A 144,179-nucleotide genomic window follows, 5' to 3' on the forward strand; every position below is an offset into this window, starting at 1 on the left:
TAATAGTTATAATAATAATAGTAGCGGAAATAGGCGTAATAGTTATTGGAACATTTATTGAGCATCACCTGATGTGGCATCTTGTACTAGGAGCTTGGGAAGTGTAGAATTATAAAGTGACACAATCCTTGTCCTAAAAGAATTTACAGTCTAATGGAGGTGATAAAGAAAACTGTTATATATATGCACATACACACACACACACACACACACACACATATATATATATATATATATATATATATATATACTTATATATAGACTGTGAGCTCACTGTGGGCAGGAATTGTCTCTCTTTATTGCTCTATTGTATTTTCCCAAGTGCTTAGTTCAGTGCTCTGCACCCAGCTCTCAATAAATACGATTGAATGAATGAATATATATGCATATATATATATATATATATATATATATAGATGCAGGAGAGCTTGCATACACCAATAAAGCTTAGAGCTATGACACTGAGAGATACTCTCACTGAGAAGCAGCATGGCATATTGGAAAGGGCATGGACTTGGGAGTCAGAGGTCATGGGTTCTAATCCAGGCTCTCCCACTTATTGGCTGGGTGACTTTGGGCAAGCCACTTAACTTCTCCAGGCCTCAGTTACCTCATCTGTAAAATGGAGATTAAAATTGTGAGCCCCACGTGGGACACCTGTATCTACTCCAGCACTTAGAACAGTGCTTGGTAAATAGTAAATGCTTAACAAATACCATCATTAATCGGGGTTATCCATAATTGAAAGGTCTAAGGAGAAGCATCTGACAAAGTCGATGCAACTGTTCTGGGCAGCAGCAGCATGGGAAAGAGTCGAAGGCTGATGATGAAATGATCAAAGTGTTGATCAAAAACAATGGCAGAGGCTTAAGTTTTTACTGCATAGAAGGCAGTGGTAAACCACTTCTAGACTGTGAGCCCTCTGTGGACAGGGATTGTCTCTATTTGTTGCTGAATTGTACTTCCCAAGTGCTTACTACAATGCTCGGCACACAGTAAGCGCTCAATAAATACAATTGAATGAATGAATAAACCACATCAGGATTTTTTTACCAAGAAAACTCTCTGGATGAAAATCCATTAAGTCACTATGAATCAGACAGATAATTGTTCTCCCCCATTTCAAAGCCTTATTGAAGGCACATCTCCTTCAGGAAGCCTGCCCTGACTGATCCCTCCTCCCCGCTCCTTCCACTCCCTTCTGCCCCACTCATACTTGCTCCTTCATTCATCCTCTCTCCCTTCCCCAGGACACATATGTATATATCTGTATGAAACCGTAATTTATTTATTTATCCATTTCTTTACATTAATGTCTGTTTCCCCCTCCAGACTGTGAGCACATTGTGGGCAGAGAATGTGTTTGATGTTATATTGTACTCTCCCAAGCACTTAATACAGTGTTTTGCCCATAATGAGGACTCAGTAAATGCGATTATTGATAATAATAAATGACTCTATGGCATTTGATCATCATATATGTAGCAGTACCATGAAAGAGACCAGCTAAATGACCTTCCTGCCCTAGAAAGGAGAGAATCTAGTTCACTGCCTGGTGTCCACGGCTGAAAATTCATTATTTTCCAAGACAAGAAAAGTGAGTTCTATCACATGCTCTGATTCTTGTATCTTCAGTATCCAACAAAAACCATAAGCCAGGCAGACCGGTGCTCTAAGAAACATGTAGGACCTCACCCTTTTAGATCCTGATTGATTTTTAGCTTCTAAAACTCTATTTCATCTAGATGTTCACCAAGTATAGGCACAGTTATCTGAGAGCAAACCGAGTGAGCCCCCCCGCCCCCCGCCCCGTTCTCCATTCCCCACCTCCCTACACCACCATCAAGTTAACTTTGACTAGGCTATCGCCTTTCTGATCTGATTTATCAAGCGGATGAAAACCCAAGGGAAGGGATAAGCTGCTCGTTGGGTTTAAATGTTGACAAACTCAAGCGCTGTCACACATGTTTTATTCCCGATGGTGAATTTCCATGCCTAGAACCATCACTCTACAACCCACAACCCAGCAACAGGGCCAGTGGAAAGATTTGGCTAAGTCCAGTCTGCTAGGGGAGACTGGATATATCGTGGGCGGAGTGTGGTCTCTTGGTTATTTTGATTTTGAAATCATGCCAGGCATCTGGACTGGTCAACTGGAATGAAGGAGTTCTCTCAGATTATCACCACTCCAGCCCCCTGCTTCTCAAAGTGCTTTGAAAGTCCCTCTGATGATGGAAGTGAAATCTGACGGTTCACAGCCCTGATCGTGGGCGGCGCTTGCCTCAGGAGGGCTGAAGTAAAAACTAAAGTGCCCTTTCCCTTCCCTAAAAGAGTAGTGGGTCAAGCTGTGTGGCCTAGTGGCAAGAGCATAGGACTAGTAGTCAGGAGACCGGGGTTCAAATCTCATCTCCACCACTTGCCCGTCGTGCGACCCTGGGCAAGCCGCTTAGCTTCTCAGTGCCTCTCAACTGCAAGATGATGATTCGATACCTGTTTCTCCTCCTTCTTAGAGTATGAGCCCCATGTGGGGCGGGGACTGTCTCCGACCTGATTAACCTGAATCTACCCCGGCAATCTACCTGATTAACCTGAATCTACCCTGTAAAAGTGCTTGACATACAGTAAGCGCTTAACAAATGCCATAAAAAAATGTGTTCTTGCTAAGCCCAAGCTGATGAAGTTGAGGTAGGGTCATGCCAAGAAGCATTCTCTGGAGGAAAAGGTACATTTTGCTCAACATTCGCATGGTTAGCTGGATAAATTGTTCAAACTTACTAAATCGCTGTTCTCTCCACTTCACTCTCCTGGCAGGGGTAGATAGTATTTAGATATGATTTCTATTTTGCCCATTATCATATGTCTTTCTCCCCCTTTGAAGGGGCCCTTTGAGTGTATTTTCGTGGTATAAAGGAGTTTGTTCTTATTTTAGCTTTCAAGCATTCGTTTTATACTTAGTAGAAGGCAAACTAATTTGAGCTTCTTCCTTTTGATGTGTTCTGGTTTCTGTATTTTTAGATGTGCATACTTAACTATGCCTGTTGGCATGTTTGCTGTTTGGATTCTAGTGTTTCAGGAGGGAAAACGAGAATAAAAGAAAAGAGGCAGGTTTTTTTTTTTTTGATGGGGAGAGGGAGTGGGGAGGACTCACAACCTTTCCTTTAACATGGAACACAGATTTGACCCCCAAATTAAACTACATTTAACAGTACTAGGCTCATGCTGGAGTCACTGTGGAAGAGAGAAGTGGGTATTTCACCCCCTTTCTAGTTTGACCAAGCATCAAAAAATGCACTGCAAGTCTTGTAAAAATCTCTTCCCATTTCCAGCCCTACAAACGGCTGAATCCATTTCACTTCCTCTCGTTTCTCCCATCCCTCTCCCACGCCCTATCTAGCCTTCAGAGCTAGATACATGCATCTTCTGAGGTGATTATCAATGAACAAATCAATGGTATTTGTTGAGTGCTTACTATGTATATATGTCTATAAAAATGTAAATGTAAATAAAGGAGTCAGGTCTCTTTAATTAGACCTGTTTTATGTGTCTGTGTGTTGGTGTGTGTGTTTGAATATAATAAATACCATTGAATACCCATGAACATTTCCACTGAACAATATAAATGTTTCTATTCTATCAACATTTCTATTCAACTTAAGGTTTTTTATACTCACTTTTATAGCACCCCTGTACATATCATATAATCTATCATATATCTGTTATACATTTCTATATTATATATAATTTATCTATTTACTTATATACTTACACTTTCCCTTTTTCCTCTTATCTATAGGTTTTATCTTATTTTTTGTCTCCCTCTCCCCTTAAAGAGGAACCTCCTAGACGACAGGGGTCATATCTAATATGCCATTATTAATAACTCTACTATACAGTGTTCTGCATACCAACCATTCAATAATTGCCTCAACTTTGTTCAGGAGAGACCCGAGCTACTTCATTTCTTAGTAGAGTAGGTTGGCCGTTGCCTCCATCTTGTAAGGGAGGCGTGAAGTGTCTTTCAAGCTCAAAGGGAAGAGAAAAGTAGACAGTTGGCAATACCTGTCGAATTCCCACCTGAAGGAATCCCAGCCCTCTTAGTGGACTTCAGGTGTACAGTTAGAGAGATAAATTGCTGATCACACCCAGTGGTCTCTTCACTCATGAGGTTTCTTCACTACATGCCTATAGGCCTAGTGGAAAAGGGAATGTCAGCCCCAGAAATAGAAGTCTGCTCCCTTGTTTTATCTTAAGCCATCGAGTCATCTTCGACCCATAGCGATGCCGTAGACACATCTCGCCCAAACACCCCACCTCCATCTGGAATCGTTCTGGTAGTGGATCCATAGAGTTTTCTTGGGAAAAATCCGGAAGTGGTTTACCATTGCCGCCTTCCGCCCGGTAAACTCGAGTTTCTGCCCTCGACTCTCTCCCGTGCCGCTGCTGCCCAGCACAGGTGTTTCAATATGTAGCATGTTGCCTTCCACTTGCTAGCTACTGTCCTACTAAGAATGGAAAGGATATGTCTCTGCCTGACTCTCCCTCCTATAGTCGAGACTGATAGAGTACCGGAAACTTTCCAGGGGTGACCCCGGGAGGGTTCAGCTCCCTTAGGTTCAGTTCATCTATCAGTTTTCTCAATTAAGATCCTCCATCCATTGGGCCCCACTGGATTACCTAATAATAATGACTGTGGTATTTGTTAAGTGCTTACTATCTGCCGGGGGTTGTACTAGGCGCTGGGGTAGATACCAGATAATCGAGTTGGACATAGTCCCTGTCCCACATGGGGCTCACACTCTTAATTCCCATTTTATAGATGAAGGAACTGAGGCACAGAGAAGTTAAGTGCCTTGCCCAAGATCACACAGCTGACAATTAGCAGAGCAGGCAACCCCGGTCCTTCTGACTCCCAGGCCCATGTTGTATCCACTAAGCTACACTACGTCTTTCTTACCTCATGTAGAAGTCCTTTTTTTCTCTCCCTAAATTTATCAATGAGTTGGTGATATGTGGATGATTCTCAAAGTGAGGAGTGTTATGCTCAGTAGAAAACAGAGCTAGGTCCTGTCATCTCACGGCACCCCCACATTCCAGACAAATAGAAATGTGAATCAGTGAGTCAGGGCTATTTAAGGATGTTATTCTTGCTCTACTTCTGAAATTTAGGCCACTTCTCACTGGTGGTAACCAATTATTTCCCAGTGGATAAGAGGTTGTTTGGTGTCTGTTTCTGTCTGGATATGTCCTTCAAAGATCAATAAATGAAACAATGGTATTTACGGAGTGCTTACTGTCTGCAGAGCACTGTATTAAACGCTTGGGAGAGTAAAATACAACAGAGTTGGTAGAAACGTTCCCTGCTCACAACGAATTTACGATACTTAGGGGTAGCCTTTAGATGTGTAATTGGTTTTTAATTAAAGTTGTTGTTCTCAGATCAAAATCTGACAAGTAATAAGTCCAATTTAGCAAAGTATGGAATTAGACTTTGCTTTCTCGTATGCGTTTATTTGTCCATAGGGTCTGTGACTCGATTATATGGTATTAAGTGTCTGATGAAAGCTAGTCTAACCACCTAGTCTCTGTTCAAGGTTTTTTTCCATGTCATCTTCTCCAACTTGGTGAACTCTTACACATATTCCATAAAATGATCCATTTACAGATAGATAATCTCTTTGAAAATCTCATGGGAAAAAAAAAGCTTGGGTTTATGGACTTGTGTGTGTGTGTGCTCAGTAATTCTAGGTAGTTAACCTGGATTCTAAATTCTAGATAACTCAATTGTAGTAGGTTACAACTTGCAGGAGGCCAGATTTTTTAGCTCCAAAATGCTATCTGACTTAGTTTCAGAGTTGAGTGAGATTTCTCCCTCTCCCAGGATGAAGTCCACTTCCCTTCAACCGGCTCCTTTAGCAAAATAGAGACTCAATGAACACGGCTGTGTCCCTTCCATTTTCCCAACGGGAATGCTTTTTAATTTATAATTTCAGGGTTGGGCGAGATTGCTCCCTCCCCCATCCTACCAGGCAGCAGGGGCTTGGAAGAAGTAGCAGGTGTATCTTTGGGAATTATGAACTCTTGGTGGGCAGGGAGTATTTCTACCAATTGTGTTTTGTGGTACTTTTCCAGGTACTTAATAATAATAATAGTTATAATAATAATGGTATTTACTAAGCACTTACTATGTGCCAAGCACTGTTCTAAGTGGTGGGGAAGATACAAGGTCATCAGGTTGTCCCACGTGGGGCTCACCGTCTTAATCCCCATTTTACAGATGAGGGAACTGAGGTCCAAAGAAGTGAAGTGACTCGCCCTAAGTCACACTACTGACAAGTGGAGGAGCCGGGAGTAGAACCACGACTTCTGACTCCCAAGCCCGTGCTCTTTCCACTAAGCCGTGCTGCTTCTCTAAATACTGTGCTCTGCACACAGTAGGTGCTCAAAAAATGTGATTGATTGATTATAGTGGAGAGCCCTCGGCAGCCCTCTCCGTGCCGAGAACTCATAGCGACAATCACTTATCCTACCCCGCCTTGGTTACTTGATCAGCCTCCTTGCTGACCTCCCTGCCTCCTTTCTCTCCCCACTCCAGTCCATACTTCACTCTGCTGCCTAGATTGTTTTGGTACACATCCAGCCCATGGCGCTGGTTGCCCATCCACCTCCGCATCTAACAGAAACACGTTGCCACAGGCTTGAAAGCACTCAATCAGATCACCCCCTCCTATCTGATCTCCCTGATTTCCTCCCACAACCCAACGCACACATTCCTCTAAATAGCAGGGTAAAGGCAATAGAAAGCGAAACAATTGAATAGGAACAATAGGGTTAGCAGTATATTGCTAATAGGGGTTCTCCGGTGCAAGCTTCTTGAGGGCAGGCATATTGTCCCACCACTATATTGTACTGTCCCGAGTGCTTAGTAAAGTGTTTTACACACATGAAGCACTCAATAAATGCCAATGATTTATTAAAAGAGTCTTCATCACCCCATATAGAGCCCTCCTGGGTTCAAGCTATCTAAATATTGTGGGGGATTATAATAATCATGGCAACTGTTAAGTGCTTACTATGTGTCAACCACTGTGCAAAATACTGAGTAGATATAAATTAATCAGATTAGACATGGCCCGTGGCCCACATAGGATACACAGATTAAATAGGAGGGAAAACAGGTGTTATTTAATCCTCCATTTTACGGTGGAGGAAACTGAGGCTCAGGGAAGTTGTGACTTGCCCAAGATCAAACTTTTTTTTACAGTAGCATTTGTTAAGTGCTTACTATGTGCCAGGCACTATCCTAAGCACTGGGGTGGATACAAGCTCGTCGGGTGGGACACAGTCCCTACCCCTCATGGGGCTCCCCATTTTACAGATGTGGGAACTGAGGCCCAGAGAAATGAAGTGAGTTGTCCAAGGTGACACATCAGACACGTGATGGAGCTGGGATTAGAACTCAGGTCCTTCTATCCACCGGGCCATGCTCCTCCTCAGGTTAGTCAGAAAGATATTGTTGATGGTCTGCTATGACTGAAAGAGGGGATCCTTCCTGAAATCTCCATCATTCAACCCTGCTTTCAGGGAGGAGTCCTGACACATCTTTAGAATCCATTGCTTAATCTTCTCTGTAAACAATTTTCTCGTCTCCCTTCCCTGCTGAATGTAAGTGCCTGGTGGGTGGGAATCTTGTCTTCCCAAGAGCTTAGTACAGTGCTCTGTACCCAGTGAGTGCCCAGTCAGTCGATCAGTGGTATTTATTGAGCACTCACTATGTGCAGAGCACTGTACTCAGTTGATTGTTGATGGCAATTTCGGAACACGAATACTGGCCACCATCTTCTTCGTCTTCAGTCTAAGAGCACGAACTTGGGAGTCAGAGGACATGGGTTCTAATTCCAGCTCCACCACTTGTCTGCTTTGTGACCTTGGGCAAGCTTAACTTAACTTCTTAACTTCACTTCTCTGTGCCTCAATTACCTCATCTTTAAAATGGGGATTAAGACTCTGAGCCCCATGTGGGACCACCTGATTACCATGTATCTACCCCAATATTAAGAACAATGCTTGGCACATAGTAAGCACTTAACGAATACCATAATTATCATTATTCAATGATTCAACAAAATTCCTTTATTCCTCATAATCTCTATTTCTTATTGTTATTATAAAGTGCTGTCGAGTCAATTCCTATTCATAATCTATTTATTCTATTATTAGAACTTTTAGTTAGAGTATTTAGTAGAGTATTTAGTTAGAGTAGAGTAGAATAATTAGAATATTGTTATTATTAGAAATAGAATAGAATTATATGATTCTATTTATTGCTATTGTTCTTGTCTGTCCGTCTCCCCCGATTAGACCGTAAGCCCATCAGAGGGCAGGGACCGTCTCTATTTGTTACCGATTTGTACATTCCAAGCGCTTAGTACAGTGCTCTGCACATAGTAAGCGCGCAATAAATACTATTGAATGAATGAATGAATAATGAATGGCTCTATGGATATGTTTTCTACAGAACATCCCGTTTTAAGCCCATCTTTTTGCTCTGTTCCTTAACTTTTAATTATAAGCCCTTTAAATCTTCTTCATTTTCTGCTAGTAGGATAGTATCATCAGCATAACAGCGTGGCTCAGTGGAAAGAGCACGGGCTTTGGAGTCAGGGCTCATGAGTTCGAATCCCAGCTCTGCCACTTGTCGGCTGTGTGACTGTGGGCAAGTCACTTAACTTCTCTGTGCCTCAGTTCCCTCATCTGTAAAATGGGGATTAAGACTGTGAGCCCCACGTGGGACAACCTGATTCCCCTATGTCTACCCCAGTGCTTAGAACAGTGCTCGGCACATAGTAAGCGCTTAACAAATACCAACATTATTATTATTATTATAACGAAGGTTGTTTGTACTCTTTCTCCCAATCTTTACTCCCCATTCATCTTCATCCAATCTGGATTCTCTCGTTATGCATCGGTATAAAGGATAAACAGATAAGGCGATAAGATACATCCTTGTCTTATTTCCTAGGTATGACGAAACCAGGTCAGGAGTCCGACTGAAGGCAGCTCTATGTCCAGGAACAACAGATTTAAGAATCTTTTTGATGCCATCAGAGAGATAAAAAATAACAGACCAGCCAGGAAATGTGGAGATAAAAAGCCAGGGGGGGAAATAACCAAAAAAGACAATAAATGGGTTCAAGCCTTTAAAAACACTGCCAGATCATTGAATCTTTCTGAACCTTAGACCTCTATAATGGTCTACCAACAGGACTAAGCACTTGGGAAAGTGCTAAAGAGTTGTTTGACTTTCCCTCCCCTGTAGAAGTTTTAATGGTGTAAAGAATTTGATATATATGCTCTCCAGTGGATCCATTTATATCAGTAATTCTTAAGGAAATAATGTACAGCACAGTGTTTTGAAATTATTTCACATGATTTAATTGCAACTGCTCAAAAACTGCGGACTCCTTTGTATAATTATTAATATTGCATTTTTCCATCTTATCATTTAGACCTCAGCTGGTTTTCAGTGAAAAGGATTAACAGGCCACGATGTAGCTAATAGACGCAGGATTAAGAACTGCTTCCAATGACTTATCTGTCATAAAGAAGTTTAATTAAATGACTCCGAATGTTAGTTGCCTAGAGCCATGGAAATTTCCTCCCTGTTCTTCCAAGAAAGAATGAAAGAGAGCATATAAATAACATTCAAGAGCGATGCCCATGTGTGTGATCTCTTTCTCTTCCTGAATGGAAGAAGCTACTGGTGTTCGGATTTATTTTAAGAATTCATTCGCGGAGAATGAGACTTCCTGCGAACCAATGGGCCTGTAGCACGTATGGAAATTCACCATTAATTCTTAATGGAGTTCTTGTTGGTCATAGTTTCTCTTGAAATTTCTCTTTCATGTGCATTTTGGATTGCTTCCGTTTTCTAAAAGAGGAATAACTGAATGTTTACCTGGAGAGCTCATCCCTCGGTGAAAGATCTATCAATCGTGCGAGTGGAAGGGTTACAACTGTGTTTCTGAGGTTGGGGTGAAAAGAAAATTGTGGAATAAATTCTTGAGTGCCTGTTGGATTGTAGGGAGCGTTTCAGATCGTAGATTATAAGCTCGTTATGGGCAGGGAACACATCGGCTAATTCTGTTGTATTATACTCTCCCAAGTACTTGGTATAGTGATCTGCATATAGTAAGTGCTCGATAAATATGACTTATCGATTGATTTCAGCGTGAAGGGGGAATGGAGTAATTTTTCATGGCATTCCAAGAGTTCCTTTAGGTGCCTTCTCCAACTCTCCACCTTTATTCAATCAATCAAGCCATCATATTTGTTTCACTGTGGGCGGGAAATCTCTCTGTTATATTGTCATATTGTACTCTACCGAGGGCTTAATAAGTGCGCTGCACAAAGTAAGCACTCAGTAAATACAACTGATGGGTTTACTGAATGCAGATCACCGAACTAAAAGCTTGGGAGAATACAATATAACCAAGTTAGTAGACATTTCCCCCTCCAACAACAAGAAAGGGGGATCATATATTCACATAAATGAATTACAGATATGTAAATGAATGCTCTGGGGCTGAGGGTGGGGTAACTATGAAAAACTTAGAGTATACCAGTCCAACTGCAAAAGTGATGCAGAAGAGAGAGGAGTTGGGAGAAATGAGGGATTAGTTGGGGAAGGTCTCTTGGAGAAGAGGTGATTTTAATAAGGTTTTGAAGGTGGGGAAAGTGGTTTGTCAGCTCTAATCTGACCATAAGTTCGTGCCAGCACGTTGTGACATGTGAGAAGTAGAATGGAACCCCAAACAGGAAGAGCTTTGTGTACCTGTTCCTTGTTGTATTGTACTCTCCCAAGCGCTTAGCACAGTGCTCTGCACATGTAATTTGCTATTGTTTCAATCAGATGTTCATCCCCTAGATTCTATTTATTGTCACTGTTCTTGTCTGTCCGTCTCCCCGGGTTATTCATTCATTCATTCAATAGTATTTATTGAGCGCTTACTATGTGCAGAGCACTGTACTAAGCGCTTGGGATGAACAAGTCGGCAACAGATAGAGACAGTCCCTGCCGTTTGACGGGCTTACAGTCTAATCGGGGGAGACGGACAGACGAGAACAATGGCACTAAACAGCGTCAAGGGGAAGAACATCTCGTAAAAACCGATGGCGACTAAATAGAATCAAGACGATGTACAATTCATTAACAAAATAAATAGGGTAACGAAAATATATACAGTTGAGTGGACGAGTACAGTGCCGTGGGGATGGGAAGGGAGAGGTGGAGGAGCAGAGGGAAAAGGGGAAAATGAGGCTTTAGCTGCGGAGAGGTAAAGGGGGGATGGCAGAGGGAGTAGAGGGGGAAGAGGTGCTCAGTCTGGGAAGGCCTCTTGGAGGAGGTGATTTTTAAGTAAGGTTTTGAAGAGGGAAAGAGAATCAGTTTGGCGGAGGTGAGGAGGGAGGGCGTTCCGGGACCGCGGGAGGACGTGACCCGGGGGTCGATGGCGGGATAGGCGAGACCGAGGGACGGCGAGGAGGTGGGCGGCAGAGGAGCGGAGCGTGCGGGGTGGGCGGTGGAAAGAGAGAAGGGAGGAGAGGTAGGAAGGGGCAAGGTGACGGAGAGCCTCGAAGCCTAGAGTGAGGAGTTTCTGTTTGGAGCGGAGGTCGATAGGCAACCACTGGAGTTGTTTAAGAAGGGGAGTGACATGCCCAGATCGTTTCTGCAGGAAGATGAGCCGGGCAGCGGAGTGAAGAATAGACCGGAGCGGGGCGAGAGAGGAGGAAGGGAGGTCGGAGAGAAGGCCGACACAGTAGTCTAGCCGGGATATGACGAGAGCCCGTAATAGTAAGGTAGCCGTTTGGGTGGAGAGGAAAGGGCGGATCTTGGCGATATTGTAGAAGTGAAACCGGCAGGTCTCGGTAACGGATAGGATGTGTGGGGTGAACGAGAGGGACGAGTCAAGGATGACACCGAGATCGCGGGCCTGCGGGACGGGAAGGATGGTCGTGCCATCCACGGTGACGGAGAAGTCTGGGAGCGGACCGGGCTTGGGAGGGAAGATGAGGAGCTCAGTCTCGCTCACGTTGAGTTTTAGGTGGCGGGCCGACATCCAGGTGGAGACGTCCCGGAGGCGGGAGGAGATGCGAGCCCGAAGGGAGGGGGAGAGGACAGGGGCGGAGATGTAGATCTGCGTGTCATCTGCGTAGAGATGGTAGTCAAAGCCGTGAGAGCGGATGAGTTCACTGAGGGAGTGAGTGTAAATGGAGAACGGAAGAGGGCCAAGAACTGACCCTTGAGGAACTCCAACAGTTAAAGGATGGGAGGGGGAGGAGGCTCCCGCGTAGGAGACCGAGAATGATCGGCCAGAGAGGTAAGAGGAGAACCGGGAGAGGACAGAGTCCGTGAGGCCAAGGTGAGATAAGGTATGGAGGAGGAGGGGATGGTCGACAGTGTCAAAGGCAGCAGAGAGGTCAAGGAGGATCAGAATGGAGTAGGAGCCATCGGATTTGGCAAGAAGGAGGTCACGGGTGACCTTAGAGAGAGCAGTCTCGGTAGAGTGGAGGGGACGGAAGCCAGATTGGAGGGGGTCTAGGAGAGAATGGGAGTTAAGGAATTCTAGGCATCGATTGTAGACGACTCGTTCTAAGATTTTGGAAAGGAAGGGTAGTAGGGAGATAGGACGATAACTGGAGGGGGAAGTGGGGTCAAGAGCGGGTTTTTTTAGGATGGGGGAGACGTGGGCATGTTAGACGTGGGGTTAGACTGTGAGCCCATCAAAGGGCAGGGACTGTCTCTATCTGTTACCGATTTGTACATTCCAAGCGTTTAGTACAGTGCTCTGCACATAGTAAGTGCTCAATAAATGCTATTGAATGAATGAATGAATGAATGTAAGCACTCAATAAGTATGATTGACTGAATGAACTTCTCCAATGACAGACAACCTTTGAGTTGACAGACAAATCCCAGAATGGAAGATTGCTATTTAGTGCTTATTTTTGCAACAGAACATCTCTCTACATACACAATCAGTCAGTCAATCAGTCAGTATTTATTGAGTGCTTACTGTGTGCAGAGCACTGTACTAAGCCCTTGGGAGAGTACACTATAATAATATAACAGACACATTCTCTGGCCACAACGAGCTTACAGTCAAGAGGGATGAGTTTATTTTACAGATAAGTTTTAAACTTAGGTCAGTAGTGATAGTGATACTATTCGATAAGTACTTGCCATAAGCCAAGCACTGCACTCTACTAATAATAATGTTGGTATTTGTTAAGCGCTTACTATGTGCAGAGCACTGTTCTAAGCGCTGGGGGAGATACAGGGTAATCGGGTTGTCCCACCTGAGGCTCACAGTTAATGCCCATTTTACAGATGAGGGAACTGAGGCCCAGAGAAGTGAAGTGACTTGCCCACAGTCACACAACTGACAAGTGGCAGAGCCGGGATTCGAACCCATGACCTCTGACTCCCAAGCCCGGGCTCTTTCCACTGAGCCATGCTGCTTCTCTAACTCAGAAAGTCTAAGTCAGAAGGACTGATCCCGGCCCCGCCACTTGTCTGCTGTGTGACCTTGGGTGAGTCGTTTCACTTCTCTGTGCCTTAGTTACCTCATCTGTAAAATGGAGACTGAGACTGTGAGTCCCATGTTGGACAGGGACTGTGTCCAACCTGATGAGCTTATATCTACTGCTGAACGTAGTAGAGTGCTTGGCACATAGTAAGTGCTTAACAAATACCTTGAAAAAGTGCTAGGGTAGATACAGTATAAGCAGATTGGACATGCCCCCTTTCCCACTTGGGGCACCCAGTCTGAAGGGGAAAAAGAACAGCTATTTAATTCCCATCTTGCAGGTGAGTAAACTGAGGCACACATAAGTAACTTGCCCGTTATCTCACAGCACGCAGGCGATGGAGCCCGGATGAGACCCTCGTATCCTAACTTTCAGGCCCGCGTTATTTCCACTTAACCATGGTGATAGGCAGCATCTTACAAGCATTCGCGTTTGGGAGATCTCAGTGTGTCTTTCCTAGCAGTGGAAACGCTCAAAGATCAGGTAAATGACGGAGTCTCTTGGCTCACTTACAGCAAGTAGAACCCATAGGCAGCTTCTAAAACAGGTAATGTTCAGTTCAATGCCAAAAAAAAAAAAAAAAAAACCCAAAAAGCCATTTTGCATGTGGGAGGCAAGATAATTAGACTTTTGAGAAGACTGGCAAATCTTTTTGTTCCAAAAACCCAAATTGCTAGTCTTTACAGCCCTTTAACCTGCTGTAAATGAGGCACTCGTGGCAAGGTGGGAAAAAACATTTCTTACCCCAAATCCTTTGCAAAGTAACACCTGCCTTCTTAAGTGTTTGATTACCTTGGGCCAATGTGATCTGAGTACTTGAGTGGGGTTATTGCCTTATTATTCCGAAGCTGTCACAATCTGAATCAGATGAAGTCTCATACTTCTTTTCCAGTTGATAAACTCTTTCAGTCAGCTCAGGCTGCACTGGGCCAAGAATCAGGCAGATCAGAGGGAGAGGGAAGGAGGAGGAATGGAGAATGGAAGAAAAGAAGAGAAGTGGGGAAGGGTGGGGTGAGGTGAAAGAACCCCCGAGTTTTCAAAAAGGATCCCCCACATTTCTCTCAGGCCTACACACTGACAAGACACAGTGCTGGTCGGATCTTTCGGGAAAATGCATTCTGGCCCCATGGTTCGGTGAACTCCCCCACCGTGAATAGGTAATAGAAACTATTTTGAATGGGATTTGAGGAAAGATAAGTCTAATCATTTTGAAATTTCCTTCTTGATTCTATTTATCGTGATTATGTTGTCTTGTTTTTGTCCGTCTGTCTCCCCCGATTAGACTGTACGTCCGTCAGTGGGCAGGGATTGTCTCTATGTGTGGCCGAATTGTACATTTCAAGCACTTAGTACAGTGCTCTGCACATAGCAAGAGCTCAATAAATACTATTGAATGAATGAATGAATGAATGAATGAATGAATGAATGAATAACATGTTCCTTTTTTTTTCTGAGGGCTGTCTGACTTCCGATAGAACAATTTCTGTGAGATCAAGTGGAACTCATATGGCCCAGAGATCTGCCTGGAATTTTTCACCAGCTCTACAAGGGGCACCATCTTAGTGTTCTTAAGGGACAAAATAGACGAGATTGAGATGTAATGATAATAATGGTGGTATTTGTTAAGCACTTACTAGGAGCCAAGCACTATTCTCAGAACTGGGAGAGATACAAGGTGATCAGCTCATCCCAGGTGGGGCTCATGGTCTTAATCAGGTGAGGTAACTGAGGCACAGAGAAGTTAAGTGATTTGCCCAAAGTCACACAGCTGATCAGTGGCGGAGTCGGGATTAGAACCCACGACCTCTGACTCCCAAGACCGTGCTATTTCCACTAAGCCACACTGTTCTCTATATAGTGAGTAGGTTGGCATTAGGGAAGTGTAGTTTGTGGGCTGGATTATAATATGAGAGTAGCAAGGTGAGGTAGGAGCAGGCAAAGTGATTGAGTGTTTTAAAGCCAATTTTATGGAACTTCTGTTTGATGCAGAGGTATAGTTCGACATGTTCCCTCCCGACAAGGTATTTACAATTTAGAGGGGAAAACAGATTTTAAAAGAAATTGTGGTGTTGCATTAAGGGTGGGGTGAATAAAGAGGATAAACTCAAATGCAAGGGTGATGCAGAAGGGAGAGGGGTAGAGGAAAGGAGAGCTTAGTTTGGAAAGTCCTCTTGAAGGGGATGTGATTTTTAATAAGGATTTGAAGGTGGGGAGAGTGGTGGTCTGTTGTGTTTGAAGGAGGGGCTTGGGAGGAGTCCCAGGTCAGCAGCAAGATAGAAGAGATTGAGATGTAGTGACTAGTTTGGACTGAGCGGAACAAAGTCAACCGGATAGGTTGAAGTAGGAAATCAATGAGATAATAAAAATGATAATAACAGCAATAATAATAGTATTTAAGTGCTTACTATGTGCCAGGCACTATACTAAGCACTGGGGTAGATACTATAGAGAAGCAGCGGTGGCATAGTGGAAAGAGCATGGACTTGGGAGTCCGAGGTCATGGGTTCTAATCCCGACTCCACCACTGATCACCTGTGTGAGTTTGGGCAAGTCACTTGACTTCTCTGTGCCTCAGTTACCTCATCTGTTAAACGGTGATTAAGACTCTGAGCCCCACGTGGGACAACCTGATTCCTTTGTACCTGCCCCAGCGTTTAGAATAGTGCTCGGCTCATAGTAAGGGCCTAACGAATGCCATCAGTATTATTATTATATACAAGTATTATATAGTATTATATATTAGTTATTATATTACATATATATCATATAGTATTATTACTATACAAGCAGGTCGGGTTGGAAACAGTCCCTGAGCCACATGGCGCTCACACCATGCTGCTCATTTTGGGAAGGGAATGTGTCTTTTTATTGTTATACTGTACTCCACCAAGAGGTTAGTACAGTCAGTGCTTTGCACAAGGTAAGCGCTCAAACTAAATACTACCGAACGGATGAATAATATAGGAGGAGGTAAGGTGATTGAGTGCTTTAAAACCTTTAAAAAGAGTTCCTCTTGGACGTAGAGGAGGATGGGAGACCACTGGAGGTTCTTGAGGAGTGGGGAATAATGGACTGAATGGTTTTGTAGAAAATTGATTCCGGCACTCGAGTGAGGTATGGTCTGAATGGGGAGAGACAGGAGGCAGAGAGGTCAGCGCGGAGGCGGAGTCAGCGCTAGGATAAATGCTTCGATCAATGTGGTAGCAATGTGGTAAGATAGAGCAGATTTTAGTGGTGGTGTAAGGGAGAACAGACAGGATTTGGTGACAGATTGAATATGTGGGTTGAATGAGAGAAGTCAGTCGAGGATAATACAAAGATTATGGGCTTGTGAGGCGGAGAGGATGCGGGGACTATCGACTCCAGTGGTTGCCTATCGACCTCCGCTCCAAACAAAAACTCCTCACTCTAGGCTTCAAGGCTCTCCATCACCTCGCCCCTTCCTACCTCTCCTCCCTTCTCTCTTTCTACCGCCCACCCCGCACGCTCCGCTCCTCCGCCGCCCAACTCCTCGCCGTCCCTCGGTCTCGCCCATCCCGCCGTCGACCCCCGGGGTCACGTCCTCCCACGGTCCCGGAACGCCCTCCCTCCTCACCTCCGCCAAACTGATTCTCTTTCCCTCTTCAAAACCTTACTTAAAAATCACCTCCTCCAAGAGGCCTTCCCAGACTGAGCTCCTCTTCCCCCTCTACTCCCTCTGCCATCCCCCCTTTACCTCTCCGCAGCTAAAGCCTCATTTTCCCCTTTTCCCCCTGCTCCTCCACCTCTCCCTTCCCATCCCCACAGCACCGTACCCGTCCGCTCAACTGTATATATTTTCGTTACCCTATTTATTTTGTTAATGAATTGTACATCGCCTCGATTCTATTTAGTTGCCATCGGTTTTTACGAGACGTTCTTCCCCTCGACGCTGTTTAGTGCCATCGTTCTCGTCTGTCCGTCTCCCCCGATTAGACTGTAAGCCCGTCAAACGGCAGGGACTGTCTCTATCTGTTGCCGACTTGTTCATCCCAAGCGCTTAGTACAGTGCTCTGCACATAGTAAGCGCTCAATAAATACTATTGAATGAATGAATGACAGCGATGGAAAAGGCAGGCGGTGGGGGGTGGGAGGGGGACAGGGCTCGGGTGAAAAGATGAGGAGTTCTGCCTTTGGACATGTTAGGGTTGAGATATCAGAGGGATACGGAAGAGTAGATGCCCTGAGAGTAGGAGGAAATGCTCCTGACACTTTGCTGTGTGACCTTAGGCAAGTTATTTCATTTTTCTGAGCCTCAGTTACCTCATCTGTCAAATGGTGATTAAGACTGTGAGCCCCATCTGGGATTCATCCATTCAATTGTATTTATTGAGTGCTTACTGTGTGCAGACCACTGTATTCAGCACTTGGGAAAGTACAATACAGCAATAAAGAGAGACAATCCCTGCCCACAGCGAGCTCACGTTGGACTGTGGTAGATTGTTTCTACACCAGCACTTAGTACAGTGCCTGCCACATAATAAGCACTCAACAGATATCATAATTAAAAATTTAAAAAAGAGACAACAGGAAAGGGCTGGAGAGGTAAATTTGGGAATCATCCATGTAGATGATTCTACCTTCTACATGTACTCTATCTTACCTCTAAGCCTTGTTGAAGGCACACCTCCTCCTTGAGGCCGTCCCACACTAAACCCCACTTTTCCTCACCTCCCACTCCCTTCTGCATCACCCTGACTTACTCCTTTTGCTCTTCCTCCCTCCCAGCCTCTCAGCGTTTACGTATCTTTAATTTCATTTATTTGTAGTGATGTCTGTCTCCCCACTTCTAAAATGTAACCTCGTTGTGGGCAAGGAACGTCACTGTTTATCATAGTATTGTACTTTCCCAAGCACTTAGTATAGTGCTCTGCACACAGTAAGCGCTCAATAAATGTGATTGAATGAATGAATGACAGGACTGTGTCCAACCTGATTAACCTGTGTCTACCTCAATGTTTAGATAATTATTATTATTTATTACTAGTCTCCCTTATCCCACATCTCTACCAAGTGCTGGGCTGAAAACAACTGATACTAAAACAACTGATGCTATTCTGTCCCTTTCCAGCCCTGCACTCCCTTCAAATCCTACCTTCTTTTCACCCTCAGCCTCTCCGAGAAAACTTAGCACTCATGTTTCAAATACATCTGTGATCTGTTTACCTATTTTACTGTAGAAGCATCATGGTGTAGCGGATAGAGCATGGGCGAGGGAATCAGAAGGTCATGGGTTCTAATCCCACCTCCACCATTTGTCTGCTGTGTGACCATGGGCAAGTCACTCCACTTCTCTGTGACTCAGTTACCTCCTCTGCAAAATGGGGATTTAGACCGTGAGCCCCATGTGGGACAGGGACTGCGTCCAACATGATTTGCTTATGTCCACCCCAGTGCTTAGTAGAGTGCCTGGCACATAGTAAGCAGTTAACAAATGCCATCATCATCATTATTCTTATTAGGCTCTCTTGAGCACTTAGCATAGTATTCTGTGCCCAGTAGATGCTCAATAAATACCATTAGATGATTGACTGATTTATTGCCTCTGTTGACGTTGAAGTCATTTCTCTATTTGTCCTCTTCCAAATCTCTGTCAAATACCTCCTTTTTGCAGTTGTTACCTGGCTAGAGAGCGGGCCCGGGTATAATCTGTCTCTGTGTTAATTTTTTTGCAGTTTGGTGGCCACAAAGGAAACAAGCAGTGCAAGATCACGTAGCACACCCATGTCGCCATCTGATTTTCTGGATAAGTTAATGGGTAGGACCTCCGGTTATGACGCAAGAATCAGACCCAATTTCAAAGGTAACCTCTCTGCTCACTGTCCGGTTCATTTCAACCCAATCCTGCAGATGACTGTTTTGGAAATGCTGTTGTGGTTTCTCATGAGGCCCGAGAGAAATGGATTCTGGGGTCTGTCTAAATTGGTTTGAGTTAGTGCCGTCTACGTGGTCAGGGTGTTGCCCTACTTATTTCTACGGAAACCTTCGAAGTACAGGAAAGGGTTTGTAATCTGGCATACCAGGGGAAATGAAAGTGCTGGTTAATCGAAAAATTCCAGCTAAATAAGAGCCGGGTCTTTCTTTCTAGAGCACTAGGGAGTTCCAAGCAGGAACTGCTACATTAAAGGTCACAGTGAAGGGGAATTGTTTTTTAATCAGAATAACAGGTATCTCAAGACTCATCTACTACCCTCAATACTCATCTACTACCCTACTCATCTACTACCCTGCAGTGCCAGAGGCAGTCCTACTAGGACTTGGGAGAACATAATCAGGAGGTTCCAGGAAAATTATGCTCATCCTGACTTTTCCCACCCATCCCTTTAGGGGAGGGGTAGATGGAACTGGGGCAAGGGGTGGGGTGGATTCCCATTCTCTCCTAGACCCCCTCCAATCTGGCTTCCGTCCCCTCCACTCTACCGAGACTGCTCTCTCTAAGGTCACCCGTGACCTCCTTCTTGCCAGATCCGATGGCTCCTGCTCCATTCTGATCCTCCTTGACCTCTCTGCTGCCTTTGACACCGTCGACCATCCCCTTCTCCTCCATACCTTATCTCACCTCGGCTTCACGGACTCCGTCCTCTCCCGGTTCTCCTCTCACCTCTCTGGCCGGTCATTCTCGGTCTCCTTCGCTGGAGCCTCCTCCCCCTGCCATCCTTTAACCGTCGGAGTTCCTCAAGGGTCAGTTCTCGGCCCTCTTCTGTTCTCCATTTACACTCACTCCCTCGGTGAACTCATTCGCTCTCACGGCTTTGACTACCATCTCTACGCGGATGACACGCAGATCTACATCTCCGCCCCCGTCCTCTCCCCCTCCCTTCGGGCTCGCATCTCCTCCCGCCTCCGGGACGTCTCCACCTGCATGTCGGCCCGCCACCTAAAACTCAACGTGAGCGAGACTGAGCTCCTCATCTTCCCTCCCGAACCCGGTCCTCTCCCAGACTTCTCTATCACCGTGGATGGCACGACCGTCCTTCCCGTCTCTCGGGCCCGCGATCTCGGTGTCATCCTTGACTCGTCTCTCTCGTTCGCCCCACGCGTCCTATCCGTTACCGAGACCTGCCGGTTTCACCACTACGATATCGCCAAGATCCGCCCTTTCCTCTCCACCCAAACGGCTACCTTACTGCTACGGGCTCTCGTCATATCCCGGCTAGACTACTGTGTCGGCCTTCTCTCTGACCTCCCTTCCTCCTCTCTCACCCCGCTCCGATCTATTCTTCACTCCGCTGCCCGGCTCATCTTCCCGCAGAAACGATCTGGGCATGTCACTCCCCTTCTTAAACAACTCCAGTGGTTGCCTATCGACCTCCGCTCCAAACAGAAACTCCTCACTCTAGGCTTCGAGGCTGTCCGTCACCTCGCCCCTTCCTACCTCTCCTCCCTTCTCTCTTCCTACCGCCCACCCCGCACGCTCCGCTCCTCCGCCACCCACCTCCTCGTCGTCCCTCAGTCTCGCCCATCCCGCCGTCGACCCCCGGGGCCACGTCCTCCCGCGGTCCCGGGACGCCCTCCCTCCTCACCTCCGCCAAACTGATTCTCTTCCCCTCTTCAAAACCCTACTTAAAACTCACCTCCTCCGAGAGGCCTTCCCAGACTGAGCTCCCCTTCTCCCTCTACTCCCTCTGCCACCCCCGCTTCACCTCTCCGCAGCTAAACCCTCTTTTTCCCCTTTTCCCTCTGCTCCTCCACCTCTCCCTTCCCATCCCCACAGCACTGTACTCGTCCGCTCAACTGTATATATTTCCGTTACCCTATTCATTTTGTTAATGAATTGTACATCGCCTCGATTCTATTTAGTCGCCATCGGTTTTTACGAGATGTTCTTCCCCTTGACTCTATTTATTGCCATCGTTCTCGTCTGTCCGTCTCCCCCGATCAGACCGTGAGCCCGTCAAACGGCAGGGACCGTCTCTATCTGTTGCCGACTTGTTCATCCCAAGCGCTTAGTACAGTGCTCTGCACATAGTAAGCGCTCAATAAATACTATTGAATGAATGAATGAATGAATTTATTCATCTCTATCCTGGGGGGTACTGGAGGTTAAAAAACCTGGTGACTTGAGATTTCCAATTGGTAGAAAGCCAGAGACAAAGCTTTTATTGTACCTGAATTCCAAACCGAACTAAAGATTTGCATTTTTCTAAACTCGGTGTTTTCTTAACTGTCCACTGAGTATAACTAACAATTATATTTAAGGCAAATTCACCAATATAGTCTTCCTTTAATTGCTCAAAAACTTGCCCATGTGGGAAGTAGAATTTCACATGATGAAGATCCCCTCACAAGAATAAACAGCATCTGACTTGGAATTCTATGCCCAGCTCTTAGCGTTTTGCACATAGCAAACACACACTGTACCCCCTACTAGATACGATCCCATTGCGTTTTAATAGACGTGCTTCACACAGGTTAGACAAGCAACTTCTAATGATGAGGAGACACTACGGATGCATCTACTCTACTCAAAAATACCGTATTGAGAAATTATCTGAATTCTCAATCTGCTGGAGCGAAGGGGAGGGTGGATCTTTAGGGCAAATATTTCATTCTGGAGGACTTTTCTTCCCTCACTGTTATTGTAGAATATTCTTGGGAGGCAGAGGGACCTAGCAGAAAGAACATGGGATTGAGAGTCAGGAGACCCTGGTTCTAATCCTACCCCTGCCACTTACATGATGTGTGGCTTTGGGCAAGGTACTTAATTTCTCTGGGTCTTAGTTTCTTCATCTGCCAAATGGGGAGAAAAAAACATGTTCTTCCTCTTGGACTATGAGCCTTGTGTGCAAAAAGTGCATTCAAGCTCACGATCTTATATGTACCCCAGGGCTTAGCACCAACTGACACCTAGAAAAAACTTAATATATGCCATTATTACTATTATCATCATCTTCACCATTCACCGTTCAGGAAAATGGAGTTTTTCTAAACCTAAATGTCAGGAGACAGTTTTATATTATAAAAGAAAAGATAGTCTTAGGAGGTAAAGAAAGGGAAAAAGGCAGCATATACTAAATCGTCTACATGACCTTCTCCTTCCCAAGAGAAGAAGTTATGATTTCAACCCAACTGCTATCAAGTGGGTACAGGGTGAGAGGCCAATCATTCCCATTGAAAAGCGATCGGGAGTCGAAGCTGAAACGTGTTCTTGATTTAATTAGGGTCTCGGGTTCTTCTGGATTGAAGAAAATCAATTTGATCGAGGAGAGTAGATGGGTTGCTTTTTCCACAGTGATTCCTGTAAATTGTGGATTTACACTTTTCCAGGCCTCGCTTCCCTCTTTTGAAAGAAATAAACATTACAAAACTTGATTTTGTTACTCTAACATGCCATGTTCAATACCGACCAAAACGAGCGGTGTGGTCTAGTGGAAAGAGCATGGGCCTGGGAGCCATAGGGCCTGGGTTCCAATCTTATCTCCACAACCTGTCTGCTGTGTGATTGGGCAAGTCACCTCACTTTTCTGTGCCTCACATTCCTCAACTACTAAAACTGTGAGGCCCACTTAGGAAAGGGACTCTGTCCAAACTGATTACCTTGTAACTACCCTGATGCTTAGTACAGAGCTTGGAACATAGTAAGCACTAAACAAGAACCAAAAAAAAAAAAAAAGGGAAAACAAAAACAAAATAGGCCAAGTTAGGCCTAGTTGTTAAAGTGAAGCTCCACTGGCATTTTATAAAACTTCTTTTCTCTGTGGCACTTTAGCTGTCCTTTGCTTAATGCTTTCCACTCTATCCTCAGCTCTTCCTCTTCTCATTTTTCCTCCTGCTCACCTAGCTCATAAACCTGGATCCCCTTTTCCTTCCTTCCATCCAAGGTCCTTGTCAGGGGTGTGGCATGTAGGGAGGTAGATGGAGACTGTGAACTGGGGAAAGAACTTTGGAAGAAAAATCCACTTAACCCATCTGAAGACTGCACAGTTAGAAACGTCATGAAATCCAAAAGGCCGTCAAAGGACTTTAGCTGAAAATGCAGTCCAGGGAAGAATAGGAGAGTACCGATGTCCGAGTTCTTGGGATGGGTTTTCAGATAATGAGGGAGGACTAATGGACTCCAAATATATTAGATTTCATGTGGGGAACAATCTCTGCTTTCTTTCTTCCCCTATCCCCCGCCCCCCGATATTATAGATTCGAGTCCTCCATTCATATTGGTAAAAAAAGGGTATTTCTCTTAAAATAAAAATTCCTCTCTCAAAATACAATTGTCCCACGAGATTCAACTAGAAACTGTTAATCTCAAGAAGGTAGTATTAAAGAGTCTACAATGGATAATGAAGTGGAGGATTAAAAATTGATCTGGCTGGTTTGCTCCTTGTTCGTTCATTCAAAAGGATTTATTGAGCGCTTACTGCGTGCAGAACACTGTACTAAGAGCTTGAGCACTGTATTAAGCACTTGACTGTCCAACTGGGTAAGCAAGATGGAAAGAGTCAATCTTGGAATGTCCTGGAAAAAACCAACTGGATCAGTGGGGATGCAGTAATACTTGGTGGATGCAATATTTCAAATGGGAACAAAAGAACCTGGAATGTTCTCGTGCATCTGATTGGAACTTTGACTTAAGGGCATTAGGCTTTTTAAATATTTCTGTTTTACTTTCAACTTAAGGGGATGTAGGTTTCCAAAGGTTAATAAGTTCCCAAAATTTGATGTTTAAAACTGTGATAACCCTTAAATGGGGAGGGGGGGGGGAGGTAAAGCTGCTGAGCACTAAAGAGAAGGTGGATGAAGGAAACCGGGAAATCCCCCCATATGCATTCATTCATTTATGCATTGGTATTTACTGAGCACTTACTGTATAGAAAACTGTACTAAGTGCTGGAGAGGACTCTGAGGATGTGGGGAAGGCTCACAATCAAAATAGGGGACAATGTGGGGTGGTGACAGGTATAGGAGGAACGATTAAATTCATAAAGACGTAACAGAAGAATCCAAGGACAACAACAAACACAAAAAATCAGTTGAATGTTGTTATAATAACAATAATAATAGTATTAGAGAAGCAGCGTGGCTCAGTGGAAAGAGCATGGGATTTGGAGTCAGAGGTCATGGGTTCGAATTCTGGCATGGCCACTTGTCAGCTGTGTGACTGTGGGCAAGTCACTTAACTTCTCGGTGCCTCAGTTACCTCATCTGAAAATGGGGATTAAGACTGTGAGGCCCACGTGGGACAACCTGATTCCCCAGCGCTTAGAACAGTGCTCGGCACATAGTAAGCGCTTAACACATACCAACATCATTATTATATTCGTTAACCGATCACTATATGCCAAACACTGTACTAAGTGCTGGGATAGATACAGAGCAATCAGTTCCCACATGAGGCTCACAAAGTAAGTTGGAGGGAGAACGGGTATTGAATCCCATTTTGCAGATGAGGGACCTGAGGCGCAGAGAAGTTAAGTGACTTGCCCAAGATCACACAGCAGGAAAGTAGCGGAGTCGCTATTAGAACCCAGGACCTCAGACTCTTACACTCGGTCTACTTCAGCAATGTTACACAGCTTCCCACTGTGGCTAAAGCAGCTGTTTTAGTGTCTCCTCGTTGCATTGGGGGGCTTCCCAGAATCCGGAAGCCTTCCATAACATTCTAAAATGCAAGTTCCAGCCTCTCTTAGCTCTACCCTGGCGAAGGAGTTTAATTCACATCTTTTAAATTCTTTGAGTTAGGGCAGGTCGTGGGAGTAGAGGAGAAGGTGTGAACTATCGATCACTGAGCAAGCCAATTTGAGGTTGAATTGGGCAATGGCATGGAGACCTGACCATTGCAATTTAAATCTGTTGAGACGGCAAAACTGCAAAACTCAGAGTCTAAGTGGTCGCTGGTCTTGACTTGCTTCCCCGTTGCAGAGATGTGGGAGCTTTTATTTTGTCCTCTCTGTACCTAAAATATTTGAAATATTCCTCTATTTCAAAGATAGCTAGCTGTTCAGGTAACTGAAGCTTTAACAGATCAGCCCAGTCAAATTCAAATTGATAATTGAAGCAAAAGAGCTCTTTATTTTTGCTGCCATTGGCGGGCAATTGGAGCTCTGCATCAGTGAAAGTTATGCAACCCATCAGTGCTTTTAAGCTACAGAACCAGGGAGGGGTTCTGGAGAATAATTTCTGGCATGGCTATTGACTCATTCATAGGAAAATATTACTCAAAGTGAAGTAATAATAATAATGTTGGTATTTGTTAAGCGCTTACTATGTGCAAAGCACTGTTCTAAGCGCTGGAGAAGATACAGGGCCATCAGGTTGTCCCTCGTGAGGCTCTCAGTTAATCCCCATTTTACAGAGGAAGTAACTGAGGCCCAGAGAAGTGAAGTGACTCGCCCACAGTCACACAGCTGACAAGTGGCAGAGCCGGGAGTCGAACCCATGACCTCTGACTCCGAAGCCCAGGCTCTTTCCCCTGAGCCACGCTGCTTCCCATTAATGCTTATCCTTATTAATAATAATAATGATATTATTCCTGGTTTCCTCCATCCACCTCCTCTTCAGTGCTCAGCAGCTTTACCCCCCAGTTTTAAACATCCAATTTTGGGAACTTACTAACCTTTGGAAACCTACATTCCCTCAAGTTGACAGTAAAACTGAAATATTAAAAAAGCCCGATGCCCTTAAGTAATAATAATAATGATAATCAATGGTGTTTATTGACTCTTGTGTACAGAACACTGTACTAAGGGAGAAGATATTACAAAAGAGTTAGAAATATTCTTTCCACCTACAATGAGCTTAGAGTCTACAGGGAGAGACAGACGTTAATATAGATAAAAACATCATGGATAGGTACGTAAGTCCGGAGGGGCTGAGGGTGGGGTGAATGCCAGGTGCCTAGAGGGGACAGATCTAAGCGCAGTTAAGCACTTGCTATGTGCCAAACACTGCACTGAGTGCTGGATTAAATACAAGATAAGCAGGTTGGAAACAGTCCCTGTCCCAAATGGGCTCAGAGTCTAAATAGGAGGGAATAGAACGTAATTCCGTGCATATCAGTTCCTTGCAGATTTAATTCCTGACATATAAATGTCTTGCCTGCCAATTTAAATTCTAGCTTGTACTTTACCAAACCCTCTCAGGGTGGCACCTGGAGAGTTTCCAGTCCTCTACCAGGCTCGACTACGGGAGGGAGAGTCAAGCAGAGGCCCGTCCGTTCCATTCTTAGCTTGGCCAGTGGCTAGCGAGTGGAAGACAATCTGTTACAAGTCAAAACTCCCCTGTGCCGGGCAGCAGTGGCATGGGAGAGAGTAGAGGGCAGAGACTCGTTTGCTGCACGGGAGGGGGCAAGGGTAAAGCCCTTCCTGATTCTGACCAAGAAAATCTATGGATCCGCTTACCAGAACAATGGCAGGTGGAAGTGGGACGTTCTGGAAGAGACGCGTCCATGACGTCGCTGTGGGTCGGACGTGACTCGACAACATAAGACAACAACAACAACTGCACTAAATCCATTTTCTCTTCCTTATTGTTCATGCATTCTGTGCTACTCATTGAACACCTCCTGTAGGCAGAATAAAATTAATTAAATGCAAAACTCAGGGAGTTTCCACGTTAAGTGGGGAGATAGGCAGACCTAAATCATCTATCTATAGCTATCTACGTATATGCCTGCAGATTGGAAGGTCGTTATGGGTAGGGAACGTGACTGCTAATTCTCATTCGTTCATTCAATAGTATTTATTGAGCGCTTACTATGTGCAGAGCACTGTACTAAGCGCTTGGAATGTACAAATCGGCAACAGAGACGGTCCCTGCCCTTTGACGGGCTTACGGTCTGATTCTCGTATATTGTATTCTCCCAAGTGCTTAGCACAGTGCTCTGCGCATAGTAAGCGCTCAAGAAATCCCATTCATGAATTGATATGTGTGTATTATACGCACACACACACATTTATAGATTAGTTCCAGGAGAAAAAGATGTGTGTTTCTAATAATAGCAAGAGTATGGAAAAATGATATAAAGGAATAATACTATCCCAAGAGCTTAGCACGGTGCTCTCCCCATAGTAAGCACTCAATAAATACCATCAATGGATTGGGAAGCAGCGTGGCTCAGTGGAAAGAGCCCGGGCTTTGGAGTCAGGGGTCATGGGTTCGAATGCCGGCTCTGCCACTTGTCAGCTGGGTGAGTGTGGGCAAGTCACTTAACTTCTCTGTGCCTCAGTTCCCTCATCTGTAAAATGGGGATGGAGACTGTGAGCCTCGCGTGGGACAACCTGATTACTCTGTATCTCCCCCAGTGCTTAGAACAGTGCTCTGCACATAGTAAGCGCTTAACAAATACCAACATTATTATTATTATTGATAAATGAGTGGAAAATGCCAAATGGTATCTACATAAGGGATTGAAGAGGCTGGTAGTTGAGATGATATTAATAATAATAATTATGGTATTTGGTAAGCACTTAATATGTGCCACACACTGTTAGAAGCACTTGGGAGAGTACAGTACAAGAGAATTAGCAGACACGTTCCCTGTCCATTATGACCTTACAGCCTGCTGTCATCATTTATATAGATGGAAAGAGCCCGGGCTTGGGAGTCAGAGGTCTTGGGTTCTAATTCCGACTCTGCAACTTGTCAGCTGTGTGACTTTGGGCAAGTCACCTGACTTCTCTGTGCCTCCATTACCTCATCTGTAAAATGGGGATGAAGACTATGAGCCTAATGTGGGACAACCCGATAACCTTCTATCTCCCCCAGCACTTAGAACAGTGCTTGGCACATAGTAAGCGCTAAACAAATATCATCATTATTATTATAGATGTAGATACATGATTTATGTCTGCCTAGCTCCCCACTTAGAGCGTAAAGCTACCTGAGGGCACGGATTGCTTCTTTTAGTTTTAGCTCTGTGTTTATGATGAGGCGTGGGATGGTGCAAATAAAGTGAGGAACGCCTCCCAGCCCCAGAGCCTCTGTAGTTGCCCTCTACTCTGCCTGGGCTCGGGAAGGTGTCAAAATGTGGTCCATGATGGCATTTGTTAGGTTGAGAACTCCCAGCCTACTTCCACCCACTATTGAAGATGTTCAGCGGCTTGCTCTCCCAACCTTCCCAGTGTCCCAGCTCTCCCAGCCTTCCCAGTGTCTTCATATGGGACTCTCCCCCCACCCCCCAAAAATTTCTTCTCTTCCTCTGACTCCAGAACACTCATTTCCCCTTCATGCATTTCCAATGTACTTTCTCTTCATTTAGGACACCTTCCCTTTAGACTGTAAGATCGTCTGGGGAGGGATTGTGTCTATTGTATAATAATAATGATAACGTTGGTATTTGTTAAGCGCTTACTATGTGCAGAGCACTGTTCTAAGCGCTGAGGTAGGTACAGGGTAATCAGGTTATCCCACATGAGGCTCACAGTCTTAATCCCCATTTTACAGATGAGGGAACTGAAGCCCAGGGAAGTGAAGTGACTTCCCCACAGTCACACAACTGACAAGTGACAGAGCCAGGATTCAAACCCATGACCTCTGGCTCCCAAGTCCGGGCTCTTTCCACTGAGCCATGCTGCTTCTCTTATACTGTTGTGTTGTACTCTCCCGAATGCTTAGTACAGTGCCCTTCACACAGTAAGTGCTTAAGAAATATCACTGATTGATTAATTCTCATTTTCATGGACATAGAGCCGCTATTTCTACTGAAGGAAGTGAAGGCAGAACTACAAAATAAAAATAATAATGATGGTATTTGTTAAGCGCTTGCTATGTGCCACACACTGTACTAAGCACTGGGGTCTACAAGCAAATCAGGTTGGACACAGTCCCTGTTCCATGTGGGGCTCACAATCTCGACCCCCATTTTACAGATGAGATTACTGAGGCCCAGAGAAGTGGAGTGACTTACTCAAGGTCACACAGCAGACAAGTGGCGGAGCTAGGATTAGAACACATGACCTTCTGACTCCCGGGCCCTGCTCTATCCACTACTCCATACTGCTCCAAAGTGATCAGCACACTGACTCCGGCCACAAAGGACTCACAATCTGGAAGAGAGAGGAAAGACCCCTGGGACAATAAAACCAATCGAAAATCCAATCCAGTTAAGGTTCCGTAATTTGAAACTATCAAGAGAAAGTGATGGAGATCAAAAAGTATTTAGATTCAGGCCCTGGAACAGAGCTCGGAGGGAGAAGAATTGAAGTTCCTACATCTCGGGGAACATCGAAGGAGGGAGAGCGTTCCAGAGAAGTACTGTGGTGTTGTGCTTTCTTTTTCAGGTCCTCCCGTTAATGTTACCTGCAACATATTTATAAACAGCTTTGGATCCATTGCAGAGACTACCATGGTAAGGTATTTAACATCCTAAGTAACGGGCAAATATCATTTCAAAGCTATTCTTGTTCAACGTGCCTCAGACCAGGTTAAGCCAACAGTAATTATTATTATTAATATTTGGGATTTAGTAAGAACTTTTGAAATATTATTATTAAGCACCGGGGTAGACCCAAGATAATCAGGTACCGCTTGGGCTCATCGTCTAAGTCGGAGAGATGACGGGTATTGAATCCCCATTTGAGGTTGAGGAAACTGAGGCCCAGAGAAACAAAGTGACTTGCCCAAGGGCACAGAGTAGGATTAGAACCCGGTATCTCTGGCTCCCAGGACCGTGTTTTATCCACCTGGTAATTCTGAACGGAAGTGAGAATGCAATTAGCATTACATTTAAATTGCTATCAACTGAACAAGCAGTAAATTTAGGTTACACATTTGAGAATGCGTGTACGGATAGGAAATCAATATGGATTCTTTGCCAACACTTTTTCAGGAGTTTCAAAATTAAAAGGATTAGAAGCACCTGAACTTTACTTGGCTAAATCAATGGCTTATCTTTAAACTCATGATTAGGGTTTTAATTGGCGAAGCATTTTAGCTTTTAAGTTTTCTAAAAGTCGCCACTCATCTGCAGTGTAACCTTGGGCAAGTCACTTCACTTCTCTTATATCACCATTATCATTAACTTCTCTGTGCCTCAGTTCCCCCATCTGTAAAATGGGGATTAACTGTGAGCCTCAAGGGGGACAACCTGATTACCCTGTATCTACCCTGGCGCTTAGAACAGTGCTCTGCACATAGTAAGCACTTAATAAATACCAACATTATTATCATTATTATTACTGTTGTTATTATTATATCTAGGTGATAATTGGGTTATCCTACTGTAGGCACCCTTTCCGTTGTGTATTCCGGAATAATCAAATCAAACTGCTTTGGTATTTACAACCTTTCAAGATGAAGTAAGCAATCATTGAAAATAGTAGAATAATATACTTCAATGAAATGCCATGGATGAAGGAAAATGAAATTTGAGGGATGAAATTAGCCTAGGTGTTAAAGCAAGAGACTAGAGAAATGTACATTTCCTTATTCAAAGGGATCTGAATTGCTTTATTCAAATTGAAGCTATTAGTATCTCAACACTGAATTTTAATCCATTCATTATATCCCATTTTGAGGGGTTTCCATAGATATAAAGCCCCAGTGCACCCTAAGCCCCATACCACCTATGGTCATATTTATAAATTCTTTATTTATATTAATGTCTATCTCCCCCGAGATTGTAAGATCACTGTGGGCAGGGAATACGTCTATCAACTCTAATGTATTGTGCTCTCCCAAGTGATTAGTACAGTGCTCTGCTTACAATAGGCACTCAATAAATCTGATGGACTAATTCAATAAATACTACCGATGGATTAATTGACTGACTAACTTTGAACTTGAATGTATGCTTTAAAGATTTGCTTTCAAGCCCCTTCCCCGTGCAGCTGCCTTCATGTAAGATCATTTTGTTCTTTCGGTATTTCAATCATTTATGCATACGCTCTTGGGTCTGCTTTCTCCTAAAGACCAGTATTTATCTGCATAATTCACTTAATACTGATCCAATCATTAGAAAGAAAAAATGCTTCCAAGGGCCCTAGAATTGCATTTAATTCTCCCAATGCATAACTCCTTCATCACTTTAACAAATGGACTAATTTTTTCCAGGGATTTACCTTGTCTCCAGTCACAAATGATCCACCTTTGTAAACTGCATTTGCCGTTAAGTCCACTGATAAATAGTGATGGTATTTGTTAAGCCTATGTGCCAAGCACTGTTCGAAGCACTGGTGTAGATACGAGGTTATCAGGTTGCCGCACGTGGGGCTCACAGACTTAATCCCCATTTTACAGATGAGGTAACCGAGGCACAGAGAAGTTAAGTGACTTGCCCAAAGTCACACAGCTGACAAATGGCGGGGCTGGGATTAGAACTCATGACCTCTGACTCCCAAATCCATGCTCTTGCAGCTTAGGCCATGCTGCTTAATAATAACGTTGGTATTTGTTAAGCACTTACTATGTGCCGAGCACTGTTCTAAGCGCTGGGGTAGATACGGGGTAATCAGGTTGTCCCACGTGAGGCTCACGGTTAATCCCCATTTTACAGATGAGGTAACTGAGGCACAGAAAACGTAAGTGACTTGCCCACAGTCACACAGCTGACAAGTGGCAGAGTCAGGATTCGAACTCATGACCTCTGACTCCCAAGCCCGGGCTCGTTCCACTGAGCCACGCTGCTTCTCTACTGAGCCACGCTGCTTAGTGCGGCTAGTGAGTAGGATAGTGGCCAGACCTGACCACTGAAGCAACTTAAAAGCAGTGTGGTCTAGTGGATAGGGCACAGCCTCGGAGTCTGAAGGACCTGGCTTCTAATCCCATCTCTGCCCTTGGTCTCTGTGGCCTTGGGGAAGTCATTTATCTTCTCTGTGCCTCAGTTACTTCATCTGCAAAATGGGGATTAAGACTGTGAGCCCCATGTGGGACAATCACTGTGTCCAACCTGATTAGCTTGTACCTAACCCGGTGCTTAGTACAGTGTCTGGAACACAGTCAGTGCTTAACAAGTACCATTTTTTTAAAAAAAAAACAGAAAGAAATAGGTTGGGGAGATGAGAGATTGGTCAGGGAAGACTTTGTTGCAGAGATATGATTTTAATAAAGTTTTTAAGAGAAGGAAAGCAGTGGTCTCCCAGTTATGAGAGCGGAGGTAGCTCTGGGCGGGCTGCAAAGTGTGAGACGCTAATAATCATGTTAATAATAATAAAATTATGACATTAGTTAAGCTCTTACTATGTGACAGAAACTGCATTAAGCGCTGGCAAGGATACAAGCAAATTGGGTTTGGATCCAGTTCCTGTCCCACCTGGGGCTCAGGGTCTTTATCCCCATTTTACAGATGAGGCCCAGAGAAATGAAGTGATTTGCCTCAGGTCACACGGCCGATGAGCGGCAGAGCCGGGATCAGAACTCGGGTCCTTCTGACTTGCAAACCCAGGCCTTACCCACTAGGCCGTGCCACTTCTGCGGACGCTTCTCTGGCTTGACTTCAGGATTCTCCTGGCCGTGACACAGGGAGGTGGTAAATCGCCCGCCGTCCCGGCGGTGAAGGTTTCCGTCGCACCTCACCATTTTTAGTAGCCAGATGGGATCCCCATCCATCGGTCCCACCGTCCATCGCTGCTCCTCTTAGAATCCGTATTATATATTTTCCCATGCTCTACTACGTGGGCTCCTCTGCACAGGGAAATTCGGGAGCGATATGTCTCCCGAACTCAGCTGAGCCAGCAGTGGGCAGACTAATACAGCTTCCTTCAATTCTTCTGCTTCGGCTTGGTCGCTTACCAATCTGTGTTCTTCATTTGATATCCTTCCTCCGGAGCTGTTTATGTATGCGCGCACACACACACACTTCCAGACTTAGAGGATTTAAAAATCCCAACTCAACCCACTTACAATTAGGCTTTTTCAGCAAGGATTCCCAGAACCACACCACTCCTGACCAACATCCCCAAATTCCCATCCAAATAGGAGTAGACTTCCATTCTAAGAAGATAATAATAACTGTGGCATTTGTTAAGCCCTTACCGTGTGCCAGGCACTGTTCTAAGCGCTGGGGTAGATACAAGCAAATTGGGTTGGACATAGTCCCTGTCCTACGCAGGGGTCCCAGTCTTAATCCCCGTTTTACAGATGAGGGAACTGAGGCACAGAGAGGTGAAGTGATTAGCCCAAGGTCACACAGTAGACAAGCGGCAGAGGCGGGATTAGAACCCAAGTCCTTCTGACTCCAGGCCCGTGCTCTATCCGCTAAGACACGCTGCCAGTAATCACAACTGGGGTATGGCAATCATTGTCCTAAGCACTGGGGTAGAGACAAACATGACTGCCTCCTCCATTAGATAATTGGATCAATCGATCAGTGGTATTTATTGAGCACTTTTCTGTGTGCAGAGCACTGTACTAAGTGCTTGGCAGAACACATTGCAGAGGCGTAAGTATGGATGATTTCTGCCCACAAGGATCCTACAAGACCAGAGGGGAAAATATTTAAGATTTGAGATCACTTAAAATGATCCCCGAAACTGATGTTTGAAAATGAAAAAATAATTCATTCTTCTTTTCACTTTTCCCCACGTGGTTTTCTTGTCCCCGGATGACTGACAAGGAATGTCAGTTTCCCCTAGGCAGGGAATGAGTCACTTGCCTGTTTTACTTCCCAAGCGCTTAATATAGTGCATTTCACCCAGTGGGCGCTCAATAAATATTTTTACTCTGCTGCTAGAACTACTAGGGCTCAGAGCCAGTTTTCAACAGCAAGCAAGAAAATCACTTTTGCCTAATGGATAGGACACGGACCTGGGCATCAGAAGGATCTGAGTTCTAATCCCAGCTCTGCCTCTTGTCTGCGGTGCGTCCTTGGGTAAGTCATTTCACTTAATCTGTGCCTCAGTTACCTTATCTGTAAAATGGGGATGAAGACCGTGAGCCCCATGTGAGACATGGACTATGTCCAATGTAGTTAGCTTGCATCTAACCCAGTGCTTAGAACAGTGCCTGACACATAATAACTGCTTAACAAATACCAAAATTATTATTATTAGCATTTTATTAATCCCAATTCTGCCACTTGCTGCTGTGTAACCTCGGGCACAGCAGCAAGTGGCAGAATTGGGATTAATAATTTCACTTCTCTGTGCCTCTGTGGGGTAAGTCATTTCACTTCTCTGTGCCTCTGCGGAGATGAAGACCATGAGCCCTATGTGGGATATGTCCAGTATGATTAGTTTGTATTCACTTTAGTGCTTAGTACAGTGTTTGACATATAGTAAGCACTTAAGTACCATTATCATTATTATTATTGTCGTTATTATCATTATCATCTGGCATAGCACAAGCACCGTTACCTGGATCGGAAAGACCGACCTAAGAGGATAGCATTTTATTTCCTGCCTCGGGGAGATCAAATCTCTGGGGAGGGGGCGGTCCTTCTAAGGTACCCAGAGTTTCCTCATCTGATCAACAGTCTTCTGATCAGCAAATGAGAATTTAATACAATGCTTTGCACCCAGTAAGCGCTCAATAAATATAATTGAATGAATGAATGACTGCCTCGCTGCGGATGAGATTTACAGTTAATAATGTTGGTATTTGTTAAGCGCTTACTATGTGCAGAGCACTGTTCTAAGCGCCGGGGCAGATACAGGGTAATCAGTTTGTCCCACGTGAGGCTCACAGATAATCCCCATTTTAGAGATGAGGTCACTGAGGCCCAGAGAAGTGAAGAGACTTGCCCACAGTCACACAGCTGACAAGCGGCAGAGCCGGGAGTGGAACCCATGACCTCTGATTCCGAAGCCCACGCTCTTTTCAGTGAGCCACACTGTTGTATTTTGCTGTTTCTCTTTCTTTTGATTTTTCATTTTTCGATGTCCGGGCTACGGGAGCAAGCTTTCGGGAGTGGCCCCGGCAGTCGTAAAGATTTAAAGCAGGGTTCCAGCGGCCATAAACCTGTTCCTTGAGCCTGGGTTTAGCACGTCAGTTAATGTTAAGTATTTTGCCATCCATCGCAGATGGCCCCCGTTCAGCGGCCCTGCTAAATCTCTGGCGGTCTGAGGGGTAACGGCGAAGGGCGGCCCGCGGCTAGCTCCGAGTCGGGTGGCAGATTTCTTTGATGTGATGAGGACTGCCAGGGTACGTACAGATGAGATCCAGTTCTCGAGCACTTCACGGGAACCCTCGAAGCGGAAACGACAGAGACGAAAGGGCAACCCCCAGAAGGCCTCAGACAAACCCAACAGATGCTGGCAGGAGAATCGGAGCCTCTGTGATGGCTCCGGCAGGCGATCAGAAGCTACGGTTTCCACTTAAGCATTCTGGGTCTGCATCCGCACCGGTCGTGGCCTTCAGTCCTTGAGGAAGGCAGGGAAGGAGCAAACTCTCTGAATAATGATCATGATATGTGTTAAGCCCTTACTATGTGCCAGGCACTGTTCTAAGCACTGAGGTAGATACAAGGTAATCAGTTCGGACCCAGTCCCTGCCCCACGTGGGGCTCACAGTCTTAATCCCCATATTACCGATGAGATAACTGAGGCGCAGAGAATAATGTTGGGTTTTGTTAAGCGCTTACACTGTGCAGAGCACTGTTTTAAACGCTGGGGTTAGATACAAGGTAATCGGGTTGTGCCACGTGAGGCTCACAGTCTTAATCCCCATTTTACAGATAGGTAACTGAGGCACAGAGAAGTGAAGTGACTTGCCCAAGATCACACAGCAGACCTCTGATCCTCTGCTCCTCCTCCCCGCCCCATTGCCCCTGCTCGCCCCCTCTGCTTTACCGCCCTCCCCACCCCACAGCACTTGAGTGTATATGTACATGCTTATTATCTATTCATTTTATTAATGATGTGTATACGTCTCTAATTCTATTTAGTTATATTGATGCTATTGATGCCTCTTTACTTGTTTTGATGTCTCTCTCCCCCCTTCTAGACTGCGAGCCCGTTGTTGGGCGGGGATTGGCAGCGTGGCTCAGTGGAAAGAGCCCGGGCTTGGGAGTCAGAGATCATGGGTTCTAATCCCAGCTCTCCCACTTGTCAGCTGTGTGACTTGGGGCAGGTCACTTCACTTCTCTGGGCCTCAGTTACCTCATCTGTAAAATGGGAATTAAGACCGTGAGCCCCACGTGGGACAACCTGATCACCTTCTATCTCCCCCAGCGCTCAGAACAGTGCTTTGCACATAGTAAGCACTTAACAAATACCACCATTAATATTTGTTGCTGAATCGTACTTTCCAAACACAGTACAGTGCTCTGCACACAGTAAGCTCTCAATGAATATAATTGAATGAATGAACCTGTGGCAGAGCTGGGATTAGAACCCCCGTCCCCTGGCTTCCAGGTCCGTGCTCTTTCCACTAGGCCTAGCTGCTTCTCACGTCTTCCTCTGCTGCTCACCCAGTGACACTGATCTTCCTCACTGATCTGAGCGAAAGCCAGGGATTTTCTTTTTTGTTTTCTTTCTTTTGATCCATTTATAAATGGCATAGTGATCAATCGGTAGTAATTGAGCATTCATGGTGGGGCAGAGCGCTGTACCCAGCTTGCGGGAAAGGCACAAAAGAATTGGTAGGCATGATTCTGAGCCTTGAGGAGCTTGCTATCTAGAAGGGAAGAAGAGCAAAAGCTCACTGCGGTCAAGGAATGTGTGTGTTAATTGCTATATTGTACTCTCCCAAACACTTAATACAGAGCTTTGCACACAGTAAGTGCTCAATGAATATGATTGAAACAATGAATGAATGGATACATGGATGAGCAAGTTCTTATATCACTCAATTATATTTATGTCTTATGGTATTTGTTAAGTACTTACTGTGTGCCAGGCACTGTACTAAGTGCTGGGGTAGATACAAACTACTAATAATAATTATAATTATGGAATTTCTCAAGTGCTCACTATGTGCCAGGCACTGTACTAAGAGCTGGGTGGATACAAGCGAATCGGGTTGGACACAGTCCCTGCCCCAAGTGGGGCTCACAGTCTCAATCCCCATTTCACTGATGAAGTCACTGAGGCACAGAGAAGTGAAGTGACTTCCCCAAGATCACATAGCAAAGTGGCGGAGCCGGGATTAGAACCCACGACCTACTGATTCCCAGGCCCGTGATCGATCCACGATGCTATTGGTCCATGTCCCATTTGGAGCTGACGGTCTTAATCCCCATTTTACAGATGCCGTAACTGAGGCACAGTGATGTGAAGTGACTTGCCCAACACCACACAGCTGGCGAGTGGCAGAGCAACGCTGGTCCTTTAATTTCCCAAGCCGTGCTCTATCCACTAAGCCAGGTTGCTTCTCCTTGAGCACTTTCTGTGGAAGCCTCCTGGAGGAGAGGGGATTGCAGAAGAGCTTTGAAAATGGGGACAGGTGAAGTTCCGTGTGTTTGAAGTGGGAAGAAATTCCAGTCAGAAGGAAAGTCATTGCTGAGTAAAAAGTCAGAGGCAGGAAAGACCAGATTGATCAATGATCATTAACTGAACTATTTTATTAAACGGCATGTAATTCCACACGCTTGAAGACAGATCAAGTAACTTCCATCATTTCCCTGAACATGGATTTCCAATTCGCACGGTGTTATTGCCCAGATCTTCTAGAGCGAACCAATTATTTCCAATGCCACTTGCTGGCATTGACTTAACCGAAGTACTAGGTAATGCTTATTAAGCCAAATGAATATTAATCCATATTCTTCCTAGTGCTTGCTTTGCCTCCATTAATAAGTCAGATACATATGGAAGTGTTTTCAATCTTTCAGGCACGTTGGGTATCATTTCGTGCACCACTGAAGTTGGTGATCACATTACTAAATAGACCGTAAATTTAAAATAATCCCTGTAAAGCTGATGCTTGAAATTGGAAAAATTTCCAGTTCATCGTTTCCCACATGGTTCTCTTGTCTCTGGGTGACTGATGATCACAAAGACATGAGAAGAATAGCGAGGGATGTTTGGAAAGACTTTGGAAAGATTAAGACATGAAATAGTTCCTTTCCTTCATTAGTTGATGATACTTGTTAACTGCTTACTTTGTGCCCAACACTGATAAAATACTGGGAAGGATACAAAATAAGCAGTTAAGAAGATGATAATGATGATGATAATAATGGTACTTGTTCATTCATTCATTCAATAGTATTTATTGAGCGCTTACCATGTGCAGAGCACTGTACTAAGCACTTGGAATGTCCAAATCAGCAACAGATAGAGACAGTCCCTGCCCTTTGACGGGCTTACGGTCCAATCGGGGGAGACGGACAGACGAGAACGATGGCAATAAATAGAGTCGAGAGGAAGAACATCTCATTAAAACAATAGCAAATAAAGAGAATCAGGCTGATGTACATCTCATTAAACAAAATAAATAGGGTGATGAAGGTATATACAGTCGAGAGGACGAGTACAGTGCTGAGGGGATGGGACGGGAGAGAGGGAAGAGCAGAGGGAAAGGGGGGAGAAGAGGGTTTAGCTGTGGAGAGGAGAAGGGGGGGTAGAGGGAGCAGAGGGAAAAGGGGGAGCTCAGTCTAGGAAGGCCTCTTGGAGGAGGTGAGCTGTAAGTAGGGATTTGAAGAGGGGAAGAGAATGAGTTTGGCGGAGGTGAAGAGGGAGGGCATTCCGGGACCGCGGGAGGTCGTGGCCAAGGGGTCGACGGCGGGATGGGCGAGACCGGGGGACGGTGAGGAGGTGGGCGGCAGAGGAGCAGAGCGTGCGGGGTGGGCGGTAGAAAGAGAGAAGAGAGGAGAGGTACGAAGGGACGAGGTGATGGAGAGCCTCGAAGCCTAGAGTGAGAAGTTTTTGTTTTGTGCGGAGGTTGATAGGCAACCCCTGGAGGTTTTTAAGAAGGGGAGTGACATGCCCAGAATGTTTCCGCAGGAAGATGAGCCGGGCAGCGGAGTGAAGAATAGATCGGAGCGGGGTGAGAGAGGAGGAAGGGAGATCAGAGAGGAGGCCGACACAGTAGTCTAGCCGGGATATAACGAGAGCCCGAGCAGTAAGGTAGCCGTTTGGGTGGAGAGGAAAGGGCGGATCTTGGCGATAATGTAAAGGTGAGACCTGCAGGTCTCGGTGACGGATCGGATGCGTGGGGTGAACGAGAGAGACGAGTCAAAGATGACACCGAGGTCGCGGGCCCGAGAGACGGGAAGGATGGTCGTACCATCCACGGTGATAGGGAAGTCTGGGAGAGGACCGGGCTTGGAAGGGAAGATGAGGAGCTCAGTTTTGGTCATGTTGAGTTTTAGGTGGAGACGTCCTGGAGGCAGGAGGAGACGCGAGCTTGAAGGGAGGGGGAGAGGACAGGGGCAGAGATGTAGATCTGTGTGTCATCTGCGTAGAGATGGTAGCTGAAGCCATGAGAGCAGATGAGTTCACCAAGGGAGTGAGTGTAAATGGAGAACAGAAGAGGGCCAAGAACTGACCCTTGAGGACTCCAACAGTTAGAGGATGGGAGGGGGAAGAGGAGACCGAGAATGACCAGCCAGAGAGATAAGAGGAGAACCGGGAGAGGACGGAGTCCATGAAGCCAAGGTGAGATAAGGTGTGGAGGAGAAGGGGATGGTCGACAGTATCAAAGGCAGCTGAGCAGTCAAGGAGGAATAGAATGGAGTAGGAGCCATAATCTCTTACTATGTGCCAAGCACTGTTCTAAGCTCTGGGGTAGATATAATCATAATAATGATGATGATAATAAAGGTACTTGTTAATCTCTTACTAAGTGCCAAGCACTGTTCTAAGCTCTGGGGTAGACATATGTTAATCGGGTTGGACACAGACCCTGTCTCACATGGGACTCACAGTCTTAATCCTCATTTTATAGCTGACGTAACTGAGGCGCAGAGAATTGAAATGACTTGCCCAAGGTCACCCAGCAGACATGTGTTGGAGCTGGATTAGAGCCCAGGGCCTTCTGACTCCCGGGCCCATGTTCTATCCACTAAGCCACGCTGCTTCTCCTGCTCCCGGGATATTATAACTCTTTTTCCTCCCAATCCCTCATGCAAAGCGTATCAAATAATCCAATTTATTTCCCTAGTGACTGGGTTGTTAGGTGGCTAGTCCGCTTTTATCCTGGGAGGATATTTTCCCAAATAATCAATTTTAAGTCTAGTAATAAAGGAAAGTTTTGGGATAGTTGTTTAATTTCTCAAACGCTATCTATCGAAAGGCTCAACCCCCTTGGAAAATTTAAATGAATGTTATCTACCCACCATTTAAAAAATTTTGGCTAGAAAACAGGTGATGCCCAAGATGTATATAAGGCAACAGAAAAGAGTGGGAGAGGGGAAAGGTGGGGAAGAGGAAGAAAAAAGTCAAATCTGATTTTCAGCAACTAAGCAATGGTGGCTTAAATATGTTTTTTGAATAGATCATTATATATTCTCCTACCATCGAAATTCAGATGGGAATAGCTCTGTGTCAGGAAAATGACTAGTGTAGCTATCTAGAAAATGGAAAGCTAGGGATTTCATTTTTTTTTTTTATACAGAATAATTAGCGGGCTCCAAAATTGTAGTCTTGTGAGTAGGGAACCGTGAGCAATGCAATATGGAAAGATTGGCATTATGGCACAGCCCTAATCAGCCATAGGGCAGTGTAACTAATTATACTAATCAAAGCCCGATTAAAAGGCACATCAAGTTCCATATTTTCAGAAAGTGAGATGTCTACATTGAAAATTCAGCCTCCTAAGAGCCAACTCTATTACCGGTTTTGTGGCGTGCTACTTTCTCATTATACCCGAGACTCATAAGGCGGCGGTGGAATTATACAATATCATCATCCTTCGCCCTTTGTTGACTGTACTCTCCCCCATTCAATTTGGTGTCAAAACAAATGACATTCCGTCTACGTGTCTAATTCACTAATAGTCAATTACTCTAATTTATCTCAAGCTGGGGATAAACACAAAAGACTCTGAGTGTAATCTTCATTTTGGTTACATTAAATAGGAACGTTGAGCCTCTTAGCTGTAAATCATTTTATTCTTTATTGGACTCCAGAGCTTCTTCCTGCCTAGAAAGCTTCCATTCATCTGTTTTACAGTTTATTTTTGCTTGTTCATCCTCTGTGGGCTTTTTAATTACACAATCCAATTTTATCATAACACGAATGAAGAAAAAATATTTGAGGAACAGATTACTTTGGATGTTGGCAGCTAGCCTGTTGTGTAATCATCCAGTTTGAGTGAACGATATTGAACTTCGATACAGGAGACGTGCTTTAGATAGCTAAAGGTGAGAGCTGTATACCCCACAGGCAGTCAATAAATGCCTCTGATGATGAGATAAAGGCCTCCGAGAATAAGTGCCCAAAATGTCTCTTATGAGGTCAAACGGACAGGCTGGCTTCCATTTAAAAAGAAATGATATCAGAAAGAAGGCATCAAATATCACTAAGGACATCCTAGAATGAGACTCTGCGCTCATATGGAGCTTTAATAACAATAGTCATTCATGCATTCATTAAATTGTACTTATTAAGCACTTACTGTGTGCAGAGCACTGTACTAAGCGTTTGGGAAAGCACAGTACAGCAAAAATTTGTGACAATCCCTGCCCGTAATGGGCTCACCGTCTAGATGCGGAGAGACAGACCGATGCAAATCAACAGACATCAATATGAATAAATAAAATTACGGGAATATACATAAGTGCTGAGGGGCGGAGAAGGGGAAGAGCAAAGGGAGCAAGTCAGGGTGACTCAGAAGGGAGTGGGAGAAGAGGAAACACAGCAGCGTGCCTCAGTGGAAAGAGCCTGGGCTTAGGAGTCAGAGGTCATGGGTTCTAGTCCCGGCTTCACCACTTGTCAGCTGTGTGACCGTGGGCAAGTCACTTGACTTCTCTGGGCCTCAGTTACCTCATCTGGGGATGAAGACTGTGAGCCCCAGGTGGGACAACCCGATGACCCTGTATCTACCCCAGCGCTTAGAACGGTGCTCTGCTCACAGTAAGCGCTTAACAAATACCAGCATTATTATCGTTATTATTATAGAGTTTGGTTTAGGAAGGCCTCTTGGAGGAGATGTGCCTTCAGTAAGGCTTTGAAGGCGGGGAGAGTCTGTCGATTAGAGGAGGGTGGGCGTTCCAGGATGGAGGCGGGACATGGGCCGGGGTCGGCGGCGAGACAGGCAAGGTCCAGGCACTGTGAGAAGGTGAGCACCGGGCGAGCAGAGTGTGTTGGCTGGGTTGCAGAACGAGAGAAGCCAGGTGAGGTAGGAGAGGGCGAGGCGACGGACCGCCTTAAAGCGTGTCTGCGGACTCTGTTGCCTCGGACTCTCCCAAGCACTTAACACAGTGCTCCGCATACCGTGCTCAACAAATACCACTGATTGATTGATTGATTGAAAGAGCGTTCACATCCCAGCTCTGCCACTTGTCGGCTGTGTGACTGTGGGCAAGTCACAACTTCTCTGTGCCTCAGTTCCCTCATCTGTCAAATGGGGATTAAGACTGTGAGCCCCACGTGGGACAACCTGATTCCCCTGTGTCTACCCCAGCGCTTAGAACAGTGCTCGGCACATAGTAAGCGCTTAACAGATACCAACATTATTATTATTATCCCTCTGTCCTAGTCTGCATGCTTGGAGATTGGAAAGAGGTACAATTATTCTAGTCTGTCACATTGGAGGGTTTTGTTGTACATTGCGTGGAGGATGCACTGAAGAGAACCTTGGCAATCTATTCGCTTTAGAAACTGGATATTTTAGAGAAATATAATTTAAACAATGTCTTAGTTGGAAGCGATCGGCAACGAGGGTTTTCATTCAGATCTCTCTGTTTGCTCCCTTTGGATTCAGTTCATGAAATGTAATTGAGTTGTGAATTTCTTGAGGAAAATGAAAGTACCTAGCCCTGAGACAGAAATAGCAGCAAAATCACCTGTTACTGTAGTGTAATGTTTTTCAACAGAAAAAAGAGTTTGTAATGTCACATTATGGCTTCTGTACAGGTTAAGCAGCGTGGCTCAGTGGAAGGAGCCCGTGCTTGGGAGTCAGAGGTCATGGATTCGAATTTTGGCTCTGCCCCTTGGCAGCTGTGTGACTGTGGGCGAGTCATTTAACTTCTCTGTGCCTCAGTTCCCTCATCTGGAAAATGGGGATTAACCGTGAGCCTCACGTGGGACGACCTGATGACCCTGTATCTCCCCCAGCGCTTAGAACAGTGCTCTGCGCTTAACAAATCCCAACATTATTATTATTAATTCTTTCACAATTTGATAGTGCAGTTCACCACCATATGGCTGATTGACTTCTGTTCAACTCCTTATATATCTGTATATAGGTATATATCTATGTCTAATTGCACCACTACCCTCCCTGTCTCACAAGCCCATAACCTCGGTATTATCCTTGACTCATCTCTTTCATTCAACCGACATATTCAACCTGTCACCAAGTGCGACCTTCATAACATCACAAAAATCCACCCTTTCCCCTCCATCCAAACTTCTACCAAGCTGATCCAACCCCTTATTCTATTCCTCCTTGATTACTGTATCAGCCTCCTTTCTGACCTCCCTATCTCTTGTCTCTCTCCCATTCTATTCATTCATTCATTCAATAGTATTTATTGAGCGCTTACTATGTGCAGAGTACTGTACTAAGCGCTTGGAATGAACAAGTCGGCAACAGATAGAGACGGTCCCTGCCGTTTGACGGGCTCACGGTCTAATAGGGGGAGACGGACAGACGAGAACGATGGCGATAGATAATGTTGAGGGGAAGAACATCTCGTAAAAACGATGGCGACTAAATAGAATCGAAGCGATGTACAATTCATTAACAAAATAAATAGGGTAATGGAAATATATACAGTTGAGCGGACGAGTACAGTGCTGAGGGGATGGGAAGAGAGAGGGAGAGGAGCAGAGGGAAAGGGGGAAAAGAGGGTTTAGCTGCGGAGAGGTGAAGGGGGGGGGGTGGTAGAGGGAGTAGAGGGAGAAGAGGAGCTCAGTCTGGGAAGGCCTCTCGGAGGAGGTGAGTTTTGAGTAGGGTTTTGAAGAGGGGAAGAGAATCAGTTTGGCGGAGGTGAGGAGGGAGGGCGTCCCGGGACCGCGGGAGGACGTGGCCCAGGGGTCGACGGCGGGACGGGCGAGACCGAGGGACGGTGAGGAGGTGGGCGGCGGAGGAGCGGAACGTGCGGGGTGGGCGGTGGAAAGAGAGAAAGGAGGAGAGGTAGGAAGGGGCAAGGTGACGGAGAGCCTCGAAGCCTAGAGTGAGGAGTTTTTGTTTGGAGCGGAGGTTGATAGGCAACCACTGGAGTTGTTTAAGAAGGGGAGTGACAGGCCCAGATCGTTTCTGCGGGAAGATGAGCCGGGCAGCGGAGTGAAGAATAGACCGGAGCGGGGCGAGAGAGGAGGAAGGGAGGTCAGAGAGAAGGCTGACACGGTAGTCTAGCCGGGATATAACGAGAGCCCGTAATAGTAAGGTAGCCGTTTGGGTGGAGAGGAAAGGGCGGATCTTGGCGATATCGTAGTGGTGAAACCGGCAGGTCTCGGTAACGGATAGGATGCGTGGGGCGAACGAGAGAGACGAGTCAAGGATGACACCGAGATCGCGGGCCCGAGAGACGGGAAGGACGGTCGTGCCATCCACGGTGATAGAGAAGTCTGGGAGAGGACCGGGTTCGGGAGGGAAGATGAGGAGCTCAGTCTCGCTCACGTTGAGTTTCAGGTGGCGGGCCGACATCCAGGTGGAGACGTCCCGGAGGCGGGAGGAGATGCGAGCCCGAAGGGAAGGGGAGAGGACAGGGGCGGAGACGTAGATCTGCGTGTCATCTGCGTAGAGATGGTAGTCGAAGCCGTGAGAGCGAATGAGTTCACCGAGGGAGTGAGTATAAATGGAGAACAGAAGAGGGCCAAGAACTGACCCTTGAGGAACTCCAACAGTTAATAATAATAATAATGTTGGTATTTGTTAAGCGCTTACTATGTGCCGAGCACCGTTCTAAGCGCTGGGGTAGACATAGGGGAATCAGGTTGTCCCACGTGGGGCTCACAATCTTAATCCCCATTTTACAGATGAGGGAACTGAGGCACAGAGAAGTTAAGTGACTTGCCCACAGTCACACAGCCGACAAGTGGCAGAGCTGGGATTCGAACTCATGAGCCCTGATTCCAGGGCCCGTGCTCTTTCCACTGAGCCAGGATGGGAGGGGGAGGAGGCGCCAGCGAAGGAGACCGAGAATGACCGGCCAGAGAGGTGAGAGGACAACCGGGAGAGGACGGAGTCCGTGAAGCCGAGGTGAGATAAGGTATGGAGGAGGAGGGGATGGTCTACAGTGTCAAAGGCAGCAGAGAGGTCAAGGAGGATCAGAATGGAGTAGGAGCCATCGGATCTGGCAAGAAGGAGGTCACGGGTGACCTTAGAGAGAGCAGTCTCGGTAGAGTGGAGGGGACGGAAGCCAGATCGGAGGGGGTCCAGGAGAGAATGGGAGTTAAGGAATTCTTAGCATCGATCGTAGATGACTCGTTCTAGGATTTTGGAAAGGAAGGGTAGTAGGGAGATAGGGCGATAACTGGAGCGGGAAGTGGGGTCGAGAGCGGGTTTTTTTAGGATGGGGGAGACGTGGGCATGTTTGAAGGCAGCGGGGAAGGAGCCATTGGAGATCGAGTGGTTAAAAATAGAAGTTAAGGAAGGGAGGAGGGCAGGGGCGATGGTTTTAATAAGGTGAGAGGGAATGGGGTCCGAGGCGCAGGTGGAGGGGGTGGCACTTGCGAGGAGGGAGGAGATCTCCTCTGAGGATACTGCAGGGAAGGATGGGAAAGTAGGGGAGAGGGTCGGTGGGGGGGAGGGGAGAGGCGGAGGGGTGACTTTGGGGAGCTCAGACCTGTGGAAATAGGTGGCCAGATCACTGGGGGTGAGAGATGGGGGAGGGGGAGGAACAGGGGGCCTAAGGAGAGAGTTAAAGGTCCGGAACAATCGGCGGGGGTGACGGGCATGGGTGTCGATGAGGGAGGAGAAGAAGTTTTGCCTGGCGGAGGAGAGGGCAGAGTTAAGGCAGGAAAGGATAAATTTGATGTGTGTGAGGTCGTCTCGGTGCTTGGACTTTCGCCAGCAGCGCTCGGCAGCTCGAGCATAGGAGCGTAGGAGGCGGACGGAGGAGGTGATCCAGGGCTGTGGGTTAGTGGAGCGAGAGCGGTGGAGAGAAAGGGGGGCGAGAGAGTCGAGATGAGTAGAGAGGGTGGAGTTGAGAGCGGAGACCCGATCGTCGAGAGTGGGAAGTGAGGACGGGGCGGCAAAGTGAGGAGAGATGCTTTTGGAAAGACGGATGGGATCGAGAGAGCGGAGGTCTCTGTGGGGCAGTAGTGAAGATTTGCAGGGGGAGGGAGTGTTTGGCTCTGCTGCCCAGATGATTTTTCTACAAAACCATTCAATCCATATTTCCCTACTCCTCAAGAACCTCCAGTGGTTTCCCATTCACCCCTGCATCAGACCGGCTTCTCACCATAGACTTTAAAGCCCTCAATCCCCTTGCCCCCTCCTACCTCACCTTGCTGCTCTCCTACTAAAATCCAGCTCTCAGACTTTGCTCCTCTAATGCCAACCTTCTCACTCTGCCTTGATCTCGTCTATCTCACCGACAACCTCTCGCCCACATCCTGTGTCTGGCCTGGAACTCCCTCCCGATTCATCTCCGACAGATGATCCCTCTCCTCACCTTCACAACTTTATTAAAAGCACATCTCCTCCCAGAGGCCTTCCCTGACTAAGCCCTCGTTTCCTCTTCTCTCACTCCCTTCTGCATTACCCTTCACTTTTTCCACTCCTCCCTCGTCTCCACAGCACGTATGTACATATCCGTAATTTATCTATTTGTATTAACCTTGGTCCCCCCCTCTAGATCACTGTGGTTAGGAAGCGTGCCTACCGCTCCATTATACTGTACGCTCCCAAATGCTCAGAACAGTGCTCGATACACAGTAAGCGCTCAATAAATATCACTGATCAATTGAATATTAACTATTAAATGAGTTGCTGAGGGGCAGACTGACTTTCCAATCAATCAGTGGAATTTATTGAATGCTTACTGTGTGCAGAGCACTGTACTCGGTGCTTGGGAGCATACAAAACAACAGAATTGCTAGGCAAGTTCCCTGCCTACAAGGAGCTTACAGTCTAGAGGGTTAGGGTGATATTGTCTATCCTACCCCTTTCCAGCAGCGTGGCTCAGTGGAAAGAGCACGGGCTTTGGAGTCAGAAGTCATGAGTTCGAATCCCAGCTCCGCCACTTGTCGGCTGTGTGACTGTGGGCAAGTCACTTAACTTCTCTGTGCCTCAGTTACCTCATCTGTAAAATGGGGATTAAGACTGTGAGCCCCACGTGGGACAACCTGATTCCCTTGTGTCTACCCCAGCGCTTAGAACAGTGCTTGGCACATAGTAAGCGCTTAACAAATACCAACATTATTATTATTAGTAGTAGTACAGGAGAGAAAATATTCTCCCAATTGCCATCTTTCCAAGTGGAATCCATACATTTTCTCCCATCCCTTTAACATTGGATGTTGTTTAATTCCCACCTGCTTATTCTTGATCAGCACTTACTACATTGCTCTGCACATGGTAAGCACTTAATAAATAATATCACCGCAAATCCTACTACTACTGTTACTTAATGAAAGGGTCCAAAATGCACGAATAATGAAATTCTGAAAGCCACTTCATTGTAGAGAAAATCCGAGGGAGCAAACTCTAGTCAACTGAACGATATTTTGGATTTTTGAAAAATTATCCTGGATTTTTATCGAAATGGCATAAATTACTTATCCAGCATCAAATGGTTTGAGATCTTTTGAAGAAAAGTCTCAATCGATGATTTTTGTTGAGCACTTACTATATGGAGAGCACTGTACTAAGCACACGGGTAAGTCCAATACAACAGAATTGATAGGTGTGATCCATGTCCACCAGCTATAAGCTTATGAGGGGAGAAACATTAAAATAGATTAGGGACACAAAAACTTCACCTTTCAATTTATTGAGTAGGATTCTCCTTAGGCCCTAAGGCGTTCGCTGTTAGGAGGCTAAGAAGCTAGACCAAGTTATTCTCACTTAGATGGTGTCTATTTTGCCATGGTCCTGAATTCCCAGTGCAAATGTAATTAAAGCATAGAAGAGAATCAGTAATCATCTGTGCATCTCTTCTGTATTTACCAATCGATTTTGACTGATATGATTTTTGTGGAAAAGTGGAACACTGCATACCACTCTCAAACATATTATAGCTATACCTTTATTCACCCCCCGCAAAAAAGCCCATCTCCTCCAACAAGTCTACCCTGATTAATTCCAGCACCCCAAGTTGTATGTACCTATGAACTTATGTCCCAAAGGGATGAGAATGGGTACGAATATGATAATTCCGAATCTGGGAGTGCAAACCCATCTGGTCTGCAAACATCTAACAGGTATGTAATAATGTTGGCTGGCATCTATTGCATTTTGACTTCCTGTCCATTGGCTTACTTGTGTAGTGGTGCCTGCAAAAAGTAGTCTTTTGAGGCATGTTTGAGGAAAACTTTTTGGAGGACTTTTACTGACTTTATTTTGGTACTCTTTACTTAGTTATTCAAGTGCAAAAGATAATAATGATGGCCTCCTGTCATTAAATGAAACAGGTCGAATAATGACATAAGCCTACACAGCTCCTAATCATTAAGAAATTACGATGTGTCTGGTTTCTTTTGGGCTGTTTTCATTTGAGATAAAAACTTTTGAGTAAAGTTTTCAGCTGCATGAATTCTTATTCCAATCCATCAATCACTGGTATTTATTGAGGACCTATTGGGTATAGAGCACCGTTCTAAGTCCTTGGAAGAGTCTAATGAAGTAGTCATGACCCCTGAACTCAAATAATAATAACAATTATAGCATTTTTTAAGCACTTACTATGTGTCAAGCCATGTTCTAAGCACTGGGATACACCCAAGGTAATCAGTCCCTGTCCCACATGGAGCTCACAGTCTTAATCCCCATTTTACAGACGATGTAACTGAGGCACAGATAAATTCAGTGGCTTGCCTAAGGCCACACAGCAGACAAGTGGCAGAGCCGTTATTAGAACCCAAGGCCTTCTGATTCCAGGGCCCATGTTCTAGCCACTTGGCTGCTTCAAAAGCTTACAATATGGCAGAATTGTAACGTTCATCCTCCTTGTTCAGACTCAAAGGAATTGGAAGGGCTTGGTAAAGAGTAAAGATCATGAAGCATGGTGTCCAAATGATCCATTTCTCTAACCACTCCTGCTTGAGAAATAATGTTCACAACCTCTTCTTGGCTTATGAAGGGCAACGTTACTTTAAACCATCTTATCCTCAAGTACTTATCTAATCAATGAATCAATCATATTTATGGAGTGCTAACTGGTTTCAGAGCACTGTTAAGTACTTGAGAGAGTTCAGTATAACAGAATTGGTAGACACATTCCCTGCCCATTGTCATATTGATAAAAGAATTGCAGCTTAGCATTCTTCAGTTTTCTCCAAACATTATGTACCAACCACATTCTGCCAAGTGATTATTGTCAGGGTTTTGCCTGAAGTAATTCTTCAACAGACTGTGTCCAACTCTCTGCCCCAGAATTTAGATCAGTGCTCAGCACATAGTAAGTACTTAACAAATGCCACGTACAAAAAATAAAATAGATACATTCATCATTGTCCAGAAATATGTGTGGTCATTTTCCTAGCCAGAAATAAGTTTGTGTGTTCTCCTGTGAGTTCATTCTCAGTTCCTTTGGCATTAAAATCCCTACCTCGAATCAAGCCAAGAAGAGAGGAAAAATAACTGATAAAAAGAAAATGTTTTTCTTTTATCTTGCTACTTATCCATGGAGTTGATTACAGGCTAAGCTCCTATGACTTGGACAGTGATATAAAGCTGCCAGAAAAATCTGATCTTTTCCTTAATGAAATGAAAGTAGTTCTTTTCACCTCAGGAATAGTGTAGTTACCCAAGCATTTGGTGCAGTGCTCTGCATGCAATAAGTGCTCAGTAAATATGATTATTGATTGATTCATTAGTAATATTTTCTAATGAGCATCACTCTTAGAGAAGTCTCCCAATGTGATAATGATAAAATAATAATAGTGATAATAATAGTGAGTAGCATTTGCTAAGCAGTTACAGTGTGTCAGCACTCTATTAACAGCTGAGGCAGATGCAAAAGAATTAGGTCCAACGAGGGGATCACAGTCTAAGTAGGAGGGACTACAGGCATTAATCCCCATTTTGGCGATGAAGAAACTGAGGCACAAAAAGTGACTTTTCCAAGGTCACACAGCAGACAAGTGACGGAGTCAGGATTAGATCCCAGATCCTCTGACTACCAAGCCCGTGTTCTTTCCACTAGGCCATGCTGCAGTAGAGTAGCTATTCATCCAGTTTAGTACAGCCCAGTCCACGATCCTGCTTATCTAGCTCCCATCCAGTACAGATATGGCAAGAGATGCCTCTACGGGCAGTAGATTAAGCGTCCAGCTTTCCTCTGCCTCAGCTCCAGCTGCTGAGTGCCACGGCTCAGAAGCGGTGCCCGTGCTCACAGGGACCCGGGAGGGATCACAAATTATCTGGAGGAAATGGGGAGGGAATCATGGTCCCTGGGAAAATACTTTAAGGGCACCCAGCCTCTGATGGACTTCTGCAAAATGGATCTATCTGATCCAGAAAGTCTTGGGACGACAGATGATCAGTCATTCAATATGGTACCCTAAAAGGCATGTTTGTGTCTGATATCCTGAGAGCCATCAGTGGCCTTCCGGGTATGTTTAAGCACATCTACCCAAAAGAAGATGACACTTTGGAGGAGAGAGATTAAGTTGCACGGTAAACTAAGGGAGGCTGTAAACCCTGACTTCCTTTGAAGCATCCTACTGTCACCTGAAGCACATAGGAAGCTCAAGCCTCAAAGACCAGCTCCTGATCCATCAAAGCGACATTTCTCTTTCTCCTCTCATGTAGGATTATCGCGTGAACATCTTCCTCCGTCAGAAGTGGAACGACCCACGCCTCGCCTACAGCGAGTATCCGGACGACTCGTTAGACTTGGATCCCTCCATGTTGGATTCCATTTGGAAGCCAGATCTGTTCTTTGCTAATGAAAAGGGAGCCAACTTTCACGAAGTCACCACCGACAACAAGTTACTGAGAATTTTCAAAAATGGAAACGTTCTTTATTCCATCAGGTGAGTGCTGAAGGCCTGCCAGGTGAAGATTTGGCTTCTGAGTTTTAGTTGGGACTGGGACAGCTTCCTTCAGTGAGCCGGCTCCTGCTGTTGCTTATTGATTGATCAGGAGAATCAAAAAAAAAAAATGGAAGAGGAGCTCAGCCTTAGCCGGGAAAAATAGATACAAAACAGTACAGGTTGTGAATTCAATCAGTCAATCGATCGTATTTCATTCATTCATTCAGTAGTATTTATCGAGCTCTTACTATGTGCAGAGTACTGTACTAAGCGCTTGGAATGTACAATTCGATTTACTGAGAGCTTACTGTGTGCAGAGTACTGTACTAAGTGCTTGGGAGAGTCCAATGTGTACACTGCCCACAGTAAGCTTACAGTCTAGAGAGGGAGACAGACATTAATATAAATGAGTATATGAATAAACAAATAATTAAATTACAGATGTGAATTCTCTCAATCACTACACAGAGAGGAAATTTCAAGGTTGACCTGATGGCAGTCTTTTGAGTTACACTGATAATTCTGCACTCATTGTTTTCTTGCCTAACATCCCTCATTTGACAGCCATTTGCCTTTTCCAATTTGCCTTTTTTTTTTTTTTGATCAAACGCACCAAATTCTCCCTTGACCAATTTCAAAATATCAGTAGATGGAAGGGGAGGAAGAAGAACCCACAACTGTAATACGAAAGATGCCAAATAATCATTCAATTAATCAGTGGTATTTATTGAGAGTTTACTGTGTGCAGAACACTTTCTGAAGCGCCTGGGGGAGTACGATATAACAGAATTAGCCTATAACAAGCTTACGGTCTAGCGTGTGTTAACTCACACTCTCTCCTCCCGATCCCATTGACAGCCCCTCGATCCATGGTTTCAGGGAATATTTGCTTCAAATAGTCCAAAAGGCTCAGGACCATAACTGATCAATCATTTAATCAATGATTGCTTTCAATCCATTCATCAGTCATGTTTATTGAGCAGTACTGTGTGCAGACTGTGAGCCCCACGTGGGACAAACTGATCACCTTGTATCTACCCCAGAGCTTAGAACAGTGTTTGGCACATAGTAAGCACTTAAATGCCGTCATTATTATTACTGTACTACGTCCTTAGGGGAGTAATAATAATTATTATAGTACTTGTTAAGTGCTTACAATATGCCAAGCAGTGTTCTAGGTTCTAGGGTAGATGCAAGTTTATCAGGTTGGAGAGAACATAACGGAATCGGTAAACATGTTCCCTGTCCACAAGGAACTTACAGTCTAGAAGGGAAGACTGACTTTCAACTAAAGTGAGGACATGGACGTAAGTGCTGTGAGACTGGGGGTGGGGGTGAATAAAGGGTTCAAATCCAACATTCAGATGAAGCTTATCTTTTGACCATTTTTCCTGTTTGATCCAAAGTGTCTGATATTTTCTTTTATTTTTCTCACTTCTGTCTTGAATATTGAAGCTACAGATCCAAGTAGTAGTTTGAAAGCCTTGGAAACGACCCCCTTTTGTGAAAAGTAGGCTTCATCAATCAAAAAATCGATGACATTGATTGAGCACCTACTGAGTGGAGGGTACAGTGTAGCAGAGTTGGTAGAGCATTCCCTGCCCAGGAGGAGGTACAGTCCAGAGAAAGAGACAGACATTAATATAAATAAATTAATTATGACTGTGAACCTAAGTAATCTGGGGCTGAGGGTGGGGTGACTATGAAGTGTCTAAAGGGTACATATCCAAATGAATACATGAGGCAGATAGGAGAGGAAGTAGGGGGAAATGGGGCTTACATGGGGAAGTCTCTTGGTAGACATTCCGTGCCCTGAAGAAGTTTACAGTCTAGAAGGGGAGAAAGACATTAAAATAAATTACTGATATGTAATAGAAATGATAATAATAATAACGGTATTTGTTAAGTGCTTAACTATGTGCCAGGCGCTGTACACAACTGTACAAGTGCTTGTGGGGCTAAGAGTGAGGTGAATAAAGAGAACAAATCCAAGCGCAAGGATGATGATATAGAAAGAAAGGAGAGGGAATAGGGGAAGTGAGGAATTAATCGGAGACGGTCTCTTGGAAGAAATGTGATTTTCGTAAGGCTTTGAATGTGAAGAGATTGATCGTCTGTCAGATAATAATAATAAGGGCACTTGTTAAGCACTTACTATGTGCCGATCACTGTTCTAAGCGCTGGATAGGAAGGGGAAAGGGAGTTCCAGGCCAGAGGTCGAATGTGGGCAGGCCAGATAGAAGAGATCGAGCTACGTGAAGGAAGTGAAAGTACTGAGTTGCAGTGGGAAATCAGTGAGAGAAAATAGAAGCGGGTGAGGTGACCGAGTGCTTTAAAACTAAGGGTAAGGAGTTTCGGTTTGTTTTTTTAGCTGGCCCCTTTTAAACACATTTTTGCATTCTTTCAGATTGACTTTAATACTCTCCTGCCCAATGGACCTCAAAAATTTCCCTATGGATGTACAAACATGTATTATGCAACTGGAAAGCTGTAAGTGTGAAAAGAGTATACTCTCCCTCACTGCTTTATAATGAAGTAAGATTGCAATGATAGCTTGATTTTTTTTTCTTTTTGCCAGCATTGATTTAATCTACAGATAACTCGATATACTATTTGGACAGTGTATCTCATCGCCTAACACACTCTTACTAAGGGCAGAGGTAATGAGCATTCAAAATTGGAGGCCCCCTGAAAACATACAATAAACTTACCAACCAACGAGAAAGACAGGAAGGACTTATGTTGAGTGGCGGGGGTGGGGAGATTGAGTCCTTTTAATAAATTTTCACTTTCAATAATAAAAATAGTGTGTGATAGTAATCACAGTATTTATAGAGCATCCACTGGTATCATGTTCTGCCACTTGTCAGCTGTGTGATCTTGGGCAAGTCACTTTATTTCTCTGCAGCTCAGTTACCTCATGTGTAAAATGGGGATGAAGACTGTGAGCCCCACGTGGGACAACCTGATTACCTTGTATCTGCCCCAGAGCTTAGAATAGTGTTTGGCACATAGTAAGCACTTAACATTATTATTATTATTATTATTATTATTGGTGTTCAATAAGCACTACAAATATTATTGTATTTCCCAAGCATCTAGTCCATATTAAACAACACAGATGGACACAGCAACATGGAGAAGCAGCATGGCTTAGTGGAAAAAGCCCAGGCTTGGGAGTCAGAGGTCGTGGGTTCTAATCCCGACTCTGCCACTTCTCTGCTGTGTGACTTTGGGCAAGTCACTTAACTTCTCTGTGCCTCAGTTACCTCATCTGTAAAGCGGGGATTAAGACTGGGAGCCCTACATGGGACAAACTGATTACCTTTTACCTACCCCAGCACTTAGAACTGTGCTTGGAATGTAGTAAGTGCTTAACAAATACTATTATCATTATTATTATCAAAAGCTTGGGAAAGTACAACATGTAGACGTGACATACTTGCTTTCCACAAGTTGCTTACCTGCCAATGGAGGAGATGGACAGAAAAATATTTACAGCTAGAGTAATCGGAAGAATAATTGTTCAGTTGAATACACAAATGTCTCTTAAATGCTTGGCGCTTCAGTTTCCTCACTTGTAAAGTGGGGATAAGACATTGGTTCTTCCTCCAGCTAAACCTTGCCTTGTCATATGCTGTCAAGTCGTCTCCGACCCGTAGCGACGCCGTGGACACGTCTCTCCCCGAAGGCCCCACCTTCAGCTGCAATTGTTCTGGTAGTGGATCCGGAGAGTTTTCTTGGTAAAAATACGAAAGTGAGTTACCATTGCCTCCTTCCGTGCAGTAAAACCTAGTCTCAACCCTCGACTCTCTCTCATGCCACTGCTGCCTGGCAAAGCTGGTTTTTGACTTGTAGCAGATGGCCTGCCACTCGCTAGCCACTGGCCAAGCTAGAAATGGAATGGGTAGGCCTCTGCTTGACTCTCCCTCCCATAGTCAAGACTGATAGAGTACAGGTACGACCCTGAGAGGGGGGTCAGCTAAACCCCAAACCCCAAAAAACAGATGTCATTTTCATCATCTGGGCCACTGCAGTCTTTGGATTCTGATTCTTCCTCTAAGAATCTTCGTGTCATTCTTCTTTTACAAACTCCAAATATAAAAAAGTCATCCAGGGCCAAGCAGAGAACAAACAACTGTTAAAATACAGAAGCAGCATAGCCTAGTGGAAAGAGCATGGGGCTGGGAGTCAGAAGTCGTGGGTTCTAATTCTGGCTCAGTCACATGTCTGCTGTGTGACCTTGGACAAGTCTCTTAACTTCTCTGTGCCTCAGTTATCTCGTCTGTAAAATGAGGATCAAGATTGTGAGCCCCATGAGGGACATGGACTGTGTCCAACCTGATTACCTTGTAACTACCTCAGCTCTTATAACAGTGCTTGGCACAGAGTAAGTGCTTAACAGACACCACAATTATTATTATTATTAATGTTATTATAGATATTTAATCTCTCTGTACAGGTCAGAGTAGTTCAAAGGCTAAAAATATGTGGAAAGAGCTTGAGAGGAGGGAGGAATCTCATTCATTTATTCTTTCAGTCATATATGTGCAGAACACTGTAACGGTAAGCAGACATATTCCCTGCCCACAGCGAGTTTGAGCCAAGGTATAGAACAATCTGCCAAATGAGAACATTGTCATAATTAAGACAACGCTATCATTATTCTTGGCACTAAAACTTGAAGGCAGAATTGAAAGAGAGTGAAATGAGAAGCAGCATGACATAGTGGATACAGAATGAGCCTGGGTGCCAGAAGGACCTGGGTTCTAATCCTGACTCTGCCGAATGTCAGCCGGGTGACCTTGGATAAGTCACTTCACTTCTATGTCCCTCAGTTACCTCATCTGTTAAATGGGGATTGAGATTGTGAGCCCCATGTGGGACATGAGCTGTGTCCAACCTGAGTAGTTTGTGACAACCCCAGTGCTTAGTACAGTACCTGGCACATAGTCAGCACTTATTGAATACCATTAAAAAAATGAGTTGATGGTGGGGAGGTCTTGCATATAAATATTGGTTTTATATCTGTATTTGAATCTCTCTCCCTGTGGCATCTATACTCACAGGGAAAAAGGCCTTATCAGACACCCAGATGCTTCCAATTTGTGGGCCATTATTATCCAGTTGATGACCACTTCATCAGTTGAGCATTCAACAGAAATTTAAAAGTTCTAAATGGATAAGAGAAATCAATCTGCTGGCTCTCGTTTGTAGCATCCTTAAAATTCTTGAACAGAGATGAATTCACATCCCTGAGAAGTATTTTGGGGGAGAATGTCCAACTTCATTTGTCTCTTGTTGACTGTGAAGCAAGTTATAACCAAATAAGACAAGGAGGGTGCCCTAGTGGAAAGAGCACGGGCCTGGGAGTCAGAAGACCTGGGTTCTAATCCCGACTCCTCCACTAGTTCATAGTGTGACCATGGGCAAATCTCTATGCACTTCTCTATGCTCCAGGTACCTCATCTGTGACTTGGAGCCCCTGGTAGGACATGGACCCTGTCCAACCTGATCATTTTGTATCTACCCTAATGCTTCGTAGAGCACTTACCAAATACCATAAAAAATACCATAACTGCAGGGGCAGAGTTAGATTCACAGCCTGGATTACAAGTGAGGGTGAATGTATGGCCATGCTGGGACTGATGACAATCATCCAGATGTTTTAGAGATCCTCTGACAGGATCTCAAAACAGGTTCTTTTTTGTTCATTATTATCTTTTATTCTTTGTACTTTTGTGGGAGTTTGGGGCAAGTATTTTAGAAATGGGCAGTTGGAATGAGTGAGATAAAAATCTGGAACTTATGTTACAGAGGTGGGTAATTTTCTGGCTTTCAGAAAGTCAAAAAATGAATTTTTATTTCATTGGCAATCTGGATGTAATCAGTTTAAAAACCTTTTTTATTTTTCCAGTTTACCAAAACATGAGGTCTGCTTAGGATAATATCTTTGAGATGCTGCATATTTAGTACCAAGTGACAGGTTAAAGGCGGGTTTCTCATTCTTTATGCTTAAACCAAGCTTAGATTTCCCTTTGGGAAAACGGTAGTTCTTATGGTACTCAAAGCAGTGCAATGTTTCACCTTCTTCATAGCATAGAGGATGATCTTGTTCCAGTCAACAAACCAAGACGTGAACAGATGTCTTGCTCAATCAGTCCATTCACAAAGGGAAATTGATGACGTCCAAGACAAATACGACTACATCTGCGCTGGAGAAGCTGATTTTTTTTCATTTTTTTTAAACCAATTGCTCAGGTGCAGAAATGTTGGCTCGTGACCCGAATATGACCAGGACAAAGCCAACATAAACATCGGCGGAGGGCATTATACCCTCAGTCTAGGTTACCATTCCCAGAGTCACGTAATACCTGTCCTGCCTCTGGGCATAGTTCAAGAAACTTGGCATCTGAGTGTTTGATTGGTAGAGAGAGAGCATTGCAAGCTTGTCCAATCACTCAATCCATTGCATTCGGACAATTTATTGGGCCCAAATGAATGGGTCCCTAATTGGAGGGTGTCCAGTTTGGGTCAGAGGTCAGCTCTAATTGGTGATTATCTCAGATCGTTCAGAGATCCATCCCTTTAGATTTTTCTTAAAGAGCTTTATATGCACATCAGAGATGTCTGAGCAAGTTTTAAGTGGGCCTGTATATCTCTTTTGTGTGAGGGGGCGGGGGGGCATGCACACCAGTGTTCCTTTAACAGTATGGGCTTTGCATGGGCTTTGGAGTCAGGGCTCATGAGTTCGAATCCCAGCTCTGCCACTTGTCAGCTGTGTGACTGTGGGCAAGTCACTTAACTTCTCTGTGCCTCAGTTCCCTCATCTGTAAAATGGGGATTAAGACTGTGAGCCCCACGTGGGACAAGCTGATTCCCCTCTGTCTATCCCAGCGCTTAGAACAGTGCTCGGCACATAGTAAGCGCTTAACAAATACCAACATTATTATTACATTATTAACAGTAGTAATGATAATAATAGAAGTAATAGTATTAATTAGCAGATAGAGCAAGGGCCTGGGAGTCAGAAGGTCATTGGTTTTAATCTTGGCTCCGCCACTTGCCTGCAGTGTGACCTTGGGCAACTGACTTCACTTCTCTGGGCCTCCGTCACCTCATCTGTAAAATGGGGATTGAGACAGAGCCCCAAGTGGGACAGGACCTGTGTCCAAACCAATTTGCTTGTACCCACCCCAACGTTTAGCAAATGCCATTAGGATCCTCAGGGTGCAAAGTACTGGGAAAAGCATATGTCGTTGAAATGTAAGTAAAATCCTTGGGTGTGTTAGCCTGCTGTTATAAAATCCAGGGTGTAAAGAAATACATTTTATAAAGCAGTGAGTTTTCCTTTTTTTCTTTTCCAATTACTATTCAGACTTGATTTAAGTCACTCTCCCTAGACCTAAGAGTATTTGAAAAAGCCTTTCTTGATATTTTGTTAGGTATTTTTTCCTGCAGCCAATCATATAGCCTGATCATAGAATATGGGGTCAGAAATCTTAAGGCCTCAACCTTACCCCTGTCACTATCAAATAAGAATCTTTGCCTGATATCATTATCATTTTTCTACAATTACCTGCCAATTTTCTCCCACAAAATGGGTCAGTTTCTTGGCTTTGTAGAATGGTGTGAAATAAGTAGCCAGTCTCTAATTACAACCATTTTAAAATTACATATGGGTACATCAATAATCCGGGGACATCAATATCGTATACTCGACAAAGTTAAGGAGAGAAAGCATGAGGAGAGAAAAGGAGGAACCCAACTCGGTCTTTGTGGTATTGAAGACTTATAGGTCAAATACTCTCTTAAGCGCTGGGGTAGATCAGGTGGGACACAGGTGACCAGGTTGGACGCAGGTGATCAGGTTGGACAAAGGTTCTGTGACACATGGGGCTCACAAATTGATTGGGAGGGGAAGCAGCATGGCCTGGCTAAAAAAGCATGGGTGGCCGAGTGGAAAAAGCAGGCGCCTGGGAATCAGGGGACCTGGACCCTTGTGCCAGCTCTGCCTCTCTGGAACTTTGAATGAGTCACTTCACTTCTCTGTGCCTCAGTTACCTCATCTGTAAAATGAGGATTAAAACTGTGAGCTCCACGTGGGACGTGGGCTGTGTCCAACCTGATTAGCTTATATCTACCCCAGCATTTAGTACAGTGCCTGCCACATAGTAAGCGCTCAACAGATGTCATTACAAAATGGGTATTTCATTCCACTTTTTTAGGTAAGGAAATTGAGGCGTAGAGAAATGAAGTGACTTCTTTAGGGTCACACAGCGTGCAAGTGACAAAGCTGGGTTTAGAACCCAGGTCTCCTGATTCCCAGGCCCCTCGTCTTTCCATTTAGGCTAGGCTGCTTCCCTGGGTGAGCCATATTTTTTAGTCTTATTTTCTCTGAAATTATCAATAATTTCCCCTTTTTTTCTAGTACATCTTGAGCATATAGCGGCAAGATGATACCTTCCTACGGAATCACGTTTATTCCCAAACTATCACTTCCATTTTTTTTTCTAATTTGCTGCCAGATTATTTTGCTAAATATGTAATTCTAAATCTCCTAGGTGTTGTTTTTCCTTATATTGTCCTTTCCCCAGTTTACGATATTTGATCCTTTCATCTGTCTCACCACTTTCCCAGATGTTACATTTTGGAAGGACCAGAGGCGATACTTTTAATATCAAGGGCAAGTTGCTATCTCTTGTGATCATAGTTAAGCAGAACGAAAAGACAAGTAGTGCTTTGGTTACAGGTATGAGGATGGTGCTGAGAAATGAAAAGAGAGAACCTGCAAGAGCTAATCCTTTCTCCTCCAAGCAGCTGGTTGGGTACCGGAATTGGAAAGAATCCAGGGAGCGTAACACAGGAGATAATAATTTTGGTACTAGTTAAACCTCCATTATCTAAGAATATTTGTAGTATTTGTTAAGCACTTACTATGTACCAAATACTGTACTAGGTGCTGGGGTAGATGCAAGATAATCAGGTTCCATATGGGGCTCACAGTCTAAGTGGGAGAGCGAACAGGTGTGGAATCCCCCTTTTGCAGATGAGGGAATAGAAGCCCAGAGAAGTGAAGCGAATTCCTCGAGGTCACACAGCAGGCAAGTGACAGAGGAGGGATTGGAATCCAAGTCATTCGGACTCCCAGGTCCGTGTTCTATCAAATAGACCCACTGCTTCTTTTCAAATGTGTGTGTGTGTGTGTGTGTGTGTGTGTGTGTGGTATTTGTTAAGTGCCTATTATATGACAGGCACTGTACTAAGTGGTGGGGTGGAGACAAGCTAATCGTGTTGGGCAAAGTCCATGCCCCATATGGGGCTTAGAGGCTGAATTCCCATTTTACAGGTGAGGGAACTGAGGCATAGAGAAGTGAAATGACCTGCCCAAGGTCACACAACAGACAAGCGGTAAAGCCAGGATCAGACTAGACTAGTCAGATGAGTTGGGATTCTGTCTCCAAGACCTACGCTCTATACCATTCAAATCCCACTGAAGTATTTAAGCAGCATTCTTAGCCTAGAGCATGGGCACAAGGGGAAGAAGGACTTGGGTTTTAATCCCAGCTCCACCACTTGTCCATTGTGTGACCTTGAGCAAGTCACTTAACTTCTCTGAGCCTCGGTTACCTCATCTGTAAAATGGGCCTGCGAGCTCCCTATGAGACAGTGACTCTGTCCGACCCGATTAACTTGTATCTGCCCCAGAGCATAGTACAATGCCTGAAACATACCTTAACAAAAAGATAGTAGATGGCGGTTCCGGTTATTGTGGTTGAAGAGGTGGTTGCTGGCTCTTATCATTTACCACTAAGGGCAGAGCAGGAGGAAGTTTGGTTATCATGGTGATGACAGAATCAGTCAGTTATTCGTATTTATTGAGTGCTTACTGTGTGCAGAACACTGCGCTGAGCGCTTGGGAGAGTTCAACAGAACAATAAACAGACATATTCATTCATTCATTCAATAGTATTTATTGAGCGCTTACTATGTGCAGAGCACCGTACTAAGCGCTTGGAATGAACGAGTCGGCAACAGATAGAGACGGTCCCTGCCGTTTGACGGGCGCATGGTCTAATCGGTCTTACATATTCTTCTACATGTATTCTTGTACATATTCATGTACAGTCTTACATATTCCCCGCCCACAATAAGCTTACAGTCTAGAGAGGATTCTCTGGGGCAACCCAGTTGCCAAGGATTTAGTACACTGCTCTGCATACAGAAAGTTCTCAATAAATATTATTGATTGATTGGTCAGGATAGCAAAACACCCCGGCCTAGTGAATGTGCACAGGCCTGGGACTCAGGAGACCAGGATTCTAATTCCAGCTCTGCTATTTGTTTTGGTTTTTTTGGTTTTTTCAGTGGCATTTTTAAGCACTTACTCTGTGTCAGGCCCTGTACTAAGCCCTGAGGTACGTCATCAAAGTTGGACACAGTCCATGTACCACATGGGGCCCATAGTCTTAATCCCCATTTTACAGATAAAGTAATTGAGATGTGAAGTGGCTTGCCCAAGGTCATGCAGCAGACAAGTCATAGAGCCGGGATTAGAAGGCAGGTTCTTGTGAGTCCCAGGCTCATGTTCTGTCAACTAGGCCATGTTGCTTCTCACTTGACTGACGGATGTCCCTGGATATGTCACTTAACTTCTCTGTGCCTCAGTTTCTTCACTTGTAAAATGGATTCTCCCTCCTCACATAGATTGTAAGCGTTCTGTGGGATGGAGACTCTATCCAACTTGATTACCTGGTACTCACCACAAGTGCTTGATAGCAAGCACTTACCAAAAACCGCAGATATTACAGTTTGCTCCTTCCCTAGTGGTATCTTTGTTCTAAAGGCCTTATTCTCTCGGTATTAAGCTACACATGGCTTTTTCCTCCTTCCTCCGCTTTCTTAGTGATTTCATGCCATTTTTATGGAGTGCCTACTTTGTTCAGAACTCGTCAGGGTCTGGGAAGAGATTCCAAGCTCACGGAAATTGTTTTCCCACTTTAGAAGTCTGATTAGATTGCATTGGTTTGATTTGATTTAGGTCAATGAGGGAGAAAGATGGGCAGCTTTTTGGGACATTTAAGAAATCGGGGGCTTTTCGCTGTGGAAGGAATAAATATCTGCTCATGAGCTGGACCCTAAAAATGCTTCTGTCAGCAAAAGCAATTTCTGATCATCATCTTCCATTTTTGTTTGGCACCCCTTTAATATCCATCTGTTTTAATAAAAAAGCGGGTGAAAAGAGTACTCGCTCCCCAGCGCTGCACATCAAACCTAATCCCGTCTAATAAGTTACCCATCCGATTAGATGATAAAAATTAAAAATAGGGATTACAAGCAAATGAATTAGATTTAGTTTAATGCATTTTGACACAACAGTTGTTTCTTGTCAGTTCAGTGAATCTTAGTCAAGGGTTATTTCTTCTGGCAAGGGTCTTCATGCTTCAATGATAATCTTCCTTATCCCAGCTGAATTTCTTCTGAATGTGCTGTGTCCTTAATTTAATGTCAGCTACACTCCTGTGGTTTTCTTGTGAGGGGCTAAAAGCCACATCTAGAAGAGATCAGAGAACTGTTTAGGGGAGAAGACGGCTTTTCATTTGGCAGTGAAACTGGACTCTCGGCAGCATGCTTCCTGAAAGCGACGGAGTTCTTTCAGTCAAGGAATACTATTTATTGAGCACTTACTCTGTGCAGAGTACTTATGCTGAAGAGAATTTTCCAGCCAGAATTGCTCACCCAGGTCATTAGAGAACATCTGAAATGGTTTGTTGGCCACTGCATTTTGATCTGAACCCTTAAAGCACTCGATATTCACCCCACCCTCAGCCCCAGGGCTCTTACGTATATGTGTGTAGATATATAATTGAAATTTTTTGTGGTATTTGCTAAACATGTACTATGGGCTAGGCACTGTACTAAACACAGGGACAGATACAGGTTAATCAGGTCCCCGCAGTCCATGTCTCACATGGGTCTCACATTTTACAGATGAAGTAATAATAATGTTGGCATTTGTTAAGCGCTTACGATGTGCAGAGCACTGTTCTAAGCGCTGAGGTAGATACAGGGTAATCAGGTTGTCCCACGTGAGGCTCACAGTTAATCCCCATTTTACAGATGAGGTAACTGAGGCACAGAGAAGTGAAGTGACTTGCCCACAGTCACACAGCTGAAGTAACCTAGGCACAGAGAAGTTAATGACTTTCCCAAGGTCACACAGCAGATAATTAGCAGAGGCAGGGTTAGAACGCAGGTCCTCTCTCTCCCAGAGCTGTGATTGACCTGCTGTCTCTCACATTTATTTTAATGTCTTTCTCTCTCCAGACTGTAAGCTCCTTAAGGGCAGGTAACCTGTCTCCCAACTTGGTTGTACTGTACTCTCCCAAGCACTTAGCAGAGTGCTCAACACGCAGAGAGTGCTCCACTGGTACAATTTATTGATTTGAGTGAATGCGACCCCACTGAAACCCACCCCTGTGAAGGGACTGCAAACTAGAGCATAGGCCTGGGATCCAGAAGGACCTGGGGGTCTAATGGCGGCTCTGCCACTTGGCTGCTGTGTGACCTCGGGCAAATCTTTTAACTTTTAAATGGGGATTGAGACCGTGAGCCCCATGTGGGATATAAGTGGTGTCCAGCTTATTTAGCTTGTATCTTCCCCCTTGCTTAGGGCATTGCAAGCACATGGTGAACACTTAACAAATCCCATAAAAAATTGAAATATAAAAATGAAATAGAGCGAAGGGGGATGACTGTTTATAAGTGCTTGAGCTGAACACTTGGACTGGGCTGAGTGCGTTGTGAAGTGCCCATGTACAGTCCAAGCACTTAGTACAGTGCTCTGCACATAGTAAGTGCTCAATAAATGCTACTATATATACTACTGAATGTTGGGAAAGCACATTGCCCAAACCACTAATAGATGCTCTGCTGTAACCATAGCAACACTGAAACCCAGCTCATAGAAGGACCCAAGGAAAAGTCAAGGAGGAAAACATCTACGGCCATGTCATATGATGGGGAGACCCCTCGGGCATTGAAAGTCATAAATGATCCATATCTCTGCCTTCCTTTTTTTTTGTTATTCTATTTGTTAAGTTCTTTCTATGTGCCAAGCCCTTACTAAGTACTGGGGTAATTACAAGCTAATCAGATTGGACACAGACCATGTCCCACATGGGGTTCTCAGTGTTAATCCCCATTTTACAGATAATTACTATGGTACTTGTTAAGCACTTACTGTGTGGCGGGCACTGGCTAAGCACTGGGGTAGATATAAACTAATCAGGTCGGACATAGTCCATATCCCACAGGGGGCTCCCAGTGTCAATCCCCATTTTCCAGGTGAGGTAACTGAGTCACAGAGAGGTTCAGTGACTTGCCCAAGATCAAACAGCAGATAACACAGAAGACAAGTGGCAGAGATTAGATTAGAACCCTGGTCCTTCTGACTCCCAGGCCATTGCCTTATCCACGCCATGCCGCTTCTCTAAAGGATGGATTTCAAGGCTAGTTATATTCTGGAGCACCTATGACAGAACATGGAGTCTGACTCTAAAAGTCGAACATGCCAAATTAATGAAGCTGTTTGGGATCCTTCCTATCACAAAGACATCACAGCATCAGCCACTGGGCCCTTATTTAAAATCAGGACTTGTGCTTGAAAGCTTCACTTCTTTCTAATTAAATATAAAGCAATTAACTTGTTTGGATAGACAAGAGAAGCGGCGTGGCACAGTGGAAAGAACACGAGCCTGGGAATCAAAGGACCTGGGTTCTAATCCTAGGTCCGCCACTCCTCTGCTCTGTGAAGTTGGGCAAGTCACTTAATTCCTAATGCCTCAGTTACCTCATTAATAAATGGGGATTAAAACTGTGAGACTTCTGTGGGTGAGGGACTTTGTCCAACCTGATCATCTTGTGTCTAACCCAGTGCCTAGTACAGTTCCTGGCACATAATACGTCCTTAACAAATACCATTAAAATGAAGAACTGTCGATTCAAAATACACATTGAAGTCACTTAAAATGATAGTCCTTATATGCCATTGTTGATATGCCTAACTGGGTTTTGCACCATAATAAACATCTTCCAACGTTCTGCTGTGAATGAGACTCAGAACTAATGTCAAACAATAAAAGGGAGGTAACGTAATTTAGGGGTTAGGTCACAGGGCAAGGGATTATGGCAATCAAATGCTAGTCCCAGCTCCACCACTTGAATGAATGAATGAATGAATGAATGAATGAATGAACTTAACTTGACTCTACCCTAATTTCCTCAACTGTAAAATGAGAAGAAAATAGCAGTTCTCCCATCTTCTTAGACTGTGAGTCCCATGTGGAACAAGGACTGTATCTGATCTGAGCCATCCCAGCACTTAGTACAGTGCCCGTGTTTACTAAACACCATCATTATGGAACATCTGGACCAAATAATAATAAAATGCCCCACAGCAGATGGGTTTCTCTCCTCAGTCAGTCAATCATATTTACTGAGTACATACTGTGAGCAGAGCATTATACTAAACTCTAGGGACAGTACAGTGCAACAATAAACACATATTCCCTGCCCAAACAAGTTTTTCCCGTCAGCTTAAAGGTCTCCTTGAAAAACCAAGCTTATGCCGGTCAGGCTTTTCATTGTAAGCTCATTATGGGCAAGGAATGCATCCATTATATTGTATTGTCCCATGCACTTAGTATAGTGCTCTGCAAATGGTAAGTGCTCAATAAATATGACTGGCTGACTGGCTCCTTTTTTTGTTGGGGTGGGGGGGCAAGGGGACAAGGAGAGCAGCTGGGTATGTGTAGAATTGCGGTCATAAAGAAGATGGACCAATCCACCTTTTTGCAGGAGAAAAATCTATATTCTAATTGGAGCCAGGATTGCTTCAGATCTTCAGAACTGCAGATAACGAATGGGGCTCAGTGCTGGCAGACAAACAATTCGGTCGGTTAATTAAGAACTCAATTTTTCAAGAACGTGAGTAGGTTACATTGGAAATCAAAATACTTTTCCTAGTCTAAGAAGTGTTAAATCTGAATACCTTCCAGCCTAGATTTGAGAGAGGCAGCATCAGTTGCAGATCAGGCATGCTCTAACCTACTTATCTACTCATATTTTTAAATCTAGTTTGTGTGTGTGTTTGGTGTAACGGGATGAGTGGTGTTTTAATAGATGGGGTCTGTGTGATTGTTTTTTGCCCAGTTGGCTACACGATGAACGATCTCATCTTTGAGTGGCAAGAAGAAGCTCCAGTCCAAGTAGCAGACGGACTCACGTTACCGCAGTTCCTTTTGAAAGAAGAAAAGGATTTGCGTTACTGCACCAAGCATTACAATACAGGTAGGGGATGCTTCTGCTGCATTTTATTATTTCCCTTATCGGTAATTTATTCTAATGTCCTTCTCCCGCTATAGACTGCAAGCTCCTTGTCAGCAAGGACTTTGTCTGGCAAATCTATTGTACTGTAGTCTCACAAGGGCTTAGTATAGTCCTCTCCACACAATGTGTTCCATAAATACCACTGATTGATTACAGTACAAGAGAGTTGGTAGTCATGACCCCTGTGGCTTGAGATGTTGAATTCACTCTCCACTTGCACTTTCCTTTCCTCCTGCCCACCGGCCCAGATCTCCCTCCCCCTTGAAACCCGCCGACCACAATTCTCCCCACCTTCAAAGTCCTCCTGCATTCCCACCTCTTCCAGGAAGCTTTCCCTAACCAACTTTTCTTCCCTATGGGCTTTTCCTCCATCTATCACCTCAGCACTTAGAGACTCACAGCCACCCTAAGGAGTTAGGTATAGATCAATTTACTGGGGGGGGGGGGTTAAGTATTTTTATCTTTCCATTCTCTTCTTTCTCCTATCTTCAGTAAGCAGTGTACTTGTCAAAGTACAATGGGGAGAAAAGACATATCGTCCTCCCTCAGGGAACTTGCAATCTAATGGTTGTAAGATTTTCTTCCCTCGTTATCTGCTCCTACCCCACATCTAAGATTGGCCTAATACTGAATATCCATCAATCAGTGACATTTATTGAGCACTTACTGTGTGCAGAGCACCATACTAACCACTCAGGAGAGTGCGATACAACAGAGTTGGTAGACACATCTCTTGCCCACAAGGAGCTTGCAGATTAAAGGAGAGAGGCATTAGAATAAATCAGTTAATAAATTAATTCACCTCTCCCTTGGTAGAGCTGAAATCTACTAGAGATCAAAGGCCTTCCTCTTATTGAAGTAAAGAATTCAAAATGGATTCACTATCCATTGCCTTAGTAAATATTAGTCTTTCCTGCCCAGTGAAACTCTGGCCAAGCCAAAAGTTTTCCCTGGACACTACCCAAAATAAGCACAGAGCTAGCCATTTACCTTGGTCAAAAAGAAAAAAAAAGTAATCATCATTTCATCACTGCTCTGCAGCAAATTTTGGGGGGTTTTCCCACCAAGTGAAAAAAAATGATACTTTTTCCTGACAAAACCACTTGATCTTAGAGAACTAGTTTCCAAATATTACTGACACGAGTGGGATTGCCTCTTTGATCTCAACCCCTTAGTTCTGAAACCAATATCATTTTATTGCAATATTAAACGGAGTTCCCGAAACTCGAGGAAGAATCCAATGGTCAATATTCTTTCTTTCCTGTTCCGTGTTCTTCCACTAACTCATTTTGTCTTGTAATCAAAGCATAGGACGATTGAGCCTCCACTGTGTTCACTGTACTAAGAACCAAGGAGAATAAATAAATGTAGGAGTTATAGATGGTTCCCTTTTACACTTGTTTGGTCACAGATTCCAATTCAGTCAGTAGTATGTATTGAGAGATTACGTATGCAGAACGCTTTACTACTACTAATAATAATAATGTTGGTATTTGTTAAGCGCTTACTATGTGCCGAGCACTGTTCTAAGCGCTGGGGTAGACACAGGGGAATCAGGTTGTCCCACGTGGGGTTCACAGTCTTAATCCCCATTTTTTTACTAAGGACTTGGAAGAGTAGTCAGTCGGTCGATCACCTTTATTGAGTACTTACTGTGTGCGGAACACTGTACTAAGTGCTTGGGAGAGTAACAGTATAACGGCCACATTCCCTGCACACAATGAGCTTACAGTCTAGAGACGAGCTAAACGAGCACTAAGAGACTTAGAGCAAGTAGACTCAATCCTGCCCTCAAAGAGTTTCTTCTCTATTCCTTACCTATCTTTTTCTTTGATTGCCCTAACTCTTCGGGTGGGTTGAGAAGGAGAATAATAATAATAACGTTGGTATTAGTTAAGTACTTACTATGTGCCAGGCACCGTTCTAAGCGCTGGGGTAGACACAAGGTAATCAGGCTGTCCCACATTTTCATCCCCATTTTACAGATGAGGTAACTGAGGCACAGAGAAGCTAAGTGACTCCCTCAGAGTCACACAGTAGACAAGTGGCAGAGCCGGAATTAAAACCCCCGACCTCCGACTCCCAAGCCCAGGCTCTTTCCACTAGAGAAATGGAATCCTATACAGGTCACTTGGGTCTGTGACCTTTGGGCATTTGATCTTTGCCCCACCCTCGGCCCCGCAGCACTACTGAATTTATAAATAAACCGGAGATTATAATATATTCATTTATTTCAATGTCTGTCTCCCCCTCTACACTGTAAATTCACTGTGGGCAGGGAATATGCCTACAAACTCTGTTATAGTGTACTCTCCCGAGTGCTTAGTTCAGAGTTCTGCACAGAGTAATTGCTCAATAAATATCGATGATGATGGTGATGATGATGGATCAGACCTCATCAAGAGCGGGCCCACAGTGAATCCAATTATCCCAGGGCCCACGTATAGTACTTGTTAAGTGCCTACTTGTGTGCTAAGCGCTGGTCTACACACAGGTTGGACACAGTCCCTGCCCAAAATGGGGCTCGCAGTCTTAATCCCCATTTTACGGATGGGGGAACTGAAGCACAGAGCAGTTAAGGGACTCTTCCAAGGTCACACAGCAGCTGAATGGCAGAACAGGGATTAGAACCCAGGTCCTTCTGACTCCCAGGACCATGCTCTATCCAGTAAGTCATGCAGATTCGCAACTAAAAAAAATTAACCCTTTGAGATCTCCATGGGACCATTTACTCTAGTGTGACATCCAACGTGCATACGTACTTGCTATATACTACCCATTCCCTTAGGGATCTGCAGAACCTAATGCTCCTTCCAAACCGCCTCACCAAATCCAGCAGATTAAACTTGGACCCTGGAAGAATCAAGCTGATTTTGACCTTGGGCAAGTCACTTAACTTCTCTGAGCCTAGGTTTTCTCATTTGTAAAATGAGAACTAGGTCACACTCCTCATAAACAGCCACCTCAGCGGATATGAACATATCCATTTATTTACCATCCCTGTGCCTGTTACCTCTGCCATTCCCCTGTAGTGCAATTTAGGACGAGACGGTAAACCTTCCTGGGCCTCAGTTTCCTCACATATAAACATGATGTTGCCTCCCTTTGCTTACCTCCCAGTGAAGTTGGGAGCGCAAAATAACATAAGAAATGTACACGCACCGGAGGATTATTTCTTTACGATATTTGTTAAGGGCCGACTATATGCCAGGCACTCTACTAAGCACTGGGGTGGATTAATAATTATGGAATTTGTTAAGCACTTACTATGTGCCAAGCACTGTTCCAAGCATTGGGATAGATACAAGGTAATCAGGTTGTGCTCTGTGCTCTGCACATAGTAAGCGCTCAATAAATACTATTGAATTGAATGAAGGTTGTCCCATGTGGGGCTCACAGTCTTAATCCCCATTTGACAGATGAGGTAAGTGAGGCACAGAGAAGTTAAGTGGCTTGCCCAAAGTCACAGAGCAGGCAAGTGGCAGAGCCGGGATTAGAACCCGCATCCTCTGGATCCCAAGCCCTTGCTCTTTCCACTAAGCCAGAGTAGTCCATTTAGAAACAGTTCAGGTCTCACAAGGGGCTCACAGTTTTCATTCCCATTTTACAGAGGAGGGAATTGAGGCCTAGAGAGGTGAGGTGATTTGCCCAAGGTCACCCAGCAGATAAGTGGCAGAACTGGGATTAAAACCCAGGTCTTTCCAACTCTCAGGCCCATGTTCTATCCAGCAGGCCACACTGCTCCATGGTACTCTTGGAAAAAAGTGCTCTCTCTAGACCGTAAGCTCCTTGTGGGGCAGGGATCGGCTCACCAACGCTCTTGTAATGTCCTCTTCCAAGAACACTGTGAGCGTTCAATAAATGTAATTGATTGATTGATTGATAATCTCCCTTATGGTCCAAGAGAAAGCTCTTTGCTGATTTTAGAAATTTTCTTTTCACAAAAGGCCATCTTTTTTTCTTCTTTTTCCAATCAAAACCAGGAAAATTTACCTGCATAGAAGTTCGATTTCACCTGGAACGGCAGATGGGATACTATCTGATCCAGATGTATATTCCCAGTCTCCTGATTGTCATTCTGTCTTGGGTCTCATTTTGGATCAACATGGATGCCGCTCCCGCCCGGGTGGCCTTGGGAATAACAACGGTGTTGACCATGACCACGCAAAGTTCAGGCTCACGGGCCTCCCTCCCCAAGGTAGGAAAACAAGCCCTCGTCTCCTCCGCACTGCCGACGTCCCTGCTGTCATCTGAAGCCAGCCCACGTGGCCTTCAGCATCCTTACCCTACCCGCCAGCTTGCATTCTTCATTCCTCCCTCCTTCATCTCCTGCCTCGGTCTGATTCCCACCTTTCCTGACAAATCACTCACCTTTCCCCCTGCATGAAATGCCAGCCTCACTCATTTCAGTCAAACCCCATCCTGTCTTCCAAATCCTCTGAAGAAGCATTGTCTCCCAAGAGACCTCTTTTAATTAAATTCAGGATATAATGGTAATCACGGTACTTTTTATGGTATTCGTTAAGCGCTTACTATGTACCAGGTACTGTTCTGAGCTCTGGGGTAGATGCAAGGTAATCAGGTTGGACATAGGCCATTTCCCAGGTGGGGCTCACAGACATAATCCCCATTTTATAGATGAGGGAACTGAGGCACAGAGAAGTTGAATGACTTGCCCTAGGTCACGCAGCAGACAGGTGGTGGAGCTGAGGCTGGAATCCAGGTCCTTCTGACTCTTAGGCCCGGGATCTATCTACTTGGCCACCCTACCCCTCGTGTTAAATGCTTACTATGGGCCAAGCACTCTACTAAGCACTGGGGCAGGTTCAAGCTAATCAAGTTGGACACAGTCTTTGTCCTGCATGGAGCTCACAGTCTGAGTAGGAGGGAGGATTTAATCCCCATTTACCAAACGAGGTAACAGGCACAGAGAAGTTAAATAAATGGATATGCTCATATATGCCGAGGTGGCTGTTTATGAGAAGCAGCGTGGCCTGTGGGTAAAGCACAGGCCTGGAAGTCAGAAAGTCGTGGGTTCTATTCCCAGACCGCCACTTGTCTGCTGTGTGACCTCGGGCAGGTGACCTCACTTCTCTGTGGCTCAGGTCTGCCATCTGTAAAATGAGGATTGAGACTCTGAGACCCATGTGGAACAGGGACTGTGTCCAACCCGATTTACCTGTGTCCATCCCAGCACTTATGAGAAGCAGCGTGGCTCAGTGGAAAGAGCCCGGGCTTGGGAGTCAGAGGTCATACGTTCAAACCCCGGCTCTGCCACTTGTCAGTTGTGTGACTGGGGGCAAGTCACTTCACTTCTCTGTGCCTCAGTTCCCTCATCTGTAAAATGGAGATGAAGACTGTGAGCCTCGTGTGGGACAATCTGATTACCCTGTATCTACCCCAGCGCTTAGAACAGTTCTGTGCACATAATAAGTGCTTAACAAATACCAACATTATTATTATTATTATTATTATTTAAGCAGAGTGCCTAACACCTAGTAAGCGCTTTACAAATACCAAAATTATTAAGTGGCTTGCCCTAGGTCACACAGAAGGACAAGTAGGCAGAGCTAGGATTAGAACCGAGATCCTCCGACTCCCAGCCCCATGCTCTTTCCACTAGGCCACACTGCTCCTCATAAACAGCTACTTCAGCATATGTGAGCATAGCCATTTATTTATTATTCCTTTATTTATGTGGTTTTGCTTTTATCTTTTGCAGTACTGTGCTCTTCACACAGCATGGAATAAATACAAACGATTGATTGATCTCTGCTATTACTCTGGATTGTAAAATCCTTTAAATCTCTTGTACTAATCGTTCAATCAGTGGTATTAATTGAAGAGTTACTTCTCTTGACCGATTTTGATGCTCCTGATGCCGGTGTACTTGTTTTATTTTGTCATCCGACTCCCCCTTCTAGACTGTGAGCCCGTTGTTGGGTAGGGATCGTCTCTATCTGTAGCCGAATTGTACTTTCCAAGGGCTTAGTACAGTGCTCTGCACAAAGTAAGCGCTCAGTAAATACGATTGAATGAATGAATGAAAGAGTTTACTGTATGGAGAGCACTGTGTGAAGCATGTGGGAGTGTACAAAGAAAGTTGTGGAGACTATCCCTCCCACAGGAAGCTTAATACTCAGTGGGAGGCTCTTCCAAGTGCCTAGTGTTTCACACAGTAGGTGCCCAATAAATATCATTCAACTTATCCAATGTGTGTTTGGCCATCTGCATCTATTTGTCTCCTCGATGAGACTGGAATAATAATAATAATGTTGGTATTTGTTAAGCGCTTACTATGTGCAGAGCACTGTTCTAAGCGCTGGGGGAGACACGGGGGAATCAGGTTGTCCCACATGGGGCTCACAATCTTAATCCCCATTTTACAGATGAGGTAACTGAGGCCCAGAGAAGTTAAGTGACTTGCCCACAGTCACACAGCTGACAAGTGGCAGAGCTGGGATTCAAACTCATGACCTCTGACTCCCAAGACCATGCTCTTTCCACTGAGCCACGCTGCTTCTCTCAAGGACTGCTGCTGCTCAAGGACTGGAAGTTCCTTGAGGACATCAATAGTTGATGCACCTCCCGTGGCCACACTAAAACCCAGTGGAGAGCAACGTCACCGTTGGTGGAACCATGAGAGCCGCAGGGGAATTTGGGGCCCCCCCAGACATTCTGGGACCCGTAGAACTTTCCGCCTGGATACAAATCCACCTACAACATTTTTTTTATTGTGGAATTTGTTAAGCACTCACTGTGTGCTGAGCACTGTTATAAGCGTTGGGGTTGATACAGGGTAATCAGATTGTCCCACATGGGGCTCACATTTTTTAATCCCCATTTTTACAGATGAGGTAACTGAGGCACAGTGAAGTTAAGTGACTTGCCCAAGGTCTAACAGCAGACATGTGGCAGAGGTGTGTTTAGAACCCACGACCTCTGACTCCCAAGCCTGGGCTCTTTCCACTAAGCTGCACTGCTTCTCTTCCAACAAAAAAAGAGAGTCCTACATTTAAACACCGCCAGAAAAATAGGTTCCTTCACCCAAACTTGGTATTCTATTCTTGTGTCTGAAACAGTGCTCTGCACACAGTAAGTGCTCAGTAAATACTATTGAATGAATGATTATGTCAAACCCCCTGCCTTGTCAATGAGTTCTTTAGTGTACTCTCACTTAAATGCTCTTTTTTAGGAAGATTTCACTTTTGTGGGGACCTCTGCTTAGGTCTAAGCGAAGTGCCCGAAAACAGACCCACTCAACCTTTCTTTCTCGTAACTTGCTGGGAGTTGAGGTTAAATTTCCTAAGCATGAGAAATAAAATGAAACACCCAAGTATATTGAAAAAAAATATGGGGAACCATTCTCTCATCGAAAAGGGAAATAAGTAGACTATATATTATTGTCCTTTGTATTTGAAGAAAACAATGATGTTGCAATTCACCTATGGGTGTGTTTGTGGCTGAAAGGCTGATAGAGGATTTGCCGTCCTAGAAACACTGTGCACACAAGAACACTGACCCTTTTTGTCTTTTGGGCTGGACCGTGCGATGAACTCTTCAACTCTTTGGTACTCTCCCAATTGCCTCATTAGGCTGTCAAGGAAAGTTATTGATGCTAATGATGACGATGATGATCAATTTTTAAAGTCTGCACATGCTTCTTTCTCATGAGTTCAAAACTGCCTTTCATGAGTCAGAATTCAGCGGGGAACAAACTGGTTTCTTTTCCCCCTCTCCCCGCTAGGAATAACTCAGATCACCGAGACACTTGTTCTTCCGTCCATAGGTGTCCTACGTCAAAGCGATTGACATCTGGATGGCAGTGTGCCTCGTCTTTGTGTTTTCAGCACTTCTGGAGTACGCCGCTGTGAATTTTGTTTCACGGCAACACAAGGAACTCCTGAGATTCCGTAGGAAGCGAAAGAAGGGCAAGGTAGGCTGTCTGAGGACTAACAGCCGAGCGACGTATTCATTCTCACAGGAAAACAAATCTGCTTTAGTTCGTGAACCAGAACGTACTTCATGAAAGGGAATAAAGCCATGTCAGGGGATAGATGATATATTTCATTTTGTCTCTATAATCTCCAGCTAACAGGGTCACGGACAGCTGTGTTCTAGCGATCTGAAAGTGATGAAAGCTTTATCGGATTACTCTCTGATGAATTTCCTTATACACAAATTAGTAAAATCCATTACTTTACACATTTTAAAACTTCTACGCCGTCCAAGGGAAACCCTTGGGGTGAGATCTGACCCAAATCCATCAGATGATAAAAGTTGTGGGGTTTTTAATGGGCTTTCGGGCTCTACTCACTTTAAAGATTGTTTATTCATTACAGTGATGGCAAGAAAGAAATGTAAAAATTCTAGAGTCTTTCCCTCCTACATCAAGAGGCCTTCATCAAAATGGAAATCTGTCCCCACTGGTGTGGAGGTGTTTCCCTAGGAACAGTTCTGCCAGGCGAATGGAGAGGTTCAGGGTGGGTGTCTAGATGAAACCACCTCCTCAGGGGTAAGGAGAAAATTTTGGTGAGCCCTGCTAATGTGGGAGGACACCACCAAGTTGGTTTTATTTTCTCCCCACCTGGTGCATTATGGAATTGCTTCTGGATCCCCCTTTCTCAAGAAAGACAGGAGGAGGAGACTCCTGCCACCCCAACTCTACTCTATCCCTTTCTCTCTCCCCTCCTTCTCTCTTTTTTCCTCCCTCTCTCCTTCCCTTTTCTCCCTCCTGCTCTCTTCCTCTCTTCCTCCCTTTCTCTCTCCCTTCTCTCATCTTCCCTATCTCTCCCTCTCTCTCTCTTTCTCTCCTTCTTTCCCTCTTTCTTCCTTTATCCCTCTCTCCTCCTCTCTCTCTTTCTCTCCTTCTTTCCCTCTTTCTTCCTTTATCCCTCTCTCCTCCTCTCTCTCTTTCTCTCCTTTCCCTCTTTCTTCCTTTATCCCCCTCTCTCCTGCTCTTCTTTTCTTCCTTTCTCCATATCTCCCCCTCCTCTCTCCCCTTCTTCTTTCTATCCTTCCCTCCCTCCTTCCCTATCTCTTTTTCCTCCTCTTTTCCTCTTAGAGAAGCAGCGTGGCTTAGTGGAAAGAGCCCGGGCTTGAGAGTCAGAGGTCATGGGTTCGAATGCCAGCTCTGCCACTTGTCAGCTGTGTGACTGTGGGCAAGTCACTTCACTTCTCTGTGCCTCAGTTACCTCATCTGTAAAATTGGGATTAACTGTGAGCCTCACGTGGGACAACCTGATTGCCCTGTATCAGCACTTAGAACAGTGCTGTGCACATAGTAAGCGCTTAACAAATACCAACATTTTTTTTCCTTTCTCCCTCGCTTCCTTCCTTCCTCCTCTCTTTCTCTCACTCTATCTCTTTCATTGACCTTAGCTCTCTGAGGGAGAACTGAGTTGATTCATTAATCCATCATTCAGGGGTGTTTCTTTAGCACTTACTCCATACAGAGCACTGAGATAAGTTCTTGGGAGGATAGTACAGTAGCGCACAGCATCTAGAAGAAGTTTCCATTTTCTTCTTCAGTTAAAGTTTACCAATCGGACATTCCTTGTCATCTAAGTTGGATAGAGAACAAGAGGAATCTCTTGAAATCCTTTTTCCAAAATGGTTTTAAAGGTCCTAAATGTAACAATACATCACATGGTGAGCGAAGGAAAGCTTTATAACTTGCATCTTAAAAGTACTTGTCTCTCAGATCCTTATCCCAGATTCTGCTAGTGACTTAATTTACCTCAAGGGCAGAGGCCTGGGCAGGGTTGTGCTCACCATTTTAAGGAGAAAGCAATATGAGCAGCTAGTGGCATATACTAAGCGCTTACTATGTGCGGAGCACTGTACTGAGTACTCAACACCAGTATTCCATGTATCCAAAATGGCTGTATTATGGCTGCAGTACTGAAAAAAAAATTGTGAAAGGAGAAAATATACCACAGCACCTCACTTTCTCTTTCCCTTTCTCCCTTCTTCTCTCTCTTCTGATTCATCATTCCTCTTTTCTCTCCTATAAATGAATCATATTTATTGACCACTTGCTGTGTGCAGAGCACTGTGTTAAGCACTTGGGAAAATACAGTGTAAAAATATCACGGCCATATTACGGTCTTACAGCCTTACGGTCTAGAGGGGGTGATGGACATTAATATCAATAAACAAATTAAGGTTATGTGCATAAGTGCTGTGGGGTGGCGGGGGCTGTGAATAAAGGGAGCAAATCGGGGTGACTCAGAAGAGAGTGGGAGAAAAGGAAATGAGAGCTTAGCCAGGGAAGGCCTCTTGGAGGAGATGTCCCTTCAATAAGGCTGTGAGGGTGAGGAGAATAATTGTCTGTTTTGATGTGTATATATCTATAATTCTATTTATTCATATTGATGCCTGTTTACTTGTTTTGATTTCTGTCTCTCCCCTTCTAGACTGTAAGCCTGGTATGGGCAGGGATCGTCTCTCTTTATTGCTGAATTGTACTTTCCAAGCGCTTAGTACAGTGCTCTGCCCACAGTAAGCACTCAAAAAATACGATTAAATGAATTAATGAATATGAAGAGGGAAAGCGTTTCTCTTTCACTTTCTTCTCGTTCTCCCTCGTATCAGATGAAACCCTGAAACCGTTCAAAGAACAGTTAATCCTCTTCCTGTCTATCCCTCTGATTTTCTCAGATCCAAGCTTTCTCCCTCCATTCTCACTGTTCATATTCCTCCTCTCCTTTCCTTATCTGGCTCAGATTATCCCTTGGTCTAGACAGTGAGCCTTAGAAGAGGGTCTTGTGTAATTCATTTGGTCACATTCCCTCCAGAAAAGGCTAGAGAATGTATCAGGAGAATCAGGAAGGTCAGTGCATTCACATCGAGTAGGGCTAATACTCATTAAGCACTAATTCTGGGCAGAGCACTGTACTAAGCGTTCTGTAAAATATTGGAAAGCTGCAGTATAATCTGATGAAGTAGGTGTGGCCAAGATTGGAATCTTCCATTCCTTCATTCAGTCATATTTATTGAGCACTCACTGTGTGCAGAGCACCGTACTGAGCACTTGGGAGAGTACAATATACCAATAAACGGACACATTCTCTGCCCGCAACGTCTAGAATGGGAGACAGATATTAATATATATAAATAAATTACAGATATATGTATGTAAGTGCCGTGGGGCTGGAGGGCGCAGGGTGAATAAAGGGAGCAGATCAGAGTGACGCAGAAAGCAGTGAGAAAAGAGGAAAGCACGGCTTAGTCAGGAAAGGCCTGTTGGAGGAGATGCGCCCTCGTTAAGGCTCTGTAGACGGAGAGTGTCACTGTAGCTCTTATGCCATCTGTAGACTTCACTGGCTCTTACCACCAGGGATAGCCCCAAAAGAGTGCACACTTTGTAACTCTCTGCTCATCATTTGATGTTTTCGGGCTGGTTTGACTTCCCATCTTGCAGCATAAGGGTCCCATCTAACTCGGTTCACCACCACCCATCCTGCAAATTGCTCAGACTCTTCCATTCTGCCTTCCTAAATAGGGAAGTGAGATATTTGACATAAACTCGGGGTTGGTGACGGTGGCCTATTGGCCTAGTTGGTGGCCTAGGAGAAAGAGGTTGTTGCAGGAATCCTGCACCTCCAATCCCAGCCAGTTTCAGACTTCCAAAGAGAGTGTCCGATTTACAGTTCCAGTGACTTTACATCTTTTCCTTCCTCCCTCTTCTCTCTCTCCCCCTGGCCTTTGCTCACCCCTGAACAGAGCGCACAAAATGAAATCTTGCCAGCCCCCCTCCAAAGAAAAAAAGATTTCTGCTCCTTTCACTTAGTAGCTACTTAGAGGAGTAAACTGAGGTGAGTGCCCTTTGACCCCTCTTCCTCATGTTTGAGGGTGATTATGATACAAGCTGACCCGGATCCACACAGAAACACCGGCAAGACTGGACAATAATGTCCAAGGTGAGACTGGTGCTTGTTGGAAGAAATATGTTGGGTAAATTGTGTGGGTTATTCTTGTGTGGAGTTATAACTAACCATGGTTGAAGGAAGTAGAATGCCAGCAATTTTGATGAAGTAAAAAAAAAAAAAAGGATTTTCAATTTCAATCAGGGGTGTTGATTGAGTACTTATAGTGCGAAAAGCACTGTATTAAGTGATTGGGGGAGAGTGCCATGCAATAGAGTTTGATATGCTGTAGATTTGAGCCCTGCCTTCAAGGAGCTTGACAAAATCTCATTCTCCCTCTAGACTGTACAGCTCCTCGTGGGCAGGAATTATTTCTATTCATTCGATCATATTCATTGAGCACTTGCTATGTGCAGAGCATGGTAATTAGTGCTTGGGAAAGTACAATATAACAATAACCAGAAACATTCCCTGCCCACAGCAAGTTTACGGCCTAGCTGTTGTCTACGAACTCTGTCTTATTATATTCTCCCAGGCACTTAGTACAGCGCTCTGTACAGAGTAACTGCTCCAGATAGAGCATCAATCGACCAATTGATTACTATGTTCATACCTGAGAATGTTGTGATGACTGTATGAGATGGAAAGAAATTATGCAACTACACTGAATTGTACATGATCTGCCTCTGATGTTCTCAAACCATGTTGGTTCACTTTACCTTCCCACAGACTGAAGCTTTTGCCTTGGAGAAGTTTTACCGTTTCTCAGACACGGTAAATCCACTTATTTCAACTTCAAGTAGAGGCTTGGCTTGTGGTCATACATGAAAAGCAGACAGCATTATTTCTGTAAACAGACAGTGTCTGGTGGGGAAACACACCCCCTCTCGCCTTTAAGGACAAAACAAGCCATTGGCATTATTTGCTATTTTCACAAAAAATAATCCATCCTGAAGAAACCCTCCTCCAAATGTTCTACATCAACCTCCTCCCCTTTTAAAGTCAGGCTTTTCCGACCCCTCTGAAAGGGCGAGATGATTTTGTAAACAACCTTCAGTGGGAAACAACTACTCATCTTTTCTCTAACGACCCAAAAGCAGCCATGACACATTTTGGCCAAATTAAACATCTCAAAACAGAGATGAACATTTCCCTTCCTTTAAAGCTGGTGCACATCAGAGAGCTAGCCCCAGTACAACGCGTTCTGACAAGAAAAAATAAACTCATGTCAAAACACATCTTGATTCATTAGGAAAAAAATGTATTCAAGGATTCCACATTCATTCTGAATCCTTCTCTTTCATCTAAGATGCTCTGCGGCTCATGGGTTGAGAACAGGAAATGTCCAGGTGTGGAGTGAGAATGAAAATAATAATAATAATAATTTTAGTAGTTTTTAAGCACTAAGTGTAAAGTATGGTACTAAGCTCTGAGTAGACACAAGAGAATTACATCAGACATAATCTTTGCTGCATATGAGACTCAATCTAAGGAAAAAAGTGTTTAATCACCATTTTATAAATGAAAAAAACAAAATCACAGAGAAGTAAAGTGATATGCCCAAGGTTGTCAGAGCTGGGATCAAAACCTAGATCCTGTGACTCCCAAGCCCAGGCTCTTTCCACTAGGCCATGTTGCTTCCCCAGATACACTGCAGAAACTAAACCCAAAGACTGAATTTGCCTCCCCAGTTAGACAAAAAGAAAGCAGCCAAATCTTGACACTTGGGGTCTCATTTATTGCTTAACTGAGGATGAGATCGGTAATAAGGACAGGGAAAAGGAACAAGATCAAGGACTGTTGAAATTATTTTGGGGTTCCACTGCTTATTTAATTAATAATAAGAATAATGATGGTATTAGTTAAACACTTCCTATGTGCCAAGCACTCTTCTAAGTGCTGGTTTATTGATTTCCTGTCAGCAAATGACTGCAAGAAAGCATGTAGTCCACAAGGTCCTTCAGTAGAATTCCAACTCAGAATGTATTTCAGGACCCGTGGAAAAGTCAAAGGGATCTTGTAATCCTTTTGGAGTTTCCTATGCAGCATGTCAGTCAGTCCGTCAGTCATATTTATTGAGCACTTACCCTGTGCAGAGCACTGTACTAAGCTCTTGGGAGAGTATAGTGTAACAATAAAAAGGCACATTCCCTGATCACAAGGAGCTTACAGTCTAGCAAGATGCCAATTTTCCCTTGTCATAAGAAATCTGGGCTTTCTCCCAACCTGCTGGCTATTTCCCTACATATTTCCACCTCTTGGCAATTTTTTGCAAGTTCCATAGATAGGAGACACTCTCCGAATTGAACTGTTTGATCGGGTAATTGCTTGGCCTTTGCGTGCCCAGGTTTGGCAGTTGTTTGGCCGATGTATTCCTTGGTGGGCTAGCTGTGATCATTTCCCATGTATACTGTGCAGTAATTGCTTTGGCGATCTCAACAATAAATGGCCCGATCACAAATATAATGGGATCTGCTGAATGTGATGATAAAGTCAATGAGTCCTTCTGAAAAGGAGAAAAAGAGAAGTAGTGTGGCCTAGCGAATAGAGCATGGACCTGGGAGTCAGAAGGACCTGGGTTTTAATCCCAGATCCTCCCCTTCCCTTTTGTGTGTCCTTAGGAAAGTCACTTCTCTGTGTCTCAGTTACTTCATCTGTAAAATAGGGATTAAGACTGTGAGCCCCATTTGGGACAGGGATTGGTTCCAGTCTGATTAAGTTGGATCTACTCCGGCACTGAGCCTGGCACATAGTAAGCCCTTAGCAAATAACATAAAAAATATTCTAAGGGCATCTATGAAGGCAGATTGGCACTTTATGGCAACAGACACTCAGTGAATATTTACTGATGATGGTGCTAATATATTCACAATGAGGTGACCTGCCCATATATCATAAGAACTGCTTGGTTCTCTCCACCCAATAGGCAGATGTACACATACATCTAAACCATGGTAGAGTCCTTTTATCCAACTTCCTTTACCCTCTTTCCTTCTAGAAAACAAGTAACCAAAACTATGATAGTTTCAAATATTCTGCCCAAAACCTGATCCTACTGTTCAGTGATCAACTGGGTTTCCAGAAAATGTGTCCATTGCCTTTGGCTTGCAAATTCTCCTAAGAGAAACGGCCCAAGGATTGACTTCTAACACATGTTGAAACCACAAAGATGGGTTGTCCTTGTGCTCTGAAGAGAAGGAAACCAGGCCACTGACCAGAAATGTTTGGAAGGCTATAAGTGAGAACCCCCAGAGAAAAATTTACACTATCCCAGCTTAGTCCTGAATAATAATAAATATAATAATTGTAACATTTGTTAAGTGCTTAAATATGGACCAGACACTGTACTAAGAGCTGGGATGGATACAAGCAAATTGGGTTGGATACAGTCCCTGTCCCACATAGGGACTATCCTAAGATGCATTTTACAGATGAGGTAACAGACACAGAGAAGTGAAGTGACTCACCGGATTAGATCCCAGGTCCTTCTGATTCCCAAGAATGTGCTCTATCCACTAGGCCACACTGAATTTAGCAAGGTCCATTCCCAGTAGGCCAGTTGTTTGAAGAAACAGCCTGTGTGACTGGCTGTTTATCTCGGTTGCTTACAGCAGGGTGCTAACATTGCCAAGGTTGTGGGTTCGATCCCCATATGGGCCACTTGTGTTTTGCAGAAAAACCATAGCCTAGTGAAAAGAGCCTGGGCCTGGCAATCAGAGGACCGGGGTTCTCATCCCAGCTCCACCACGTCTGCTCTGTGACCTTGAGCAAGTCACTTCACTTCTCTGGGCCTCAGATACCTCGTCTATAAAATGGGGATTATGACTGTGAGCCCCACCTGGGTAATGGACTGTGTCCAACCTGATTAGCTTGTATCTACCCCAGAGTTAAGTGCTTAGCAAATAGCACTGGAAAAAATGGTTGGGGGAAGGGGAGAGGGAGCTTATTGACCTTCAGAACCACAATCTTAGGAGTCCCTGCAACATGCGGGTCTAAATATTGCCCAGCTTGAATTTTTATCCTTTATCCCCCTCTATTTCCGGTGATGATGTGCATAAAGTCAGGGGAGCTAGGATTTGCCTACTGTGAAGTGGTGTTTTTTCTTGAATGGGGCACTGAAGTCCCATATATATCTCAGGACAAACAGCCTACAGATACAGTCAGCTGTATTTATTGAGCCCTTAATGTGTTCAGTGCTGGGGAGAATACACTGCAACAATAAACAGACACATTCCTTGCCCACAAAGAGCTTACACTCTAGCTGTAAGCTAGCAAGACTGTGAAAAGTTCCTTGATTCACCAAAGTCTCAGGGCCAGATGTGCAGATCTGTTTTATCCCAACAACCTTCTCTTTGGTCAAAGCAATACCCAGCTTCTATCCCTTTTCTTACGATCATTTATCGGCCCATTTCCCTGACCCAGATTTCCCCACCCCACACTGTGGTAGAGTGCTGTGTGCTGGCTATACACCTTCTTGTGTACCTTCATCCTCAAGTGTTGTGTGTGTGTGTAAGTGTGTGCCTGAGTGTGGGTACACGTGTAGCATTCTGTGTCTGTAAAATGATTCGGGATGGAAGTTGTCACGCCCATGAATGATGTTGTTCTATGTGTCTGGCGAGGTTAAAAAGAAATGCTAAAATGACTCTGAGCACACCCTGTGAAGCCACTTGAGTGATGGGTAGATTGGATTTCCTTCTGGGGGGCAACTGGAACATATCGTACCATATCCCTGCAAGATCCTGGACAGGAAAGATGCAGTGTTTTGGTACCTCCATCTTGCTACGTTACTACCGCATGATAAAGCAGAGGTGGTGATGGTTTTTCCAGTCGAGTCATCGTCATTATTTTGTCAGTCAATCAGTAATATTTACTAAGCAGCTATTCTGTGCGGAACACAGGACTGTGCCTTGGGAGAGTTCACCAGGGATCAAAGTCACGATGCTCTGCCCTCAAGGAGCTTAAAGTCTCATGGAATTGTTAAATGAGGTGAACTATTCTCTGCCTCTAAGTTTTATGAGTTTTTCTTAGGCAGGAACAGTCATTTTAGCATGCTCATCTTAGTTATCTTTGGCTGTGTTTCTTTCTGAAAAATACATATCCTATGACAGTAATAACATTAGATTAGGTTGGCTAGATTTATTCTGAGTCATGACAAAATCTGCCATGGTTAAAAAATGCCTGCAATTGAGCATGTTACACTGTTATTTCATTACGCCATATTAAGTTATTTAATGAATGCTGGAGATTACAATGCCAAGAGGAATGGCAATAAAGTGTTCCGTGCACAGAAGTTTTGTGAAATTTCTCAGGGGCTCCAGAGGCATCATCCATTTAAGTTAAATGTTTCGGCACTACAATTTAAAATTCTACCCTGCTCTTTTTCTTTTTCAAACAAAATGACCTTTATGCAACCGAATAGCTTTATACAGATAATATCTACATCCAATAGTTTTATTGATATTTAATACCTTCCTAAATTCGGTGCTATTTGTAGATATGTTTGAAATGCGTCGTGGATATGTATGTAATAGATAAACGGCCACGGAGTTGACATTTCAATTTCTTAAATGCAAATTACAGGTTACTGGCATTATACAGTCAAAGGGGTATAACTAGAAGAGAAAGATGCAAGTTATTTCTTCACAGTCTACTGAGCATTTTAATAGTTATCGATCCAGTTGTACCAGGACTAGAATTTTAAAACTGGGCCTCTAGAAAATCTGCTACGGTATGAATATATGGATATGCATGTAGGTGCATACTTGTAAACACCTCTTCTATTGCTAGCTTATATTTTATTTCACTTTTGAAAATACAGCTAGTTCTACTATAATGTGGGGGTTATGCGCTTCAGGAACTGGGTTAAGGAACATTCACTTTCTAGAACTTGGGTCTTGACCAGTGTCTTACCTAAATAATAGTAATTAATAATTGTCCTATTTGTCAACCGCTTACTATGTGCCAAGCACTGTACTGAGCGCTGAGATAGATACAAAGTAATCAGGTTGGACACAGTCCCTGTCCCACATGGGGCTCACAGTCATAATCCCCATTTTACAGTTGAGGTAACTGAGGCCCAGAGACATGAAATGACTTGCCCAAGGTCACACAGCAGACAAATGGAGGAGCCGGAATTAGAACCCAGGTCCTTCTGACTTCCAGGCCCATGCTCTAACCACTAGGGCTCGCTGCTCGATTCTTCCAGGAGATATAAGATAACCAAGCACAGATTCCACACTGTCCTAGATGCTTGGGAAACCCATTATAGCTTGCCTTTTTTTTTCCAGTTTCAGCGACTTGGCAAGTTGGCTTAGGAAATGGGGGGAAAACTGGATTAAGCTGACCATGGCTGACTACCAGAAACTTCTCAGTCAAGGGAGCAAGAGTTACAGAGGACAGTGCACAGTGGACCTTCTGGCCACATGATCTCGAGCTTCCTCTGGTGGGTCTTACTGCAGCTGGAAGCTGAATAAATATGTATCCGCAATTTTATAGCACCGGAACAGGAGGGGTCAACCTTGAAATTAGGACTTACTCCACTTGCAGAGAAGCAGAATTCTTCCAGGACTTAATTTGTGCACTCACAGTACAGGCTGTATTCATGGTAATTCCAAGCAGAGAGAAACAGGGAAGTTAACCGTTTCTGAGGAAATGAGATAGGCAGACGGTACAGGAGATCTGGACAGAGATGATTGTTATTCACCTATTGAGAAGCCAGGGACAGTAATGCCCAAAGGAGATCCGCTTGGCTAATTGATTCATTTCTCATATCGACGATGTGCTCTGCTATTCTGGGCAAGCATCCTGTGATTCCTCCTCTTTTCTGTCAAGCTATTTTCCAGGTTTTGAGAGTTCTAATATAGGGAAAAAGAGTTTCATTAATTGTACTACCCGACTTCGTGTTTGACTATCCTTCTCCATTTTGGCTGATCGTTTCCAGAGCATTTTTCACAGTCAGGTTTCCGACTTGTTCCTTCGTTATTACCGGTTTATTTTTGTGCTAGTTTGCTTCACTGACTTAGCTCATTAGCACCGGTTCAGTGTTTCTTTTTTCTTTTATGTTCCTGATTTAAAAGGCGATATACATCCCCGATATAACCTCCTGAACTTTAAACTCATAATATAAATGAATCTGTTATTAATGCATCGTTTAATGTCTACTTTCACAGTCTTAGCCCCTTCACTGTTGCAATTCTCTCCCATTGGATCCATCTGTCACAAGGTTTATCAGTATTCTCTTTTGGTTTAGTCATATTTAGTTCTTTCAAAAATCAAGTGTGTTTTGCTACCAGTGAGTGATTCCAGGAATTAGAGATGAAAAACTACCATAAGATTTTAAGAGGGTCCAGGATGCAAATTTAGAAGCTGTATTAGAATTTTCTGTCATCTTTTCAACAATCAGTGGTATTTACTCAGCACCAACTGAAGCCAACACAATGTATGAAACACATCACTCAATCAATCGATGTATTAATTGACTGCTTGCTTTGTGCAGAGCGCTGTATTAATGACTTGGGAGAATACAGTATCACAAAGTTGGCAGTCACATTCCCTGCCCACAAAGAGCTTACAGTCTAGAGGGGGAGACAGTCAGTAAATTAAATTACAGATATGTACATTAGTGCTGTAAGGCTAATGAGAGTGTCTAACAGGAGTCAGGCAGTCAATCATATGTACTGAGCGCTTGATGTGTGCAGAGCACTGTACTTAGTTCTCGGGGGAGCACAATATATCAAAAAACAGACCCTCAAGAGTCTGCAGCAGCCAGAAATATTTTTCCTGCCCTCAAGGAGCTTGCCGTCTCTCCATCTGTACTTTGAAGTTGATCACTTTAGCACTGCTAACTATACCAAAATGGCTATTTTTCAGAGAAATATTATAGTTTCTCAAAAGCACACACAAGGCTCAAGTGCTTTGTACAGTTCTCTGCCCAGAATAAGTGCTCAATAAATACTGTTGTTGTTTTCTTATGGTACTTGTTAAGCACTTACTATGTGCCAGGCACTGCATTAAGCACTGCGGTAGATACAAGTTAATCAGGTTGGACACAATGTCTGTTCCAAATAGAACTGAGCGTATTAATCCCCATTTTACAGATGAGGTAAATGAGTCACAGAGAAGTTAAATGACTTACCCAAGGACTCACAGCAGACAAGTGGCAGAGCCAGGATTAGAATTTAGGTCCTTTCTGACTCTCAGGACCGTGCTTTATCCACTAGGCCATGCTGATCAATTAATTTGGCAGACATATCCTTAGTATTACTCCAAAATCTTCATTCAGGTATGTCACTTCTTTTAAACATGGAATAAACTTCTCGGAAAATGTATTTTGGCTTGGCCAAATCCAACAGGCTTAATAAATAGTTTTAGTGTTTTTTAACAACAAAGATAAGACTGGCAATATTTGGATTAAGTCCTTTCTTCTTCCCAAATGGCAAATAGGAATATAGGAGGCAGGATTGAGAGGAATTAATTGATTTCAAATCGACTAAAATAGTGTCCTTCATCCACAGACTTTGGCAAAACCCCGTCTTTAATATGTAAATCATTAAAGCTTTGATCAAATGTAACATAAACATTCATCCAAGAGTCTTCTTTCTCATTTTCTGTCTCATGCTGACATTTTTATTTGTATTTGATTTTGGACGTGTGAATTATCAGAGCCGTTATAATAAGTCTCTATGTCCTGTATCTGCTAAAAATAAAATAATAACTGTCCTTACTGAGCACCTATGGAATACAGAGCACTTTACTGGAACAAGGCAACAGGAGCCAAAGATAAATCCCCGCCCATGAGGAGCTCACAGTCTAACGGGGGAGATAGACATTCAAAATTATCGACTGATATTAATCATAGCTGTAGGAAGAAAATAGATTAAGTAACGGAGCCAACATCCCAGGATGAGATAAGAGGATAAATGATGGAATGAACCATTACAGATTCACACCGACATAAGTGCCAAATATGGGTAAAAAAACAACACGTGTGCTTCATTCGGGAGGCCATATCATGACCACAAGCCGCTTCCTCCTGAAGCTTATCCTCCCGCTGAACAACGTTCTTCATTTCTGTTTCTTGGGACAGGATGACGAAGTAAGAGAAAGCCGGTTCAGCTTCACGGCCTACGGCATGGGACCATGTCTGCAAGCAAAGGACGCCGGGACCTCGAACAATCCGGCCCAGGCTGTCCCCAGGAGCCCCGATGAAATGAGGAAGGTATTTATCGACCGAGCCAAAAAGATTGACACCGTGTCTAGGGCCTGCTTCCCTTTGGCCTTCTTGATTTTCAATATCTTTTACTGGATCATCTACAAGATCCTTAGACATGAGGATATACATCAGTAGTAGGATTAAGGTTCCAGAAGCACGTGCATGGGTGTGAGGTGGGGGTGGGGGTGGCGAATGCAGAAATATCCAACGGCATAAGGGGAAACGAGGTTATATTTTGACTTGCTATGCAAAGTCATACCTGGACTAGTGAAGACAACCTTTCACGAAGACAGCAGTTATCGGCTACTGTGAAGTTTCGATTCCTTACTAAATGTGACCAATTTTTTCATAGTAATTCATACCACTCTATTCTCGAGCTTTACTGCCAATGTGGTTCTATAGTAGATATTCTTACACGATGGTATATATAAATGGACAGTACTCTTCGGAGTTCCTTATGATTTTTTAAAAATCCATTGTATTTTCTATCGAAGTTTAAATCGTCTAAGGTGAATCCCGTAGGAAAACAGAGACCAAGTGTTCAAGCATCCATTTTGGTTTCAAGCTTAGCTGGCAGTGTCAAATCGGTTGGTTCACTTGTTTTCTCAAAGATTAAGATCAATGTGTTCTGTAATGACCATCGTCAGCATTCAAAGAAGCGATGACTTCCTAAACAGGCCATCTCCTTTGAAACTTCTCACAAATGGCCCAGGAGAGCCGATGTTCTGAATAGAACATTCATCCACTGCAGCCAACTCCACAGTTTCGGTGAATTACAAGGGGAATGCATTGCTGTTTTTAATGTATTTAATGTATTTTTAATTTATTTAATGTATTTTTAATTCATCCCCCAAAAGACTCTTTGATAAAATTTCGAACTGAGAGCAATTTTTTTAAATCTTTTTACTGGATGCTTAATTTTCCTCATCTAACTATGCTTAGCATTTCATCTTAATAAGGGAGAAATGGAGTGACCCCCACTGATTTGAATTTATCAAGTTGTACCCTCGCAAAAAAACCTAGTCGATCATTTCAAATGGAGTCTCGTTTCCTTACCCAGTAGTTAAAATTATATAATTGTAGCACGTTTCTATATTAGCATCAATTTTCCCTGAGGAACAAGTCAAAAATTTGACCCAAAAGCCTAAGAGGAGAATTTTTGCTTGATAATTTTCAAATGGGTTTCCTCACTCCCCACCCTCCTGGAAACACAAGTTGTTTTGTTTAGTGACTTTTCCACTGAGAAATTTCAGATTGGAAATATTCGATGAAGGGTCCGTGATTAGATATTGGAGGGAAAAGCTGTGGAAATTAGATAGATTCATGGATAATAAAGGAGATAATCGGAAAGTTAGATGGTGCGTCTTTAACCATCAAGATGGATGCTAAGAAGGACAATCATCACAGTTCTAAGAGCTGCTGTCAGGGATGGAGTTTTGGACTTGATCATCATGTGTCTGTCTCAAGAGTGAATTGCTTCGATTACTGTTTTTTAGCTGGAGAAGTGAGCCAGTGGGCCAAAAGAATCCAGCTTCCAAATTGTCAGTAGGGACAAACTCATACCCTAGGAGAGTTGGGTTAATAGGTAAGAGGAGCTATTTTTTTCAGAGCAAAGCTGGTGAAATTATTTTCCCTTTGGGCCTCGCACTGTCAAATGAGGAGCTGGAACTGCCATTTCAAATGGAAGATTTCTTCTTTTTTTTTTCCAAATAAGAATGAGTCATATCAGGTGCCTCTCTGGAGACCTTTCAACCATTAACTGCAATGCAAACTATTCTTATGTAACTCTGAAGAGTTTTTAATGTTGCGTACATCTTTCAGCACCTAATGACATGCAAGACCTCACCCCGAAAAGTATGTTTCTTGTTTTTATGACAGGTGAGTCAAACACTACCACTGAACAGCTCCTCTCTTTCAACTTTCCTTATTCTGAGCTTGTTTTTGGCAGTTGGATAACCAAAAGCTAAATGCAGCTGGTGGGAAATGCAAGCTGGATTGCTAGAGGCACAGTGCATATGAACTAAACCGTAACAATGTATCTTTATGCTGAAGATTAAAGCGTAGTAATATCACATCTTGTCTTTCTGAGGATTAGACAGAGGATTTAAAGATAATGGTTTCCCAGGTCATTTTCAATCGCCTCTGGAAAAAAAAAAGATGCATGATCCTATTGAGGATTTTCTCTCATTTGAGTTCAATCTTTTAAAAAGAACTATTATTTACAGAATGCTCTACCAGACACGTAAATCATTTCGTAAGGATATTGTGTGTGTGTGTGTGTGTTCATGCACGAGTATAGGGAACATATACACATCGAGTACTAAAATCTCTTCCAAAACATCATCTGGGTTCCAAGGAGATATTGTATTGTAAGCGACCACATTGAGATATTTATGTTTATGCATCTGCAAGTCCATCAGTGGTGTTCATTGAGCCCATGCTACACGCTCGGGAGAGTACAGTGCAACAGTGTACGTAGACATGTTCCCTGCCCACAAGGCACTTACAGTATAGAGGGTGAGAGTCATTAATATAAATGAATAAATCAATAAATCATGGTATGCATTTAGTCATTTAAGAGATTTCTTTTAACGAACACCTATAGTGTGCAGAGCATTGTACTAAGCCCTTGGGAGAGTTCAGCAGAAGTACAAGATGCAATCCCTGACTTCTCAGAGCCTATGCTTTATCCCGAGGATCTGTCTGCCTCCCAAATCTCCACCTCCCATCAGTAATAATAGTGGTAATCATGGCATTTGATAAGCACTTACTACGTGCCAAATACTGTACAAAGTGCTAGAGTAGATAGAAGATGAGCTGATTGGATATAGTCTCTGCCTCATGTAGGCCTCACAGTCTAAGGGGGAGAGGGGATTTATAAAAAATCCCCATTTTTATAGGCGAGGAAATCGTGATGTAGAAAAGTTAGGGGCTTTGCCCAAGGTTACACATCTGGAGAGCTGTGAAGCCAGGATTAGAATCCAGGTCTCCTGACTCCCACCTTCAAGGACCCCAAAATGAATGGGGCTAGGAAAGTTGACCCAATCTAGACTTTCCCATTTTCATTAATTCAGTCAGTCAGTCAGTCGTATTTATTGAGCACTTACTGTGCACAGAGCATTGTACCAAGCGATTGGAAAGTACAGTTCAGCAACAGAGACAATTCTCCCAACAACGGGTTCACAGTCTAGAAGGGGGGGAGACAGACAACAAAATAAAACAAGTAGACAGGCATCAATAGCATCAATATAAATAAAAAGAATTCTAGATATAGACGTATCATTATTAAAATAGAATAATGAATGTGTACATATATACACAAGTGCTGTGGAATGGGGAAAGAGGGGAAGAGCAGCGGGAGAGAGTAAGAGCAATGGGGAGAGGAGGAGGAGCAGAGGAAAAGGGGGATCAGTCTGGGATGGCCTCCTGGAGGAGGTGAGCTTTCAGTAGGGCTTGGAAGGGGGGAAGTAGCTTCATAGTTAAAGGTCCCACTGGTACACTCAGCAGCAAAGGAAAATTAAATCGAAAGGAGTCCCATGGGGGATTGTCCAACATTACACGCTTGTAGAGCCAGACCCTTCAATCAATCAATTGAAGGTATTTATTGAGCACTTACTATGTGAGAAGCACCGTACCAAGTCCTTGGAAGAGTAAAATACGAAAGAGTTGGTAGACGTGATCCCTGCCCTCGGGAAGCTTACATTCTAGTGGGGGAAACCACACGTCCTGCTGCCGCCTCAGATCCTCAGGCCAGAGCTGCTCTTGCAGCCCACAGAAGGTTCGTTGGATGCTCAAACCACCACAAACCACTCACTCCCTGCCTCCGGCTCTACGACCGATACACGGGGTGGGCAGGCAGGTCAGAAAGTCACAGTCTGTACTAGTGTTTGCGGCAGAAAGGGTGGAGGTGCGACTGTGTCTGAGTGTTCCTACACCATGTGGGACTGCCGACATTCCGTGATCTTCCAACGGATGGAATTATTGGCCAGAAAAGAATGAAACGGCCAGGGTATGTAGAACAGAAATGGACAGCCATCAAACTCATCAGATGGAATTATTGGCCAGAAAAAGATTAAACAGAAATGGATGACACCTCCTCCCAGAGGCCTTCCCTGACTGAGCCCTCCTTTCCTCTTCTCCCTCTCTCTTCAGCTTCTCATTGACTTGCTCCTTTTATTCATCCCCGGTCCAGCCCCACAGCACTTATGTACACATTTGTAATTCATTTATATTAATTCGTCCTCTAGACTGTAAGCTTGTTGTGGGCAGAGAATGTGCCCATTATATTGTTCTATTGTACTCTCCCAAGCGCTGAGTACAGTGTTCTGGACACAGTAAGCGCTCAAAAAATATGATTGACCAACTGACTGACTACTGACTGACTCACAGGAGTCAGGCCTCACCAGACTCAAGGGACAACGGCTACAACATCCTCACATGCTCTGGCCTCTGTCAACAGGAGAGAGAAGCAAGTCACCCTTATTGTCTCAGGGCCTTCTTGCTCCCACAGGAATCCTTCTCATTCTATATCCATCAGTACATCCTCTTATTCTTCTTTCCTCCCTTTTCCCTTTCTAGGTTGACTCCTTTCCCACTGTCCTTTCTGTTTTCATTTTCTCACACCAAGCACCTCATTTCTGCCCAGAGTTCAGTGAACGTTGACCAATCCCTTTTGGCCAACTGACCTCTCCTACATTCTCTATCCCTATGGCCGTCCCCGCATCTCCTGCCTGCCATCCAACAGTTCCACCCAAACCTGTCCCACCATAACCCAGAGAAGCAGCGTGGCCTAGTGGATAGAGCACAGCCCTTGGAGTCAGAAGGAAATGGATTCTAATCCCGGCTTCACCCCTTATCTGATGTGGGACTTTAGGCAAGTCACAACTTCTCTGGGCCTCAGTTACCTCATCTGTGAGATGGGGATTAAGACCCCGAGCCCCATGTGGCACAGCGACTGTGTCCAACCGGATTACCTTGGATCTACCCCAGTGTTTAGTACAGTGCCTGACACATAGTAAGTGCTTAATAAATACAATAAATAAATAAATACACCCACCAACTCCATAAAACAGGATTGGGAGCAGCAGGCAGACAGTCATTTCTACATAAAATGTAAGCTGTTTTACTTCTCATGCTGCAAAAATCACTACAACTATGTTCTAGTTTGTTTATCATCAGTTTGTGTCACTTTCCCCCTTTACCCCCCCTTCGGTATTGCCTATAAACTTGGGTCTGTGCCCCTTAAGCAGTTGGAATGTCACCCCAACCCCACAGCACTTGGATACGAACCCATCTGTAAATTATTTTAATGTCCATCTCCCGATTTAGACTGGAAGCTCCCTGTGGGCAATGAGTATGTCTACTTACTCTGTTGTAGTATATTCATTCATTCAGTAGTATTTATTGAGCGCTTACTACGTGCAGAGCACTGTAGTAAGTGCTTGGAATGTACAAATCGGTAACAGATAGAGACGGTCCCTGCCCTTCGACGGGTTTACAGTCTAATCGGGGGAGACGGACAGACAAGAACAATAGCAATAAATAGAATCAAGGGGATGAACATCTCATTGAAACAATAGCGAATAAAGAGAATCAAGGTGATGTACATTTCATTAACAAAATAAATAGGGTAATGATATATACTCTCTGACTCGTTCAGTACTGTACTCTGCACACAGTAAATGCTCCATAAATACCACTGATTGGTTGATCACCCAGCAATTGCTAGCTACGGAAAAGTCCTGCCGCAAAGGAACAGAATCTATTAAATGCGCTTCAGGAGGATCAGTAACTATCTTCTTATGAGGTCTTGATGTCGGTGGCTCTTAATGAGGCCTAGAAGCAGCACGGCATAGGGGAAAGAGCACGGACCTGGGAGTCAGAGGACTTGGGTTCTAATCTCCGCTCCACTTGTCTGCTGTGTGACCTTGGGCAAATCTCTTAACTTCTCTGCACCTCAGTTTCCTCATCGGCAAACAGGGGATTCAATGCCTGTTCTCCCTCCTACGTAGACTGAGTCTCCAGTGAGACAGAGGCTGTATCCTACCTGATTACCTATCTACCTCAGGGCTTAGAAAAGTGCTTGCAAATGGCAAGTGCTTAACAAATACCACAATTGTTATTATTAATATAATCCCAAGTCTGTAATTGTAATAATAGAATGGATTTAGCACTTTCTCTGTGCCAAGCACTGGGGTAGACAGGAGACAATCGGATCAGAATCGCTCTCTGTCCCTCACACGTTTCTAATCTTGGACCCACCCCTTGTCCGTTGTTTGACCTTGGGCAAGTCACTTAGCTTCTCTGTGGCTCAGTTATCTCCTCTGTAAAATGGGGATTAAAACTGTGAACCCTATGTGGAATGTGAACTACGTGCAACCTGATTAACTTTTGTCTACCCCAGAGCCTGGCACATAGTAAGCACTTAAGTACCATTGAAAAAATATCAACTATATTGTCCCCATTTTACAGATGAAGAAATGGTTGCTCAGAGAGGTTAACTGACTTATCCAAGCTCATAAAGCAAGTCAGGGACTAGAATCTGGGCTTTCTGGCTCCCAATCCTTTGCTCTTTCTAGAAGACTCACTGCCTCTTTCATTTAGAGGTTAGGATTCACACTGGTTTGATTAAAGAAGAGAGTTTGGCCCTTCTGAAAGCCGTGAGAATGTTCAGACTTCCAAGGAGCAGTTTAGTAAATTCCTTCTTCAGAGCAGCCTAAAATCTTTTCTCTTTAACATTCATGTCCTTGTATTTTTTAAAAATGAAAGCATGGGCATACTATCAGTACTGTGAAGAAGTATCTGCAGCATGTGTCAGACAAACGGAACTTTTCCTGATCAGGTGCATTTTCCTGATCTGACTTATCCCGCTACAGTCTACATTTTACCATTGTAAGGTCTTTAGAATGATTGTATATTTTCTTGTAATTTTCAAGTGATTCACTCAGTCTCCAGAAAGGGTCTAAGTGGCCTAGGGGATTCAGCCACATACAAACATTGTCCAACGAAAAATTTAAAAAAAAATGGTAGGAAGTGTCTGTATACTTCAGATTATAGTTGATCAATACATCTATAAATATTCATAAATACATCTGATTATCCTCCATCTACCCCAGTGCTGAGTACAATGCATGGTACTTTACAGAAAACACTGAGTAAATAATTTTGTTATTATTCATATTTATTTCTACCAATGGAATGAAGTCTGCCTTGGAGCATGGACTTTGTCCAACCTGATTAGCTTGTCTCTACCCCAGTACTTAGTACAGTGCTTCAAATACCATTTAAAAAACCAATATTTACCTCCCATTTACCTATGACTAGATAGTTTTTTATGCCTGAATAAATTTCATTTAGTCAATCATCTGTGTATGCCTTGGAGAAGGGTAGACACTTTATAAAATAAGAAAAAGGAATTGGCTGGTAATGATTTTGTGCTTGTGTGCACAGCTATATTAGAGGTTGTTATCAAGCTTATTTTTCCAATCCTCCAGAAAATTTCCTTTCCTTAAGGCAAGAAACACCAGAATATCTAATGCCTAGCTTCAACAGCTGAGAAAAGCAATGAACATTCATTATACCTGAAACCTTTCCATTCTCTGAGAAATCATTTTCAACTTGGGCTAAGGTGTCTGTTTTCCAATTCCTCTTAAAGCATTCCCTGAAAGAAATATATTGAAACTTTACCGTCAAGAAGGTGAGCTGTTCACTTAGGTTTTATTTAATGGGTTTTAGCCAATGTTGAATTGGTGAAGTAGGATACATCGGGGCTATGCCTCTCAGGTTGCTGGTTTTAATCGCAGGGTCTCTCTTGGAATGGGTTTCACTTTGGAGGCCTAGACTTATTTACAAGTGTAAATCTGTTGGGCCACGAAGCTAAGTTTAGTTGTGAAATCGTGTAGATGATTTCTGGGTTTCCCCTTATGGCAGGACGGTACCTGGGAGTATATTTTTGTGACTCGGATTTGTCATAGAATGATGTGAACCACACTTCTTGGATAAAGATCTAAATCATTACCTTTGCACAGAGGTAGTGCGTATGAATAGACACAGGTTCAGTCTGCCGTAACCAAGATCGAGAGCCTCATTGCCAAGATCCTATATTTCTTCACACCTTTTCCAGAGAGCTACTTTTCAAGAGGAAAAAAAAAGATTTTTATCACACTGTAAGGAGTTGCTAAAGATCACGGCTATTCTGCCTCTTGCCTCTTTAGCTTATTTGAAAGACCTGTGCCAAACTCTTAGAGGACTTTATTTCTTTAAAGAGTGCCTAATCTTTTTCATCTGAAACTCAAGTATCTCTCTATCCTGCCTTATTTTCATCCGGATTGGCTCTGAAAATGGAACTGCCACAGGTCCGTGGCCACCATCTTGGTGTGTGGAGTAAGCTGAGTGTTAGTCATCCTTTGTCCCTTCAGATATTGTTAGACTGACATGAACACCGTGGCCATTCCCATAAGATCATATCAGTTTCCTGATGGCCTGGAGATTTCTTTCTTCACTAGAGCACTTTCAACCCGCAGCAATATTGCTGTGTGGCTAGAGGTCAAACTAGTGCAATATGTATATATTGAACTTAATTTTCCCTTTGATAAATTGGTATAAACATAGGAAAATAAGTGATATATTTTACCCCTATTTGAACCTAAACTTGAATGTTCTTCGAACAAGACCATTTTTTATGCTATTCATTAAGCGCTTACTATGTTCCAGGCTCTGTACTAAGCCCTGGGGGTAGATATAAGCTAATCAGGTTGGACACAGTTAAGCTCTAATTCCTCCAGGACCTAAATGCCTCCTCCAAAGAGAGCTAGTTGTGCCCCTGACCTATTTTGTGTGACTTCAGTGTAGCTGAAACTAGTCAATGCCAGCCAAAATGTCTTTACTGTAAAATGTACTGGTCCGTTGGCAACATGGTTTACTTTACAGGAGGTCAAAGGGACTTCTTTAAAGTAGAAAATGTAGAAAAGGGTCTTTATAGAAAAAAAGATGTTTAAGTTGAGTTGTCTTATTCACTGTCCTCAAGGTGGGAGCCTGAAATCTTCAAATCAGTGGATTTGGCCAAACTGAATACTAAAACCAAGTGTTCTGTTAATCCCCACCTAAAGAATGCCAGGTAGGTTGTCCCTTTAAAATACATTCAGAGAAACAAAGTTTTTACTGCCACTTTAATCAAAAATTGCCTTGCTTTGTTGGCTTTGTTAGTGGCCAATTTGTTTGGTCCCATTTTTTTAATCATTTGTCTAGTTGGACAGGAAGGCATTTTAAACTAGAGGGAAGCACATAAGAAAATTCTTGAATCCTTTTCCCCAGTGGTAAGTCTATGTTGGTACCCATAAACGAAATGGATTTAAAAAAAAATTTCAATTTGCTTTTTGATTTTAAAGTATTGCTGCTTTCTTACTTTTCTGCACATAAATGATTCAGTTTCACATCTCTCACCCTCCCTTCCACCTCCCTCAAGTATTGTGTTTTTTTCTTTTAGGCTCTATTGAGACCCATTCCTTTCACCTTATCACTAGTTCTGCTTTGGTTTGACCAATCCATAGGGACACTTGAGTCTCAAGAAATAAAGAGATGCTTCAACTTTTGTACTTTAGTCAACTACAGAACAATGAGTTGATGACACAGACAAAGTTGCCCAGTTCAACCGATAAGAAAAAGTCTTCCTTATTCAGCAATAACTTTTTTATTGAATTAAAATGAAACAGATCGCCCATGTAGACTTTAGAATAAAAAAAAGCAACACGCTTATCGTGCACCTCCCTCCTTTGATTAGTTTCCCGAAGAATGATACCAGCCCATTGCAACAAACAGGTTTCCTTTTCAGTAAAGAGATGTGGAAAATACAACAAATGATTGGAGCTACAGCTGGTCTTATGTTACGGTGATTTTTATCAAAGGTGCCTTTAAAGCAGCCCACATCTATGTTACATCAACATCTCCGATAGCTTGTGAACGCAGGTGAGGTATGTGGAAACTGTGAAGTATATGCCAGTAAAGGAGTAGATCATACTGTATTCTTGACATGCTTGAATATTATTGCACTTCTTCACTTTCATCTCTGTGAAATATGCAAGAGACATTCCTTAAGCTTGTTCGGTACAATCCAATCAAATGATATTATCAGATAAATGCACAGAAGTAGGTTTTGACATTCCATGGATGTGTTATTGTGTGCTGTATACAGCAATTTGCCATAAGCATTTGCCATGAGATTTTGTCATTATATACGGTAGCTGGTGTGATCGTGAGGCGAGCTGTTTTGAAACTACACAAACTATTACTGTGATTAGTGTGTTAATTACCTGTCTGTAATTTTTCAACCTAATGTCCTGGGAATTTTACCAGATGACAGATGGCATAGTTCATCGAGAAGGCTTTCTTTCTTCTGCTGTTTGATGAAAATGCCACTTGCATGGATTTGATTCAGTTGCGTTTGTTTCTATTTCCCTCTGTTCAGCACTGCAGGTAACCGGCTCTTTTGTCAGAGTTGTTATAGCCCTCCTGTGATTTATTGTCCTCGCCATATGTACTTGTAGATATTTTGATCTAAAGAATAAAGATTGGTTTTTTTTCCAGAATTTGGATATCATTTCTATTTATAGCTTACAAAAGGGGTCATCATCATTTGAACCAAATTTTTCAAGGAAACCTGAACAAAATAATGGTGGTATTTGTTGAGTACTTACTCTGTGTCAAGCATTGTATTAAGCGCTGGGCTAGATACAAACAAAAATCACGTCAGACACAGTCTCTGTTCCACACAGGGTTCACAGTCTGAGGAATGAGGGACCGAGAGCCTAGCAAAGACAGATTAATCATGGATGGCTCCCTGAAGGAGTTGGCTTCTTCTTTCTTTCTTTCTTTATGGTGTTTGTTAAACATTTAATATGTATCAGACACCATTCTAAATGCCTTGATAGGTTTAAGTTTATTAAGTTGGACGCAGTCCCTGTCTCACATGGAGCTCACAATCTAAGTAAGAGGGAGAAGAGGTATTTAATCCCCATTTAATCATGGGTTCAAATCCCAGCTCTGCTGCTTGTCAGCTGTGTGACTTTGGGCAAGTCACTCAACTTCTCTGTGCCTCAGTTCCCTCAACTGTAAAATGGGGATGAAGATTGTGAGCCCCATGTGGGACAACCGGATGACCTTGTAACCTCCCCAGCGCTTAGAAGAGTGCTTTGCCCATAGTAAGCACCTTAACAAATACCATCATTATTATTTAACAGTTGAGGAAACTAAGCCAAAGAGAAGTTAAGTGACTCGCCCAAGGTCACACAGTAGACAAGTGGCAGAGACAGGATTAGAATCCACATCCTCTTACTCCCGGGCCTAGGCTCTATCCAGTAGGCATTGCTGCTTCTGTGACTGTTTAGAAAGACTGTGCAGGAATAGAAACTCACCTCCCTCAAGAGGCCTTCCCAGACCGAGCTCCCCTTCTCCCTCTAGTCCCTCCACCGCCCCCCCTTCACCTCTCCGCAGCTTAACCCTCCTTTCCCCCCATCTCCCTCCGCTCTTCCCCCTCTCCCTTCCCATCCCCTCGACACCGTACTCATCCGCTCGACTGTATATATTTTCATCACCCTATTTATTTTGTTAATGAGATGTACATCGCCTCGATTCTATTTAGTCGCCATTGTTTTTACGAGATGCTCTTCCCCTAGACTCTGTTTATCGCCATCGTTCTCGTCTGTCCGTCTCCCCCGATTAGACTTTAAGCCCGTCAAAGGGCAGGGACCGTCTCTATCTGTTGCCGACTTGTTCAGTCCAAGCGCTTAGTACAGTGCTCTGCACCTAGTAAGTGCTCAATAAATACTATCGAATGAATGAATGAATAGAAGTTGAGAAAACTGTCTATTTTAGAAAATGGAAGGAGAAAGACAAATGGAGAGAAAATTAAAAAGCAGCAATCCCATACCAAAACTGGGGTGACTATCTCCTATCCCCTTACTGTTCCAAAGAAGAAATTATCCAAGGTGTGTGGTAGCCTACAATGGTTAAGGCTCAGAACTTCTTTTCCTAGCTGTGTCCTCTGAGGTGTGGAATCCTTATAGGACACCCTCTGTGGTGTTCTAATTAAATGGGCTTTGAATACCCATAAATGAAGACCCTTTATATATATTGATTCCTTTTTTGGAAGGGGATAGAAGTAGATCATGTTCAGTATCCCACAAACTAAGAAACAAGGCACAAAAAAAATGTAATGGATATGTACATATAAGGAAAGGTTAAGGGGCATAAGGAAACAATCTAACTTTGTTATGGCATTTGAGTCTTAACCGCTTCCCCAAGCGATATCCAGAAGCAGCTTCATGGTCTAAACAAACACCTCAATCCCACCTACAATCGATCAGCCGATCAGTGATATTTATTAATAATAATAATAATAATAATGGTGGTATTTGTTAAGCGCTTACTATGTGCAAAGCACTGTTCTAAGCGCTGGGAGGATACAGGGTGATCAGATTGTCCCACGTGGGGTTCACAGTTTTAATCTCCATTTTTACAGATGAGGTAACTGAGGCCCAGAGAAGTGAAGTGACTCGCCCACAGTCACACAGCTGACAGGTGGCAGAGCCGGGAGTCGAACCCATGACCTCTGACTCCGAAGCCCGGGCTCTTTCCACTGAGCCACGCTTACTGTGCGCAGAGCACTTTACTAAGCACTTAGAAGAGTATAATACAACAGATTTGAAAGACACATTCCCTGCCCACTAGGAATTTAAGGTCTAGCGATGGAGACGGGGCTGGAGACAATAAATTATGGCCATGTGAATAAGCGCTGTGGGGCTGAGGACACAGTCCCTGTCCCACGTGGGGCTCAAAGTCTCAATCCCCAATTCACAGATGTGGTAACTTAGGCACGGAGAAGTGAAGAGACTTGCCCAAGGTCACACAGCAGAGAAGTGGCAGAGCTGGGATTAGAACTCATGACCTCCTGACTCCCAAGCCCATGATCTATCTATCCACTACACCATGCTGCTTCTCCACCTACCCAACATATTCTTGACTAATCCTTCTCTCTGATACCAAGACCCAACGTTTCAAGGAGACTAAAGACTTTCATTTGTAGGAGTTGGTATTTGTTTTTCTCTGTGATGTAAAGGTTTAGCAGCGGATCTCCAACCAGTTAAAGAACTGGAGGCTGTACCAACCGCTCCTCTCCAGAACTACATGCATTCTCTCCCTCTCCTCAAACTCACAGCATCACCAGCACAGCGACCCTGAGGGAAGGCAAAGTATCCCGGCTCTGCCACTTGGCAGCTGTGTGACCCTGGGCAAGTCACTTCTCTGTGCCTCAGTTCCCTCATCTGTAAAACGGGGATTAACACTGTGAGCCTCATGTGGGACAACCTGATTACCCTGTATCCACCCCAGCGCTTAGAACAGTGCTCTGCACATAGTAAGCACTTAACAAACACCCATATCATTATTATTATCACCACTATAGGCTCCCACCAGACTGTAAGCTTGTCATGGACAGGGAACAGGTCTACCGACTCTGCTTTATTGTACTGTCCCAAACCGGCTCAGTGGAAAGAGCCCGGGCTTGGGAGTCAGAGGTCATGGATTCGAATTCCAGCTCCGCCATTTGTCAGTTTTGTGACTGTGGGCAAGTCACTTAACTTCTCTGGGCCTCAGTTACTTCATCTGCAAAATGGGGATTAACTGTGAGCCTCTCGTGGGACAACCTGATTACCCTGTATCTACCCCAGCACTTAGAACAGTGCTCAGCACATAGTAAGCACATAACAAATACCAACATTATTATTATTATTATTATTATTATTATTATCATAGTGCTCTGCAAACAGCAAGCTCTCAATCAGTGCCACTGATCGACTGATAGGCAGCATTCATGTTTTAACACAAAATGGCTGATGCTGCCCTTCTCATCCCTCCCCATTCTGGAACATTCTCACTCCACAAACATAACTCCACCACAGAAGCTTCCACCACTGAAGACATTTTATAGTTTGTTGGTTTTTTTAAAATGGTATTTGTTAAACTCTTACTATAAGCCAGGCACTATACTAAGCGCTGGGGTAGATCCGAGCTAATCACGTTGGATACTGTCCCTGTTCCACATGGGGCTACCGGTCTTCATCCCCATTTTACAGATGAAGTAACTGAGGTACAGAGAAGTGAAGCGGCTCGCCCAAGTTCACACAGCAGACAAGAGGGGGAGCCGGGATTAGAGCCCAGGTCCTTCTGACTCCCAGGCCCATGCTCAATCCACTAGGCCACGCCGCTTTTCTGATGGTGGATGAGGTGGATGGGATGCTGGACCCTAGGAAAAATAGCAAGTTATATATGGGGAATTTTCCAGGAACGAAGGTGAGTGTGTCTGTGTGAGTGTGTATGATATATAGGAGAGGAGGAAGAGGTTAGAACCAAATTGCTCTATAGCGAGTCAGGAGAAAGGAAACTTATTAGTGATAGAATAACTGCCCTGGTGCATGGAAATTGGTTATGAAGAAGATGGGCCCTTGCCATTTCTCAATATCTCCGAAGCGGAGAAAATCCGATTAAGTGACACAAAAAGAGACTGAGAAAAGCCAGGAGGTTGGCAGCAGACTCTTGAAGTTGCTGTAAATGTCATTTTCTGCTATTATCCAAAATAAAAGAGACATGAATTCTTGGGAGATTACAAACCAAACACTCTGACTTTCAATATAGGATTCCACATTCCTATGGATCAATACAGAAGCAGTGTTGTTTGTCTAGAGTCCCTTATCCTCCCCTATTTCACCCTAGGGAGAAACACCTGATAAATACTGGTGTTATATAATAGTTTTCATTCCTATTTTAAGATATTTGCATTGCTCTGGCTAAGTCTTTTGGATCTCGGGGTCACATTAATGCCCATTATTTCCTCTGGGATACCACACTTTGTTTAGCGCTGTGTTAGCTACCATTCAGGTTTTACAGAGCCAAGCTGGAATAAAGTGGGAGGAAAAAGGTGATTTCCAGGAAGCGTCAGAGGAGGAAGCTGGACGGTGGATCCCAGAACTGAGCCAAGTTGAGCGTTCTCATTGGCCTAGCGAGAGCTCCTCCATATCGAGTTCTCCTCCAATGACCTTCTGAAGTTAGGGGTGACTATCAACCAATTTATCAGTAGTATTTATTCAGAACTTACCGTGTGCACAGCACTGTACATTACGCTTGGGAGTACATTAGAGTTAGTAGAAACCTTCCCTGCAGAGCACTGTACCGAGCACATGAGTGAGCACAGTAGAGTTACCAAAAATTCATTGAGCACTCAGTATGTGCAGAGAACTGTACTAAGTGCTTGGTACGTACACTTCAGCAACAAATAGAGACAATTCCTGCCACAACTGGCTAACAGTCTAGTGGGGGGGAGACAGACGTCAAAACAAGTAAACATGCATCAGTAGCATCATTATAAATGAATTTACACCACTAATAAAAATAAATGATCCTTGCCTTCAAGCAGCTTACAATCTACTATCCAGAGCATTATTCTAAGTACTTGGAAGATTACATTAGGGTTAGCGTGCACTATTAGGAGCTCACAATTTGCTGTGCAGAGCCCTGCACTGAGCACTTGGAAGAGCGTTATAGAGACAGTAGAGGCGTTCCCTGCCCACAAGGAGTGGAGCACTGTACTGAGCATTTGGATGAGTAAAGTAGAGTTGCTAGCGTGGCTCAGTGGAAAGAGCCCAGGCTTGGGAGTCAGAGGCCATGGGTTTGAATCCCGGCTCTCCCACTTGTCAGCTGTGTGACTGTGGGCAAATCCCTTCACTTCTCTGGGCCTCAGTCCCCTCATCTGTAAAATGGGGATTAATTGTGAGCCTCACATGGGACAACCTGATGACCCTGTATCTCCCCCAGCGCTTAGAACAGTGCTCTGCACATAGTAAGCGCTTAACGAATACCAACATTATTATTATTATTATTAGATATGATCCCTCCACTCAAGTAGCTTACAAACTACCTTGTCCAGAGCATTAGCACCTAGAACAGTGCTTGGCACATAGTAGGCAGTTAACGAATGCCATCATTATTATCATTCCTATAATAAGTAGTAAGTACTTATATAAGTATGATAAGTGCTAGGTAGTGGGGAGAGAATATTAGAGCTACTCAGTCAATCAGTCAAGTCAGGCAATGCTATTTATTGAGCATTTACTGGGGGCAGAGCACTGTAATAAGCATTTGGGAGAGTACAATATAACAATATAACAGACACATTCCCCGGACCAAAATGAGCTTACAGTCTAAAACGGGACGCAGACGTTAATATAGATAAATAAAGTACAGACATGTACATGGTACAGCCCCTCTCAGAGTCACACCTGGAGAGTTCCCAGTATTCTACCAGTCTCGACTACAGGAGGGAGAGTCAGGCAGAGGCCCGTCCATTCCATTCCTAGCTTGGCCAGTGGCTAGCGAGTGGCAGGCCGTCGGCTACAAGTCAAAACTCACCCGTGCTGGGCAGCAGCGGCATGGGAGAGAATCAAAGATTAAAGTTTAAAAATAATAATAATAATAATGCTTACTATTTTCCCAAGCACTGTTCTAAGGACTGGGGTAGATACAAGGTAATCAGGTTGTCCCACGCGGGGCTCACAGTCTTAATCCCCATCTTACAGATGAGGGAACTGAGGCACAGAGAAGTCACACAACTTATTAGTGGCAGATCCGGGATTAGAACCCACGACCTCTGACTCTCAAGCCCGTGCTCTTTCCACTATGCCACAGATTATTCATTCGATAGTATTTATTGAGCGCTTACTATGTGCAGAGCACTGTACTAAGCGCTTGGAATGAACAAGTCGGATTACTGCATGGAAGGAGGCAATGGTAAACCACTTCCATATTTTTCCCAAGAAAATCTATGGATCCACTACCGGAACGATCGCAGACGGAGGTGGGGCCTTCTGGACGAGCCGCGTCCATGGCGTCGCGATGGGTCGAAGATGGCTCGATGGCATATGACAAGACATGGTAGACGTGATCCATGACTCGAGGAGCTTACAATATACTGGGTACAGAGCACTGTAGTAAACACTTGGGAGTGAATGGACATGATTCCTGTCCTCCAGGAGCTTACAATCTAGCGCGATATTGGAGTTCGGTTGGGCCATCCTGACAGAGACAGAACGAGAGGGCTACGCCTACAGCCAAGGCTTGAAGGCTACAAGTTCTGAGACTCTGCCAGAAGTTAACTCTTTTTCCCCACAAGGAATCATCCAGCTGCAAGCCAAAGTGGAAAATTCTCCAGCATGTGTTTAAATCAATGACGATGGGGTTGCTTAGAATATTTTAAAAGGAGAAGAAGTCTGATGTGATGCTTAGTTTCCTTGATTAAAGGATAAACCACGGGTAGAAATGTGTGAAGTGTTCAAGACTTGCATTCTGTCTTGAATTATAAAGTGAGATTCATTCAGTTATGTCTGACCTGCCCTTAGATGTGATTTGTGAATGATGGATAATGAAAACATAGACATGACTGAAAGGAGATGGAATTTTAAATCAGAGCGGTGCCAACCTGAAGAAATGATATAAATGTCACTTGTTCAAAGAGGGGAAAATATAAGTTAGCACACTCTGTACTATGAAAATGAATGTCCTTCAACATCCTGACCCAAATTTGACTGGGTAAATCACTTATACCAATTTATAATGGGAAATGTATGCTAAATGCAGTTTATTTTTTAATATAGACATTTCATATTCTGCTCTCGTTCTGGAATGAATATGTTCTGAAAAGGTGAATATAATAAAATAAAATGTTGGGTGCCCATAAAGATTTCAGCAAGTTATGGAAGTGATCTTGCATATATACGGAATGTTGAGAGCTTGGATGGCGATAAGGATTTTTTAATCATAGCTGACTGGCCGAACATCTGTTTTTATTACCTTGGAACTGGAAATCCATTGCATACTGTGGAAGATGAAATTCCACTCCTTGTAGTTGAACTTGATTGTTCTGTTATTCCAGATGGAATTTCCCTTTAAATCAGTGATACACAGTTCTGGGAAAGCAAAATGCTACGGACAGGAACTCCCTCCAACTTAAGTAGTGTGGCCTTGTGGATAGTGCAAGATATCGCCAAGATCCGCCCTTTCCTCTCCACCCAAACGGCTACCTTACTGCTACGGGCTCTCGTTATATGCCGGCTAGACTACCGTGTCAGCCTCCCCGGCTCATCTTCCCGCAGAAACGCTCTGGGCCTGTCACTCCCCTTCTTAAACATCTCCAGGGGTTGCCTACCGACCTCCGCTCCAATCAAAAACTCCTCACTCTAGGCTTCGAGGCTCTCCGTCACCTCGCCCCTTCCTACCTCTCCTCCCTTCTCTCTTTCTACCGCCCACCCCGCACGCTCCGCTCCTCCGCCGCCCACCTCCTCGCCGTCCCTCGGTCTCGCCCGTCCCGCCGTCGACCCCCGGGCCGCGTCCTCCCGCGGTCCCGGAACGCCCTCCCTCCACACCTCCGCCAAACTCATTCTCTTCCCCTCTTCGAAACCCTACTCAAAACTCACCTCCTCCGAGAGGCCTTCCCAGACTGAGCTCCCCTTCTCCCTCTACTCCCTCTACCACCCCCCCCTTCACCTCTCCGCAGCTTAACCCTCTTTTCCCCCCATCTCCCTCCGCTCCTCTCCCTTCCCGTCCCCTCGGCACCGTACTCGTCCGCTCGACCGTATATATTTTCATCACCCTATTTATTCTGTTAATGAGATGTACATCGCCTCGATTCTATTCAGTCGCCATCGTTTTTACGAGACGTTCTTCCCCTCGACTCCATTTATCGTCATCGTTCTCGTCCGTCCGTCTCCCCCGAGTAGACCGTGAGCCCGTCGGACGGCAGGGACCGTCTCCATCTGTTGCCGACTTGTTCGTTCCAAGCGCTTAGTACGGTGCTCTGCACATAGTAAGCGCTCAATAAATACTATTGAATAGTGCATGGGCCAGGGAGTCAGGAAGACCAGGGTTCTAATCCCAGCTCTGCTACTTGTCTGCTGTGTGACCTTGGGAAAGTCTCTTCACTTCTCTGGGCCTCAGTTACCTCATCTGTAAAATATCGCTGAAGACCGGGAGTCCCACATGGGACAGGGACTGTGTCCAGCCTGGTTAATATGCATCTACCCCAGCACTTAGAACCCTGTCTGGCACATATTAAGCACTTACCAAATACCACTGAAAAAAAGAAACAAAGAATCACACACACATACCCATTTTTCCAGCACAGATAAACATGTTTCATTTGGACTTCCCCGATTATCATAAGCCTCCTTAGTCCTTGTTGTCCACTAAGCCTTGCCTCAGTGGACTATAGCATTTTGTCCAAGCTTAGTTGAGGCACATAAATCGCTTTGTATTTGCCCGATATCATACTTGGATGTTTCTTGACTTACTTTCAACTGGAGAGAGTCTTTTTCAAACTTATCTACAATGGACAAAATATATGTACGATAGTAAAAAGAGGTATCTTCACCTTTACCTCTTTGCCTCAGTTCCCCTGGTCTCCCTCCTACTTAGACCGTGAGCTCCTTGCACAACAGGGACTGGGTCCAACTTTACTCGTGCCTACCCCAATGCTTAGAACAGTGTTTGACACATAGTGTTTAACAAATACTTACTCCCACTTTTCCTCATCTTCCCCTCCCTTCTGCATCACCCTGACTTGCTCCCTTTGCTCTTCCCAGCCCCACACCACTTATGTACATATCTTTCATTTTATTTATTTGTAATAATAATGTTGGTACTTATTAAGCGCTTACTATGTGCAGAGCACTGTTCTAAGCACTGGGGGAGATACAGGGGAGATACAGGGTTGTCCCACCTGAGGCTCACGGTTAATCCCCATTTTACAGATGAGGTAACTGAGGCACAGAGAAGTGAAGTGACCTGCCCACAGTCACACAGCTGACAAGTGGCAGAGTTGGGAGTCGAACCCATGACCTCTGACTCCGAAGCCCGGGCTCTTTCCACTGAGCCACGCTGCTTTGTACTGATGTCTGCTTCCCCCTTCTGGACTGTGAGCTCGTTATGGGTGGGGAATGTCACTGTTTATTGTCGTATTGTGTTTTCCAAGCGCTTAGTACAGTACTCTGGACACAGTAAGCGCTCAATAAATGCAATCGAATCAGTGAATGAACTATAAATCAAAGTAATGGTAATAATGACGACTAATCTAGTTGGGGACCTTGCAAGGTAGTGCCGAGTCGTGGGGATGCATGTGAAAGAATGCCCTGACTGTATTTCCAATTAGTTCCTGGGTACTGAAAAAAGAAATCGACATTTCCCACATAATATCATTTATAAGCATTCCACATATATAAAGAGTTAAGGGCGATTAACAGCATCCGTCTCCGAAACTTGGCCGATGTTCTCCAACGCTTCCTTGCGTTGGAGTTGACCATCCAAGGCATGTGAGAACTGGAGATCTTTGCATCTAGGTTTTGAACGGATCTCATTCGTTCATTCATTCATTCAGTAGTATTTATTGAGCGCTTACTATGTGCAGAGCACTGTACTAAGCGCTTGGAATGGACAAATCGGCAACAGATAGAGACGACCCCTGCCCGTTGACGGGCTTACGGTCTAATCGGGGGATCTCGTCGTGGGCAGGGAATGTGTCTGTTCGTCGTTGTACTGGACTCTCCCAGGCGCTTAGTACAGTGCTCGACAGAGAGGGAGGGCTCGATAAATACGATGGAGTAAGGGAATGGATGTGAGGTGGCTTGTTTGGATCTCTCCACTTGAGTTCAGGGAGCAAGGGAGGTCAGAGGCAGCGGCTCGCGTGGTAAAGTTTGGACGGAGCCACAAGATGGCACCCTCTCATTGGTTTACCAACAGTTGGCCAAGTGCACTTCCTTCGATCGATTTATTATTAATAATAATAGTAATAGTACCGATAATGTTGGTATTTGTTAAGCGCTTACTATGCGCAGAGCACTGTTCTAAGCGCTGGGGGAGATACGGGGTCATCAGGTTGTCCCCCGTGAGGCTCACAGTCTTCATCCCCATTTTCCATTTTCCAAATTTCCCCATTTGGAGAAGCAGCGTGACTCAGTGGAAAGAGCCCGGACGTGGGAGCCAGAGGTCATGGGTTCGAATTCTGACTCTGCCACTTGTCAGCTGTGTGACTGTGGGCAAGTCACTTCACTTCTCCGGGCCTCAGTTCCCTCATCTGTAAAATGGGGATTAAGACTGTGAGCCCCACGTGGGACAACCTGATCACCCTGTATCTGAACAGTGCTCTGCACATAGTAAGCACTTAACAAATACCAACATTATTATTATTATTATTATTTTCCAGATGAGGGAACTGAGGCACAGAAAAATTAAGTGACGCCCACGGTCACACAGCTGACAAGCGGCAGAGCTGGGATTTATTAAGCACTTACTGTGTGAAGAGCACTGTACCAAACGCTTGGGAAAGTACAGAGAAGCAGCGTGGCTCAGTGGAAAGAGCCCGGGCTTGGGAGTCAGAGGTCATGGGTTCTAATCCCAGCTCCACCAATTGTCAGCTGTGTGACTTTGGGCAGGTCCCTTCACTTCTCCGGGCCTCAGTGACCTCATCTGTAAAATGGGGATGAAGACTGTGAGCTCCATGTGGGACAACCTGATCACCTTGTATCCCCCCAGCGCTTAGAACAGTGCTTGGCACATAGTAAGCGCTTAACAAATACCCTCATTATCATTATCGTTACGAGCGCTACTTTGTCTGCTCAACCGAGCCAGAGTCCCCCTTTCCCCCTAACCTCCCAAGGATTCTCTGGGCCTTAACCGGATGATAATAATAATTGTGGCATTTGTTTAGCACTTACTATGGGCCACACATTGTGCCAACCACTGGATACAAGCCAATTGGGTTGGACACAGTCCCTGTCCCACATGGGGCTCCCAGTCTTAACCCCCATTTTACAGTTGAGGAAACTGAGGCGCAGAGCAGTGAAGCGACTTACCTAAGGTCTCAGAACAGACAAGTGGCAGAGCTGGGATTAGTACGCACAGCCTTCAGACTCCCGGCCCGTGCTCCATCCATTAGGCCACGGTGCTTCTCTATCATTTTGGAAGTTTTTTTAGGATTTTAGGATTTAGGATCCTTCTAACATTTAAAAGGAATTTTCTCAAGGAACCTTTGGTCACCCCTCAGCCCTGAAATTCTCAAAATGATTCGGCTCTCCTAAATGCAGACAGAAGACGAGTTTCTACGGACTGCACTTCAACCTGTACCTCCGGGCTGATGCAAGAGGCTGCCGCCTGGATCCGTCCTCTGCTCCTAGCTTTGAGTTTGAGGGCCGACAATGGGACTCAGAGTCGGGCATGGCGAGTGCTTTGGAGGTGAGGTTCATAGTTGCCGACGATTTTCGCTCCCCATCTCCTGTGAATGTGTATCAGGGAACAAAATCGCAAAGCAGACTCACCAAAAACTTGATGCCAAACAGTCTTTACGGAAAGTTTAGGAATTTCAGTCAGGCCTAGCATGAAGAGGTATCTCCACTCACGATGGTGGATTCCCAGAGGCGGCAGCAGGGAAGCAGAGAGAGGAGCTCTTTATCGACCGCCGGAATATCTGCTTCCCAGCCAATTTGAGAAGCAGAGCAAACTAGTGGAAAGCTCACAGGCCTGTGACTTAGAGGACCTAGATTCTAATTCCGGCTCTGCTGCTTGTCCGCTGTGTGACTTCTGCAAGTGACTTTATGTCTCTGCCCCTCGGTCACCTCATCTGAAAAATGGGAATTAAATCCTATTCCCTCCTACCTGGACTGTGAGCCCCATGTGGGACAGGGACTGTGTCGAAGCTGATTCTCTTGTATCTAACCCAGCACTTAGTACGGTGCCCGGCACATGGTAAGCGCTTAACAAGAGCCATCTAAATAATCGCAATAATGATAATAATTATGTTATTTGTTAACTGCTTACTATGTGCCAGACACTATACTAAGCACTGGGAGGGAGAGGGGGCAGATAGATGCAAGCAGGGTTGGACACAGTCCCTGTCCCTCATGGGACTTAGTCTTAATCCCCATTTTACAGATGACGGAGCTGAGGTACAGAGAATAATAATAATAACTGTGGTATTGCTGGGGTGGATACAAGAAAATTGGATTGGACACAGTCCCTGTCCCATAAGGGGCTCACAGTCTCAATCCCCATTTTACAGACGAGGGAACCGAGGCCCAGAGGAAGTGAAATGACTTGCCCAAGGCCACACGGCAGACAGGTCACCGAGGCGGGATTAGAACCCAGGTCCTTCTGACTCCCAGGCCCATGCTCTATCCACTACGCCATGCTGCTTCTCATGCAAAAATAATGGTATTTGTTGAGTGCTTCCTATGTGCCAGGCACTGTCCCAAGCTCTGAGGTGGATCCAAGCAAATCAGGTTGGACATAGTCCCTGTCCCATGTGGGGCTCACAGTCTTCATCCCCAGTTCACAGATGAAGTAACTGAGGCTCAGAGAAGTGAAGCTATTCGCCAAAGGTCACACAGAGGTAGAACCCGTGACCTTCTGACTCCCCGACCCGTTCTCTATCCACTGTGCCACGCTGCTTCTCCGAGTGACCTGCGCAAGGTCACACAGCTGACAAGTGGCAGAGCCGGGATTAGAACCCATAACCTTCTGATTCCCAGGTCCGGGCTCTCTCCGCTAGGTGGAATTTCTCAGGGGATTCTGGGAGAGCCATTATGAACCTGCAGCATTACCCCAGAAATTCCCAGAAGGCAATATCCGGGTATACCGTTTTGGCTGACGGGACCATTGCGACTTTCTTCCGGGAGCCTCCGATAAGTCCTCTGCATGAGTCACGGGGCAACTCTGTCACCGTTGGCCAGATTCTGGAGCAGGGAGGTAACTAATCGGTGTGTGTGTCTATGCAACAGTCGGTGTCTCTAGGGAGTCTCTATGTATCTTTGTGTGTATATCACCTCACCCCCTTGCACGGTCCGCTCCTCCCTCACACTCCCATAGATCTCTGCCTTCAATCTCCCATTTTCAGTCAATCACATTTCTCCAGTGTTTATTGTGCCTGACCCGTCTGTCCTCTCCACCCCCATTCTCTCCTTCCTATTCTTTCCTCCGTCCACCCCATCGCCATCTCTGCCTTCCCCGTCCCCACGTCCGTCCTCCCTAACCCCCTCTCTGTCCTCCTTTAGCTCTTCTCTCTGCCCATCCCGACCTTTCTCCACTCTCCCTTCCCTCCGTCTCTTCTCCCTGGCCATGTCTTTTGCTCGGTCTTCTCTCTTCCTCTTGTCATCCAGCGACGAACAAATAACCCTGTCGCCTCAGTCAGGCCGAGCCGACGTTCTGAAACCTGACACCCCCCCTCACCTCTTAACCCTGTGAAACGTATGTTGAAATGCGCACGTTTCGTTTGAAAGAGAAACATGAAAGATTATGCCTTTGAAACACTATCTGAGCCTTTTTTCCACTCCACCAACATAGTTTCCTCTTTCTGGAGCTAAATTTGTCCAAAGCATTTCAGAGAATCTCATTGAAGAAGGACAGGCTTGTGGTTCAGGTTTGGTGGTTTGAGACTTAAGCTAAGAGGTTCTCACTGCTTTTTTCCATTCCCTCGTCTTAGCAGAAAGAGATCGTCTTCACTGTCTATGCGTCATTTAGGAAAAGTACTACTAACAGGGCACGTTTGTTTGTTTGTTTTTTTTATAATGTAAATATATTCCCTTTCTCCAATCGTGGAGAAATCTTAGAAAGCGAAAGACTTGAAGACAAAAACCAGCCTTGGGGGATATGGGAATTAGCTAAGATGTCAAGATATGAAGTTGTTTCCATATTTAAAGATTCATTCATTCAGTTCCTTCAGTCCTATTTATTGAGCACTTATCATGTGCAGAGCACTGTACTAAGCACTCGGGAAAGTTCAACACAACATTCCCTGCCCACAACTGGAACTTTTGAAGGTAAAACACTCTTTTTGAGTGGATGGGGCTGAACAGGTTAATACATGACAGACAAGGCCCTCCATAAAGTGCACGTAAATGTTATCTTTGGTTATGACCTAGTGGAAGGAGCACCAGACTCAAAAGTCAACTCAGCCACTTGCCTGCTGTGTGACCCTGGGCAGGTCACTTCACTTCTTTGAGCCTCGGTTTTCTCACATGTAAAAGGGGAATTCAATACCTCTTCTCCCTCCTCTAAGGAGCAGCAGCAGCAGCGTGGCTTAATAGAAAGAGTATGGGTTTTGGAGTCAGAGGTCTTGGGTTCTAATCCCGGCTCTGCCACTTGTCAGCTGAGTGACTTTGGACAAGTCACTTCACTTCTCTGTGCCTCAGTGACCTCATCTGTAAAAGGGCGATGAAGACTGTGAGCCCCACGTGGGACAACCTGATTATTCTGTATCTACCCCAGTGCTTAGAACGGTGCTCTGCTCATAGTAAGCGCTTAACAAATACCAGCATTATTATTATCATTATTATTATAGGGTTTGGTTTAGGAAGGCCTCTTGGAGGAGATGTGCCTTCAGTAAGGCTTTGAAGCGGGGGAGAGGAATTATCTGTCGATTAGAGGAGGGTGGGCGTTCCAGGACAGAGGCGGGACATGGGCCGGGGTCTGCGGCAAGACAGGCAATGTCCAGGGATTAAGACTGAGAGCCCCACCTGGGACATCCTGATAACCTTGTATCTTCCTCAGCTCTTAGCACAGGGCTTGGTACATAGTAAGTGCTTAATAACTACCATCATTATTATTATCCACGCTAGTGCTTAGTAAAGTGCTTGGCACGTAGTAAGTGCTTAACAAACACCATAATAATTATTATGCTGATATGCTTGCCATTTGCAGGACCTCACCCCGTAAGAATCTCAGACCTCTTGAAAGAAACAAAATTCCAGCCATATAACCTATAATGACTGAGGCAATTCCACTTGATCGATTTTTTTGTCTGCATGATGATTCAGACCTATGATAGAGTCTCAATTAAAAATTCACGTGCCAGCATCCGTAGCTTTGACCTCCTGCAATCTTTATGAGGTGACCGAGGCCCAGGTCACCCACCAGACTAGTGGCGGAGTCGGGATTAGAACCCATGACCTCCTGACTCTCAGACCCATGCTCTATCCACTACACCGTGCTGCTTCTTTAAGGCACTTAGCTGGATTTTTGCTCTAAGCCCACAGCACTTACATCCCTCCTGTAATTTATTTTGATGTATTCTTCCCCCTCCACTGTGAGGCAGAAGGAGTTGAATTCTAATACTGGACCAGTCACTTAACTTCTCTGTGCCTCAGTTACCTCATCTGTAAAATGTCTGAATCTACGTGGGACAGGGACTCTGTCCAATCTGATTAGCTTGTATCTACCCCAGCGCTTGGTACAGTGGCTGGCATGTAGTAAGCACTTAACAAATACCAAACAAAAAAATTGCTCCCAAAAGCACTTACTTGTTTTCTCTGTCTCTGTGTCTGTGGAATTCTCTATTGGGAATATATTTGCCGAAGAATCGTAACAGACACAAGAACAACCAGAGGTGCTCCGTGAGACAGGGTGAAGCACAGATGAAATACTGGGGCTTGAAAAAATGAACTTAAAATATTACTTCAGCTTGGAAATGGCTTTCTGAGGGACCTGCTTTAGAACTGTCCTAGAAACAGATAGACTGTGGATCGAGGAGGTCAGGAATTACAGAGGAAACTTATCTTTCCATTTGGATCTTCAAAATATAATTCTACAAAGCGGAGGCTCTTTGGAGTCATATTTTTCTTCAGAACACTAAACGGTGGCCAAATATAAACCAGATAGTGCAGTAGGGTTGAAAAGTCAAAAAGTTCACTTCATCCACACTGGGTTGAGCATGCAGGAATCGATCCAAAGTGACTTCTGGTCAGAGTTATACATTCCTGCAAAACCTCATAAAATAACATCATACTCACTGAAGGGGAAAGAGGTGTCATGTGTGGCCTTGCTTCCTTTTTTTTTTATTATTTTCACATTAAAAACAAAATCTTCGATGGGCAAACCTTTCCAAGAGGGAAAAAATGCCAGAGGATTATAATTCTCATCAACAACCTTGAAACACCCAAGGTCTCCCGCATATAGAGCAGTTGTTACCTAAAGCAGCGTAGCCTAGTGGAAAGAACAGGGGCCTAGGAGTCAGAGGATATGGGTTCTAATCCTGGCTCTACCACTTATTTGCTGTGTGTACTTGGGCAACTCACTTAACTTCTCCGTGCCTCAGTTCCCTCAACTGCAAAATGGGGACTCATTACTTGTTCTCCCCCATACATAGTCTGCAAGCCCCATGTGGGACAAGGACTGTGTTTTTGACAATGATACGCAAGTGAGGAAGAGGACAGAAACATTTCTGGGGTTTAATGCTAGAATAAAAATAGGAGGGAAGATGAGGATTTCCGTTTTAGACAATATTAAGTTTTGAAGGGGTGAAGGAGACCTCCAAGACGAGAGGAAATAAAGAACTGAGAAGCCCGTGAGAGGTCACGGTTGGAGTTGAAATTTTCAGTCATTTGCATGGAGGTGGGAGTGGAAAACGCATGAACTGATCAAGGGAAAGTAAGGGGAGAAGAGCAAAGGACCTTCAGCGTCCGTTAAATGATGCTCTCAGCTAATGGGTGAGGGGTGGGAAAGGGGTGATAGAGGAAGTACAAAGGGACCTGCCCGAGACATTGGAAGAGAACGTGTTTTGGAGCCCTGGCCAAAAATCTTTCTGAAGAGGAGGTGATGGTCAGTATGGTCACAAGCCACAGAGAGGTCCGGAAGAGCTAGCAGGAACCAATGACTCTTTGAATCGGCCGCAATGAGAACAGTGAGACAGTTCCAACGGGGCAAAGTGAAAGAACCCAATTGTAGAGCGCACAGTGGATCTGAAGGAAAGGACTTACTTGATCACATAACCATGATGGCATTTGCTCAGCGCTCACGCGGTGCTTGGCACTGTACTAAGCGCTGGGGTAGATACAAGCAAATCAAGTTCGACACAGTCCCTGTCCCATGTGGGACTCACAGTCTCAGTCTCCATTTTAGATGAGGCAGAGAGAAGTAAAGTAATCCGACAATTACTCTCACCCCTTTCAAAGCCTTATTGAAGGCCCATCTCCTCCAAGAGGCCTTCCCAGACTAAATCCCACTTTTCCTCATCTCCCACTCCCTTCTGCGTCACCCTGACGCGCTCCCTTTGCTCTTCCCCCCTCCCAGCAGCACAGCACTTACGTACGTATCTAGAATTTTATTAATTTGTACTGATGTCTGTCTCCCCGCCTCTAGACTGTAAACTCACTGCAGACAGGGAATGTCACTGTTCATTGTTGTATTGTCCTCTCCCAATCGCTTAGTACAGTCCTCTGCACACAGTAAGCGCTCAATGAATAAGACTGAATAAATACGACTGAATGAATGAAGTGACTTGCCCAAGGCCACACAGCAGACAAGAGGAGGAGGTGGAATTAGAACCCATGACCTTCTGACTTCCAGACCCGTGCTGCTTTTCCCCAAGAGGCCTTTCTCGATTAAGGTCTCTTTTCCCCAACTTGCTTTCCCTTCTGCATGAATATACTTGGATCTGAGACCTAAGGACGTTCGATATTGAGAAGCAGCGTGGCTCAGTGGAAAAAGCCCGGGCTTGGGAGTCAGAGGTCATGAGTTCGAATCCCGGTTCTGCCACTTGTCAGCTGTGTGACCTTGGGCAAGTCACTTAACTTCTCGGTGCCTCAGTTACCTCATCTGTAAAATGGGGATTAACTGTGAGTCTCACGTGGGACAACCTGATGACCCTGTATCTACCCCAGCGCCTAGAACTGTGCTGTGCACATAGTAAGTGCATAACAAATACCAACGTTATTATTATTATATTCATCCCACCCTCAACCCCACTTATGCACTGATGTACCTACCTTTAAGTTACGTATTATAAATTACTTATTTATTCTTATTTAGGTCTGTCTTCCCTCTTCACTATGAACCCGTTATGGGCAGGGAACGTTTCTGCTGATTGTGTTGTACTGTACTCTCCCAAGTGACTGGTATAGTGCCCTGCACACAGTAATCTCTTAATCGATACCATCGATTGATTGATTGAGAGGATGATGATGGGAGGAAAGATTCCTTGATTTCCTTCTAGTTACGTTTTTTTCTGACATGCTACTGCTCTAAGAGACCATTCTTACACAAACATTTGTACAACCTTGTCTGACATGATCCAGTGATTATTTCATATTTGGCAGTGATGAGTTTGTTTTGGGAGACGTTCGGCTTAATTTGTTTTTCTCAGGTTTGCAGCTGCAGGAGACGTATGCTTTCCTCTATGATTTATTTGAAAAAAGTTCCAATTCAGAGCCTCTGTTTTTAATACCTTGTGGATCTGTATTTTGAGTCAAAGTGGAAAAAAAGAAGCCCTTCCATAATAAAAAGAAGAAGAAGAAGAATTATGGTATTTTTTAAGCGCTTACTTTGTGCCAAGCATTGTTCTAAGCGCTGGGGTAGAGAAGATAATCAGGTTATCTCTCATAAGGCTCATAGCCTTAATCCCTATTTTACAGATGAGGCATATCACCCACATTTCTCAATCCTTACTTCAGCAAATGCCAGATGGTATTTAAGCTTTCTTTAAAAATTTTTTCACTCAATAGAAATCAAATTTTGTCAGCATTTATGGGCAGTTGTATCTTAAAGCCTCCACCAGATACTAGAATCGTTTTTTTTCCAAGAGTTTTCTGTAATGTGAGACCATTTTACTAGCTAATTTTTTTATCTTCCCGTTGCTAAACTATCGCTTTCTCAACCACAGCACCCTCACTTTGCAGATTAGTCAAGGTTGCCCAAGCCAAAGAAAGTCAAGGATTGACCAATTATCTAGCTAACTTGTTGCGTGCCAATAACGGACCGATTATCCTTCACAAATCAATTAATCCATCAGTCAATTGTATTTATTATTCGCTTTGTGCAGATCACTGTTCTAAGTGTTTGGGTGAGTACAATATATCAGATTTAGTAGACACGTTCCCTGTTCACAAGGAGCTTATGGACTTGACACCAAAAAAAAAAAAAAAATTATTCAATTCATTCAATAGTATTTATTGAGCGCTTACTATGTGCAGAACGCTGTACTAAGCGCTTGGAATGTACAAATCGGCAACAGGTAGAGACAGTCCCTGCCCATCGATGGGCTTACAGTCTAATCGGGGGAGACAGACAGACTAAAACAATAGCAATAAATAGAATGAAGGGGATGTACATGTCATTAAAACAATAGCAATAAATAGAATCAAGATGATGTACATCTCATTAACAAAATAAATAGGGTAATAAAAAATATATACAATTGAGTGGACGAGCACTGTGCTGAGGGGAGGGGAAGGGAGAGGGGGAGGAGCAGAGGGAAAGGGGGGAAAAGAGGACTGAGGAGAGGTGAGAGGGAGAGCGGAGGGAGCAGAGGGAAAAGGGGAGGCTCAGTGTGGGAAGGCCTCTTGGAGGAGGTGAGCTCTCGGTAGGGCTTTGAAGAGGGGAAGAGTCTCCCTCCATTAAACCGTAAGCCCGTCAAAGGGCAGGGACTGTCTCCATCTGTTACTGATCTGTACATTCCATGTGCTTAGTACAGTGCTCTGCACATAGTAAGCACTCAATAAATACTATTGAAGGAATGAATGAATGAATGAAAAATCTCCTTTCAGGCTGGAAACTAAGTACCGTCATGGGACAAATTAACTGGGCTCCCTCCATTTAGATAGAATGACTCAATCCGTGTCCGCCCAGTATTTCTACTGAGACACTGGGGAGGATGTTTATTTGAATAGCTCCTCAGGGGTCACCAGGGCACAAGAGAAGCCGTGTGGCCTATTGGATAGAAAACAGGGCTGGGAGTCAGCAGAACCTGCGTTCTAATCCCGGCTCCGCCACCTGTCTGCAGTGTGATCTGCAGTGTCACTTCCGCTCTCTGTGCCTCAGTTCCCTCATCTTTAAAATGGGGATTAAGACTGTGAGTTCCATGTGGGACATAGATTGTGACCAACCTGATTAGCTTGTATCGACCTCAGCACTGTTCTAAGTGCACTTAACAAATACCATTTTGAAATAGGGTGGAGAGATGAGGGTTTAGTCAGAGAAGGTTTTCTGGAGGAGAAATGATTTTAATAGGCCTTTAAAGAAAAGGAGAACAGTGGCCTTCCAGTTATGAAAGAGGAGGTAGCTCTAGGCAGGAGGGAAGGTATGAAAAAGGGGTCAATAGTAAGAGACACACAGGGGTCTGGAGCAGACTCTTTTTTATGGCATTTATTAAGCGCTTACTATGTGCCAGGAACTTTACTGAGCGCTGGGGTACATACAAGCTAAACAGGTTGGAAACAGGCCATGTCCCACATGGGGCTCGCCGTCTGAATCCCCATTTTACAGATGAGGTAACTGAGGCACAGAGAAGTGAAGTGACTTGCCCAAGGTCACACAGCAGACAAGTGGCAGAGCCAGGATTAGAATCCAGGTACAGCTGAGTCCCAGGCCCGGGGTCTACCCACTAGACCACCTTGCTTCTCACTTGGAATAATGATAATAATGTTGGTATTTGTTAAGCGCTTACTATGTGCAGAGCACTGTTCTAAGTACTGGGGTAGATACAGGGTAATCAGGTTGTCCCACGTGAGGCTCACTGGGAGTTGCCTGTTGCCTGATCCTTTCAGACTTTCTTCTTGCAAAGAGCTATTTCTTGTTTGATTGCAGTGTTTTGGCAATAGGACACTCCCAAGCGCTTAGTACAGTGCTTTGCACTCAGTAAGCGCTCAATAAATACAACTGAATGAATGGGCTCCCAGTTTTCAGCTGGGATGCCGGGTGGCCCAAGCCTTCGTTTTATTGCTGAAATGCTTCCTCTGTCCTTGCTTTCTCTTCCGTGCTTTGTCCACCCTTCTAGACTGTAAGCTCACTGTGGGCAGGGAATGTCTCTGTTAGAATAATAATAATAATAATTATGGTATTTGTGAAGCATTTACTATATGTCAAGCACTGTGCTAAGCACTGGGGTAGATTCAAGATAACAGGTTGTTCCACATGGAGCTCACAGTCTTCATCCCCATCTTACAGATGAGGTAAATGAGGCACATCGGAGTGAAGTGGCTTACTCAAGGTCACACAGCAGACAAGTGGTGGAGCCGGGATTAGAATTCACGTCCTCTGACTCCCAAGCCCAAGCTCTTTCTACTAAGCCATGTTGCTTCTCTATTATTTAAGCTAATATATTGTTATATTGTAATAATAATAATAATGTTGGTATTTGTTAAGCACTTACTATGTGCAGAGCACTGTTCTAAGTGCTGGGGGAGATACAGGGGAATCAGGTTGTCCCACGGGAGGCTCACGGTTAATCCCCATTTTGCAGATGAGGTTAACTGAGGCACAGAGAAGTGAAGTGACTTACCCCAGGTCACTCAGCAGACAAATGGCGGAACTGAGATCAGAACCTATGACCCTCTGATTCCCAGGCTCATGCTATTTCCGCTACACCATGCATCATCATCAGTATTTACTGAGCGCTTACTGTGTGCAGAGCCCTGTACCTTATAAGCCCTTTGGAAAATACGATAGAATGGAGTCGATAGACACGTTCTCTGCCTAGAGCAAGCTCAAAAGGAAGCCGACTTTATATGTATGCACTTCCTCAGAGAGTGAGATTACGGCCCAACCGAAAAAGCCGACCGAATTGCATTCGCCTTTGCTTTTTGTGGTCATCGTCAACTGCCTGGTTATAGGTGGCAAAATGGAGACGGTTATTTGGAAGTGGACCAAGAGGTTTATTGAGTCACAGGAAAGAATTAGTCCAATACCCTTGAGCCAGGCCACGATTACCCCTTGATAAATCCATGATCTCTCTGCCATCTCTTAATCATGCGGAGAAAAAACATTTTGTTCTTCAGAAAATCCTGGGGGCAGTAGAAAGAACGCGTGTGCCGTGAGTCGAACCAAAACACGATAAACCCATTTTTCCTGCTCCTCCCTCTTCCTTTTCCCTCTCCCTTTTCCTCTTTCTCCTGCAGATGGCAAGATGGGGCCTATGAAATTCCCGAGAGGCAGACTCCTGTCACTGCCCCAGCCCCACCTACTCCCCGACTTTCTCTGAGGCAGAAAGCGGGTTTTTCTAGAAATGCTTCACTAAGTCAGTTCTGCCATTTCCCACGGGTGTTTGAGAGGAGCGTGACCTAGAGATGCTTTGGTTGGGGCCCAGCAAATAGTAACTTATTGAGATTCCTTCCTGAAAGTTAGCAAAAACCTCTCCCTGCAGAGTAGTAGAAATAGAAAATATTAATAGTGATACTAGAAGCAGTCACAATAGTAGTCATTGAACTACTAATAGTAATGTCTAATACTAGTACTGTCTAATAGTAGACAGTAGAACTAATAATAGTAATAATAACAATTATGGTATCTGTTAAGCGCTATGTGCCAGGCACTGTTCTGAGGGCCGGGGGAGATGCAAGGTAATCAGGTTGTCCCATGTGGGGTTCACAGTCCTCATCCCCATTTTCCAGATGAGGGAACTGAGGCAGAGAGAAGTGAAGTGGCTTGCCCAAGGTTACACGGCAGACCAGCGGCAGAGCTGGGATTAGAACCCACGTCCTCTGACTCTCAAGCCCGGGCTCTTTCCACTGAGCCACGCTGCTTCTCTAGTAGTAATGGTAATAGTGGAAGTAGTAATAGCCGTAGTGATAGTAATAATAATAATGATAACGATGGTATTTGTTAAGCGCTTACTATGTGCCGAGCACTGTTCTAAGCGCTGGGGTAGATAGAGGGTCATCAGATTGTCCCACCTGGGGCTCACATTTTTTAATCCCCATTTTTACAGATGAGGTCACTGAGGTCCAGGAAAGTGAAGTGACTTGCCCAGTGTTCCACGGCAGACAAGTGGCAGAGTAGGGATTAGAACCCACGACCTCTGACTCCCACGCCCTGCTTCTTTCCGCTGAGCCACACTGCTTCTCTAGTAGTGGTAACAGCAAGAGTAATAGTAGTAATAAGAATAATTATAGTATCTTTTAAGCACTGACTATGTGCCAGGCCACTCTTCTAAGCACCGGGGTAAGTACCACAAGCAGTGGGAAGCATGAGAAGCAGTGAGGTTTAGTGGAAAGAGCTGGGGCTTGGGAGTCAGAGGTCTTGGGTTCTAATCCCAGCTCTGCCACTCGTCAGCTGTGTGACTTTGGGCGAGTCACTTCACTTCTCTGGGCCTCAGTTACCTCCTCGAAAAATGAGGATTAAGACTGTGAGCCCCACGTGGGCCAACCCGTTTACCCTCTGCCTATCCCAGCACTTAGAACAGTGCTTGGCACATAGTAAGCGCTAACCAAACACCATCATTACTCCAGAAGATAATCGGGTTGGACACAGGTCCTGTCCCACATAGCCCGCGCAGCCTTAATCCCCATGTTGTAGAGGAGGGAACTGAGGCATAGAGAAGTGAAGTGACTTGCCCCAGGTCACAGAGATAATAATGTTGGTATTTGTTAAGCGCTTACTACGTGCAGAACACTGTTCTAAGCGCTGGGGTAGACACAGGGTGATCAGGTTGTCCCACGTGAGGCTCACGGTGAATCCCCATTTCACAGATGAGGTCACTGAGGCCCAGAGAAGTGAAGTGACTCGCCCACAGTCACCCAGCTGACGAGTGGCAGAGCCGGGATTCGAACCCATGACCTCTGACTCCCAAGCCCAGGCTCTATCCACTGAGCCACGTGGGGGAGGCAGGATTGGAACCCATGACATTCTGACTCCCAGGCCCACGCTCTATCCACTAGGCCATGCTTTTTAGAATTAGTCGTAGCAGGTAATAGTAACAGTAATAGGAGTGGTAGGAATATCGGCAGCGAAGCTCGAATGCAGTGAAATCTACTAAGCGCGCAAGTGCTAAGGTAAGAAGTGACACATTTTCCGCCCACAAAGATCCTACACTTTAAAGGAGAAAGAGAGACCTAAAAATATTTACAAATAGAAGCACTGTAACAAATAATGAGCCCTGGGGTGGACACAAGCTAATCAGTTTGGACACAGTCCCTGTCCCACAGGAGGCTCACAGCCTTGATCCCCATTTTACAGAAGAGGAACGGAGGCGTAGAGAGGCTAATCGACCTGCCCCGCGTCCCACAACGGACCCAGTTCTTCCGACTCCCAAGCGCGTGCTCCTTCTTCTAGGCCACGCTGCAGGGATGCCAAATGCTCATTATTCCCAGGTTAAAGTTGGACACTGCCGGCCCTGGGAGCGGGGGTTGCCTAAGGTCACAGAGCGGCTCCAAATGGTTTTAATTCCGGCTTCCTGCCGTTGGGCCATTTCCCTATTATTCAGGGCAGTCACGGGAGAGTTTATTTAACGACGTGAACTAGTTTATTTATACGTTTTCATCTATACGCAAGGAAGACATCCACTTCCTCAGCTACCTCTGCTCCCAGAGCCCTGGCTGGGATTGGCACTTCCTGTCTTGAAAGGTCTTCCTCATCCTCCTCTCCCTTGACAGCCTCTCTGTAAGGTCAGTATCTTTGTTCGCACGTGAACCTGTATCTGATGTTGTTCGGCTGCTTGAACTAGCTGTCCCCGATTTCCTGTGCCCTGACCTGAACATCCCTTGGAAGCAGCCTGGCCTAGGGGGAAGAGCACGGGCCTGGGAGTCGGAAGACTTGGGTTCTAATCCCACCGCCTCCAACTTGTCTGCTGTGTGACTTGGGGTTGTGGGCAGGGAACGTGTCTGTTTATTGTTGTATTGTACTCTGCCAAGCGCTTAATACTGTGCTCTGCACACAGTAAACAGAAAGAAAGAAAGAAAGAAAGAAAGAAAGAAAGAAAGAAAGAAAGAAAGAAAGAAAGAAAGAAAGAAAGAAAGAAAGAAAGAAAGAAGGAAGGAAGGAAGGAAGGAAGGAAGGAAGGAAAGGAAGAAGGAAAGAAGGAAAGAAGGAAGGAAGGAAAGAAGGAAAGAAGGAAGGAAGGAAGGAAAGAAAGGAAGGCAGGAAAGGAAGGCAGGGAAGGAAGGCAGGAAAGGAAGGAAGGCAGGGAAGGAAGGAAGGCAGGGAAGGAAGGAAGGCAGGGAAGGCAGGCAGAGAGAAAGAGAGAATGAAAGACAGAACAAAAGAGAGAACGAGAGAGAGAGAGAGAGAGAGAACTAGAGAAAGAATGAGAGAAAGAACAAAAGAAAAAGAAAGAACGAAAGAAAGAACGGAAGAAAGGAAGAACGGAAGAAAGGAAGGAAGAAAGAAAGAGAGAAAGAAAGAGAAAGAAAGAGAGAAAGAGTCACTTAACACCTCGGTGCCCCTGTTCTCTCTTCTACAAAATGGAGATTCAATTGCTGTTCTCCCTCCTACTTGGACTGTGAGCCACACATGAGACCTGGTTATCTTGTATCTACCTAGCGCTTAGTACGGTGCTTGGCTCATAATAAGTGCTTATCAAATACCACAATTATTATTATCGTTTAAAGGAATACCGTACTTATACTTTGTTCAGTGATTCAAATTGGCTCCATGACACGAGTGTTATGTGAAACAATGTTAAATAAAACAATGTGGCCTAGTGGAAAGACCACAGGCCTGGCAAAGGACCTGGGTTCTAATTCCGCCTCAGCCATCTGTCTGCTGTGACACCTTGGACAAGTCAGTTAATTTTTCTGTGCCTCACTTACCTCATCTGTAAAATGGGGATTAAGACTGTGAGCCCCACGTGGAACAAGGAGTATGTTCAGTCCGGTTAGCTGATGTCTACACCAGCGCTTAGTAAAGTGCCTGGCACATAGTAAGTGCTCAGTGTGGGCAGGGAATGTGTCTGTTTATTGTTATATTGTCCTCTCCCAAGTGCTTAGTACGGTGCTCTGTGTACAGTACGTGCTCAATAAATATGATCGAATGAATGAGTGAAGCGCTTAACAAATACCATAAAAAGGTTTAATTCCCCTCGTAAAAAAATGTAAGGGGAATTATTCATGCATTCCCAAGATCCAAAATATTCACTAAAGAGGAAGTAATGTATTAAAAAGTGGTAATAAAAAGTCAAAATAGTTACACGATTCTACAGTAATGTAACCGTGAACCAGTGATTAAATGTTTTTGAAGTGGATGTTTATGTGAAACCATATGAAACCACACTCACTAAAGTGTGATTTTTCACCATTTATTCACCCCAAAAAAACTTGTGCTCTCGCACCCTACATCTTTCATCCTCTGTTCTATATAGACCTGACGTTATCTAGTGCTACATTTTTTAACGACTATCTAGCTCATTCAAAATACTTCAAAGGGAAAGGGGTTCGAGCTTAGGTAAACTTTGCCACATTTTTTCAAAGTGAGAGAGCACTGTAACAATAACAACTGTGGCATTTGTCAAGCACTTACTATGTGCCAGGCACTGTGCTAAGCAATGGGGTGTAAACGAGCCAAACAGGTTAGACACAGACCCTGTCCCATGTGGGGCTTACAGTCTCAATCCCCATTTTACAGATGACGTAAATGAGGTGCAGAGAGGTGAAATGACTTAGCCAAGGTCACACAGCAGACAAGTGGCAGACTCTGGATTGGAACCCATGACCTTCCAGGCCCGGGCTCTATCCTACTAGGCCACGCAGTTTCTCCTCCAGGTTGTTTCTCCACTAAGCTCTTGAGAGAGTACAATCCAATGGAGTTGGTGAACATAATCCCTGGCCCTTAGGAGCTTACAATCTAAAATGCTGGAAGAATCATAAATACCAGTGAGTGATTTAAATTAAAATTAAATTCAATGAATTAAATTCCGTAGCATTATTTGGAAAGAGAGCTAAAAGAAGGGTGGTATGATGGGTTCTGGCTGTATAGAGATTGTCTGGAGAGCTGGAGAATTACCAATCCTTGGATCCAAGGTTTCCACACAGCAAATCAGCTTTAAAACTCCAGTCTAGTTCCAGGATACGACCTAACTCAGCCTGCAGTGATGTGCTAATATCAGTGGGACTGATTAAGTGCTTCCTAGGCGCCCAGCACTGAGCTATGGGAAGCAGCGTGGCTCAGCGGAAAGAGCCCGGGCTTGGGAGTCAGAGGTCATGGGTTCGGATCCCAGCTCTGCCACTTGTCGGCTGTGTGACTGTGGGCGAGTCAGTTCACTTCTCGGCGCTCTCAGTTCCCTCATATGTAAAATGGGGTTGAAGACTGCGCGCCTCACGTGGGACAACCCCTGCGCTCTGCACATAGTGAGTGCTTAACGAATACCGACATTATTATTATTATGGGTTGGGTTAGAGACAAGATCATCTGATCAGATGCCAGCTCAGTACCACAAAAGGTTCACCATCTCGGAGGGAGGGAGGGCGATAGCCCCATCCAAGTCAAACAGATCGATTCATCCTTTCGATCACCTTCCCCCAATCAATCAATCCATCAGTGGTGCTTATTCAAAGCTTACCGTGTGAAGAGCGCTGTACTGAGCGCTTGGGAGAGTACGATGCAGCAGAGTTGGTAGACATGTTCCCTGTCCACAAGAAGCTTGCGGTCTAGAGGGGTGCACAGGACTAAATCAATTCCAGGCAACATTCCGTTACCCCTCCTGGAGCACCAGAATCGTCATCATCATCAATGGTATTTATTGAGCACTTACTGTGTGCAGAACACTGCATTAAGTACTTGGGAGAGTATAATGCAGCAGCACTGAGAGACACGTTCCCTGTCCAAAAAGAGCTTACAGTCTAGAGGGGAGCACGGGATCGATCACAGCGTGGCTCAGTGGAAAGAGCACGGGCTTTGGAGACAGAGGTCATGGGTTCAAATCCCGGCTCTGGCACTTGTCAGCTGTGTGACTGTGGGCAAGTCATTTAACTTCTGTGTGCCTCAGTTACCTCATCTGTGGGACAACCTGACTCCCCTGTGTCTACCCCAGCGCTTAGAACAGTGCTCTGCACATAGTAAGCGCTTAACAAATACCAACATTATTATTATTAGATCATACTCCGAAAATGTGAGCTCATTATGGGCAGGGAATGTGTCTGGTAGAGTTATGGTGTACTCTCTCGAGCGTTAGTCCAGTGCTCTGCACACAGTAAGCGCTCAATAAATTCAACTGACTGACTGACTGCCTGTCTGTCTGACTGCTAGAATCATCCCCTACCTCGGAGGATCGAAGTTCTATTCCAGGCAACCTTCCATTATCTCCCTGGAGCACCAGAATCATCATCATCATCATCATCAGTGGTACTTATTGAGCGCTGAGTGTGGCGAGCACTGCGCAAAGTGGTTGCGAGAGTGATGATAATAATAAAAATGTTATTTGTTAAGCACTTACTGTGTTCCAGGCTCTGTATTAAGTGCTGGAGTGGATTCAAGGTAATTGGGTTGGACACACTGGGCTCACAGTCTTAATCCCCATTTTACAGATGAGGCAACTGAGACACAGAGCAGTAAAGTGGCTTCCCCTGGGTCACACAGCAAACTCACGGTGAAGCTGGGATTAGAATCCAGGTCTTTCTGACTCCCAGGCCCGTGCTTTATCAAGTAGAAGCAGTGCGGCTCAGTGGAAAGAGCCTGGGCTTGGGAGTCAGAGGTCATGGGTTCGACTCCCGGCTCTGCCACTCGTCAGCTGTGTGACCGTGGGCGAGTCACTTCGCTTCTCTGTGCCTCAGTTACCTGAGGGATGGGGATAAACCGTGAGCCTCACGTGGGACAACCTGATGACCCTGTATCTACCCCAGCGCTTAGAACAGTGCTTGGCACACAGTAAGCGCTTAACAAATACCAACAACAACAAGTAGACCAGGTAGACACACTCCTTGACCACTATGAGCTTGCTTTAGAAGCTTTTCCCACATTCTCCCCAAAGTAACGCAAACCCCAGAATGAAATATCATACTGAGCTGACAGCGGATCACGATTTAAAGCTATGGACAGGGGTTTGTTTTTTTCAACTTTTTTGAACTTTGCTTAAAGGCTTTCGAGGACAGTGCGATGCTAGAAATGTTCCAAGTTTGCATAACCATAGTACAGCTAGTTCTGCCAGAATGTGTGTTGACGGTAATGCGTTTTTGCTAAGACGTCGTTCGGAGGTTAAAGAATGTTGCTAGGGAATTGGGGGGTGAAGAGAGTCGGATTGGATACAGGTGTCAAAAGATATTCTGCACATTTGTGCCCTCTGAATTGAATACTTGTTCTACAACACGGGCTTTCCTGAATGTGGGGTTTGAAGATCGAAACCGCCCTTTCTGGAGAAATGGATGTATTGTAATCGACCCACCCGAACACATCCTTGCTTAGTAGTAATGAAACGTTAATAATAATAACAATAATCCTCAGTTAATAATAATATCGATAATCGTGGTATTTGTTAAGCCCTTACTATGAACCAGGGACTAGAGAAGCAGCGTGGCTCAGTGGAAAGAGCATGGGCTTGGGAGTCAGGGGTCATGAGTTCGAATCCCGGCTCTGCCACTTGTCAGCTGTGTGACTGTGGGCAAGTCACTTCACTTCTCTGGGCCTCAGTTACCTCATCTGTAAAATGGGAATTGACTGTGAGCCTCCCGATTGCCCTGTAGCTACCCCAGCGCTTAGAACGGTGCTCGGCACATAGTAAGCACTTAACAAATACCAACATTATTATTATTATTATTATCATTATTGCGTGCCGGGGTGGATATAAGAAAATCGGGTGGGTTGGACACAGTCCTCCATATGGGGATCGCAGTCTTAAATCCCCATTTTATAGATGAGGTAACCGAGGCCCAGAGAAGTCGACTCAGTGTAGTCGTGGCCGAGCGGTTAGGGTGATGGACTAGAAATCCACTGGGGTTTCCCCGCGCGGGTTCGTATCCTGCCGACTACGTCTCTCTCTTAGCCCGTCAAAGGGCAGGGACCGTCTCTATCTGTTACCGACCTGTACACGCCAAGCGCTTAGTACAGTGCTCTGCACATAGTCAGCACTCAATAAATACTATTGAATGAATGGAGTGACGTACCCAAGGTCACTTAGTAGACAAGTGACAGAGCTGGAATTAGATCCTAGGTCCTTCTGACCCTCAGGCCGTACTCTATCCACTCGGCCACGCTGCTTCTGAGCACGGACCCAAGTGTAAAGACAATGCAGGAGGGAGAATGAATAAGGAGGACGGAAGGTGAGGCAGGGAAGGCTTCGTGGTAGAGATGTGATTTCAGGAAGGCTCTGAGGATGGGAAGAATGGTGGTCCGGCAGATACTAAGGAGGGGAATGTGGGCAAGACTGAGAAGGTCGAGGTACAGAGTAGGATGGTGTTAGAAGAATGAAGTGTGAGGCCCGGGTTGCCGTAATGAGAAAAATAAGCGCTTACCGTGTGCCGGGCGCTTTATGGAATGCTGAGGTGGATACAAGTAAATTGGGTTGGACCCAGTACCCGTCCCACGTGGGGCACAGTCTCAATCCGCATTTTACAGATGAGGGAACTGAGGCCCGGAGATGGAAAGTGGCTTGCCCAAGGTCACACAGCAAAGAAGTGGCAGAGCCAGGATTAGACCCTATAACCCTCTGACTCCCAGGCCAGGGCTCTATCCGCTAGGCCACACTGCATAGTTGTAGATCAGTGAGGTAAGGTAGGAGAGGAGAGGGCCTGGACCCCTCAGCTGCCTTCGACACTGTGGAGCAAGGCTTGAGAAGAATAATGATAATAACGTATTCATTCAGTGCTTACTATGGGCCGAGCACGGTTCTGAGCAGTGGGGTAGACACAAGGTAATCGAGCAGTGGGGGTAGATACAGTAACAATAATAATTATGGTATTCGTTAAGCACTTACTATGTGCAGAGCACTGTTCTAAGCGCTGGGGTAGGTACAGGGTAATCAGATTGTCCCACGTGGGGCTCACATTTGTAATCCCCATTTTTACAAATGGGGTAACTGAGGCACAGAATGAAGTGACTTGCCCAAGGTCACACAGCAGACAAGTGGCGGAGCCGGGATTAGAACCCATGACTTCTGACTCCCAAGCCCGTGCTCTTTCCACTAAGCCACGCTGCTTCTCTAGTGAACCCCCATTTTACAGATGAGGGAACTGAGGCCCAGAGAAGTTGTGACTTGCCCAAGGTCACAGCAGGCAAGTGACAGAGTTAGGATTAGAACCCCGGTCCACTGATTCCCTGGCCTAATAATACTGATGTTGGTATTTGTTAAGTGTTTATTATGTGCAGAGCACTGTTCTAAGCATTGGGGTAGATACAGGGTAATCAGGATGTCCCACGTGGGGCTCACAGTTAATCCCCATTTTACAGATGAGGTCACTGAGGCCCAGAGAAGTGAAGTGACTCGCCCACAGTCACCCAGCTGACAAGCGGCAGATCTGGGATTCGAACCCATGACCTCTGACTGCCCAGCCCGGGCTCTTTCCACTGAGCCACGCTGCTTCCCTGCTTCCCTTCCATATAGATATGCCTTGATGTTGAAATAAATATTTTACCACAAGTATATTCTTCTGGGGCCTTTACAGGAAGGAAGTGCACTGATGGTTTCCAGAAATTTGGGTCGTGGCAGCTAGACCAGGATAGATTGCTATCGAAACCAATACACGGTAATCAGGTTGTCCCACAAGGGGCTCTCAGTAGGTGACCGAGGCACAGAGAGGTTAAATGGCTCGCCCAAGCTCACGCAGCAGACAAGTGGCAGAGCCGGGATTAGAAGCCAGCTCCTTTGACTCCCAAGCCCGGGCTCTTTCCACCGAGCCACGCCGCTTCTCTACGTTGCAGTTCAGCAGGTGGGCTGGGGTCTGCCCAATTCTTCAATTTCCAATTGATTTTCCACCTGACTCCACTTCCCATCATTCCAGACCTTAAAAGGGGAATAAGCTCAAGATCCTGGAGTTTAACTGCAGAGCACATGGTGAGTGTTGGAGAGACTCAAGTTTAAAACCCTTTTCCCTTTCAGCTGACACAGTAACCCAAATCCAGCTCACCCGCCGATGATGTCACGCAGTTTGAAAAGCTATATTCCTTGCACCCGCTCTGTACCTTTCCTACATCACGGAGAACCGAGATGAAATCGATGTCGGCTGGTTGAAAATTGAAGCGCAATGAAAAGGTAAAATCCGCATGTGGTTTTAGCCGCTTTCCCAGCTCTGAGAGGGCATATGAAATGATTATGAAATAATTCTGTTCTTCAGAGAAATCTAAATGTTGGAACGTTCTGTACCGAGGAGACAGTCTTGTGCAACGAATATACCCGGTGTTCTCCTTAACTGGTCTCAGGAAATCCATTTTGATGAGAGGATTTCAAATGTAATGGGTAAGGGATGAAGTGTTACATGTCCCTGTTTACTATTTGTGGTCAAGAACCATCCTACTAAGCAGACTTTATGTCAAAGTGATTTGTCCTTTTGCACAAGCCTGAGAATCAGGAGTCCTGGCTTCTCATCTAGGGTCCATCACTTGCCCGCTGCGTGACGTTGGCTCAGCCACCTAACATCTTGATGCCACCTAACGTCTTGATGCCTCGGTTCCCTCGTCTGTAAAATGGGAATTAGATACCTGTTCTCTGGGCTTGTGGGACTGGGATTGGGTCTGATTTATTTCCATTAATGTCTGTTCCCCCCCTAGACTGGAAGCTTGTTTTGGACAGGGAATGTTTCTCTCATAGTGTTATAGTGTACTCTCCCAACTGCTTAGTACAGTGCTCTGCACACCGTAAGTGCTCAATAAATATGAATGACTTATTTATTGGTATTTATTGAACGCCTACCGGGGAGCAGAGTGCTGTATTAAGCACTTGGTACAGTACAATATAACAATATAACACATACATTCCCTGCCCAAGACAACCTTGCGCTCTAAAGGGGGAGACAGACATTAATATAAATAAATTCATACCCGACGGACCTCTATCTTCAAAGCTCCTGGTCCCCGTCCTACCTCTGACCTGGAATGCCCTCCCTCCTCACATCTCCCAAACGAACTCTCTTCCTCTCTTCAAAGCCCTACCGAGAGCTCACCTCCTCCAGGAGGCCTTCCCACACTGAGCCCTCCCTTTTCCTCTGCCCTTCCTCCCCTCCCCATTTCCCCTATTCCCTCCCTCTGCTTTACCCCCTTCCCTTCCCCGCAGCATTTGTCTATATTTGTACATATTTATTGCTCCATTCATTTCATTAATGATGTGCATTTACTTAGGGTTCTATTTATTGACTTTGATGGTAGTGATGCCTGTCTACTTGTTTTGTTTTGTTGTCTGTCTCCCCCTTCTAGACTGAGAGCCTGTTGGTGGGTAGAGATTGTCTCTATCTGTTGTCAAATTGTACTTTCCAAACACTTAGTACAGTGCTCTGCACACAGTAAGTACTCAATGAATATGATTGAATGACTGAATGAAAGCTCAGTTACCTCATCTGTAAAATGGGGATGAGAACTGTGAGCCTCACGTGGGACAACCTGATGACCCTGTATCTACCCCAGCGCTTAGTACAGTGCTCTGCACATAGTAAGCGCTTAACAAATACCAACGTTATTATTATTAAAATCACATCTCCTCCGGGAAGTCTTCCCTGGCTAATCTTCATCTCCCTGCCGTTGGGATCACCTATCCACTGTCGGCACGTATGTACTCACCCCTTCCCCTCTTCCCTCAGCCCTTAAGAACATCCCTTTAATCTCATTTGCTTCCCATACCTGTAATTTATTTTAGGTTTCCCCTCGGCTACATTGTAAGGTCCTTAAGGGCAGGGATAATCTCTACTAACTCGATTATCCTCTCCCAGGAGCACAGTTCAGTGCTTTGCACAGAGTGTGTACTCAATAAATGCTTTCGATTGATGGATTAGTAGTAATAATTAATAATTGTGGTATTTGTTAAGCGCTTACTATGTGCCAGGCATAGATATGCAATGAAAAGTATTTTATAATAATAATAATAATATTGGTATTTGTTAAGCACTTACTATGTGCAGAGCACTGTTCTAAGCGCTGGGGTAGATACAGGGTAAACAGGTTGTCCCACGTGAGGCTCACCGTCTTAATGCCCATTTTACAGATGAGGTAACTGAGGCCCAGAGAAGTTAAGTGACTCACCCAAAGTCACACAGCTGACAAGTGGCAGAGGCGGGATTCAAACCCATGACCTCCAACTCCCAAGCCCGGGCTCTTTCCACTGAGCCTCGCTGCTTCTTTTATAGACACTTCTCTGCTTTGATGAAGGATATGAAAATTTGGTTAGGCCAGGTTTTGTGGAGAGAAGATAACAATAAGTAGAATGACAGAACAATTTTAAGTGGGCTAGATCGTACAAGGCTTTCCCCTCTTCCAGAGGCTGATGATGATGGTGGTGGTGGTATTTAAGAGTTTACTATCTGCCGGGCACTGTACTAAATGCTCGGGAGGATACAAGATCGATTTTACAAGCAAATCAGGCGACGCCATCACTGTTCCACGTGAGGTTCCCAGTCTCAATCCTCATTTTGGAGATTGAGGAAACTGAAGCACAGAGAAGTGAAATGACTTGGCCAAGGTTACGCAGCAGGCAAGTGGTGGAGTCGGGGAATAGAACCCATGACCTTCTGACTCCCAGGCCTGTGCTGTATCCACTATTCCATGGTGTTTCTCGGGAATAATATTTATTGAGGGTCCACTGGGTGTGAGGCACTGAATTTAGGGTATGCAAAGTACCAAATGTAAAAGTGGTTTGTTCCCTGACCACAAAGAAATGTAAACTTTAGAGTAAATTAGACCTAAATTCAAACTGACCACTCTCCTAGCTTTTTGAATTCTAAGTCCACCTCAGGCCAGATTTTGTCCCACAGAGGAGCGAGCCGTGAACTGAGATTCCTTGATATTTTTCCACCTTTGACTTCACTCATTCCTTCAGCACAAGCAGCTCCCAGAAACGTCTAAACAACTCAGTCCACATTTATAAATACCTATCTCAGACCAAACGGAAGAAGATGTAATGAGTTGTTCTATAAGCAAAGATCGTTATAAAGAAACCTGTCTGGCCCCCAACTTCCTTTCCCGTTGCCATGACCGTCCGTCCTAGGTGACGTTTGGCCACGGATATGTAATGAATAGTATTTTATAAACATTTCTCTGCTCTGATGAACGATGTGAAAATTTGGTTAAGCTGGGTTGTGTGGAGAGAAGATAACATTAGGTAGAATGGCAGAGCGATTTTAAGTTAGCAAGATTATACAAGGCTTTCCCCTCTTCCACAGGCTGATGATGATCATGGTGGTGGTATTTGTTGAGTGCTTACTACGTGGCAGGCACTGTACTAAACGCTGGGGTGGATACAAGATCGATTTTACTCTTTTCAGGTCCTATCCTCCCTGCCGTGATCTCAGTCCTTCCTGTAGCATTTTTATGCATAATTTACAGGCTATACTATTGGGGCATTTCTTCCTTCTATTTGTAAATGATTTTATCCTTGTCTTCCCCCGGTAGATTGTAAGCTTCTTATGGGCAGGGATGATGTCTACCGACACTGTTGTACTTTCCAAAGTACTTTCTCTACAGTGTAAGCAATCAATGAAGACTCCTGATTCACTGCACCTGCAATCAGACCCATTTGAACTTTGGCACTTTTCATAACAGGGAAGAATTAAGACTCCTGGAGAGTATTAAAGATCCGCCACAAACATAAGTCCTCATTGTGAACTCAATTCTCCCCCTGTGTAGGGGAAGATGAGTTCACCAGGAGTTTCTGGTTCCTGAGAAGTAGCGGGGCACAGTGGAAAGAGCCCGGGCTTGGGAGTCAGAGTTCACGGGTTCGAATCCCGGCTCCGCCGCTTTCCTGCTGTGTGACTTTGGGCAAGTCACTTCACTTCTCTGTGCCTCAGTTAACACATCTGTAAAATGGGGATTAAAACTGGGAGCCCCTCGTGGGACAACCTGATCACCTTGTATCTCCCACCGCTTAGAACAGTGCTTTGCACATAGTAAGCGCTTAAAAAATACCACCATTTTTTTTTCCTGGTGGTGCTGGAATTTGTATCATTGCAAGCAGCATGACCTAGAGGAGAGCACAGGCTTGGGAGGCAGAAGGTCATGGGTTCTCATCCCTGCTCCAACACTTATCTGCTGTGTGACTTTGAGAAAAATCTCTTAAATTCTCTGTTCCTCAGTTAACTGTAAAATACAGATCAAGACTGTGAGCCCCACATGGGACGAGGACCGTGCCCAACCCGATTTGCTTGTATCCGCCCCAGCACTTGATACAGTGTCTGGCACAGAATTAGTGTTTCACAAATATTGTTAATGTTATTATTATCGTCATCATTAATATTAAGCATGGCAAATGCCCAGCTTCATTCATTCAATAGTATTTATTGAGGTCTTACTATGTGCAGAGCACTGTACTAAGCGCTCGGCAACAGATAGAGACAGTCCCTGCCCTTTGACGGGCTTACGGTCTAATCAGGGGAGACGGACAGACGAGAACGATGGCAGTAAATAGAGTCGAGGGGAAGAACATCTCGTAAAAACAATGGCAAATAAATAGAATCAGGGCGATGTACATCTCATTAAACAAAATAAATAGGGTGATGAAGATATATACAGTTGAGTGGATGAGCACAGTGCTGAGGGGGTGGGACGGGAGAGGGGGAGGAGGAGAGGGAAAGCGGGGAGAAGAGGGAAGCCAAGTCCCTGAGATTGGGCTAAACGAAGACTGCGATATTTGCGATAAGCTTACTAAGTGCCAAGCACCGTGTTCATTCAATCGTATTTATTGAGCGCTTTCTGTGTGCAGAGCGCTGTACTAAGCGCTTATGTGACGTGCCGAGGCAGTAACAAGAAATATCCGAGCAGAAACAGTTTCCGGGTGAAAAAATGCAGAGTAGGGCTCTGAAAACTAAGCTAAAGGAATGTGAAGCAGGAATTGATTATCACCTGATTATCTTGTATCTTTCCCGGCCCTTAGTACTGTGCTTGTCACACAATAAGCACTTAATAAGTGCCACAGTTATTACTATTGTTATTACATCATGATCGGATTGAGTACAGTGAAAGATCAACTGATTTTCATCCACTTCCAGCATCTCCTGTCCCTAGAGCTGTTAAGAGCCATGGGGAGTCCTACACTACTATCAGTCAATCAGTGGTATTTATTGAGCGCTTACTGTGAGCGGAGCACAGTACACCAACTCTGCTGACAAGGAGCCGGACGGCGGCCATGTGGGTGTCAAGGATGGATTCTAAGAGGAGTTTACATGATAATCATAATAATAATAAGACTAACCTTCCAGGAATCTAAGAGGACCCTCCATAATAATCATAATAATGACAAGACTCACCTTCCATAATAATCATAATAATAATAACGGTGGTGTTTGGTAAGCACTTACTGTATGTCAAGCACTATAGTAAGTGCTAGGGTAGATGAAAGTTGATCCGGCCAGACTCAGTTTCTGACTCATATAGGAGTCAACGTCTTCAGCGCACCCGGGGGAAGAGGAGAGGGGAGAGGATGATAATAACAATAATAATAATGATGGTATGTGTTAAGCACTTACTAGATGCCAGGCACTTTTCTAAGTTCTGGGGTGGATACAAGCAAATCGGGTTGGACGCGGTCCCTGTCCAAAGACCCCGCCCTATGTGGGGCTCCCAGTTTCAGTCTCCATTTTCCAGATGAGGTAACGGAGGCCCAGAGAAGCGAAGTGACTTGCCCAAGGTCACACAGCAGACAAGTGGTGGATCTGGGATTGGAACCCACGACCGTCCGACTCCCAGGCCCGCGCTCTCTCTGCAGGCCTTAGAATGGAACTCGGCTTGGAATCCCAGGCAGAGAAGTCCTCTCTATAAACAAGCTGGCCTCAGGACAGTAAATGAATTCCCCCAAACCACAAGGGCAGATTTCCTCGACCGGGACTATGTGAGGAGTGAGTGTGCTGGCGGCGATCCACGGACCGTCTGTTCACATCTGATTTGGTCAGAAGTTTCATCATCACCCTCGTTAAAATAAATTCTTGGACTTCAGCTTCTGTGGTAATGCTTCCCCCAATGACAGTTAAGGGTGGTTCAGGGCTCGGGTCCAGCGAGTCTCCGTCAGGAGGAAGAAGCTCCTCCTGTTGTTTGCCCCTTTACTCCCATTGTTTGCCCCTTTACTTTCCTTGGGAGGTTTTTAATTAATCAATCAGTGGAATTTATTGAATTTATTATGTGCAGAGTACTATACTAAGCGCTTGGGAGAGTACAGTACAACAGAGTTGGCAGATGCATTCCCTGCCCATAACAAGCTTACAGTCTAGAGGGGGAGATGGGCATTTATAGGAATAAACAATGTATAATATTCTGACCTTTGAGCGTTTGATATTCACCCCACCCCCGAACCCACAGCACTTATGTACCTCTCGGAGATTTAAGTGCACAGGTGAAGTCGAAGGGACATTTAATAAAAATAATAATGATTGTGGTATTTGTTAAGCACTACTCTGTGCCAGGCACCGAACAAAGTGCGAAATAGAAGCAAATCGGGTTGGACCCAGTCCCTGTCCCACATAGGGCTCATGGTTTTAATCCCCATTTTACCTATGAGGTAACTGAGGCCCAGAGAAGTGAAATGAAGTGACTTGCTCAAGGTCACACAGCAGACATCTGACTTCCAGGCCCAGGCTTTGTCCACTAGGCCATGCTGCTGCTCTTTTGAGACATTTAAAAGCAAATGGGTGTGGTAAAACTCAGTGGTCAGTGGGAGAGGATGGAAAGATTTTTGCTGCAGAAACCCTCCTGCCTCTGGATTCTCTGGGACAAAAAGAATCTTTCCATTTCACTGTTCTCCTGAGAAATAAACCCCTTGGTCTCTCTGAGCCTTTGGACCTTCCCAACTCTGACATCATCTCTCAATCAAACCATTATCAATCTATCAGTACTACGTCCTGTGCACTTATTGTACAGAGAACTGTAATGAACCCTTGGGAAGAACAACACAATACAGTCAGGAGGCAAGATCCCTGCCCACAAGGAGTTTACGGTCTAGAGGGTCTTAATTATCCTTTATCTACCCCAGTGCTTATTGCAATGCTTGGCACATAGAAAGTATTTAACACATACGGTTCTTTTGATGTTGTGGGGCAAGAGGAATTAATTGAGGAAAAATTCATATAGAAGATGACTTTCATTGATAATAAGGATAGTAATAAATTGGTTTTTGAAGGGCAGAGATATAGAATGGTGAAGAGGACAAGAGGGGCATTCCATGGAGGGGGAAGGGTACTTAGGATATCTCAAATGGAAAAATGATCAGGAGACTTAGAGAGCTGATTTACTTGGGCAAAATGGAGGGCATGAGTAGGGGAAGTTTGATGGGGGGAGACAGGAAGAGTTGAGTTTTTGTTTTTGTGTATTTTTAATGGTATTTGTTAAACACTTACTATGTGCCAGGCACCGTTCTAAGATACAGGATAATCGTGTTGGACCCAATCCCTGTCCCACATGGAGCTCACAGTCTTAATCTCCATTGGCAGATGAGGTAACCGAGGCCCAGAGAAGTGAAGTGAATCACCCAGGGTCACAGTGAGGGCAAGTGCCAGAGCCGGGATTAGAACCTGGGTCCTTCTGACTCCCAGGCCCGGGCTCGATCCACTGGTGAACGCCATAGTCCCCCCAGCCCATTTTAGGGGAAGAATGATGTGATTCGATTGGAGCTGGAGAAAAACCATTCTGGAAAGGGAGAGAATGGAGGCTGTACAGTGCTCTACGCAACGTAGGCACTCAATAAATGGGATTGAATGAGTGAATGAGGTTGGGAGATGAGCGACGAGACGGCCCACGGTCCTCTCAGGGACGGCTCATGGCAGCAGAGAGGAAGGGGCAGATCCAGGAAGTTCTACAGCAGAGGAAATTGCAGGGCTCGGTGACAGAAATCGCAAGTGAGAGTGAGGAGTTGAAAGGGCACCCAAAGGTTGAGAACACAGGACAGGAAGGATATTCACGGGAGAGGGAGAATCTGTGTTTAAGTGCACATCCTGACAGAACGCAACCTCGACTGTGGGCCCGATCCTTTCCCATCAGATCGAGTCGGACCACTCCGTCAATCAAAGTATTTCTTGAACGCCTTCTGTGTCCAGAGCCCTGGGCTCTGCACCTGGGAGAGTACGAGAGAATCGGCAGACTGGTCCTCCCCCTGGAGAAGCTTACAATCTAGTGGGAGAGACAGACGTTAAGAAACATTGCAGATAGGAGAAACAAGGAAAAGAGCCCTCCCTCTCGTTTCCTCTTCGTGGGACAAAAATGACGAAGACAGGCGATTTTTGAATCCGTCTTCAGAGGCTTCGCGGTCCAATATCTGATGAGGTTGCAAAAGCGACGTTCCTAAATATCTGGACCCGATCCATGATGATCTGCAATCTTCATCATGAGGGTTAGGCGGAAACCCAAGGGTCAGCAGGGGAGGGTTCGGCAAATCCCATCCTCTCCTCGCCCCCTCGTCGCCATGAATTCCAGGACCTGCATTCCTGAGAGATCTGTTTCCCAGGAGAGTCATCTGTTATTCGCTCCAGAGCTGGCTAATTGAAGATTGCATCTACGGCTTGGCAGGTCTCTTCGACCCATAAACTCTGAGCTGTCCCGTTCTCTAGGCTTGCTTCAAGATGGCTGGGGCTCCAACTCATTCTGCTTTCTTCCAAAGTTTGGGGTTAAATTAGAGCGGCGCAGATATTGGATCCTGGAGCAGAACCAGTTACGTACCCTTTGAAGGAGGATTAGGAGAACTCAAGTCCTTCCTTGCAGGGTGGGAGGAAAGATGAAAAGAGAAGGTACCGACAGAATGTTGGACCTTCGTCAGCACCTTGGTGATGATTTCACTTTGTTCTCCCTGGTATCTTCTCTCGCTCTAGGATGTTCATCAAAGTCTCAATCCTCAGCACAGTGCTTACCACGAGGTGAAAGTCTCTCCCCATAAGAAACGATGGATGGACTTCGGTTCAGTCATTTCCTGGGCATTTGGGCAAGAGGGACAGAGCTTTGGTGCTTAGTTTGAAAAACCTCTTAGGTTTTGGGGTTTTTTTATGATATTCGTTAAGTGCTTACTCTGCGTCAGACGATGTACTGAATGCTGGTGTAGATACAAGTTAATCCGGTCGGTTTCGGTCCACGTCCCACACGGGGCCGACAATTTTAATCCCCATTTTGCAGATGAGGTACCTGAAGCCCAGAGAGGTGAAGTGACTTGCCCAAGGGCACCCGGCAGACAAGGGGCAGAGCCGGGGTTAGAACCCAGATCTTTCTGACTCCCAGGCCCTTTGTCTAGCCACTAGGCCTCGCTGCTTCTCTGTTTCCACGCTCCCTCTGCCCAATTTTCAGAGAGATAGGTGTGAACTGACAGTTATGTATTGCTTTGCAAGGTTCCCAGTGAACTGAAAATCCCAGCCAGGTTAGAACAAACATGCTATAAGCAAAGAATAATTTAATCACTTACTTGCCTCCGGGGCTGGTATCTCGGGAAAGAAGGAGACTCGTGTGCCAGCCTGTATTAAAGCAGATGATTGGCTCGAAGCTGGTCGTGAGCTGTTTCCAGGAGCCTGCAGCAGAGACCACCAAACTTGTACATGTCCATGGATTCCTGCCCGAGGCAATCAACCGTTTCCATCAAATTCACTCTCTGTTTGACCCAGGGAGGGAGGGAGAGAGGGAAGAGCCAAAAAACTCGGTCAGTTTTTTGCAAGTCAATCCCAGCTGTCTTGGGCTAAGCCCGGGGCAGGGATCGTCTCTCTTTATTGCTGTGTCGTACTTTCCAAGCGTTTAGTGCAGTGCTCTGCACACAGTAAGTGCTCAAGAAATATGATTGAATGAATAAGGATATTTCCATAACTGCTACGGTGCAGGGGGAGATGGGAAAGCAATGTCCAAAATGTTGTGTGTCCTTGGACAAGTCACTTAACTTCTTTGTGCCTCAGTTACTTCAACTGCAAAATAGGGATTCAAATTTGTTCTCCCTCCTACTTAGATTTTCAGTGCCGTGATTATCTTGTATTTACCCAAGTGCTTAGTACAGTGCCAAACACATATATTTTTTAATGCACTGATATATATTATATATATATAAATGTAATGCCACTGAGTCATTTCCTTATCATAGAGACTTTATGGACATATTTTCTCCAGACCATCCTATCTTCTGCCATAATCTGTAACCTTGCTAACTACTCTTTTGTTATCATTGTTATGGTTTCCCTCCATCTATGGTCTGCCTCATGGCACATAGGCAAATAGGTACAGAGTAAAGGTTTAACAAATACCACAATCATCAAAGGCCTGGATTGATGAAGGAAGGAAATTAGATGTGATAACTCATTGAATTCCCCCTTTTTTAGCCTGTCCACAAGTCACAGTTAATGCCCTCTCCCCAAACCAAGATAAACTCGAGCACAATCTTAGTCATTCAAGCTATGGACTGATAGCTGCTGTTGGACTGTAAAGCTGCCAAAGTGCTAAATGGAAACTACTTAAGAAAAATGGAGCAAAGGGCTCCTGTGCCTATTGTTTCATAGGTTTTTTTTATGGTAAAAAGCACTTTTTTTAAGCTCTTTCTAAGAGCCGGGGCAAATATAAGCTAATCAGGTTGGACACTGTCCCTCTCCCTCATGGAGCTCACAGCCTTAATGCCCATTTTCCAGATGAGGGAATTGAGATACAGAAAAGCTAAGGGACTTGTCCAGGGTCACCCAGCAGAAAAGTGGTGGAATTGGGATTAGAACCCAGGTCCTTCTGATGCCTAGGCCCATTGTCTAACCACTAGGCAACGCTGCTTCTCAATAATGAGAGAGATTCCACTCCTGTTTGCATTACAAAGGGGCTAAGAAACTTTCTAACTTTTTTTCATGAATTTCTTAAGCAAAAATGACTTCCCACACTAACTTCCCTATTATTTCACTCTGATACAGAAAGATTTCAAGTGATAAACAGCTTTAAGTAAGAGTTTAAATGGTCAGTAAGACACTTGACTATTTAATGCTTCTGTTTGGGATTCTCTGCCGAGGGACCAGTACGAGTGACTCTTATACCATAATGAAGACATTATAGTATGTCATACTTTTTGTTCAGAAAGGTCTTTAAGAGTCTCTGGAATTTTTTTTCTCCATAAAAATTATGATTAGTACCACCGATGATAATGCCAATAAAAATGTTTAGCCTCAGGTTGATAGGACTAAATTATCCAAGGCTCAGTTCATTAAAGTAACAAGAACCATCAGGACAGGATTTTACGGCCACCAGATTGCCTTTGGCTATTATAGATCCTGGGGAAGGAGCTCTAGGAAACAGCTGAGTGACAGAAGTTTAGAGAATGTGGTTTCGAACATCCTCCGGCCCTGAAGTCTGAGAGGGGCAGGAAAAGGAAACCCTTCAGCCATCCTTAAGGGGCTTACTGATAAAACAGAGAAACAGCATGGTCTAGTGGATAGAGCATGGGTCTGGGAGTCAGTTGTGTTCATTGAGCGCTTAGTCCGTGCAGAGCACTGTTTTAAGCATTTGGGAGAGTACAATGTAATAAAAACGGACACAGTCACTGCCCACAGTGAGCTTACAGCCTAGCGGGGCAGACAGCCATAAATAGAAATAAACACATTACAGATATCAGATATGGACATAAGTGCTGTGGGGCTGGGAGGGGGTGAAGAAATGGAGCAAGACGGAGGGGATGGAGAAGAGGAAAGGAGGGCTTAGTCAGGGAAGGTCTCTTGGAGAAGATGGGCCTCAGGATCTACATCTGTAGATCTGTAAAACAAGGATTCGATACCTGCTCTTCCTCCTACTTAAACTGAGAGCCCCGAATAGCACAGGTACTGGATCCAACCTGTTTATCATGGAGTTACAGGAGGATCTGGTATAATACTAGGCACATAGAAAGTGCTTGACAAATAACACGGTAATTAAGGCCATAGCTCCATCATAATGAAGTTTTTACTCGTTCAGATTTTCCCCTAACTCTGACATTTAAATGTCTGCCTCCCCCTCTAGACTGTAAGCTCTGTATGGGCGGCCACCTTGTCTACCAACTGTATTTCCCAGGGCTTAGTAAAGTGCTCCGTAATCGATCCATCAATCACTCAGTGATATTTATTGACTGTTTGCAGACCACTGACTGTGTTTGGGAAAAGACAAGCAACAGAGTTGGTCGACACGCTCCCTGCCCACAGAGCAGCATGGCCTGATGGATAGATCCAAGGCCTGGCAGTCAGCAGGACCTCGGTTCCAATCCCAGCTCCGCCTCTTGTCAGCTGTGTGACCTTGAGCAAGTCACTTCACTTCTCTGGGCCTCAGTTACCTCATCTGTAAAATGGGGATTAAGACTGGGAGCCCCATGTGGGACAGGGACTGTGTCCAACATGTCTTAACTTGTATCCACCCCTTCTCTTAGCACAGTGCCTGGCATATAGTAAGCATTTAACAAATGCCATTAAAAAAAAGTGCAAATGAGTAAGGATGAGCACTAAGGATAAAAAAAAAAGAGAGAAGCAGAGCAAAAGGAAACCAGAGCCGGTTCACACTCCTTCCAAGGGGCAACAGACGGGACCACCTCCAGAGCTTTCTGAGAGACTGGAAACTCATCCTCTAAATTTTAAGCTTGCTGTGGGCAGGGAATGTGTTTGTCATGTTGTTGTGTTGCACTCCCCCAAGCGCTTAGTAAATACAATTGCTTGATTGACTGATTGATTGATTGATGCAAAGACTCCCAGGTTTGAAGTCTGGCAAGACCCAAGAGTTTTCAAACGGGGCTGAAAATTAATTATAGTATTTCTTAAGGGCTTACTATGTGCCGAGGTCCATACAGAGCACTGGGGTAGATGCAATCCCATCTCTTCCACTTGTCTGCTGTGTGACCTTGGACAAGTCACTTCATTTCTCTGCGCCTCAGTTCCCTCATCTGTAAAATGGGGATTCAATCTCTGTTCTCCCTCCTTCTGAAAAAAGGACTGTGTCCGACATGATGAAATTCTGTCTGCTCCAGCACTTAGAACAGTGCTTGACCCATAATATGCCAGGTAGGCCATCGTATTATTTGTTGAGCGCTTATTGTGTGCAGAGCACTGTACTAAGCACTTGGGAAAGTACAATAGAAAAACAAACAGACACCTTCCCTGCCCACAACAAGCTTACAATCCAGAGGGGGAGACAGACAGTAATATAAATAAATAGTAAGCACGTAACAAACATCACGGTTATTATTATTATTATCATTATTAC

General features: G+C 44.7%; 1 protein-coding gene and 2 non-coding genes across 3 annotated transcripts; all 3 read left to right on the top strand.

The window, feature by feature from the left end:
* Nucleotides 1-19,275: 19,275 nt before the first annotated feature.
* On the top strand, nucleotides 19,276-90,284 carry GLRA3 (glycine receptor alpha 3; the record flags this gene model as incomplete). The annotated part of the gene is made up of 9 exons (XM_029076379.2): nucleotides 19,276-19,405; nucleotides 29,817-29,884; nucleotides 51,442-51,665; nucleotides 54,073-54,155; nucleotides 66,879-67,016; nucleotides 71,039-71,253; nucleotides 74,845-74,991; nucleotides 79,655-79,699; nucleotides 88,011-90,284. Coding segments are annotated over 9 exons (1,311 nt in total), but the record flags the coding sequence as incomplete, so codon positions are not given.
* Nucleotides 26,669-26,806, top strand: LOC114815735. The gene has a single exon (XR_003763538.1). It is a non-coding gene; the product is annotated as a small nucleolar RNA SNORA7 (small nucleolar RNA).
* A 38,514-nt stretch (nucleotides 90,285-128,798) lies between the features above and the next one.
* TRNAS-AGA lies at nucleotides 128,799-128,880 on the top strand. Its single transcript has one exon. It is a non-coding gene; the product is annotated as a tRNA-Ser (tRNA).
* The last annotated feature ends 15,299 nt before the right edge of the window (nucleotides 128,881-144,179 follow it).

This window comes from Ornithorhynchus anatinus, chromosome 12 (genome assembly GCF_004115215.2).
Source record: "Ornithorhynchus anatinus isolate Pmale09 chromosome 12, mOrnAna1.pri.v4, whole genome shotgun sequence".
NCBI classification, from domain to species: domain Eukaryota; kingdom Metazoa; phylum Chordata; class Mammalia; order Monotremata; family Ornithorhynchidae; genus Ornithorhynchus; species Ornithorhynchus anatinus.